Below are 144,179 nucleotides of genomic sequence, written 5' to 3'. Positions count from 1 at the left end.
CCTCTTGCTCAGGTATGTGCAGAATCTCTCGGATCTTCTATCTGAACCTGCTCTCCATGCTCGGGCTGAAATAGATAGCTGACATCAGGAAGTTTGCCCCCTGACCGGACGCCACGCAGTAACCCGCCACCACCCTGCGGAGGACCCGTGCATCAGAAACTCGTGCCCTGGTCCGAAGAAGACAATCGTAAGCGAAAAGTAAGTGAAAAAGAGGTCTAGCCCCCAGTGCTGGAACATAGGCCTCTAGCTTCCGGCTGGCACACACTCTCTGCAAATCACGAGACAAAATATCAGCACAGATAATAAACAAATATGGTGATAAGGGACATCCCTGATGGAGCCCCATGGTGGACTCAAAAAAAGGTGACGGTGTGTTGTTGACCAAGATAGAGAACTTTGGCCCCCGGACACACCTCAGGACCCATCCAATCCACCGCCTGTGGAAACCGTAAGCCTCCAATGCCTGCTGAAGAAAACTCCACTTAATCCTGACGTAAGCCCTCTCCATATCTAGCTTGATAGCTATCAAGCTTCGTCGCTTCGATGCTCGCTGAAGATCCCACATCATCTCCTAGGCCAACATAACATTATGGAAAATGTTTCTGCCAGCTACAAATGCCCTCTGCTCCTGGCTAATGATGCCAGGCAATAGGGGCTTCATCCTGCCCACCATTATTCTTGCCACAACCTTGTATAGGGTTGTGCACGAACTAATGGGCCTGAAATGACAGGGCTCTGCTGCCTCCTGACGCTTCAGTATGAGCATGATGAAGGTGGCCTTCCAATCCTCCGGCATCACCGCCTGAGTAAAAAAGCACTGAATAGCCTCTACCATAGCTACCCAAATGATACCCCAGTACTGCCGAAAAAAGAACGGGGGAAAACCATCAGGTTCCGAGGCCTTGTCTACTGCTAGAGCCTAGACTGTCTCCTGTACCTCCCATGTCGACACCGGCCAGATCAGGGTTGCGTTCTCATCATCATCAATACCCGCATCCATCCTCGGGAGGTGGTCTCCATCATCGAAGTCCTCATCCTCGGTCCATCTGGCATGGAAGAAGTCAAGCAAGACCTGTCTGATGGTAGGCTCGCCTTCCACCCGATGGCTAGACCCATCTCGTAATGAGTGGATCGTGCTCTGCTATCTCCGGATAATCGTAGTCTGGTGGAAGAACCTAGTATTATGGTTACCCTCACTTACCCACTGAACCCGGGATTTCTATCGCCAGAAAATCTCGTGCTGCCGTAGTAGTGAGTGGTGAGTCGCTAGAAGCCCCCGAAGGTCAACCATGTCATCCACCAAGAGTGCACCTTCTAGATCTTCCATCCTTTGCAACTCAGTGATCGCAATCTCTATCCCCTCTACTCTCCGAAAGATATTGCCCACAACCTCGTGGTTCCAACGACGAACACGCCTCTTGGTTAGCTCTAGTTTGCGCGAAACCCGTCGCATTGCATCCCCATGCACCGGGACGCGCCATGCATCGCGGACAATATCCCAAGACTAGGGGTACGATAGCCAAACCTTCTCAAAGCAGAATGGGCTATGATAACTAGGTCCCGATAATATGGAAATCAGCAGAGGACAGTGGTCCGAAGCAATCCGAGGTAAAGGGCTAACTCGACAGGTAGGAAATCGAAGGATCTAGTCCGGGGACGCAAAGGCTCTGTCTAGTCGCTCCCAAACCCCAGCACTGCCAAGCTGATTGTTGCACTAAGTAAACAGTGGTCCAGAGAAACCTAAGTCTACCAGGCCGTTTTGCGACACGAAATTGCGAAACTCCCTGCTATCCACTCTATCTATGAAGGCTGCACCTCCCCTCTTATCACACGTACTCATGATATAATTGAAATCACCAACTACCACTGGCGGAACACCCTGAGCGGCAAGATTGGTGATCTCCTGCCAGAGGACTCTCCTAACCCTGTAATCCGTGCTTGCATACACACTACACAGCATCCACGGAGCAGCATCAGGTTCTGACACGATCATAGCTACCTATTGAGGGCAGTTGTGGAAGACATCAAAAGTCGCCACCCCTCGCCTCGACAGGACCAGGATACCTCCCAACAGCTCCTGGGAATCGACTGCATATATCTCTCAGTCCCTCTCCCAGGCGCCGCCTCAGCTGTATGAGCCCCTCACTAGATAATCGAGTTTAACTAAGGAAACAGATCTCCGGACAATGGACTTGCACTAACCGCTTAAAGGAGGACATGAAGGACGGCTTGGCCACTCTCCTACAATTTCAGGCTAAGATCCTCATGGATCACAGTCCACATAGTCGACCTCAGATTCATCCTCCCCCTGGGTCACAGGGGCTACCTCAAGCTCGCTGCCTAGGCCCCCCTGCTCATTGATGAGAGCACAAAAGTGCGACCTACATGTCACTAAAATTAGTGTTATTGCTAACCGATAATGATAAATTCACTGGATTAATATTATATTTAGGTTTGACACAGATTATCAATTAGAGATAAAATGCACATTGAGTACAAATTTAACTTTAGAAGGATCTCTTCCCAGACCCGATCCGAGTCTGGTCCGAGTCGGGTTCAGGTCCGAATTGGGTCCATTTTGTTTGGGCTTTTGGGAAAGAATTTTGGACAAATCTAATTTGGCCATATTATAACTATAAGGTGTTGGGTGACCCATGACTTGAAAGACTTGCAATTGACCTCCAGTCAGAACAGATGACCCGTGACGAACTAACTCCCATCTCAGGAGGGCAAAGAAAATCATGGCATGTTTCCCCCATCTCAGCAATCAGCCGTCATCCGCATCGCAACGCCCGCGTCCCCAACGTGCCAGGCCGTCCATCTTCCACGGATCATCCCGTGCCCGTCCGCTTCATCCACATCAAAGCAAGCTCTCCCCTCTTCCGGATTCAAGCCGTCCACGGATCACGCCAAGATCGCTCCTCCTCCGCCTCAGCCCGCATCTCTTCCATTCCGCGTCTTCAACGCTGCTCCCAGCGGCTCATAGCCACTCATCCCGTCCGGCCTCCTCCACATCGAGAGCTCCCGAGCCAGCTCTTCCCTCCCGTGATGCTAGCAGTGGTCCCGCGGCGTCTTCTCGCCATCAAGGAGCTGCTCCAGCCCCGCATCCAAGGATCACGCGCCCATTGATTCTCCTCCCTGAGTCCCAGCAATTTCCCATCATCCACCGCGGCAGCCTCCAAATGATCCGCAGTGCCCCACGGATCCCGCACCATCCCAGCGTCTTCAACGCATCTCCTTCCTTCCGCGATCCGAATCCCAGCATCACGCCCATCGCCTCCTCCCATCTCCTCCTCTTCCAAAGCTTCCGGATTAGCATCCACCTCCTCCGCCGCTTCTTCCGCCCCAGCAGCACCCGTCAACAAGCATCAAGTCGCCGTCTCAGCCAGCACCTTCTCTTCCTCCACGCCATCAACGCGATCGAAGCCAGGACGGCCGCATCCACAGCGCGTCTCCAGCCGTCCGCGACCCGTTCCCATCCATCTGCGACCAAATCCCCGCGCCTCAGCCCGCGCCGCCCTCCTTCCGTTTCCAAATCCCAGCCCCCAAGCAATCGGATCCCCAGCAATCACGCATCCTCCCCCTCTCAATGCGTCAACGATTGATCTATAAAAGGGGGGGGGGAAGAAACAGAGGAGGGTGGGGAGCTCGGCTGGGTGGTTGGTTCCAAAGAACAGAGGAAAGAGGCCGGCGGGTCCAAGGAAACAGGGGAGCTCTTTTGGGAAGAAGAAGAAAAAAAAAAAAAAAGAGAAATGCTCTGTTTTGGTTTGAAAGAAAGAATAAAAAAATAGAGGAGGGGAGAAAGAGGAGTTTTCTAATTTCTTTTATTCCTTCCTTTGTTTTTTTTATGTTTTATTTTGTAGAAGGAGGAGGCACTAGGCTTCCAAACTTCATTCTATTTCTTTTGTAATTATCCTGTTTATGCAATCAGTACATTTATTATCATGCAATCCTTGTTCTAGGTTCAAGTTAATTTCTGTTTTTTTAATGCAATCTTTTAATTCTTCTTTGATGCAATACATTAAATTTTCTTTGATGCAATTTATGTTCTAGGTTTTTGATCTTCTTAGCACTTGTCTTCATCCATTTTAATTTATGCAAAAATTTTCCTTTGAATAGTTAAACATTTCATGAATTCATAAATACTCTTTGATTTCTAAGTACTTGTCTTTTTATTATTTTTAAATAAAAATATATTCTCCGGTAGACTAGAGAATCCATCAACATCCTCAAAATAATGTTTTTCTTTTATCATTCAAAAATCGATTTCAAATCCGAGTGAACGTTCTAATTTTTATGCAACTCCAATCGCCTCCCTGTGGATCGACCTCTTACAACCGCTATTCTTCGAGTAGGAAAGGTAAGAGTAGAATTTAAATTTAAACTTTTGTTCGTCGGTTCTAACAACGATCTGTCTAGCATATTTTTAGGTAGACAGAAATCGGACGAACAAAATTTTGGCGCCGTTGCCGGGAGGCAAATCGAGAAGCAAGAACAATCATGAAGATCAAATCGAATTTTGGATGCCCGGAGTGAACGCACTCCGGTAGTAAGTTTTTATTAATTTTCTTTATTTTGATTATTTTTAGTTAGTAATTTCGTAGTTATTAAATTCTGAAATTTGAAATTCGAAATTAAAGTTTTCTAAAAAAAAAGTAAAAAAAAAATTTTGAAAAATTTTCAAAAAAAGAAAAAAAAATCAAGAATTCAAAATTTTAAATTCAAAATTTGAATTCTGTGATTCGAAATTTAAAATTTAAATTCTAAAAAAAATAAAAAAAATTAAATTAATTGAATTAAAAAAAATCAAAAAAAAATATTATTTTTGTTAGTAATTGATAAGGTGCAATCCCCCGAGGTGATCATACCTCTATTGGGGCTCCTCACGGAGTAATCTCTAGAGTTTATTCAACGGGCATTCGGATATTGACTGACGCATAAGGATTAGTTTTAGTTTACATTCAAGTTATTCCTATATAAAAAAATTGTAAAAAAAACAACATAAAATTAAAAAAAAAATAAGAAAAATAAAAAAAATAAAAAAAATTGCTTGCTCATTTAATCAGTACAACCTAATGACATTGCATAAACTTTAAAAAACCATTGATTATTTGCTGCATTTAGTATTAAGCATTTGCATAAAAGAATTTAAGGGCAAAACCCATTAAAAAGATAAGGTCAGAAAGTCATTACCTGTCCTTAGCCCAAAAATCACCACCTTGCATACTTATCCTAAGCCAAATTAAATTAAAATCAAATTAGACGTTGGCCTTAGGGTTTTCGAGCTCAATTAGGCTCTTGGAAAGAAGCAGCTGAAAGCCACTCCAGTGAGGATTTAGTAATTGGTGATGTCTAGGAAAGTTTTACAACAGTGAGAACTGTTACGGGTATTATGGTATCGGTGTATCCCTTCTGGCACCACCACACACCCCGGGACTTTCCTGGTCACTGGTTACTGGATTGCTTAACTGGTAAGCTCAAGCTTAATCTGAAAGGGAGATTAGGAGCTGTCTAATCTAGAAGAGAATTTCAGGAATTTTTTTAACCTGATAAATCTCTGTGCAACTAGATTTAAGAAGCTACTAAACCTTACTTAATTCTAAGACTAATAGGGTCAAATTGTTGTGTGGTGTTGATTGTGGTCATCTGTGTCTAGCCCTTCTCTTCTCTTTTAGGATTTCGTTTAGGAGTCGAGTCTAATTAAGTTATTGATAATGTATGCATGGTAGAAGGTCATTAAGGGATAAATTAACCCCATTTGATCCTGAGATTGACAGAACTTTTCATCACAACTTGCGAACTGTAAACCAACTGTCGATCTCTACAATGGGTGAACATATTAGAACCCTAAATGAATTGTTTGCACCCGCATCCGCTAGTCCCCCTACCTGCATAGTATTGCCGATTAATAATGCAGCCCAATTCGAGATTCGGGCTGCAACAATAAACATGTTACCCAAGTTTCATGGGTTCGAGAGTGAACAACCCTACATTCATCTAAACAAATTTTTGACAATCTGTCAAACGTTTAGAAATCAAAATTTAGATGAAGAGGGTATTAAATTAAGGTTATTTCCCATGACTTTAGAGGATCGTGCTGCTGCATGCCTGTATTCCCTTGCTTCAAATTCCATCACATCATGGGAAAAACTATCTAAGAAGTTCATGGCTAAGTTCTATCCTATGGTAAAGACTGAAAAAATTAAGGATGCCATAAGAACTTTTAGAGAAAAATCTGAGGAGAAATTTTCCCAACTTTGGAAAAGATTCCATGACTTGTTGGTCAAATGCCCACACCATGGGCTTGATAAGGCTGATCTGGTCCATTTCTTTTATAAAGGACTACCTCCAGCACATAGAAACATGATTGAGTCCATGCACAAGGGTAGGTTCATGAACCAAACTCCGGATCAAGCTTATGAATTTCTTGTTGACTTAGCTGAAAATGCCCAAAATTGGAGTAGCTATGGTGAGGAAGTACATAGAGATGAGTTCGGGTCTAGGAAACCAGGTAATTATGAAATGAAAGTAGACCCAGATCTCAAAAATGTTATATCCAATCTGGTGACTGGAGTAAACAATTTAGGCAAAAAGTTTGATGCTTTCACTGTGTCCACTAGTTCAGGGTCATATAAAGAGTCAAATCCCGTCATGAAAGTGGATCACGAGTCATATAGTTTGTGTGTCTTGTGTAACAGTCCAGAGCATCTAGTGGAGTGCTGCCCTAATCTGCCCACCATAAAGGCTGAGCAAGCAAATGCTCTAAATTCATATAGTGCCTTTAAGAAGCCCACTCCCAATTCGTTCAGCCCAGTTTACCACCCTGATAATAGGTTCCACCCAAATTTTTCATATAAGCAGAACGAACCTATTCAGCATCAAGGTGGTCCACCAGGTTTTCAGAACAACTTTTCCAGGATAGGGCCACCACAAATGAACCAATCTTTGGTTCCATCTGTACCTCCCTATAATGCTCCTATCCCACAGCAATCTTCACCATTAGAAACCATGATGGCTAATATGATGAAACAACAATAAGATTTTATCAAGCAACAACAACAGACCAATACAGCCCAAGCCCAGACTAACCAATTCCATACGCAAGCAATTGCAAAACTTGAGGTTAGTCTAAGCCAAAATAGCAAACTCTCTAGGGGATAGAAAGAAAGGTGAACTACCTAGTCAACCAGTGCCTAACCCTAGTAGACAACAAAATCAAGATCAAAGAGGTCAGTATCAAATCAATGGAAATCTGACCTATGAAGTCCAGGCAATTACCACTCTAAGGTCTGGCAAGCAAGTGGACAATAAAGTCCAACTTTCTGAACATGAAAAGAAAAATAAAAATGAATCCGATAAGAACCCAATTCAGAAGAGAGGACAAGAACAGGACAAACCAGAAAAAAGGGAAGAACCTATAGAAACATACAAACCCAAGGTTCCCTTCCCCAGTAGACTTCAGGACTCAAAGAAACAATCTAACTTTGATGAAATCATGGAAGTCTTTAAAACTGTTCAAATAAATATACCTTTCCTTGATGCCATACGACAAATTCCCTCCTATACAAAATTCTTGAAAGACCTCACCACGGTCAAAAGAAAAACCAGCATTCCTAGGCAAGCTGTTATGGCTGCACAAGCCTCATCTCTCATTCAACAACAGATTGCCCCGAAATTCAAAGACCCTGGTTGCCCAACTATTGAAATAAAAATAGGAGAGACGATCATCCAAAGAGCTCTATTAGATTTAGGAGCCAGTGTAAATCTACTTCCCTACTATGTGTACCAAAAATTAGGTTTGGGAAAATTAAAGCCTACAAATATTACCCTTTCCTTAGCAGATAGGATAGTGAAGTACCCCAAGGGGATTGTAGAGGATGTAATAGTGAAAGTAAATGAGTTTTACTATCCTGTGGACTTCGTTATCCTTGAGACTGAACCTGCAATACATCCAGACAGTCACACACCTATAATTTTAGGTAGACCTTTCTTAGCCACGGCAAATGCTGTGATCAATTATCGAAATGGGATGCTGAAGTTATCTTTTGGCAACATGAAAGTCGAGCTTAATGTCTTCAACATAAGTAAACAACCACCAGACGACAAAGAAATCAATGAAGTTGACATGATTGAAAGTCTGGTTCAGGAGACTTTCTTACAAACTTATAATAAGGACCCTTTAGAAGCTTACCTTGCTCATTCTGGGGAAGGGGTCAAGCATGCGCCCCTTAGTTCTGTTCTCCTTATGAGCATAGATCGTCATCAGCCGACTGTTCTTCATCGGACTCTTCCAAAACCATTCTTAGATAATGGTTAAAAAAAAAGGAGGATTTACATTTTGTCCGGCTGAAGACATAAAACTTAGCGCTCTTGGGAGGCAACCCAACATGTAAATATTATTTAAAAAAAATCAATAATAATAATAATAATAAATAAATAAATACTAATAATAATTAAAAAAAAATTTGCTAACGTGCAAGTTTGGAGATTTTTGGCCCCAATTGTCACTTTATCCACCCATATCAGGTAACTTCTCCTATGTCCTGTTACTGCTTTAAATCTTCTTTAACATTGAGGACAATGTTAGGATTAGGTATGGGGGTGAGAATATTTTTGATTTTTTTATGCAATTAAAAAAATTTAAAAAAAAGGATTTCAAATTTTTAACTCAAACTCTAATCTTTTTGGCTGTACAAACTAAGAATTGCTTTGACAATAGCTTTGAGTTAAGAAATATGATAGCAGTTCTAGCTTGAGTTTCGTCCCACCTATCTTCTGCTAACATGATACAAGATGATTTAGCACCAACACGTAAGCACATGAATAGTGGGGTATGTATACTTGCAAGTAATATGAATACTTTTAATATTCGAGATAATTTAAAGTTCTATGTGTGATGAACACCCTAATCAAAAAAAAAGAAGAGAAAATAAAATAAAAATAATGAGTTTATTTTAACTCTTCTCACTGAGTAACCGGGCCTCTTGCCTGGCAAGCAGCGAGTGTTCGCGTAAAAAGGTGAGGATCGTTTAGATTAAACTCTGAATGACTAATTTGGCCTTGAAGCCTAGTTAACTTGAGTTATTAAGCCTGTTAGGGTGTCTCTACACCTAATGCCCTGAACCATCTGGATCGGGAGTCATTGGCCTAACACTCGCTACATGGGTCAGCTAGAAAGCTTAATAAGGCTAGATATTGCACAAGTCATTCTTCTTAGCATTCAGTCTGAAAAATAAAATAAAATATATATATATATATATATATATATATCTGGGGTGTTCATTACCATTTAACTCTAGAAAGTCTTGAAAATTAGAGTGATCATGTTGGAAGTAAGTGAAAGCCACTTATTTATATAATACTATCTTGCACCTCACTACATTCTTGACTTGTTAGCAGATAGATGGGGAGTAATGGAACTTAAGTTAGAGTCTGCTTAAATATGATAGCAATAAGTCTTTATTGTCCTTGCAATTCTAAGTTCATATAGTAATACTTGTTCAAATTTCGAGTTAAAAATTGGAAATTCCTGACTGATGAAGTTTGTGGGTAACTTCATTGCAAACCCTCACGAGACAACACTCGTCCACTAGGGTAACCTAAGGGTTTAAAGGCTTGTTGCACGTGCTAAGTGCAATCGTGATTCTCTACGAAAATGGGTACATATCTTAGTTTTGTGTATTTAGTTTAAAAAAAAGAAAAAAAAAAAGAGAGTCATAAGTTAGACTACATCTTTTTGTGCCCACATTTTACCGTTTGCTTGTTAATTGCTAGAGACTAGCAATAAGCTAGTTGGGGGTGTGATGAGAGCACAAAAGTGCGACCTACATGTCACTAAAATTAGTGTTATTGCTAACCGATAATGATAAATTCACTGGATTAATATTATATTAAGGTTTGACACAGAATATCAATTAGAGATAAAATGCACATTGAGTACAAATTTAACTTCAGAAGGATCTCTTCCCAGACCCGATCCGAGTCGGATCCGAGTCGGGTTCAGGTCCGAATTGGGTCCATTTTGTTTGTGCTTTTGGGAAAGAATTCTGGACAAATCCAATTTGGCCATATTATAACTATAAGGTGTTGGGTGACCCATGACTTGAAAGACTTGCAATTGACCTCCAGTCAGAACAGATAACCCGTGACGAACTAACTCCCATCTCAGGAGGGCAAAGAAAATCATGGCATGTTTCCCCCATCTCAGCAATCAGCCGTCATCCGCATCGCAACGCCCGCGTCCCCAACGTGCCAGGCCGTCCATCTTCCACGGATCATCCGTGCCCGTCCGCTTCATCCACATCAAAGCAAGCTCTCCCCTCTTCCGGATTCAAGCCGTCCACGGATCACGCCAAGATCGCTCCTCCTCCGCCTCAGCCCGCGTCTCTTCCATTCCGCGTCTTCAACGCTGCTCCCAGCGGCTCATAGCCACTCATTCCGTCCGGCCTCCTCCACATCGAGAGCTCCCGAGCCAGCTCTTCCCTCCCGTGATGCTAGCAGTGGTCCCGCGGCGTCTTCTCGCCATCAAGGAGCTGCTCCAGCCCCGCATCCAAGGATCACGCGCCCATTGATTCTCCTCCCTGAGTCCCAGCAATTTCCCATCATCCACCGCGGCAGCCTCCAAATGATCCGCAGTGCCCCACGGATCCCGCACCATCCCAGCGTCTTCAACGCATCTCCTTCCTTCCGGGATCCGAATCCCAACATCACGCCCATCGCCTCCTCCCATCTCCTCCTCTTCCAAAGCTTCCGGATTAGCATCCACCTCCTCCGCCGCTTCTTCCGCCCCAGCAGCACCCGTCAACAAGCATCAAGTCGCCGTCTCAGCCAGCACCTTCTCTTCCTCCACGCCATCAACGCGATCGAAGCCAGGATGGCCGCATCCACAGCGCGTCTCCAGCCGTCCGCGACCCGTTCCCATCCATCTGCGACCAAATCTCCGCGCCTCAGCCCGCACCGCCCTCCTTCTGTTTCCAAATCCCAGCCCCCAAGCAATCGGATCCCCAGCAATCACGCATCCTCCCCCTCTCAATGCGTCAACGATTGATCTATAAAAGGAGGGGGGAAGAAACAGAGGAGGGTGGGGAGCTCGGCTGGGTGGTTGGTTCCAAAGAACAGAGGAAAGAGGCCGGCGGGTCCAAGGAAACAGGGGAGCTCTTTTGGGAAGAAGAAGAAAAAAAAAAAGAGAGAAATGCTCTGTTTTGGTTTGAAAGAAAGAATAAAAAAATAGAGGAGGGGAGAAAGAGGAGTTTTCTAATTTCTTTTATTCCTTCCTTTGTTTTTTTTATATTTTATTTTGTAGAAGGAGGAGGCACTAGGCTTCCAAACTTCATTTTATTTCTTTTGTAATTATCCTGTTTATGCAATCAGTACATTTATTATCATGCAATCCTTGTTCTAGGTTCAAGTTAATTTCTGTTTTTTTAATGCAATCTTTTAATTCTTCTTTGATGCAATACATTAAATTTTCTTTGATGCAATTTATGTTCTAGGCTTTTGATCTTCTTAGCACTTGTCTTCATCCATTTTAATTTATGCAAAAATTTTCCTTTGAATAGTTAAACATTTCATGAATTCATAAATACTCTTTGATTTCTAAGTACTTATCTTTTTATTATTTTTAAATAAAAATATATTCTCCGGTAGACTAGAGAATCCATCAACATCCTCAAAATAATGTTTTTCTTTTGTCATTCAAAAATCGATTTCAAATCCGAGTGAACGTTCTAATTTTTATGCAACTCCAATCGCCTCCCTGTGGATCGACCTCTTACAACCGCTATTCTTCGAGTAGGAAAGGTAAGAGTAGAATTTAAATTTAAACTTTTGTTCGTCGGTTCTAACAACGATCTGTCTAGCATATTTTTAGGTAGTCAGAAATCGGACGAACACTCATTATCATCACCTGCAGTGGATACGACCTGCATGACTACCGCCCTAACTCGCGGCATGGCAGTTGGGTGGTCTATACCCCCTCCTAGCGTCAGTGGCTCGACCAGACTCCCCTCTGTAAGCGACACGGGGTGGCCCCCGGCCTCGCTCCCACCAAGGGCAGCCTCCACCGCTCACCTGCGGTCGGGGGCGGAGGACCGAACCAGAAGACCCCATCTGGGCCTCTTCCGATGCCCTCATGCGCGTCCCATGGCTGCGGCTTGCTCATCACGCCCGACGTGAGAAGGGCCTGGCCAACGGGCATGGGGGACCCCAGCTCCAAATCAAGCCTCTAACAGGGTGGGCTATACTGAAAAGGCCCTGTTGCACCTCACTCTGGGCCTACAGTTCTGGGTCGGCCTAACTCCCCAGGCCCGAAGCTGACTGGGCATGTGGGCCCGTCGAAATCTGGGACAAAGGATCCACTGCGAGCTGGGCCTGGTGACCCTGGGCTCGCGGGCCCTCATCACGCGGCGCAGCCATCTCCCCCTGGCTGTGCGCGTCTTCGCACGGGCCCAGCACAATCTGGGCCCACGCACCCTGAGCGCGGGGCGCACCCACGGCGCAAGGCGCGCCCGCCTTGGGCCGAACTCGCCGGCCCACGTCCCCGGCGCCCAACCCTGTGGGCTCGGGCATGCTAGGCCGGCCCATTTGAGGCCCGCTGGCCCAACACTAGTGTCGCATGGGCCGGCTGGGCACCTTGCCCTGGGCCCCCTAGCGGGCTGAGGCCCGTACGCGGCCTGGGCCGCTTCTAAGTTTGGGCTCAGGCCTTGCCCGCCCGGCTGGGCCCTGGGTCAGCCCGCACTGGGACCGGGCTGACTCACCAACTCGGCCCCGAGTCCCCTGACTCGGCCAAGCCACCCGCTGGCTCGTCGGCCGAGTCGACCTAGAGAGGGCCGAAGGGGGTTTCCGGATGCTGCCCGTCCCCCCATCAGCCAGCGGCGACCGGCGGTGCGCAACCTTCGCTGGCTTTTGCCAACCGTCGGTGTCCGCCGGGGACACCGACGTGGTTGGGCGAGCCATCGGAGATGGCGGCCGAGTTGAGGACAACCTAGGCCCCGATTGAGGCCCGGTCGTCTCCCTCGACCGCTGCGGTTGGTTCTCCCACGGGAGTCTCCACCATGTCGCCACCATCCAAGGGTCATAGATCGGTCCTTGGGCCTCCTCCCTGACGCCCGGAGGCGGCTGAGCAGGCCCGCCCCCGGGTCCACCTCCATCGAAGGCAAACCCTCCTCGGCACGGGTAGTCGCCGGAAAATGGCATGCCGCCACCTAATGACCCATCCGCCCACAATGGGGGCAGAGGGCCGACACATTTTCGAAGACGAAGGGCTACGATCACACCTTCGCCTTTCCCTGGATCAACATGCCCGGTAGCAAGGATTTGGTGGTGTCGACCGCCACCTTCACCCGGGCGAAACCCATTGCCTGTCGTTGCTCGGTGACGCCGTCCACTGCAATCGGCCGGCCCGCCCGCCCGGGCCACGATGTGGAGGATGGTCGACGTTAACCAGTACTCCGGTGGCAGACGAGGCAGGCGGATCCACACCATCTCCATCTGCATAGCTTCCTTCTCGGGCTCGAAGTCCGGGACCCATGGGCTCATGGCGAGAAGCTGCCCCACCACCACCCACGGGCCCTCTCTCTGGGTCCGATCCCAGTCCTCCGTCAACCGGAACCTCAAGGCGAGATAGTCGTCCTCGAGCGGGACGGCCACCACCTCCTTCAACTTTGTCCAAGCAACGACATCCTTGGCCACCCATTCTGCTGGGACACGGCAGCCGAAGCTTCGGACTACCGCCGCCCGTCCTTCCCACTCCAGCCAAGCCACCTCAATCGGCTCCTTCGGAAGAACTTAAGCTTCTGGGAAACAACGGCTCAGCCGCTCCACCTCCGCGGCCATGGGCCATTGAGTCACCCATGGCCTCGGCCTCGACCAAGCGCCGGAGCTTTCCCCATGCCCGTCACCCTTACGTTGCCTCTCGCCGCTCCCTCCGTAGCTGTCCCTGCCGGCTGCTTCCCCTTCCGATCCATTGGTGGAGTTGCCGCCTTGCAAGGAAGAAGACAATGATTAAGAGATGGAGGCTTCCCTGGAAACGCCGAGCAGTCCGCAGAGACCATGTCGCTCGCCCCCAGCTAGGTACCCGCTTGCCCCTTGGGATTTTAAGCTGGCCGGCCCCCCGCGATGCCAGAGCACCCCTTCGCCTTGACCAGCGACGACCTCGCCGAGTTTCTCACTGGCGAAAGCTAGCCATTAACACCTTGGAGGAAAGTTTTCCCCAGAGCTTCTCTCACTAGAAACTAGCCGTTACACCCCATTTTTTTGGGTCTTTTTTCCTTTGCTTAATTTTGGTATGCTAGAAAGGCTACCTATATATGGAAACATTAGAATGGAATGTACTAATAATTGAGTACGATGGGAACCCTTCCTCCCATTCAATTACTTGGACATCCTCCATCCTTTCGAGACTCGGAGATAACTTTGATGGTTCAATGAGTAACTCAAGTACGGAAGCTAGATTCATTATAAGGGAAAGCCAACCCATGCTGTCTCAAGGTCTATGCCTTATTGCTCTTCTATTTATGGTGAACCTGTAAGGGCTTGGGAAGGACTTATATACGTTTATAAGGCACCACGGATATGGATAAAATTCTCAGCCTGTTGTCATCCAACGGATCAGCGGTTCCAAATCTTCTAACCCAAATTATATTCCTGGCCTTTTTTTTTTAGTATATCGGCTGCTCACACTAATTTTACTTGAGCACAGACAGAAGTATCAAGAAAGTGAAGACGACTCAGTGGAAAAAAAAAAAAAAAAGTAAAACTCTAAGTCCAAAAAAATTCCCAAAATGCTATGCGGCATAGGAGGCGCAAAATGCTATGCGGCATAGGAGGCGACCCAGTCAACATCTATGTTCATCTCTCGGTATACGTGTACGATCTGAAAGGCATCATACTTCCTCATCAGCCACCGTATATTGTCTAAGAGTGGGTGTTCCTGTCCTTAAACGGCAGCAGAAGAGAGATTTACAGGTTGCCATGGTGGCCCATATGTTTGAAGCCAACCAACCAACTGATTGGTTGGCTAATGTTGCGCTAGAAGGAGATGTTGTTCACTTCTTCAACTCTTTTCTTCCCTTCTAAATTGCTAAGGCTTTTGATTTTTTTTTTTTAGAGGTTGATTTGGAGGCTTGGCTCCTCGTATGTGTACACCCATACAGCCTCAGATCAAGCCCAAGCCTAGCCCGGTCCAGAGCTCAGGTTAACTCAGTTTGTGTTCAATCCAATAGACAACTTGGCTTTTATCACCTTTACCTTTCCAAGAATTTGCGAAAACCCGAGGCCAAGTCGTAACATAAGCAGATGTGAAGCCGGACCGAAGTCAATCAGAGTTCTGGCCCGGTCCGGCCCATTTCGCCCGGCCCGATAACCCCCAAGGTGCCGTCCATGGAGTGAGGTCGAACCACCCACAATAAAAACAAAACATTTTTCTAGGAAATCGTTGACACGAGTAGCCGCACAAAAACAAAGATGGGAAAGTGGTGAGGTGTACTGCGTACAGAAAGCAAAAGGATCCAAAGTGATCAGGTGTAGAGAAAGCAAAAGATGCAACGCGATCACGCACCATCGCCGTAGAGTCAAATAAATCATATCCTCGGTTATCAAATCCATCCGACCCAAACGTCGTCGTCATCATCAAGTCCAAAAGCAAACACAAGAAAGAAAAAGGCAGAGAAGGAGATCGGATCGAGATCGGATTGCGGAGATGGGGAAGAAGGCTTTGCTGGTGGGGTGCAACTACCCGGGGACGAAGGCGGAGTTGAAGGGTTGCATCAACGACGTGCGGCGGATGCATCGCTGCCTGGTGGATCGCTACGGCTTCGCCGAGGAGGACATCGCCGTCCTCATCGACACCGACGAGTCCTACCCCCAGCCCACGGGAGCCAACATCCGCCGCGCTGTCGCCCAGCTCGTCGCCTCCGCCCGCCCCGGCGACTTCCTCTTCTTCCACTACAGCGGCCACGGCACCCGCCTCCCTGCCGAGACCGGCGACGACGACGACACCGGCTACGACGAGTGCATCGTCCCCTGCGACATGAACCTCATCACCGGTCCGTCCCATCCATCTAAATTTCTTCCACTAGATCTTTTTACCTTGTTCTCCACTTCGTGGTCGAAGTGCTTTATTGCTTACGAGATCGTAGATGCATCGGATTCCGATCTTGGATTAGGGTTGCTGTAACATAATAATTAGCTAACTTGCTAAATCATGAGAAAGTGCTACTTGTGATATGGATCAATTCATTGGATCACAATTTTGGTACAATGTGAAAGAAAAAAAAAAGGATTAGGAATTCTACCTAAAAATTTATTTGGTTAAATTCTCAACATGATAAATCTCTCCATCTTTCCCTTCTTACCTTCTATCAAAATATTTATGTATGATTTGACTCGCATGTCTTGATGAATCTATGGTATTTTGTCAACGAACTTTGCAGAAATTGGGAAAAGAAACATCAATAATAAATTAGACAAATCGATGAAAATAAATTATGTTATGCTTCCAACACTAGATCTAATTCATTTCAAAGGATTTGGGAATTATGCACCCGAATCTGAACGAGCCAGTTAGATTGGAGAAGGACTTGGTTGTTATTCTTGTAGCAATAGAATGTATATGTTTCTTTGTTTGTGCAGATGATGATTTCAGAGAGTTTGTTGACAAAGTCCCGGAGGGCTGCCGGATCACCATTGTGTCGGATTCCTGCCACAGCGGTGGCCTGATTGATGAATCAAAGGAGCAAATAGGAGAGAGCACCAGAAAAGAGGAAGAAAGTTCTGATTCTGGCTTTAGCTTCAAGGGCTTCTTGAAACAACAAGTCCATGAGGCCTTCGAGTCCCGTGGTATCCACATCCCTCATGAAGGCCATCACCACCACCGCCACCATGAAGCCGAGGATGATGAGGACAGACAGTATAGTGAGCATGGTCGCATAAAGAACCGCTCCCTCCCTCTCTCCACATTGATTGAGATCCTGAAGCAGAAGACAGGCAAGCAAGACATTGATGTGGGGAACCTTAGGCCAACCCTGTTTGATGTCTTTGGCGAGGATGCAAGCCCTAAGGTGAAGAAGTTCATGAAGGTCATCATGAACAAGCTCCAAAAGGGGCAAGCTGGCGAAGGCGGTGGATTCATGAGCATGGTTGGCAACCTGGCACAGGACTTTCTGAAGCATAAGCTGGAGGAGAATAATGAAGACTATGTGAAGCCAGCAATGACGACCGAGGTCTACAGCACTCAAGAAGTTTATGCAGGAGCGAATAAGCGGGGACTTCCCGATAATGGGATTCTGATCAGTGGTTGCCAGACAGACCAGACATCAGCGGATGCGAATAGCCCGAGTGGAGCTTATGGAGCTCTCAGCCATGCTATTCAGACAATTCTTGCAGAGGCTGATGGTGAAATCTCGAATCAGGAACTCGTTATGAGGGCTCGCAAGATGCTGGCCAAGCAAGGATTCACGCAGCAGCCCGGTCTGTACTGCAGTGATGATAATGTTGATGTTTCCTTTGTCTGCTGATAGGGGAATGTGATACCTTGTTTCTGCAAGTAGAATGTGGAGTGCTTATATGGTATGGTTTGTTGAGAAATAAACTTCAATAGAAGAGGCTCTCTAAACTGGTCTTTACATTGGGGTGTATGTCTTTCTAAGTTTTGGTATGAAGAGTGGGTACTGTTTATTCTCCTTTGCTTTGTTGACTAATAATTATAACAGGACAGGCTCTGTAACTTGGTTTTTGAATATGGGTGTGGAGGCATTGTGGTTTCAGTTATGTTCTCTTTCTTTTTAAGATGTGTTTCAGGCAGAAAGTCTTATGAGATTACAGACCTAAAAGGGGGTAAAGGGATGAATGAGGAATGTGCATTTGCACATCAAACTGTGTATTATTTTTCTGCCTTCTCCGTGCAAGTCTTTGCTAGTTTGCATGATTAAAAAGGAAAAGGGTTTCAGAAGGATGAAATTGCTGCCATGAATTCTAAACCTAGATTATCTCCTTCCAAATTTGTAATTGCTATTATTAAGCTGTGATAAATTTAGAAGGCAACGTGGGTGGTATATTGAACCTAAAGAAGATAAATGATAGAATGCTTATGCATAACAGAGGAACATAGAATGACACAGATCGACTTTGTTCTACTGCTAGACATGGGGCTTCTTATCAGAAACATGGATTCTGGAGTATTACAGAGTCTCCCAAACGACTAGATCTTATCACAAAATATGGCAAACATTCTCCTCCTACTCTCCTATCTATCTATCTATCTATCTATCTATCTCTATCTCTCCCTCTGGCACACACACAACCTTCTATGATCTTGTGCAAAGTAATATCATCAGAATACTCATGAAAATTTGAAGCTAATTGAGCCACTGCACTTGGAGCAATAGGCCCAAAAATTTGATGATCATCAGTCCTGGTTTGCATATACATGCAAACCCTGCTTCTCTTATAAGTGGTTTACAGATCCCTAAATGGAAAATCTTCATAAAAAAATAGTTTATCCTGTTTTCACAAGGTGTATGGATCTCAAGGTCTCTCGATCTGAACTCTAAATTTATTTTTTTTTCCTCTGCCATTTTTATGCAACTGATGCAAGCTTGTTTTCTTTGATATTAAGCTAGTGAGCAACAACCACCGTTAAGGTTGGTACGATAAAAAAAATTTAAAATCCCTTCTTTAGTTCTTTTTGATGTAATCCATTTAGAAATTGTTGTCGCTAGGACCGGTCTGACCCAGGTGCCAAGTTGGTGGGGGTCGCTGGAGATCCTAACTTATCTGCTATCCAGATCAGAGAAATCAAATGGTGCATATCTCCACTATGATACTCCAGTGGATTGTTGCGCTCGATCGGCGGTGATCCCAATGTTGAGCACCCACGGGTCAAGGTTAGACGGCGGAGAAATGGATTCAGGCAACGCTCCGATGCTAGCTCCGACCTAAAACAATAAAAAAAATAAGTTCTTCTAGTGGAGGGAGTGCAGTAGGGACCCTCCAATACCTAAGTCAGACATAACTCTCAAAAAATAAGAGGAGGTCTGAGAAGGGTAAAGAAACAATACAAGAGAGTCAAAAAAGAAATTACCTAAAAGACCCCAGGAACGCAATATATAGATAAGGGTTAGAGCCCATCGTCAACTAGTTTGGGGCTATATGCTGATTGATAAGGCAACCAACCGCATATCTTGCCCGTGAATCTCGCCTATGTCTCTTGGTTGCAGCATTTGCTCGGATACCTCGTTCATTAGAAAACAGTTAGCAAAATAGCGGAGCTGTTGCCAACTGTGGGAAGAGTTTGAAATATAGAGAACTCTCCACACATCCTTTGGTTGACCATGTGGCAAACTTTGAATGGTCAGTCCGTGGCTAAGTGGCGAGCTTTTCTTGATAGGTTCATCTTATCGACATAAGTCGGCTCCAAGGTGTATCACTTGCCCCCTACTTTTGAGATCGAGATGACCTAACCGACTTAGGTGAAGGAAGTACCTTTCCTTGGGCAAAACTAATCAATTAAGACGAGTTAGGGAGTTCATCATTCAGGGCTATCTTGTTAGCTTCAAAAGCCTTTGGGAGACTGCATTTATGGTATGCTGCCATTCCTAAAGTGACATCATAAGTGGCAGGGGCGACAATTGGATGCTTTATCAATAACAATCTTGGCGACGATTCGAAGTCAAACGTCCGATCGACACGTGGTGAAGATCGGACTAATGGTTGTAATGGTCGCATCATCTGGGCCACCAAAGGCTCTATACAATGCATGTGGTCTATGTTTCATCCTCACTTCAAAGCTTCCACAATCTGTCATCCTGAGAACCAGCATTGTACCTCTGAAATCCTCCCTCTACTTTATCTTTTACGAGGGTTCTCTATCATAATCCCTTCTCCTAGTTCTGCTTGTTTTTCCTTTCTTTTATTTTTTGTTCGAGAGAAGTGTCAGGTTGATGGTGGATAGGTCATCGGACGATAAGCTTATCGCTTAACGCTTGTTTAATTGAGCCTTCGGAGGCTCAGAAAGACCTTATTTGGCAGTCGATTTTGCCCCATACTGAAAAGAGCATATTAGGGGACGTCAACTTAGAGAGGATTCACTCCAAGTGCCACATCCCTTAGGACTTCATCTTGGAGTTATCTGGCCCTTCTGATTGAGAGATGTCATCGAAAAAGAATTAGCTCTTTCTTTATGAGGAAACTCTAAAAATGGGTCTAAGACATTCTATCCCAAACTTTTGTGCAGAGATTTTGTATAGATTTCAGCTTATCCTGACCCAACCCGTTCCCAATGCTTGGTGAATGATCGTTAGATTCTTTTCTTTTGTCATTCTTTATGACTTTCGTCCACCTCCTCATCAATGGCTTGTTGGCCCTCAGGAGCGAAACTCCTTTTCTTCTGTCGAACTAGTCTGAATGCTGAGCCCATGATCAACCTATGACAATCACATCAGAGCTTATATCTAGTATATCATAGGCTAACTAGGTGAAGACATCAACATTGGTCTGGAGAAAATCCACCAATTGGGCTTTGGTAGTTGCATCGATATTGGCTCCGATCTGCACTATCTTGCTTGGGTCTGCTTCGCTAAGAGGAACTTGAAGTCTGATTGAAATAGTATTTATCCTTTTTAATTGATTAGTAGGCAGATTCATCTTACAAAAAGCCTCATAAAATAATACATCTGTGGAGCTTCCATTATCCATTAAAATATATTTTATATTATAAATAGTGACAGTCAAGAAAACTACAATGGCATCATCATGCAAAGTTTGCACGCCCTCTATATCAGCATCTGAGAAGAAAATTAACTCGTCCATCCTCTACCTCTTTGGATTAGAGCTTCTTGCTTGGGAAGAGCGTGTTTAGTTCCTTCGCATAGATAATCTCATACCACCTGCTGCTAGACCACCTAAGATAGTGTTGATGATGTTCACATCAAATCAATTGTTGATTTGCTGCTCAAAAGCAGCCAGCTCTCACCTAGTATTGTTCCATCTTGCGGGTGGTCCATGAAGCGCCCGAGGTACCCTCACAGGATGAGGGCTTTGATCTCATTCTTAAGCTACCATCAGTTTTTGATATCAAGGCTGAAGTCTCGATGGAAATTATAGAATTTGCTTTTATCCTACTTGGTAGCTTTCCTCATCTTCCGAGGCCATTTAATATAGTTTCGATTCTCAATCTCCATCAGGATATGCATTCAAGGTGTATTAAGAGGGGTGTATCTCTCGAACTATCAAGATGGACTCCTCAATTGATGGGGACCTCAATTACCCATCCTTTACTTCTAACCTGGCTCATTATTGTCCTTCCAAGCCTGCTTAATCTTCTTCTTTATGGACTCATTGTCGTCTGACTCTCGTCGAGTTGTCATAGCTTCTTCTGCATTTATCTACTTTTCGGCTCAAGCAAACCTCTCCTCGAGGGAGAAGAGGAATCGAGAGGTCTTCAGCCTCCACTTCAATGCGAGCATCACAACCAAATAATTTAAGTTGCACATTTTCGAAGTTGATGTATTACAATGATTGAAGTAGTCATGAAGGAACTCTCCATCTTGTTGCTTGATGGAGAATAAATACTCTGAGCCTTTCTTCTGTCAATGGCTGCTGATGAAGTGCACCACGAATAGTCAACCAAATTGTTTAAAAGAATAGGTTGAGTTTGGGTACAACTTAGTGTATCACAATTGAGTTGCCTTTCGAAGAATAGCTAGAAGGCTCAACAAAGCACTACATTGGTGGGCCCCTTGGAGCATAATGAGGGCTCTAAAACTTTTCAGGTGATCTAGGGGGTCGTTAGTCCCATTGTAAATCTCCAAATAGGGCATCTTGAACTTAGGAAGACAAGGTTCGTCCATAATCTTCGTCAAGAATGGAGGGTCGATTGTGAAGTCAACTTCATCTTGAGCTCAGCAATACGGCCTTTTAAGGCCTTGAGACGTCGATCCATCTCCTTGAGTCTATGGTCAAAGTCGACACCCCTTCTGAAGATCCTCTCCAAATGATGGTGGGATGAATGTCTTAGCATTGATCCCTCCCAAGACTAGGAACTCGAAGACTGACGTCGCCTCCCTCACCCTATGCTTCATAGGCAAGAATAGTGACTATGTCGGGCCCATCCTAGACTTCAAGGATAGGAATGGCAACTCGGCTGCACTGGGCCTCCTGATCTTCTAGTTTATGAGTTTGCTGTGGCGATTGCTACAACTACGGTTGCTGCTGCTAGTTGGTGATCATCTGCTGTAGGTTCTAGACAATGACAATCAGCATCTGAACATGCTGCATGAGCAGACAAAATTGCTCGGTGGTGACCAGTAGATCAGGCTGTGGCTTTTGCTAAGGAGCCCTCCAAGAACTCTATAAAGGGCCATCGAACTCTAGGGTTGCGTCCTGCTAGACGGTTGTGTGTCATCCGCTTGATCGATCAAACTTCCAAAGATAGGATCATGACCTTTTTCTTAGCACCAATCTGTTGCTATTGAGAACCAATCCAACCCAAGCACCGAGTTGGTGGGGGATGTTATAGATCCTGACTCGTCTGGCGTCTGGATTGGAGAGATCGGATGGGATCGTTGTACGCCTCCACAGCAATGCTCTGGTGGACTATTATGCTCGATTGGCGGTGATCCCGATGTTGAACACCCACGTGGCATTGAACGACAGAAGAACGGCTTTGGGCAGCACTCCAATGCTAGTTTCAATCTAAAATAACCAAAACAAAAAAGTTTACCCATCGAACCATATTCGACAAGGAACTCTCTAATGCCTAAGTCGGACACAATTCTCAGAAAATAGGAGGCATAATGGGGACAAAAAGATAGTGCAAGAGAGTCGAGTAGTTTGGAGCTATATACTGGTTTGTAAAGTAAAGAGTGCATATCTCACTCATATTTCTTGATCACAGAATTTGCTCAGGTATCGCATTTGTTAGGAAACACTTAGCAGTATGGCCAAGTTATTACCAGCTGTAGGGAGTTTGAAATATAAAGAACTCTCTGCACATCTTTTGGGTCGACCACATGGCAAGTTTTGAATAGTCTACTCGTAGTTAGGTGGCGAGCTTTCATTAATCAGTTCGCCTTGTCAGCATATTTTAGCTCTATGATATATCAGAAATATCGCAAGGAAAGGATAGCATCTTGTTATAGGGCTGACCCAATTTTTAACTCTTTGTAACATTTCTGGAGGGTCAACACTATGCATCATCAGTTTTTACATTGTCTTGTCTCATGATCTCATCAGCAATGCTTGCTTGCCTCTCACCTATTGCCTGGATAAATGCCAAAAAGAGCTAGCGTCCCCTCATTTATCTTGCGGTGCTTGGACGCCAGCCTTTTCTTGCCTGGTGGCTCAGCGCTGAGCCAACCATCCAATTCCCGTCTCATATGGCCATCTGGCTTGGCTTTATTAAGGACCGCACCTAATGTGACAATGCCACTCACGATGCCCGTTTGCTGTTCCAATCGATTCATCGGATCCCTCGTCAGGCGACCACCCTTTCCATGGCTGGCCCCGCGTCCGATGCGGCAGTCAAAGCCGCGGAGGCCATCTCCGCCGCAACGAACGCCTCATCCTCCATTTTTCCATCCACCTCTCCTTATAATCCCATCCTCCTCCTCTCTTTTGTTTGGCCCCAACAACCCAAGCCCGGTAGCCTGTTTCATTTCGATTCTCTCTCTCCAAACAAGCGGAGGTTTAAAGTTTGAACCCACGCCAACGTCTACGGATGTCTTCATTTATTTCCTTGTTAACTTCTCCTGCAACCAAATCTTTGTTTAACCCCTCCAAATCTCTCTCCGACCCCACACAGTCTCAACTAGAGCCATGGATTCCGTTGCGCGCCACCACCTTCCTAAAATAAGCCCCACCCCTCTCTCTCTTCCGTTTCCAAGTCCAACGGTCTCCCTCGGAACCATCCATTTCTGTGGAATAGCAAGTTAGGTAATTTTTGGCCACTCGCCACCGCCTCCTACAAATCCCACCTTCCCATTTCCGTCCCTTCTTTCAAGGCTTCTCTTCGCCTCAGATGGCCTCCTCGGTGGCCAGACTGCCCACCGACGACTGGCGCGACCCCAACCGGCTCGCCGCCGGCGTCTTCGGCGCCCACGCCCACCGCCCCTTCGGCAACAACCTCAGGAAAGTCCTCGTCCGCGAGCTCGACCGCGACAGCGACGCCGTCACCGCATCCACGTCCTCCTCCTCCTCTGCCCCGATGGCTATTGGTGGCAGGGACGCCGTCGGTCCGAGAAAAATGACCGAGCCGTCGTCCGCCGTTGGCGAGGACTCTGGGTCCCCGCCCACCGCCCGGAAGCGGCAGTCCCAGATACTGGACAGGTGGGCCGCCCGCCAGGCCCGGGAGATGGTCACCACCATCGAACGCCAGGCCCACGAGGCCGAGATCTCCGCCCTTACCACCACCACCCAGCCCGTCTCCGCGCGCGCCGCCTCCTTCCTTCGCGACTCCTCCCCCGCCTTCTCCGACACCTCCACGGCCACTGCCCCCGTCTCCGCCGCCAGCGCCAGCAGCAGTGTCGACCTCCCGCCGAACGTGCGAGCATCATCGCTGATCCAGATGTGGAGGGAGCTCGAGGCCGAGGCCGTCATCACCCCCACCAACCGCACCACCAGCGGCGGCAGCAACTCGGCGTTCGCGAGCGCCGCCGCCGCCGCCATGGCCGAGGAGCCCTCCGGTGGCTCCGACGTCTGCGATGATTCGGAGGCGTTCGGGGATTGGGATTCGGATATCACGATGACGACGGCGCATTTGTCGATGAGCGAGAGCGAGCGGGGCCGGGTGGGGAGCATCGTGAAGATGCTGAGCTTGGCGAACGCGACGCGGAGCTCGACGGCGACGTCGTGGAGCGAGGAGGTCGAGCCGTTGAGCCGGGCGAGTTCGGGTGTCTCTGATCATGGGGAGAGCCGGAGCCTCCGCAGCACCGGTGCGGGACTTCGGCGCTTGAGAGGGCGGCGCGACATGGAGGATTTGCTCGCGAAGCTGGAGCAGGAGCGTCGGTGCGAGCTCGCTTCGATGGCCGAACGTCAGCCCGTGTCACGTTTCTTATATCGTGGCCGGCTCCAAGTAAGTTGCAGTATTATTAATAATGATTCAAAAGTAGATTCTCTTGGGCACAGCAGGATTTTTAATAAGTTTTGTTCTTTTTCATGTTGTCTTCAAGGAGATGAGTAAACAATGATGATTCATCTTACTTTTCTTTCTCGGTCATGAATGAATATTTAATGTCGCAGTTGTGCATATAAATTGATAAGTTAGGAATTTTAGATTTTATTTTGAACATGAAAAGGGTTCCCTGATTCTAAATCGTGCCAAATATAGACAGAGCTATACACAAAATTTTGTTTCCCTTGTTACTTTTAGAATGGTAATAACTATTTCTCATTTCATATTGATCGTTCAAGAAATCTAAATGGAAAACCAATAACTTGCCAGTCGAACATTTTTGTAATATGGAAATTTTATTATGAGTTAGCTATAAAGAGGAGAGTTCAAATTAGACAAGGGTACTTTTCGTGGTTCATACCTGTACACCACTTACACAACTATTCTTGGTGGGGCTGTTTATCAATTAACTTGCACTATAGTTGATACCGATATGCATTTTCTCCAGTCGATGCTTAGGCTCAGAGCTCTCCGACGAGAAGTGGCAGTCCAAGATCAACTAGGGACTGCTTCAACAACATTGGAATTGGACCGATTGCAAAGTGCATCTCTAATATCATTCCTCAGGTACTGCTCTCCACTGCTTGAGACAATATATCTTTGCTGTGTTTACTAGTTGATTTGTGAGTTGGATAATTTTTACGTCTGTATTGCTAGGATGATTTGAATAGTGCTGTAATTCTGGACACCAAATCATTTGGTAAATTGCTTGAGAACTTCTATTTTATGGCAGCGTGCTGCTCATACGAAACAATTTTAATTTATATTATCTCTTAGTTTTAAACTGTAATATTCTATAAGTAATTACCTCATTACTAGTAGAAAAAATATACATAGATTAACCAAATGGATTGATCTTGTTGTGTTATGTGGAAATGTCTCTGAAGAGATGGATGCTATTATATATTTGTTTGTTATATGCATTCTTATTGATTGTTTCAAATTATTTGATGGAGAAAATGATGAAATCATAATTATTTTCAAAACCTGCTCTTCATTTGGCTGGTTGTGATTATAAACTGATGTCCTTCTTGATCATAATCAGGCAGAGATTTAATAATAGAGGACAGGATGATGGCAGTGGAGTGCTAGTTGTGGAAAGCTCAAGCTGTGTACATAATCAGTTCCCTATCGACACTCAAAGTTCAGAGTATCCCCATTCTGCAGATCAGTATACTGGTGATAGCAATCAATATCAGGTGGTTCTCTCTCCAAGAGTTTCGGAAAACTCGCCACCTGAACTCAGCTCACCTCATTCTAGAAGTGATGATCTACAAGAAGGAAGCCATACTCTGGACAGTTCTTGGGATGACAGAAGTTTATGGGTGAGCAATCTTGATTGGCAAAGGCCTGTGGATTCTTCACCCTCACATGAGTCACAAGGTGACGTCATAACAGAGGAAATGGAATCTTACGCCCACCAAAATATTGGAAGCAGCGATCCTATGTGGAGTCCTGCCAATTCATGGGGAGAATGGGGAGTCAGAAGACAAGCAACATACCGTGACTTGGGTGGAAATTTTTCAGACAATGAGGAAATTCGTGATCTTCTAGAGAGGTATAGCATGGTTGATTTCTGAGCAGATCAAAATTGTTGAAATTTAGATTATTGTAGATTTAGTTTTATGCAAAGTAGTAATTGGCATCAACGAGCAGGCTTTTCAATGTGTTTTTTCATGTATGATGTTAGCTCGGACTGTCCACTTTCATAGCTCAGGAATTGTCATCTTATAATTCTCTCCTTAGTTTCCTAAAATTAAATTCTTTCCTTTATTTTCGTGTGCAGAAGAAGGGTTTCAACTTCACTTGCGAGCGACTTTTGTGATAAAATGAATAGACTGATATTGTCATTCTTACAGAGACAAGGACAACAATCATTTGATGATAATTTTGCAGAAAATTATGAGGAACAAACTTTCTGGAGACAGAATGATGACTTCCAAAATGCTGATCAAGTTGAATCTGCATCATCATCATTGATACCCATACCCTATCAGACACCACACCATCCAGACAGTTGGCAGCACACTTCATTCGGACACCATTCATCTCAGAATTTCCTAGTAAGTTATATATCATTTCCTTTATTAAAGAAAATCATATACGTATAGACACACACACAGAAAACTACATACATATATACATTTGTACATACATACATACATATATATATATATATATACAAACACATACATACATATATGTATGTATATACATATATATATACACACACACATACATACATACATATATGTATGTATGTATATATGTATGTATGTATGTATATATATATATATATATATATATATATATACATATATATACGTACATACATACATATATCTATATACATACATACATACATATATATATATATATATGCATATAGACATGCGTATACATTCTTCTTTTTGAATTTCATTTTTCATGTTTGCTGACCAATGTTTCTAATATGACAGGAAATGGAAGCCATGAATGATTTGAGGAGTGATATGGCACAAATCCATTGGGAAATTAACAAACTACGGGAGTTGGTAGAGAATTGCATGGAGTGGCAGGCAAGTCTGCAGCATTCAATTAAGCAGGAGGTTTCTGATGCAGTTCGTCAATCTCGTAAGTGCTTGCATTTCTTTTATCAGCCATCAAAAGATTTGTTCTTTACCAAGGAAGAAAAAAATTCGTAACCATGATGTGTAGTCACACAATTTATTAATTTCTTTGTAAGGACAGTTGGTCTGGGGAGTATGTCACTTTTTTCCAAGTCGATAACAGGAAGGAAAGGCAGTTGCTGCATCTGCTATGAAATGCAAGTTGACTCACTACTTTACAGGTACGTTATTTCTTCGACACAAGGTCTCAACAAGAAATGAAGATCAATGTATTATGGCTTATCCCAGATTTACACTATGCTGTGCCATGCCCATATGACACGCCCTCTCTCAAATTTCAGAAACACCTTACAGAAGGCGTGTCTTGCTAATAATCTTTCATATCTGCTTAAATGTTTTATCATGTACAAATCGACAAAGGGGGAACTACTGAATTGTGTCTCTGAGTTATCTGATTTACTACCATTCTTTCTAATGGGGATGCATGGTATTCTTTTCAGATGTGGGCATATGTGTACCTGTTTCAAGTGTGCCCATGAGTTGCAATGGAGCAGCGGAAAATGTCCAATCTGCAGGTCTCCAATTGTGGATGTTGTTCGGGCATATCCTAATTCATAAATTGGACCTTGATGATGGCACCGGCTTTGTAGTCCGATCAATATTCAGGCTATGACATGGATTTTTGAAGGCATACTCATTTTCATTAGCAAAATCTGCATAACCCTTATTGAGAATAGCACCTTCTGACTATAGTGTTAACTTTTGCCTACAATTATACATGTAACATCAGAAGTTTTCTCAATTTCCAATCTACTCTATAATGTTGTTAATGAGGATAAGGTGCCCCCTTTTTTTGTCTTCATCAGCATTAATGAGGATAAATTACATTCTCTCCTGTTGAGGAAATATTGAAAATAAAATTTGGCATCCCTTTCCACATACTTGTTTATGCTCAGGAAGTTGCTCTGCCTGCAGATTCTATTTATTTATATATAATTTGTACGGTGGCATTCTTTTGTACTTCTTCTAGAATAATGAGATGCTACCCATTCCCAACCACTTTAAGTTATGCTTCTGATAATGAATGAAGAGTTGTATTTCTGGTGAATTACAGATGCACACACAATATCACATTTCTGAGCATTTGCTTGATGACCAGGTAATGACTGACTTCATGTAGCTAAGGACCTGATGCTTCTTTATCTTATGGTTGGTAGAGAGCGAGTGTCAGTAGCAGTAATCATTTTTCTCTTTTTAATCATCCCATCAATTTATTTGATCATAACCTTGTTTAAGAGAAAATATCATGATCATCAGGCCTCATCTATATTTTTATTTTTAAGTTAATTGGGACTTTTCCTCTGTAAGGCTCATCTAAAGACCGGTTTAGGCATTGATTTTATGGAATGATATCAGTTTTAGTTTATCATTCTGACAGCAACAGAGTAATCTCTAATACTTCTTTCCCAAGTATCCAAGTAAAGAAATAGAAAAATATTTCATTCCCTTTTGAAACTCCAATCGATGATTTTTTTTTTTTTTAAGTCGAACTTGCAATCAATGATTTCACCACACATGTACTGGCCACAGCAAAAATACTCAGTTTTTCCTGCATTACTATTTATTTTTTTAGAAAACAAGAGCTGGTAATTCAGTCCCTTATTCATCTCGGTAATGAAGCACACTGATTTCATATATGACTCTTCAATGCATTCAAAAGTGCATCAAAGTATGAATTCCAGGAATCATGGATTCACAAAATTGCAGTTGGTCCTTATCTCTCCCTCATTCCCTGTGAGGACCTGGCTGTTTGCAAGATTCACCATGGACACTGCAAACTGCTGGTAGAAGAGCATTGGTTGTGAAGCTAATGCTTTGACAATTGGTGAAGTCCTGGAGTCAGAGTAGAGCCATTGGTCAGTCGACAGCAGTCCCATCTTCTTCTCAAGATTCTTGTAGTACATGGAATCGAATGTGGTCGGAGTGGTGGCATCGAGCTCAACGACTTCAGTAGCCCATTGGCATTTCCTCCTCAGGAAATTAAGGTATCGAGCATCAATGGAGGGGTCAGGTCTTCCAGTGCCATTAAAGCTGTAGAGCCTCTGCTGAATCGCATCGCAAATGCATCGCCCGACAGTGTGAGATCCTGCAGTTTCGTGATCGAGGTGGAGAGGTGAGGAAAAGAAGTTGGAAAGAAGAACAGATCAAGTAGCATTCCACAGGATTGTTCTTGTTTAGCCATCCAAGTGAACTGAGAGGAGAGGTGGTGAGATACCTGAAAGGACCACAAGGTCAAGAAGGCTTAAGCCTCTGCATTGGAAGAACTCAATGAGATAGGTGACGTTTTCATGCCCGGCAGGGACAAGTTCAGCTTCCTTTGCCAAGGACGTGCGTCCATCCTTTCTGCCATACTTGTTTCCCCAGAACGGACCTCCAATCTGTTCATTTGACGCAATGAGTAGCTAAACACATGCACTATACTAGGATTTATGGCTAAGAAATATAATGGATGGATTGGAAACATGATCGATAGCAGTGCTGTTTACCAAAACTTGATCACCTGATAGATGGATATTTACTGCATTATGGATTTATTCACATTACCTTGACGGTGGCATCGCGAGCAGCAGCGGTCAGTATGTCGGCGCAGGACACAGTCTTTGGGCATTTCTTCTCCACCTCCGCTTTAATGTCATCAATTACCTCAAAACCTCTCAGTGTCTCGCTTGCATTGGCCCTCCTCTCACTTCCCCAATGGTTCAGTAGAATGGAACCACCCTGCATTGTCCCACATATCAAACTCAAAAATTATATACTGAAAGACTTCTTCCAATGAGAAAGTGAAACAGGAAGCAAAGGTGGTAGTTTGATTACCCTAACAGCACAATCATGGAAGTGCAACCTAATTAGGCTTGCAGCAAGAGTGTAGTCCTTGGAGACCCAATGCTTAATCTTCCTGTCGACGATAGCTTCAAAGTTTTGGCAGGTCCTGGCATAGTAATCAAGGGAAAGCTGGTCTGCAGCTGCCATTGTTGTCAACGCTGGATTGCGAGAGCCCAGCGCCATGATAAAATGGGGAAGAAGCAGCATGAGTATTTGGAAGGAGAGAGACAGCTCCATGTTACACAGCTAAGAAGGGAGATAGGAAGGGTGTTAACAGATGCCACAGGTCTTGTTATGTTGAGGTTGGGACATGCAAGCTCTTATAGACATGTCTGCCTGTGTAGTGTGTACGTGGGTGCACGTATAGAGTTACTATGTGTCGATTTAATTATTCAAAGGTTTTAAAGAGAACAGATACTAATGAGCCGAATGGACTTCGTTGAGGTGCAACGTGAACTTGATTAAAATGACATGTTAGCACGTCGGGTGAGGTGTATATTTTTGGAACCTTAAAAGTTGTTATTATAGATGAATCCTCTAATATTTGGAAGGATGCTAACGATAGATTGCTGATTAACAAAACGGAATTACGCTTCGACCAGTTAGCAAATTGAAGTCAAAAAAGAAGAGCCTTGAATTAGCTTATTTAGTAGAGTTTTGAAAATCATTTGGACATAGAAATTGCATTGATTCCTGTTGCGCCTTTCTTACCAAAAAATATAAGGAAATGCATTAAACATGACAACTAGAATTAAAGCCAAGTATAAAATAGAAAGTGTCTATAATTTTCTAAGTGGCCACTTATAAGACTTGAGGAAAAATTCTATGAAATAGCAACAAGGTCCACAATGTTATGTTCTTTAAAAAGTCAAAAACATTGCTTCGGTACATGTTAAAGCAATATAAAGGAGAACAGATTAACATGAACATCAGGGCTTGATAACGCAAAAAAAAATCTTAATTAAGGCCTCAAAATAAGGAGATGGGCTGGGATATGCATTTAAATGTCAAAAGAGAATATGAATAGAAATTGTAGGAAAAAGATTGGAAAGAATTTTATAACATGCATGAAGCCCCTTAGGCATGACTAGCAGAAAAAGATAGGACAAACGAGCCCAAACAATTGGGAAGCCCTGATTGTTATGTTTAGTTGCCTCAAGTTATAATTACACTGTTGAGAAGAACTCCTTTCTCAAAACTTTTGCTCGCACCTTAACCTAAGCATTCAGTGCAGTACATTCACTGTAAAGTTAATCAAATGATGGAGGATAGTTCTGTAAGGAAGTTATCATGACACAGAACGAGATTGCAATTTGAGCAATAAGATAGGAAGCTTGGTTGTCTTCAAGGATTTCTGCATGAAGTCGTCCTCAAGAAAATTCTGGAAGTACACTTGAATTCATTCCTTCAGCATCCTGATGAGACAATAGCCGCCAATTTGTGAGCAGACATTTAAAGCATCCATGAACCGTGGTGAAACCAAAAAAAATGACTACAAGTCACTTCGCATGTCCTCCATATGTGCTACAAGTAGATCATTCCATGTATCTGTCAATCCAGGCAAACACCAGTGCATGCAATCCTCATGCTTTTTTCCGCCTGTGGTTGAAGGATGAGCATCTGCTCTGAATTCACTCATATGTGTAACGTCCAGTATGTGAAAGCTTGACCCTTTTAAGGCCTTGTACAGGTGCTGATTTATGAGGCGTGCCTCCACATTAGTCCCATTGTTCTCTACAGAGAAAAGATTTTCGACCTGCATGAAAAATATATCTCACAATTGTTAATTCTACAAACCTAACTTCATAGAATAACAAGTTATCATGGAGCATTAAATTTTAATCCAATATGTAATTAATGGGCCCCTTCATCTCTCATCAATTGCAGGGTATCTACCATGTAGGCAAGGTTTTAGATATCAATGGGATAGTGGGGTTGCTGGGTAACTACAATGTAAGCAAGGTTTTAAATATCAGTGGGATAGCGGGATATCTCGCCATTCCAAATGTCAGGATGGGGCACCATCCTAAGTGTCAAGACAGGACAATTCGGGAAATGGATCAGGATGGGACAAGATATCCACCATATCAGGTGTCAAAATACAGGATGTCCTATTCCACAGAACAACTGGGATGGCCCTGTCCTACGGCATTTAAAAACTTGCATGTAAGTGCCTATCGTTTTCTCTACATTAAGATCGGAGATTGAAACTTCAAACAAACTTATAAGAAGGAATAAATAATATTAGCAGATGAGGATATTAGAGAAAAAGACTTAACACCAAGAAAGAAGAAAGACATGCCAGAGAATCATGTTTATCACTTCATCTCCAAAACACTCCAAGACCATGCACTATTAAGACAATGCTGTTGAAGGAATTGTTTTAATCATTTCCCATGGGAATATATTACTACGTGTACCAGCCATCAACTCATCGTTAAACTAGAATAATCTTTTAACTATAGCAGTCTCACAAGAACTAAAATGTCTCTCTTTCCAAGCTTCAAAAGATTAAGGACCTAATCAAGGATGGGCATGGACTATGTGTGGAAGAAGTGAGATAAATAGGGTGGTTTGCCCCGCTGGCAGAGATATCAGCATTTTGGCCAAGCCTGGTGGTGCAGTTGGGTCTGCACATATAAATGGTAGGAAATGACTTGACATTTAGGACCCAAAATGGTTCCATATCCCAGGCATACTCTTTAAGTGCCTCAGTTTGTCAGTATGTCCATATGACCCCTTTTCACAAGTCACATCTTCTAACAATTTCACTTTCTAATACTTTCACACACTATACCATTTTCTTCATTTACTGAGATTACAATATCTGTAGATGTTTGAAGGAGAGGTGCTCTAATTACTATCCCAGCCAAACAGTAACTATAATGCCACAAAAAGATATGCAAATTTAAACAACTCATAATGATCATACTGACCATATTTCTCAAGCCCTAGACTTTGCTGCCGTTGGCTTTATTTATATGTGCATGTACGGAAAGTGGTCATTCTAATATCAAAAATCAATGTCCACGATCTTAAACCATGCTGCACATAAAAGCTCCTACTCCACGTGATATCCCTGGGCATTGGTTTTGGGACCCAAAGCCATGCAGCTGTCAGAAAGGATGGACCCATACCATGAACCGTGTCAATGTTATTCACAACTCTGAAACAATATGAAGTGAAAGCAAAGAAGCATTCAGGGTTCTGCTTGACCATCTGAAGACAACTGATCATTCTTTTGCTGCACATGAAATTGTACTCTCCCACAGGGCAATGTGCCAATGTGCTTCAACTTTGGTAGGGGAGAGGTATTGGGACGTCGGAGTTATCCCATGATGGAGGCCTTGATACATGGGAGAGATGAGGTGGAATATCACTTTCCTTATGAAATTCCCCAGTTCTGCTTACAAGAATTACAACAAACTAGCATATAAGTGAAAAACTTGGCCTATCTGGCTATCTCCTAACTTATGTTACCCCTGAGCCCATCCTTGCTTAAGAACAGTGGGGCTCAGCTACTCCATAAGAACTATGCCACATAATATTTTTCTAGCTCATGATGGACAATCAAAGATCACTTGCTCTGTCATCAAAGCGGAGTTAAATTTATTAATGAACAAACTCTTAACTTCTTCAAGAAAATTAATGGCATATTAATACTGTAAGTTTTAATGTGTAAATGTTAGTGAAAAAGCATGACATGAACAAAGTGGATGTTGTGCACTGGGGCTGCCCCAGTGATCACACACCTCTGCTTCGCAACTAGAAATTCTAGGTTCAATTCTTGGATGGTGCACCCCCGAAAGTCTGGACTTGGGTAATTATAGTACGGGTGGGTCTCCCACCCTTTATCAAGAAAAAAAAAAGAAAAAGAAAGAAGGATGTTCCATAGAATTACGAGCAAAATAGAACAATGAAGTCGATTGACCATTTTCATGATAGAAAATATTACAAGTGTTACTAACTATTAATAATAGTGGGTTAATGCCCACTTTCAGAATACCCTAATAGATGAACAAGAAGCCAACAGCCTAGCACCAATTCGCATTTAAATAGCATTGCATTAAATGGACGTGATAGATATTATCTTTTAACAAAAAAAAAATTGAAATGCATATAGGAAATTTGCAAACAAAATTTACTAACCAAATGCCATTGCAAGCGCATATAGATATATATATATATAATGGATCTAATTGACAAAAGTGTCAGATCTCATACAATAGAATATACCTGTCTGGGCAACAGTGGTTGTATACGTCGACATGAACCACCTTTATTCCAATCACCACCCTCAAAATGCCTTGGAGATTGAGTACGGAAGAACTTTACTGCATCAATACCAATTCTTTCCACGTATAATTTCTGTTCCAAAATACAGACGTTCAAAAATTTCATAGAAGTGGGCAGGCAGAAGAAAGGGAAAAGGAAGGAAAAGAGAAGAGTTACTGGTGCATGCTTGTGCACACATAAAGCACAATAATGTGCAACAGATCCTTAGAACACATCAGCAGACAATTTATAGACCTCCATTGAAAAGCCATCATGTAAGATTCCATTTTAATGAAGCAATGAAGTGATCATCTCCCATTTTCAAAGTCTCCATTTATGATCATTTGAAAAATCTAAGAATCAAAAAAGTCAAAAAGTCAGGATAACTCACTTGAAAGAAAATTTCCAACATGATGTCCTCTCACTTGCAAGATGTATTAGATTTAATATAGCATATGCTCATGCAAGGCATTGTTTTGCACTCAAATGCAATGTTTTTATTCAACGATTTTGATTAACTAACATCCCCCCCTCCCCCCCGCGCTCCCAAAACAATAACACCAGCATACAGGCACATGCATATATCACGTCTCCTTTGAAAAATGACAAGAGGTAGGAATTTTTTTCCTTTATGCCTTAGAAGGATATCAAGCACTGCCCACTAAACATTGGCATGCGTAAATTGAATTACCAATCAACTTATGAAGCATTAATATTTCTACAAACTAAAAAAGGATCAGTAGTCATACCATATGTTTCAAAGCCATATCCAAGCCAATCTCTGGATATACAGGAGGCAATACTGGCAACCCCTTCTCAAAGAAAAGCATCGGTGACTGAACAGGATCAAATTTTGAAGGAGCCAACCACCTAAAAGTATATCAAACAAAACGAAACATTAAGAACAACAAAAATGAACCGAACATCTATCTTATAACCTTATTGACCAATAGTAATGAACTAGAACCTATTAGAATGAACCTAAAAGATGCTAATTGAAGTAGAATTTACAATAATCAAACATTTGCAATCTGATGGACAAACCAATCCAAAAATAATGGGAGAACCTTGTTAAAGAAAATCATTAAGGAAAAAACAACAAAGATATCTTGAGGCCTACCCAAAGAGACATGCAAAATAAAATTGAAAAATAAGAACAAACTCAGGCTCTCTGGAAACATGATTTCAAGCAGTGTATGCCGAACCGGCCCGTACCAGCCGGTACGGGCCGGTACAAACCGGTCTGGCCAGTTATCGGTACGCCGGAGCCGTTGAAACCGGTACAGGCCGGTTCCTTGCCGGAGACGAAGAAGACGAGGAGAAAAAGAGAGAGCGCGGGGAAGAGAGGGAGGAAGCCCACCTTCGGCCGCCATCGGAGAGCCGCGGAGGGGCGTAGGAGGCCGGTGGGGGGCGGCGGAGCCCGGCGGGGGACGGGGGAACCCGCGGGGGAGCTGCGGAGGCCGCGGCCGCGTTTTTTAATTTGGGGATTTTAAGTAAAGTCGGCAAATCGGTTGCCGACTTCACTTAAAAATTTCCATTTTTTTAATTTGGGGATTTTTAAGTGAAGTCGGCAACCGATTTGCCGACTTCACTTAAAATCCCCAAATTAAAAATCGCGGTCGCGGCCTCCGCAGCGCCCCCGTGGGTTCCCCCGTCCCCCGCCGGGCTCTGCCGCCCCCCACCGGCCTCCGACGCCCCTCCGCGGCTCTCCGATGGCGGCCGAAGGTGGGCTCCCTCCCTCTCTTCCCCGCGCTCTCTCTGGTTCTCTTCTTCTTCCCCGCCGGAAGCGGGGAAGAGCTTCCCGGTTCGTACCGCCCGGAGCACGGTACGAACCGGCCCGTACCGGTCCGGTAGGCAATCGGTACGCCTACCGAACCCGGTACGGCGGACCTTGATTTCAAGCAATACACCTCAAGTTAGAGAAATCACATATCTAGAAAGAAAAATAATATCTAGCTTTCTTTAGCATAGAATTTCTATCATGGAAAATGGATTAGGAAAAAGTCAAATTTCCAATTTACTAGTTTATCATCAACTTGAATATTTTCATGGACCAAAAGAATGAACTAATTTCTTTGATTCTCTATACCATATGCCAAAAGACCCCAGAAGATATGAACTAATAGTGATCGCATTCATCAGCATCCTTCCACAGATTGTAGTCAACTACTCGGCAGCTTTCTATATTTGTGTTTATTCAAATCCTTAATCTAGCCTCAAATCAATGGAGCAACCATGAAAATGAGAAAAGACAAATAAATTGGCAAAGGTTTGCTCACAGATCCACCAGGAGTCCACAACCAATATTAGCAAGATTCGTCGTACCGATTGGTATTGTACCGTATGCAGTCTCGTACCGACCGATACTCAGTATGCCTTGCTATCTCGTACCGTACCGCATACTGATATGGTAATAGAATGGTACTAATACAGGATCCCGTACCAAAATAGCAAATCTTGAATATTAGCATTATTGAGGGAGGATTTAGCAAAGCTGCTCAACTTAATCCATATCAAAAGTTAAAGAGAACAAAAAGGTTAAGTATCCTGCACAACTTGGACATCTATGATAAATTGATAACATTCCTAGACCTGGATTCTTTCTCTTTGTCCAAATTTCAGAAATATCAATAAAAGGGAACACATTCCTCAGAAATGTGCCTGAGAAGAATGTAATCTAAAGTCACTCAAAGAAAGATATCAAACAACAATATCCAGCTCATTTGAAGAATTAAAGATGAATTAGATATTCCATTGGGCAGCCAAAGCTACTATAAATGATAATCAACAAGGAAATATCAAGATGAGAAAATAATTTGCCATAGTATTGATGTATCTCAAATCAATTCAGATTACCGTTGAAGCACACAACACACATCTAATAGTCTCCAAGCTGTCTTCACCAAATACAAATTTCCTTCTGACCAAATAAAATAGACTTATAACATAATCCTTGTTAAGTATAACCCTTTAGAGAACCTCCCAAACTATAGAACAGGATAAATATCCTCAAACTCACCAAGATATTAATGACGCAAGACTGAAGGAGGAGGAGAGAGAAGAAGAGAAAAAAGAAGAGGGAAGAAAAGAGAGGAAGAAGGAGAAAAAGAATCAAAGAGAGAGAGCAACTTAATATTCTTAAATCTCAATAATACAAAACTTGTCTTCTCAATTACATATCAGTGGGGTATTTATAGACCCAAAATCATAATAAAAGTCCGTATGAAAATAAAATATTAAAGTCCTAACAAAACTCTAGTCCTAAGAAAAATAGAATGCCCAATAAAATAAAATTCTCTAATTTTCAAATAAAATTTTCTAATTCTTATATTTGCGCCTAACAATAGTGCACCTAGATCTCCAATAGGATGGTCCTCCATCATACTCCCCTAGTTGGAAAGAACTTGACTCCAGCAAGTTTGACCGCAAGTACCACTCGAAAAGCTCTAGATCCAAAGCGCGAAATGTGTCCTCTATAATCCAAGAAGCATCAGATGAAGAGTGGCCTTTCATCGAACAAGATAACAATAGAAACCGCCATAAGAAGAAAGTAACAATCTCATTATCCAAAACAGCTTCAATCTTATCTTACTATGAAGGAAAATATGGTGTCTTAGAAACTGAAGTACCTTTCGAATCACTAGATAGCCAAGCAAGAGGCTCAAAGGTATCTCAGTAAGGTAATAAATCCTCAACATTGAAAATAGGACTAATATTCATTTGATCAGGTAAATCAAGTAGAATGCATTAGATCCAAGTTTTCTAATAATGGGGATTGGACCAATAGCTCGGACATGTAATTTCTTGAAAGAATTTTTAGACAATCGCTCTGAACGAATGTGAACCAATATTATCCCCTATATTAAACTCCTTAGCCCTACAATGCACATCAATAGCAAGTTTATAATCCGCGTTACTCAATTTTGTGCCTAATCTCTATATACAAATCATGCATATGTTGGGCAAAATTTTCAGCGAGTTCGGAAACACGGGTATCAGATGGCAAAAAAACAAGATCAATAGGACTACAGGGTTGATATCCATAAGACACTCAGATGGGCTGTTACCATAGACCTATAAACATAGTTATTATAAGAAAATTCGATAGCAGGTAAAACACACCTAACGACATCACAATAGTGGTCAACTACCTCTGAATCATCCTTAAACTCTTTGTCATCTTCAAAATATTCCATGGGATCTACTACTTGGTCCTCACCCTCTTATGGATCATCAAACTCTTGTTCTAAAGCTAAAGCTCGTTGAGGACAATTTGTAGTTATGTGACCCCTATAATGACAATGATGACACTGCACTACTAAAATGAGGATCACAGATGGAACCACTAGGACGAGTCCCAGACTAAGGTTCCTTATTCCTAGCAGTACTATATGTAGAAGCTATCTAGGAAACAACCCTAGACTGACCTTTCTATAGCAATGTCATTTTGATAAGCCTCCACTAAAGAATCAGGCACATATAGTTCTACTTTCCTCTTAATATCTTCCCTAAGCCTATTGATAAATCTCATAATTGTATGGAATGGATCTTCCTATATCCTGGTCCTAAGCATAAGCTCGTCAAATCTCTTCATGTATTTGAACAAAGTTGAGGTTTGCCTATGGTACAAAAGCTGATCAAACAAACGATTCCTATAATAAGAAGTAGGCACTTCTCCATTAACTTCTATCTCCTGACTACCCATTGGGTGATAAGCACTTCACCTAGACATTGAAGATTTTGCTAGACACCTTGCCAATATTTCTTAGGAGCTCCTACTAACTTCATCTTAGCAAAACGAACTCTCTCTCTATCTGTTATATAATACCAATCAACGTAATCCTCAAACTCATTCAACCAATCTAATAAGATGTCACGATCTAATTTACCATTATAAGAACGCACAACTTCCTTAACCAACCTAGTAATGACAATAGTGTCCTCCTACTCGTGTCTATGAGGTGGAGGAGAATGGTTATCAACCTATCATGATATCTAACATGCTGATCAACTAGTCTATGACAGACTTCACTTGGACAATCATGAACTAGCTTCCTATGGTCTTGTCTACACCAATGCCTAGGAATATGGTGCTCCTCTATAAACTCATCCTCCTCATGCCCATCCTCATGCGCCTAGGCTCCATATTATAATAAGAATTCCTACGTTAAACCCCAACATGTCTAGAAACATAACTATCACACTCCGAACACGTCTCCTGGGTCGACCACGTGACACGGCCACATGAACCCTAAAGCGATGCTCTAGAAATCATGCAAGTCCTACGATGAACAATTTTCAATAATTTCATAAATTTAAATCAACAGTTAATACCCAACTAATCCAACTAAGTAAATCCACTATGATCAAATAACCAACTTGTTCAATTACAAAATTTTTAACTATTCATTGGTATCAGAAAATAAACTAACTAATAACTCCGATGCTCAAACTCAATGTCCAACCGATCAACAATTGCAACACCAATATAAATAAAACAAATTAAAGATAAAGATAATCAGATAAACAATATCGGTTGAAATAAATACCATAACATTATTCAGAAAGCTCATTCAAAATAATATATATATATGTATATATGTCATGATGGTGTAGAAGTGGAAGGAATGGGATTTGTGATAGTTTGGTCCATAATAGATGGATGGTTACTCTATTTATTTCTGGTCATAGAGTGATGCACTCGAGTGTAGGGCAATGAAAGTATACAGAGATAGACTAAAAATTTTAATAAATAATTAAGATTCCTAAACTACTATAATGCACACACGTAAACTAATAAGTCTAATGCATATGATATGCCAAAGTCCAAAAACTAGAATAGGTACAAATAAGAGTTTGATGCAAGAATATTGGTTTTTTTTTTTTTTTGGGGGGGGGGGGGGGGGGGGGGTGTTGAAGATAGGGATAAGGTTAAACTTGGACTAAAGCAATTTACTGATTACCTAAACAAATAGATATCAATCAAACTTTCAAAAGAAAAGATGTTACCCCGCTAAGAGCACTTTAAACCACTACTTCACCTTCTAGCAAAAAAAAAAACTCACTATAGAGGCAGAATCAGCAAAAATAGACAAAAAATAAAATCAGCATGTCCAAATTAGCTAGGGCTGGTTCCTAATGCTGACGTGGCAGGTGACGTTGTGCTGACGTGGCACAAGCCGATGACGTTGGTGGGCTGCATGTCTATGCTTATATGTCAATGGTTGCTGAAAGGATGATCATGCTACTAACTAGATGGTGACGTGGCAAAAGTAATGATGTGGCAAAAAAAATTAATTGGGTTGGCAAGTCAGATGTGAATCAAACCTAGATCCACAGAGTACTTACCGAGTCTGGATCCTTGAGGATCTAAACCGAAATCTACTAAGGCTTCTTCTAGGTTAGATCTTGCAGATCGAATTTGATGGGTTTGAACCCGAATCCACAAGTTAGGTTTCTTCCTCGCGAGCTTCGTTTTGAAGCCCTAGCGCAAGCGGCGAAGGGCCTTGGCCAGAATGCTGCGGACTCGATCCAACTGGCGAGGGAGGTCGAGGTCGATGGCGAAGGCCGACAGCGGCAGCAATATGAGGACAGCATCGACGAGAGGGGTGGATCAAGACAGAGGCCACGAGCAAGGTTAACTGATGGTGGGAAGTATCCTTAAGGCTAATCTTGTCTGGCACGGTGGAGTAGGAGATCCAACGACTGAGGTAAAGGAGTCGAAGCAAAGAGATGGGTTTCGAAAATCGGGGAGTCCAATGAGAGAGCCGGCGACAAGAACTCCGCCGTCAGAGGGCAGAGTCGAGCCTGAGGAACAGGAGCAGCCGAAAGCGAAAGATCGATGCTTCAGATGGGCACAATGATTGCAGATAGATGAACAGGGATTTGGATGATTTCTTTTTTTTTCTTCCTTGGTGATGGTGTGGGGGACAAGCACAGGTCTTGAGGTGACACTGATGGAGCAATGATGATGCTACAATAGCGGTAGTGGATCAAGGTTGGCTCTGATACCAAACTGACGCAGGATGGAAGGAGGATAGAGAAGAAGAAGAAGAAGAAAAAGAGGGGGCAAGAAAAGAGAGGAAGAATCAGAGGAAGAAGGCAACTCAATATTCTCAAATCTCAATAATGCAAAATTTGTCTTCTCAATTACATATCAGTGTGTATTTATAGACCCAAAATCTTAATAAAAGTCCGTATAGAAATAAAATATTAAAGTCCTCACAAAACTCTAGTCCTAATAAAGATAGAATTCTCGATAAAAATAAAATTCTCTAATTTTTAAATAAAATAAAATTTTCTAATTTCTTTATTTACGCCTAACAATAATGCACTCATATCTCTTACAGGACGGTCCTCCATCAACTAATGAGTATAAATGGTCTTCATCAACAATAAATATCTGCTGATTTTTGGAGTGAGATTCCAGAAACTATACATTGGTTTAATCTCACAGTCATTTTACAGTTACATCCTTTAGGCATTTTAGCAAACTCTTCCACCAACTTCTCAAGAGGTCACATGCAAAATGTATGCTTAAAGGCAAGAAGAGGAACAAGAAAAATGAAAAGATAAATGATGATTACCAGTGTCCTGTGTTAAAGATGAGAATGTCATGGAAGCGAGGTGCCTCTGCCCATGTCTGATCTGGAACATCGACGTCCACTCTATAACCTTGTTTGTATCCAAGAGATTCTAATGCACTTGAATTGTAGCTGGCTGACCACCTGTACAGAATGAGATGGTAGATTTATCACATTGATAACAAGGAAGCAACAAAGCAAATTTGGAATTCTTTCTTTTTAATTCAGCATTAATATGAAAGAGAAATAAAGTAACCCTTGTTGTGAATGTAGCCAGAACGTTCTACAATGCCAAGATTCAATAGTCTAGGTCTGTTAAAATGGTTGTGTTTATTAACATATAAAGATATATGATAGTGATACCAAAGCTGCACAGGCCAAAAATACAACTCTAACTCAATCTCCCTCCTCCTACCTCAAAACAAATACAATAAACAAATTGTAGGGGGGGGGGGGGTGGGTGTTGTGGAGGACTAAATAAAGACAAGCAAAAATCAAATAAATCAAAAATTTCCTGTCTGCGTTTGAAATCATATGTCAAATTGATTCCTTTGACCAAGCTCCAAGCTACTCCACCCATAGAATATAAATTTCCAAGACAATGCAAATACAGACATGAGAATGAGATATGAACCAAAAGGAATGTAAACTGAAAGTAGCATGCACTCCATTTCAACAGTACAGTACTCATAAACTTGAGAACGCTATATGAATTGCCGAATGAGCATTGCTTACCTACCATAGCGTACCAAGAGATTGGTCCGATGGTAAGCCACCGTAAGGTTGTACGCAAGAAAAGTGAAACCACGGTCGGCCCCTGCCGGCCGCCACTTCTTCACTTCACTGCTCGCTCCTCTCAGCATGCAAACCAGTGACACAAACATATTCCTATTCAAAGAATCCCCCACAAATCCTGCACTAAAATTCAAAGTTATGTTAGCAAATTCGAAGAAAAGAGAAAAAAGATTCAAACTTTCAACGAAAGAATAGAATGGAAAGCAAAAGAATGATCAAAATTCGCCTATGCTGCATCATAATCATACCAAGAAAAACTAGAATAAAAACTTAATCTTTAGCATAAAAAAGGAAACGGAGTGATCACGAATTGCCTATGCTGATGTTCCTGTAGCGTTCGAGGAAGCGAAGGGGATCGATGCGAGGGAGATCGCAGCTGGACGGCTTCCATCGCCAGCGGAGCAGATCGGGGCCGTTGGATTTGTGGTTGGCGATGCAATTCCAGCCCTTGAAGATCTCCTTGCAGGTCTTGTCGTAGCGAGGGGCGAAGGAGTCCGGGTCCCAGACCCAGGCGCCGTCGTAGTAGTTGCAGGGCGCGCGCCACAACCGCTCTGAGGGGTCGCGGAGGCGGTCGAGGAAGCGGGGAGAGGAGCGGGAGGGCTGGCGGACGACGGAGGACCTGAAGGAGAAGAGGAAGAAGAGCGAGGTGAGGCAGACGAGGGCGGCGAGGCACGAGAGGGTGGTGGTGGAGAGGTGCCTTCGCGCGGGGTCTCTCGCCGCCATGGACGGTGGCCAGAGGGAGGGATCCGAAGAATTAGCGCAGCGCTGCCACCGTAACGCGGAGGTCTGAGCTTATTTCTGGGCCGGACGACTGACCGCTCGTTTCCGCGTTTCCCTTGGACAACATTTTTGAAAATCATATGATAGCATAAAGTTCGTAAAGTTATATAATGACCAAGGTATCCTTAACATCACTTGCTGAGTTGCTGGTGGGGTGCAAATTCTGGGTGCACTTCTGGGTGCCAAGATGCTCTGAAACATGTGAGGTATCACATGACCTCAGATGATTCCTTTCCGACAAGCATTGTTTCTGCATCCAAAAAATCATAAATCAAATTGATAGGAGAAGGGAGGTGTGGGAGAGGGAGAAGGGAGAGGAAAACCATTGAGGCATATCAAATTCTTTTACTTCCTTGTCCTCTCGGCCAATTGATTTCTGCCATTATGGAACAAGGTCGCCTTTGAGGATCTTATGAACCGTTGGAAACCCTAGTCGGTATTTAGTTAGATGTACGATGTATGTTGTCATTTTTCTCTTTTTGCATTTATTGTCCAATTTTTGACTTAAATCTCTAGTCTCAATTTAGTGTTCCAGAAAAATGAAAGATGTGATTACTTCTGTTAGTATGATCCGTCTTCAAATACAAAGGATGAGGAACAAGATCTTGCAAATAGAACAAGAAGCTCGATGCTTAGCTTTCAAGCTACAAAAGAAGGATCAAATGAGCGGTGTTTCGTATCCTGATGTTTTGGGTTGTTATAGCTAGTTATTTTATGATATCTCAATTTTGAATTTATTAAGGATCCCAAGTTAAATATTTGGGGTTTGTGCAGTTTTCTAGGTTGGATGTTTTTGGGTTTGTCCTATTTGGGATGTTTTGCTCTTAGGGCTATTTTAACTTGTTTTGTAATCTCTAAGCTATTTGTGTAACAATAATGATATTTTTTGCCTTAAATAAATAGCTTTACCCAACCTACTAAGATCAATTTTTGCATTAGATGCATTCCACAGGTTTTTGATCCCTAGTATCTTCCAAATACCTTGCACATTTTGAAGCTGAAATGTATAATTGAATATTCGATAAAAATACCATTAAACTTTTATGTTGTTCCAGTTACACCCCTTATACTTTTCTATCTGTTCCACTGACAGCCCCTCTATTTTTCTTATGTTTCAGTTATACCCCCTCTACTTTTAAGATTTTGTAAATACACCCCCTTTAATTTGAAAATGATAAATAGAGGTATCTTAGCATATGCAAACACAGGTATATATCTATATGATTGCACAAGGATACCTACTACATCATTCATTAATACCTAACAATTCTGAACGGAAACATAAAAGAAAAATCAAAATACAGTTAAACACTTGACAAATCATTCACTAATACATGCTATTTCGCAAGCAATACAAAACAAAAGAAACAAATCAGAAACGAAACACAAGTAATACATAATTAAAAGAGAAGAATCATTATATTAGCACATAAATGTCCAAAAATAGAGTCAAAACAGATTATACCACAATATCTAATAATGTATCACAATGTTTCACAAGTACACTAAAAATATCACAATAAGCACCAAAAGTATCACAATAAACACCAAAGGCGATACACCAAAAGTATCACAATATACACTAAAAGTATCATACCAAAAGTATCTCAATGTACACCAATACTAACTAAATAGAGGCTGAACCAAAAATATGCTGAAAATAGATGCAGAACATCATGGCTATGAGAGTGCTTTTGCATGTTGTGAGGAGGGTGCTTGCTGTGATGAGGTAGGCTGGGAGGCTGCGGTCTCTAAGGAGGCAAGAAGGGAAGCTACATGCTGTAAGAAGGCGGGTTGAACGGCTGCAAGCTATGAGAAGGCAGGCTGAGAGGCTAATGGCTGGAGGAGGTAGGCTGGAAGCTTCCATCTTTCTTCTTTGATGGTCTCCCAATATGCCGAATCTAGAAAATAAACAGAAGACAAAACATAAATATACATGAGATAATAGTGGCTGAGGATGAAACATAAATATATAATATTGATCATCTCTCCCTTTTGCTGCACCCTTGGCTGCTGGCTTGATTGGATCTGATACCCTAATTTTCTTCTCTGTCTTCTCCTTCCTATGTCTTTTGCAAGTCCTAGAATTATAGCCCCATTAAAGGCAGTTGTTGCATCTTAGAGAGGTATTATTTCTTGTGATTCTAGCAGAATCTTTTGGCTCATTCTCTTTTTTTTTCTTGCCTTTTTGGGTCTTCCTAGAGAAGCCCTTAGGGGAGTGGGATGCTGTGTGGCTGAGTAATGAAACATAAGTACATAATACGAATTATCTCCCCCTTTTGCTGCACCCTTAGCTGCTGGCTTGATTGGATCTGATGCCCTACTTTTTCTTCTTTGTCTTGTCCTTCCTAGGCCTTTTGCAAATCCTAGAATTATAGCCCCATTGAAGGCAGTTGTCGCATCTCAAAAAGGTATTATATCTTGTGATTCTAGCAGAATCCTTTGACTCATTCTCTTATTTTCTTCTTGCCTTTTTGGGTCTTCCTGGAGAAGCCCTTAGGGGAGTGGGGTGTCGTGTCCTTAGCCAAGACTACATGCTAGGGACTAGTTGAATGATATGCTCATAAGCCCTAGCAAATATATTACTGCTATGCTAAGCACTGACAAAGTACTCTGCCTCCTTGCTAATGAACATAATTGCTACCAGAGCGTGGCAGTATGGGAAGCTTGATAGATCCTATCTTCTACATCCGCAGGCACCTCCCCCAAGTCTGCGACATATCGCTGATTAAGATGTTCAACTTTAAATTTCTACACTTCTCTCCATATACAATGGCAATCCATAACCTATAACTTAGCTCTCTCTAGCTTTTGTATCCTAGCGCATGGAGGACCTGCAATTTTATCTTAGCCTTTTCTTTTATCTCGGAATAGTTGCATTAACAATCTTCTTATAGTCTCCAACAAGGTAATTGTAGGCTTGTCTTGAGCATTAATTATATACTTGTTGAAGGATTTGTACATATTATTTAGCATCATATCAGACTTGCATCTTGGGTTGAATGCATGCCTTGACCACAATTTAAATGGTTGTTGTGTGAGCCACTGCCATGCCTTTGCATCTAATTGCTGAATCTCCTACATGGCAGCTTCAAAGGCATATAGAATGGTTGCTCTAGCATATTTCCAAAGTGCATTTTTAAAACTATTACCCTTGAACCCTACACTTTTAAAATTTGCATGCAAGTACCGCACATAAAATCTATGATTGGCACTAGAAACAACAATCTAAAATATTTTAACTAGACCCTACACAAGTGAACAAGTTAGTATAAAGTTAGTACTGAAAACTAAATGTACGAAACAATAAATACTTTCTATCTAATGGACATAAAGGTCCATCCATATTCCTCCATGGGCCCAATGTCTCCTGATAGGCATATAAGAAACTAACTCCAACTGTCTTTCATCTCTACCTCGGCCACACCCTATGAAATGGGAAACATATTGTCATTACCATCCTTCCCCATTGCTGCTAGTAGCTACCCACCAAAGGATCCCTTTAGGTGGCATCCATCAAGTTCAATAATGGATCTGCATTCTCTTACAAACCTATGCTTGCATATGGCAAGACATCAGTAAAACCTCCTAAAAGTGGGTTGGTTGGCCTCATTTGGCCTCTTGACATCCAACAAGATCACGCTCTCGGAATTAGTGCTCCTTCTGATCTCATAGTACTCCCATAGGTGGGTATACTACTTATTGTGGTTCCCTTGCATAATTTCTACTACTCCTTATCTTGACTCTATAGTACTAGATCTTAGGAACAGAAACCTTGACATCCCTCCTCACTTGCTCGTTGAAGCCTTTAACACCCACTTTGCATCAAATCTGATCTTCTTAATGTACTACTCCACAAGAAACCTCGATGTCATGTAATAATTTTCAAATTGCCTTCCACACCTATGCACTGATTGGAAGTTCTTGATCTAATAAGTATCCTCCCTTTGTACTGGTGAACTATATACTCTCCACTCACTGCCTTTGTTGCATATAGTTATGACCTTGCTTTTTTCATTCTTCTTATACACAAAATCAAATTTCTTCTGAATTCAATAAAGCCTCAGCATCTTTCTAAACATAATTGCAAAGCTAAACTTCATCCCAATTGTAAGCTTGATTGTTTTTTTAATATATGAAGTTTCATTGAATTCAAGATATTCTGTATCCCAATCTCATCATCTAAATCACTGTCATCAACCAAATTGTTAAGCTCACAATTTCACAAGTCTCTAGTTCTCTCCCCACAGCTTGCTCATCTTTAAAAAAATCTGCATATACGTTGATCTTAGAATACTTTGTCCAGCTCTCATCTCCTCATCGATAAAATGTTTATCAACATACTCATCAAATAAATCATTATTATCCTTCTCATCTGAATCCCTTAGCTCACTAAAGATGCATTAATGTCACTACTGGTGTCATTGCTATTTGTAGGATCAGAGTGGCAACACCTCCTTTCTTTTTTCCTTCCCAGTAGCTATCTCTCCCTCATGTGTGGCTGCAATTCTCTTCCCCTTGTCACCAACATCTTTCTCTTTCAAACTATAGCTAATCTCCTCCTACCAACTCTTTTGATTGCTCCTCTCTTAATCTTAGTCTTGGACTTGGATGCAATTGCTTCTTTGAGAGTGGCTACAAATCCTACTACCTTAGCCTCATTAGCCCCCTTAAAAAGGCATCTCTCCGTCAGCTGTTGCCATGCTACCAATAGACCCAACAATCATCTATGAAGGATGATGGAATGGAATCAATAGAGTATCTTGGTGGCTCACATCTGTTTTGTTGCCCAAGATGACAACCCAAGAGGGGGGGTGAATTGGGTTTTCTAAAAATTGTGTTTCCTAATTTTTTACTTTAATTGAATGTAGCGGAATGATAAGATGTTATCTACTTAAGCTCTAGGTAATTATAAGTAATGCAGTGACAAACTAAGCTAGAGCAATTATACTATGGCTTTAGAACGCAATTAATCCTAAATTAACTTATAGTTGTATGATCAATTTAATCTATGTAAATTGTAAGAATAGAGTGAAAGCTAAGAAAGTTCTAAACAATCTCTTATACTCAATTAGGAAATAAAGCTAGAGATATTACACAGTCAAGTATGTATGTAAGGCATGAAATGCAAGAAATAAGGCATCACAAACACAAAGATATATAGTGGTTCGGTGCACCCCAGCACCTACATCCACTCCCCAAGACCTCTTGGGAATTTCACTATAATCCCTCAGATTACAGTCGGTTGTTTTACAAGCTCACAACCCAACTTGTTGTTTTGCGAGATCACAACGAACTCGGTCGGTTTTCACAGGCTCACCGACTAGAACCAACCGATTGTTTTCACGGGCTCACAATCCAACCCAGTTGGTTTTCCCAAAGGCTCACCAACCACAACCTTACAATGATTGTTTTTCGGGTTCACAATCAACCCAGTTGGTTTTCCCAAAGGCTTACCAACCACAACCTTACAATGTTGGTTTTTCCCTTTGGCTCACCAACAAACCTTAACCCCTTGATTCAATCCCTTGATTGAATCAAGTTACAAGATATTTAGAGCAAGAGTTTAAATCAAGTACAAGCTTCTCAAATAAGCGAATATAGCAAATATAAACAAGTAAAGTAAAGAAAAGAAGCCCTCAAACAAATTTGTAGATGGAGGAACTCGGCTTCTTCTTTACTTGACCCTCTTCTGATTTTACACGAAGTAGAGGATCACCGAGGCAGCACACGGATGGAGAGGAAGCTTTGGGATTCACTTGGATGCTCTTCTTCTCTCTATTTTACTTTGAATGGCCCTTTTGTGCTTATGGAAGATTTTTCGTATAATCTCTTTAAAATTTTTTCCCTGAATGTTCTCTCCCACTTCCATACTCTCTCTCCTTGCTCTCCCCTTGATTTTATAGCTTTAGAGGGAGTGAGAACAAAAATCTAGCCATTAGAGACAAAAATAGAGCCATTGGAATCAAGAAAAAACTAGCCGTTATGCCTCCCAGCGTGCTCGAGTCGACTCGGCTGAAGTAGGAGTCGACTCGGCTGAAACAGGAGTCGATCTGTGAATAGTAGTCTGCCGGCACTGTAGCTGGGAGTCGGCTCCGCACTGTAGCGCTGAAGTTGGAGTCGACTCGAGATCACTGTAGCGCTGAAAATTAACTCTCTGTCTTTTTGTTTATTCTCAGTCGGAGTCAACTCGTAGAGTATCGGAGTCGACTCGAGCACTGTTTCTTGAAACTCTAGAGTGCCAAAGTCGACTCTAAACTTTTCGGAGTCGACTCGAGGACTATTCTTTTGAATCTTTCTTTGAATTTGCTCCTTCAACTTGAATTCTTTGAACTTGAAACTTGGGCCAATGAAGTGAAGCTTTCTTCCAACTTTTTTTTGAGAGCTTTTGAGGCCTTCTTGTATTTTTCCAACTTGCTATGTTCCTTGCAAAATAAATTATCTTTATTCTTGCAACACAAACATTAATAATTATACTTCAAGGTTTTGTGATCATCAAAATCAATCTTTAACTCAATCTTTGGGTCATCAGTCTCCCCCTTTTTGATGATGACAAAACTTGGAGTATGTGCAATATAAAATATATTGTGTTCTAGAACTAATGCATAGCTAAGTTGCATGAAGTAGAAAACATATATATTTAAAACATACTTCATGATAATGCTTTAGATTTAATCAGCTTAACACAATCAACATATTTCAATTTAAGCTGATTTGTATTCAATTCAAAACATAAAGCATTATGAGCATATAATCAGATATTTCTCCCCCTTTTTGACAACATCAAAAAGGTTATAATATAATGAAACATTAAGCACAAAGATAAGAATACTCAAATATGTCTTTTTCTTTTTGTACTCTGATTTGCATGTCATATTATTGCAAGAATATGAATCATATAACTCAAGGCAATAATGTTAGAAAAAGATTAATGAGCATAGATCAGAGCCAATTATAATGAGAACACATCGAATGTGGTTCCAAAGATAGTTTTCAAATCAAGTGTAGGTGGAAACTTTCTTAAGTTAATTCAAGAAGTACCACAAATAATATTCAAGAAAAGCACGAATGGAAATCTGACCTCTCTTCAATAATAAGTATGAAAGCTTGTTCATTTAAGATCTTTTGCCCAATATATTAAGTATGATTGCAAAGTTCTTTTATGGTGTAAGAATATTGTGGCATAAATACCAAAATATGAATTCATGCAATTTATGATATATCTTAGAATATACATAAAGTTCAAAGCTTTGAAGGTTCTTTTAAAGCTCTTTTAAAGACTTTATTCCTTTATTCCTTAAAAAATAAGCACAATTTGATACATAAAAATATGAATTGGCACAAAATTGAAGTTCTAAAGAGCAAGCCAATTAGGACTCATTAGTGAATTCCAAAATAGATTTTTTGAGAGATACTCAAGAAAATTCAACACATTATTCTCCCCCATTTTTATTAAGTTAGAGGCTCTTAAGATCAACTGTTTGACTTGCAATTTGGTTCATGATTTATGCATAAGATATATTAACCAAATAACAAGCCTCAAGGTGTATCATAAAGATTTTCATATTTAAATTTCAGATGATACATATTGGAGAGTATTAGGATCACTTTTCATTTAGTATTCTGTCTCTCTCCTTTAGTTATAGATTTATGCGATTAAGTTCCATAAGATCTCTCCTTCTGAAATTTTCTTTCTCCCCCTTAATTGATCATTCCATTTAAGAGTTTAGAATTTGAAGATAATGTTCAATAAAATTGTCAATCTCAAAAATATATTTTCTATAAGTTTCAGCCTATTTTCATAAGACTCAAGGTTTGAGATAAGACAACCTTTATAGAACTCATCTCAAGGTATAAACTTATTATATAATTAAAGCAAGTCTTGCTATATAAGGAGGTTCATCAAAATCAATCCATAAAAATCAAGGTATGCATCAAATTAAAGTAACTTTAGGATAAGATACAGAATATCTAAAGCTCCCCCTCAAAAGATGCATTCCTCTTTAATCATTCTTTTCTTTTGTTGAATTTCAGATTTTAATGACAAGCATGAATAAAACTGAAATTCTATGATATCGAGAATGTAGAATAATCTAGAACTATTCAAAATTTATAGCAATCACACTTTTTAATCTTTCAAGAACAAGTTATGCTTCCTCTTAATCTTTGAGAAAATGTACTGAAATATTAATCAGAAAATAATTCATTTGAAGCTCAAATTCTTTCAAAAGCACTTACATTTTCTTTCTTTTAAGAGTCATTTGAGTGAGCTGAAATATTTCTAGACTTAAGATAATTCACTCTTTTAATATGATGACCCAAAGATTGATTTAAAGATTGATTTTGATGATCACAAAACCTTGAAGTATAAATACTAACGTTTGTGTTGCAAGGAGAAAGATAGTTATTTTGCAAGGAATATAGCAAGTTGGAAGAACACAAGAAGGCCTCCAAAGCTCTCAAGAAAAGTTGGAAGAAAGCTACAATTTATTGACCCAAGTTTCAAGTTCAAAGGACTCAAGTTGGAAGAGCAAATTCAAAGGAAAATTCAAAAGAATAGTCCCCGAGTCGACTCTTGAGGAACTCGAGTCGACTCCTGAACTGCGCGAGTCGACTCCGATGTTCACCGAGTCGACTCCAGGGTAGTATGAGTCGACTCCTAGGAGTCACAGGCAGAAAAGTCAGAGAGCAGTTTTCGGGTCTGAGATTCGAGTCGACTCCAGTGAAACGCGAGTCGACTCCGATGGTTGGCAAGTCGACTCCAAAGAAAGTGAGAGTCGACTCTCAGAGAAATACAAGGCAAAAAGTCAGAGAGCCAATTTCAGACACTGAGAGCCGAGTCGACTCCCGCAAAGTCCGAGTCGACTCCAAGACAGCGCAACCCCAAAGACAGAAGACGGTATTTTCGTCTCTGAGAGGCGAGTCGACTCCAAGACAGTTCGAGTCGACTCCAAGGCAGCGCGACCCCAAAATACAGAGGATCAGTTTTCGGGCTCTGAGAGCCGAGTCGACTCCAAGAGAATCCGAGTCGACTCGAGGAAGAAAATCAGAAAATATGTCCTCTGGATTCCTGAGAATGAGCCGACCCCTAAGTGCCCGAGTCGTCTCCAGCTATTGGCGAGTCGACTCCAGTTTGGTCCGAGTCGACTCTAGGACAAAGCGAGCACATTAATTCAAATTTGGAACAGTGGCCGAGTCGTCTCCAGTCAAGCACGAGTCGACTCCTGCAACAGGCGAGTCGACTCCAGATCGCGCGAGTCGACTCCGATCCCAACGGAAATATTGTCAGGAGGTACAGACTGTGTCCAACGGCTCTATTTTTGTCTCTAACGGCTAGATTCTTGTTTCCACGCCATCTAAAGCTATAAAATCAAGAGGAGAGCTAGGGAAGAAAGTATGGAAGTGGGAAAGAACATTTAGAGAAGAGATCTCAAAGAGATTACAAGGGAAATCTCCCATAAGCACAAAAGGGCCATCCAAAGTGAAATAGAGAGAAGAAGAGCATCCAAGTGAATCCCAAAGCTTCCTCTCCATTCGTGTGCTGCCTCGGTGATCCTCTACTTCGTGCAAAATCAGAAGAGGGTCAAGTGAAGACGAAGCCGAGTTCCTCCATCTACGAATTAGTTTGAGGGCTTCTTCCCTTTACCTTACTTATTTATATTTGCTATATCTGCTTAAGTGAGAAGCTTGTATTTGTCTTTAAACCTTTGTTTTAATATCTTGTAACTTGATTCAATCCTTGAATCAAGGGGTTAAGGTTTGTTGGTGAGCCAAAGGGAAAACCAACGGTGTTAGGTTGTGGTTGGTGAGCCTTTGGGAAAATCAACTGGGTTGATTGTGAACCCGAAAAACAATCGTTGTAAGGTTGTGGTTGGTGAGCCTGTGGGGAAAACCAACTGGGTTTGATTATGAACCCGAGAAAACAATCGGTTGGTTCTAGTCGGTGAGCCTGTGAAAACCGACCGAGTTCGTTGTTATCTCGCAAAACAACAAGTTGGGTTGTGAGCTTGTAAAACAACCGGCTGTAATCTGGAGGATTATAGTGAAATTCCCAAGAGGTCTTGGGGAGTGGATGTAGGTGCTGGAGTGCACCGAACCACTATATGTTTGTTGTGTTTGCGATGCTTTTTGTCATTGTCTAACTTGCTCACTTACTTACTTAGATAAATTGCTTGCTTAACTCTTATCTGCGCATCCTTTAGTTGCAAGCATATTCAATCTACTTAATCAAGTCTCATTCAATAAATCAAACTGTTGCTAAGTTTAAATTCCACTGTGCATCTATACAACTTAGCATAATTAATTGAAAAGTTTTAGAAGTAGTATAAAAGATTTAAAAGACCCAATTCACCCCCCCTCTTGGGTTGTATCTACTGGAAAACAAGTGGTATCAGAGCAGGTGCTCTATAGTTTCTTGCCTTGTGTTTTTGACCTAACCGTCAAAGAGCCAAAGATCATGACAACTCAAATAGATAGTTTTCTAGGAGAGGGACAATTAATTGATAGACCTCCACTATTTAATGGCATAAACTATACACATTGGAAAGCACGCATGCGCATTTTTATACAATCACTTGATTATAATTTATGGAGCATTATAGTCAATGGAACACACACAAACACTAGTCATAATGAGAAAATGGTTCAACAAAATTCAAAAGCCATGAACCTATTATATTGTGCATTAGATAGGAATGAGTTTAATTGCATATCTTCTTGCATGACTGCTAAAGAAATATGGAATATGCTTGAAGACAAATATGAATGCACTAACAAATCTAAAACATCATGTGTAGAAGAAGAGCAGTATCATATTGCAAATTCATGTTTCATGGCACATGAGGTACATGCTGAAACTGAAAGCAATTTTACATTTGATGAACTTCACGATGCCTTTTCTGATTTGTATTTAGAATATAAGAAACTTGTTTGTAAGAACAAGAACTTGAAGAATGAAAATCAAATTCTAATAGATGAAAAACTGAAACTAACTAGTAAAACTGAAATCTTAATTAAAGAAAATCAAGAACTAAATCAGAAAAACCAACTTCTCACTGAAAGCCATGATAAACTTAAGAAAAATAATGAATTGCTTTCAGAAGATAACAAAAGATTAACTAAAGAAGTTGACAAATTAAAACCTGTTGTTGAAAGATTTACTTTGAGCTCTGAAAAGTTGAATCTAATGATAAATAATCAAAGAGCTGAATTTGACAAAGTTAGATTGGGATATCAACCATGGTACATCCAAAAATCTTTCAAGAATACAGTTGTTAAATCCTCCATTGCCTATCCTAAAACAGATTTTTATAAATATGATGAACAAAAGTTAATTAAAATCCCTTTTTCTCATCCTGAAATAGTTTTTCATAAATTCAATGAACCTAATGAACAAAATCAGAAAATTAAAAATTCATCATCTACTTATGTTAAATCTATGACTGTTAAATTTAACAAGAATATGCAGAAATACACATCTTGTAATCCTAAAATCTACAGGCCTATGGACAAAATAGCTATTAAGAAAATATGGGTTCCAAAAGGAACAATAATAGCTAACTTGCAAGGACCCAAAAGAGTTTGGGTTCCTAAGTTGAAAATCTGATTATTTTTCAGTAGGTGTGTCTAGCTCTCCAAGGTTCTAATAAAAGATATTATCTGAACAATGGGTATTCTAGACACATGTTGAAGAATGGAACTTAAATGTAAACAAGAAAAATAATTAAAATAGAAGAAATAACTTCAAATTTCTCCATCTTTCTATATTATACTTTACTTATTGTTGGATAAGTTGTTAAATAATTAATCAATTTATTAAGAATAACTCTATGAATTCTCTATATGCTTGATTGAGAGTTTTTTTTTTTTTTTTATCCATGGCATTATTGTTTATCGATCATAGATATGAAAATGTGCACTTGGTATGCCTTTGGATATATGCACTATGAATACCAAGATTAAAGAAACCATCTTTGGGATATAAAATTAACTCATGCTAGTATGTACTTAATCTCAAAAGACCTTGCCATTGGCTTACTTAGAGTATCTTCTGAAAGGTCAAAGGTTACTATGCATGTTAACTAAGGAAACAAACAAAAATCAATTTCTAAATCTAAAGTTGTTGTTTCCAACACTAAGTTTTCAAAAGCTTACATTGGTTTTGTTCTTGGCACTTAAATTGAAATATTTTCTGCATTGGCACAAACTCACAAAAAGGGATCAAATGAAAAAGGTTTGCAAACTATGAAAGTAAAGAAGTATCATGGCATAGTGTTGAAAACCAATTTTATATTAAGTTGTGCACAGAAAATAATATTGAATGCAATTGTTTCTGCACCAAGAACACTATAAGTAAAATAGGATCAATAGAATCCTTGAAGAAATGAAGAAGGCAATGTTGTATGATAGTCATCTACTTAAATGATTTGTTAAAAGCTATCATCATTGCTTGTCATATATATGGTTTTTATTAGGTCTATAATTGATGAAAACTCTATTTGATCTTCTAAAAAATAGAAAATGATCTATTGCATATCTTTCATATTTTTCAGTAGCTTATGATATGCTTGATATGGTCTTTTGAAAATAATGCCAAATCTGATAAAGATATTTCTATCCTTGGATATCATTCATCAAGCAATGCGTATAGAATGAAAAGATTCTAGTTGAAGAAATATCAATTCAGTTTATTCTTTATGAGACTAATGATTTATTATCAAGATAGTAAAATCAAATTATATATGTATATGGTTAATCTTTCACATATAATAATCTGAAAACATGTTAATAATTAGAACCAAATTGAGTTCTTCAGAAATGCACTTAATGAAGAAAAATTGATAACTAAAAACTAAATCAAGAAAAGATGAAATAGATCTTGATGAAATTCTTGCATGATTAGAAGTAAAGATCACCATTATCATTTGCTTGCTTTATGAGCTATATATCCTGTCAAATGAATGTGTAGAATACACTCCTGTGTGGTTATTTCATTAAAAAAAAAGGGATCTATGTAAAATAACCACCTTATTTGAAAACATTCATTACAAATATGATAAAACAATTTGTGATTTGGAACAAGCATCAAAAGCATGATAGAATAATTATTTTATCATATACCTAATAGACCAGATTGTGTGATCATTATGTGCCCTTGTGCAAGACTTCAATCTAACTCTAATGAATCATAATTTATTGATAACAAATGAATCATAATCTGAATTTTGATAGAAACAATTGTTTAAGGCAATTTGATCAAAACTTAGCTAGCATGCCTTATTGATAATTATCTTAAGCAAATAGAATCTAAACTAAATTGATGTTGAAAATAAGAAATTAATTTGACCTTGATGAATCTTCCTATTGCTTCACATGCTTGTCCTTGAACAGTCTTGGTTAATGAAACTATCTCTTTAGTTCAAGTGACATATGTTTGCTTATATTTAGGCAATCTCTTGAGTAAAGTGACTCAACATTCAATTATTATCATATCTTAGGTTGAGTTACCTAGTTAAGAAATATGCTATATGAATGTTTTGTATCTTGAAGAAACTAATAACTCTCTTTCAAGAAAGAAAAGAATTTTGTTAATAATGCAGGATCCTTGAGCAAGAAAATGAGAGATTTCAACTTGAAGGATATCTCCACGTAAGATACAATAAACATTCTCATGCAAACAAGAGAGAGGACCTTCTTCAGCCAAAAGTTCATACATAAGAAATCTAGTAGGTATTTGACTGAAGAATGCAGAATGGATTGGTAATTTTAGATACCTCTCTCATAAATTAATTGAGCAAAGTCAATAACTTAAATCTTAGTGTGGCATGGTTAAAATCTTTAATTATTAATTCCTTGATATCATGTCTATATATATGTATTCATTGACTTATGCTTTTAGAAACTGATTCATGGTTTGCTCAAATTAAAATGCACCTTTGCCTATATCATAACCATGAAATACACAAGTATATGCTTAAAATTTTGATGTAAAATAACTTGTGAGAAGTTATGAATCCTTGAGCATAATGAAAATATTGTTTGCATGATATACATCTATATGATACATCAGATTATTTCTTTATTCTGCTCTTTTATGTAAATTACTTGAGAATAACAAAAAGAAAGAGAGATAAAGAAAAGATAATGGATATTATTCAAGAGAAGTAAAATCTAAGTAAAGGCAAATACTAATCTTAAGAAAAAACAAAACAAGCATAATATATTCAGCACTTGTGTGAGCATTCTCTTGGAAGGATAAAATCCGTAATGAATTACACTTAAATAGAGGGAGAGTTTAAAGTAAATAGTTTAACCTTTCTATATTGCTCATCATAGGGATGGTGCCAATGGGGAGGCTAGTGATAGTACCCGGCACTATTTGACCCAACTATTCGGTGTAGGGCATATTAGGGACGGCACAAGAGGAAGGCTAGTGGTAGTACCTCATGCCCCTTTCCAACTCCACCGGATAGGGAGCAAATAGAGTATAGAGCGTAAGAAAGTTAAAAATGAAAGACAAAGTAAATGAAAGTATATAAGAAGAATCAAGTCAAATTTTTTAATCACTTGAAAACACACTTTAAGGATGAAATCAGTGCAAAATTATATTTAAATAGGGGGAGTTTATTTGAAAAGAATTGATTTTGATCCTTGACATTCTTTTTCTTAATATTTTAATGCATGACTTAACACATGATATATTTTGCATATGGAATGATGTTCTGAATTATGGATTCTCAATATTTTGTAATGTTCCATGATTGGATAATCTGATTGAATGTTTGAAATACTATATGAAGTTATTTTATTTTATTATTGAAAAGAAATTTCAGATTTGTCGTTCACAATCATCTCTAAAATCTGAAAGTTGAATAAATTTGTAAAAAGGAGAAGAGAAGGATATCTCTATTTAGGAAAAATAAATTGATTTTGTTCTATCCTTCAACTTGCCTAAATTTGGCATATAATGTTCTAATTTGTACCAAAACTCAACATTAAATACAAAGATTCTGAATATGCTCTTATATGTTTGAAATATGTGTTTTCAATCGTAATGATTTAAGATGAGCTATAATGTGGAAGATACATATCTCAAATTATGATTTTGAAAGCCTCTATTGAAAATCCTATGTAATTCAGAATCTGATTTTGTATAAAAGCTTAAACTCCATATGATTTCTAAATAAAACCTTAATGTAAGAAAAATAGAATTAATTTTGATGCCTTGGTTGATTGCTCTCGATACGCATCCGAAACATATCTTTTCTTATCCTTAAAGTGTACTAATATTGGTCTAAATGATGTGTCTTTCAATGATCTTAATTGCAAACAAATATTTTTAAATATATGATTTTATTTTGATATTAAAAAGATTTATTGTGTTTCATGTATACATTGGTGAAAAACTATGATTAAGAAATTGAGTTCTATAAATATATATACCTCGATGATCATCTATATGTTTTTCTCTCCTACATTCTTAAAGACTTCCATCAGAATATATATAGAGTGAATAATCCTAAAGCTAGAAATATTTCAGCTCACTCAAATGATTCTAAAAGAAAGAAAATGTAAATGCTTTTGAAAGAAACTGAACTTCAAATGAATCATTTTCTGATTAATATTCTCTAAGATTAGGAGAAAGCATAACTTGTTCTTAAAGGATTAGAAAGAGTGATTACTATAAATTTTGAATAATTCTAGATCACTCTACATTCTCGATATCATAAGAAAGAATGATTAAAGAGGAATGCATCGTTTGAGGGGGAGCTTTAGATATTCAGTATATTATCCTAAAATTACTTTAATTTGATGCATACCTTGATTGATTTTGATGAACCTCCTTATATTGCAAGACTTGCTTTAATTATATAATAAGTTTATACCTTGAGATGAGTTCTATAAAGGTTGTCTTATCTCAAACATTAAGTCTTATGAAAATAAGTTGAAACTTATAGAAAATATTTTTTTTGAGATTGACAATTTTATTGAACATTATCTTCAAATTCTAAACTCCTAAATGGAATGTTTAATTAAGGGGGAGAGAGAAATTTTTAGGAGGAGAGATCATATAGAGCTAAATCGCATAAATCCATAACTAAAGGAGAGAGAAAGAATACTAAATGAAAAGTGATCCTAATGCTCTCCAATATGTATCATCTGAAATTTAATCTGAAAATCTTTACGATACATCTTGAGGCTTGTTATTTGGTTAATATATCTTATGCATCAATCATGAACCAAATTGCAATTCAAATAGTTGATCTTAAGAGCCTCTAATTTAATGAAAAAGGGGGAGAATGATGTGTTGAATTTGCTTGAGTTTCTTTTAGAAAATCTATTTTGAAATTCACTAATGAGTCCTAATTGGCTTGCTCTTTAGAACTTCAAATTTTATGTCAATTCCTATTTTTATGTATCAAATTGTGCTTATTGTCTAAAGAAATAAAAGAAAGTCTTTAAATGAGCTCTAAGATGTATCAAAAATTGCATATTTTGGTATTTGTGCCCCAATATTCTTATTATCATAAAAGAACTTTGAAGTCATTAAGAATTAATGATCCAACATGATGATACGTTTTTCAAGTATATGAGTTTTGCACTTATACTCTGAAAATTAATTAAATTGCTCTCATGTTGATAAAATACTTAATATATTGGGCAAAAGATCTTAAATGAACGAGCTTTCATACTTATTATTGAAGAGATGTTAGATTTCCATTCGTGCTTTCTTTGAATATCATTCGTGGTACTTCTTGAATTAACTTGAGAAAGTTTCCACCTACACTTGATTTGAAAACTATCCTTGGAATCACATTCGATGTGTTCTCATCTGAAATTATCCTAATTGGCTCTGATCTATGCTCATTAATCTTTTTCTAACATTATTGTCTTGAGTTATATGATTCATATTCTGGCAATAATTTGACATGCAACTCAGAGTACACTAAGGAAAAAGAATATTTGAGTATCATTTGTTGCAACCTTTGTGCTTAATGTTTCATTACTTTGCAACCTTTTTGATGTTGTCAAAAAGGGGGAGAAATATTTGAGTATGAGTATATGCTCATAATGTTTTATGTGTTGAATTGAATACAAATCAGCCTAAATTGAAATATGTGATTGTGTTAAGCTGATTAAATCTAAAGCATTATCATGAAGTATGTTTTAAATATATATGTTTTCTACTTCATGCAACTTAGCTATGCACTACTTCTAGAACACAATATATTTTATATTGCATATACTCCAAGTTTTGTCATCATCAAAAAGGGGGAGACTGATGACCCAAAGATTGATTTAAAGATTGATTTTGATGATCACAAAACCTTGAAGTATAAATACTAACGTTTGTGTTGCAAGGAGAAAGATAGTTATTTTGCAAGGAATATAGCAAGTTGGAAGAACACAAGAAGGCCTCCAAAGCTCTCAAGAAAAGTTGGAAGAAAGCTACAATTTATTGACCCAAGTTTCAAGTTCAAAGGACTCAAGTTGGAAGAGCAAATTCAAAGGAAAATCCAAAAGAATAGTCCCCGAGTCGACTCCTGAGGAACTCGAGTCGACTCCTGAACTGCGCGAGTCGACTCCGATGTTCACCGAGTCGACTCCAGGGTAGTATGAGTCGACTCCTAGGAGTCACAGGCAGAAAAGTCAGAGAGCAGTTTTCGGGTCTGAGATTCGAGTCGACTCCAGTGGAACGCGAGTCGACTCCGATGGTTGGCAAGTCGACTCCAAAGAAAGTGAGAGTCGACTCTCAGAGAAATACAAGGCAAAAAGTCAGAGAGCCAATTTCAGACACTGAGAGCCGAGTCGACTCCCGCAAAGTCCGAGTCGACTCCAAGACAGCGCAACCCCAAAGACAGAAGACGGTATTTTCGTCTCTAAGAGGCGAGTCGACTCCAAGACAGTTCGAGTCGACTCCAAGGCAGCGCGACCCCAAAATACAGAGGATCAGTTTTCGGGCTCTGAGAGCCGAGTCGACTCCAAGAGAATCCGAGTCGACTCGAGGAAGAAAATCAGAAAATATGTCCTCTGGATTCCTGAGAATGAGCCGACCCCTAAGTGCCCGAGTCGTCTCCAGCTATTGGCGAGTCGACTCCAGTTTGGTCCGAGTCGACTCTAGGACAAAGCGAGCACATTAATTCAAATTTGGAACAGTGGCCGAGTCGTCTCCAGTCAAGCACGAGTCGACTCCTGCAACAGGCGAGTCGACTTCAGATCGCGCGAGTCGACTCCGATCCCAACGGAAATATTGTCAGGAGGTACAGACTGTATCCAACGGCTCTATTTTTGTCTCTAACGGCTAGATTCTTGTTTCCACGCCATCTAAAGCTATAAAATCAAGAGGAGAGCTAGGGAAGAAAGTATGGAAGTGGGAAAGAGCATTTAGAGAAGAGATCTCAAAGAGATTACAAGGAAAATCTCCCATAAGCACAAAAGGGCCATCCAAAGTGAAATAGAGAGAAGAAGAGCATCCAAGTGAATCCCAAAGCTTCCTCTCCATTCGTGTGCTGCCTCGGTGATCCTCTACTTCGTGCAAAATCAGAAGAGGGTCAAGTGAAGACGAAGCCGAGTTCCTCCATCTACGAATTAGTTTGAGGGCTTCTTCCCTTTACCTTACTTATTTATATTTGCTATATCTGCTTAAGTGAGAAGCTTGTATTTGTCTTTAAACCTTTGTTTTAATATCTTGTAACTTGATTCAATCCTTGAATCAAGGGGTTAAGGTTTGTTGGTGAGCCAAAGGGAAAACCAACGGTGTTAGGTTGTGGTTGGTGAGCCTTTGGGAAAACCAACTGGGTTGATTGTGAACCCGGAAAACAATCGTTGTAAGGTTGTGGTTGGTGAGCCTGTGGGGAAAACCAACTGGGTTTGATTGTGAACCCGGAAAAACAATCGGTTGGTTCTAGTCGGTGAGCCTGTGAAAACCGACCGAGTTCGTTGTTATCTCGCAAAACAACAAGTTGGGTTGTGAGCTTGTAAAACAACCGGCTGTAATCTGGAGGATTATAGTGAAATTCCCAAGAGGTCTTGGGGAGTGGATGTAGGTGCTGGAGTGCACCGAACCACTATATGTTTGTTGTGTTTGCGATGCTTTTTGTCATTGTCTAACTTGCTCACTTACTTACTTAGATAAATTGCTTGCTTAACTCTTATCTGCGCATCCTTTAGTTGCAAGCATATTCAATCTACTTAATCAAGTCTCATTCAATAAATCAAACTGTTGCTAAGTTTAAATTCCACTGTGCATCTATACAACTTAGCATAATTAATTGAAAAGTTTTAGAAGTAGTATAAAAGATTTAAAAGACCCAATTCACCCCCCCTCTTGGGTTGTATCTACTGGGCAACATAATAATATATATATATATATATAGTTATAGATCTCAATTTCTTAATCATAGTTTTTCAGCAATGTATACATGAAGCCCAATAAATTTTTTAATATCAAAATGAAATCATATATTTAAAAAAATATTTGTTTGCAATCAAGATCATCGAAAGACACATCATTTGGACCAATATTAGTACACTTTAAAGATAAGAAATGATATGTTTCAGATGCGTATCGGGGCAAGCAATCAAGGCATTATATTGGGTACACTTTATAATGATATGTTTCAGATCTTTAGTACACTTTAAAGATCATCGAATTATTCTATTTTTCTTAAGTTAAGATTTTATTTAGAAATCATATTGAGTTTAAGCTTTTATACAAAATCAAATTCTGAATTTCATAAAGATTTTCAATAGAGGCTTTCAAAGTTATAATTTGAGATATGTATCTTTCACATTGTAGCTCATCTTAAATTATTAAGATTGAAAACACATATTTCAAACATATAAGAGCATATTCAGAATATTTGTATTTATGTTGAGTTTTGGTATGAATTAGAACATTATATACCAAAGTTAAGCAAGTTGAAGGATAAAACAAACTCAATTCATTTTGCCTAAATAGAGATATCCTTCTCTTCTTCTTTTTACAAATTTATTCACCTTTCAGATTTTAACAATGATTGTGAACGACAAATCTGAAATTTCTTTTCAATAATACCAAAAAAAAAATTATGTAGTATTCCAAACATTCAATCAAATTATCCAAGCATGAAGCATTACAAAATATTAAGAACCCATAATTCAAGACATCATGCCACATGCAAAATATATTATGTGTTAAGTCATGCATTAAAATAATAAGAACAAGCATGTCAAGGATCAAAATCAATTCTTTTCAAATAAACTCCCCCTATTTAAATATAATCAATTATGGATTTTATCCCTTCCAAATGTGCCGAATATATTATGCTTGTTTTGCTTTTCCTTAAGATTGGAGTACTTGCCTTTGCTTAGATTTTTCATCTCTTGAATAATATCCATTTTCTTTTCTTTATCTCTCTCTTTTTATTATTCTCAAGTAATTTACATGAAAGAGCAGAATAAAGAAATAATCTTATGTATCATATAGATGTATATCATGCAAACAACATTTTCATTGTGCTCAAGGATTCATAACTTCTCACAAGTTATTTTAAATCAAAATTTTATGCATATACTTGTGTATTTCATGGTTATGATATAGGCAAAGAAATATTTTAGTTTGAGCAAACCATGAAACAATTTCTAAAAGCATAAGTCAATTAATGCATATATAGACATGATATCTAGAAATTAATATTTAAAGATTTTAATCATGCCACAATAAGATTTAAGTTATTGACTTTGCTTAGCTAATTTATGAGAGAGGTCTCTAAAATTACCGATTCATTCTGCATTCTTCAAGTCAGATACCTACTAGATTTCTTATGTATGAACTTTTGGCTGAAGAAGGTCCTCTCTCTTGTTTGCAGGTGAATGTTTATTGTATCTTACATGGAGATATCCTTCAAGTTGAAATCTCTCATTTTCTTGCTCAAGGATCCTGCATTATTAACAAAATTCTTTTTTTTCTCGAAGGAAAGTCATTAGTTTCTTCAAGATACAAAACATTCATATAGCATATTTCTTAACTAGGTGACTCAATCGTAAGATATGACAACAATTGAATGTTGAGTCATTTTACTCAAGAGATTGCCAAATATAAGCAAACACATGTCACTTGAACTTAAGAGATAGTTTCATTAACCAAGAAGGTTCAAAGACAAGCATGTGAAGCAATAGGAAGATTTATCAAGGTCAAATCAATTTTTTATTTTCAGAATCAATTGAGCTTAAATTCTATTTGCTTAAGATAATTATTAATAAGACATGTTAGCTAAGTTTTAATCAACTTTATCTTAAACAGTTGTTTCTATCAAAATTCTAATTATGATTTATTTGTTATCAATAAAATATGATTCATTAAAGTTAGATTGAAGTCTTGCACAAGGTCACATAATGAGCATACAATCTGGTCTACTAGCTGCATGATAAAATAATTATTCTATCATGCTTCAATACAGCTTTAAAACAATAGATCTACTTTGCACATCCTTTTCAAATTCTACAAGATTGGGTCATAGACATACCTTCTTCATGCCAATCTTCTATAAGAGTTTTCTTGTGGACTAACTTTGGTCAATGAAGATCCCCTTTCTTGTTTGTCTTAATTTGGAGTTTGAGAGAAGATGTTAATTCATTCATCATACATATTTCAAACTCACCTTACATGAGCTAAGTAAAATCTTCATATAACTCTTCATTAGTAGAACCAAAAATGATGTCATCAATGCATACTTTGAGCAAATAAGATATCACAAATTCTTCTTTTTGATGTATAGATTTATCACTATTACTTTCTATCAAAAAGATTACTTAAGCTTTTATATCATGCTTTTGATGCTTGTTCCAAATTATATATTGCTTTAACATATTTGTAATGAGTGTTTTCAAATATGGTGGTTATTTAACATAGATCTTCTTTTTAATGAAATAACCACATAGGAGTGCATTCTACACATTCATTTGACAGAATATAAAGCTCATGAAGCAAGCAAATGATAATGGTGATCTTTACTTCTAATCATGCAAGGATTTCATCAAGATCTAATTCATCTTTTCTTGATTGAATCTTTTAGTAGTCACCAATTTTTCTTCATTAAGTGCATTTCTAAAAACTCAATTTGGTTCTAATTATTAACAAGTTTTCCGATTTTATCGGCAAGATTTCAAATTCTCTCTCTTTTAAAAAATGATTTAGTTTAACTTGACCAATTATAATCTTGCTCATTCTTCTTAAGGTGTTTTAGTTTTAGATTGTTATATGCAAGCAAAAAGATTAACATATACACATATAATCTGATTTTAGTGACTTGATGAAAGATCATTAGTCTCATAAAGAATAAAATGAATTGATATTTCTACAACTAGGATCGTTTCATTGAATATTCTATATGCATTGCTTGATGAATGATATCCAAAGATAGAAGTATCTTTATCAGATTTGGCATTATTTTCAAAAGAACATATCAAGAATAACGTGTATGACTGAAAAATATGAAAGATATGCAATGGTTCATTTTCCATTTTTCAGAAGATCAAAAGGAGTTTTCATCAAAAAATAGATCTAATAGAAATCATATGTATGACAAGCAGTGATGATAGCTTTTAAAAAATTATTTAAGTAGATGACTATCATACACAATTGTCTTTTTTATTTCTTGAAGAATTCTATTAACCCTATTTTACTTAAGGTGTCCTTGGTGCTGAAATAATTAATTTCTGTATAAACTTTATCAGGATTTTGGTTTTCAACACTGTGCCATGATACCTTCACAGTTTAGAAACCTTTATCATTTGAAACACTTTTACAAGATTTAGCAAATACAGAAAATATTTCAATTTTATTTGCCAAGAACAAATCCAATGTAAGCTTTTGAAAACTTAGTGATGGAAACAACATTTTTTAGATTTAGAAATTGATTCTTGTTTGTTTTCTTAGTTAACATGCATAGCAAACTTTGACCTTTCAGAAGATAATCTAAGTAAGGCAATGGCAAGGTCTTTTGAGATTAAGTACATACTAGCATGAGTTGATTTTATATGCCAAAGATGGTTTCTTTAATCTTGGTATTCATAGTGCATATATTCAAAAGCATACCAAGTACACATTATCATATCTATGATCAATAAACAATAATGCCATGGATAAAAACTCTCAATCAAGCATATAGAGAATTCATAGAGTTATTCTTAATAAATTGATTAATCATTTAGCAACTTATCCAATAGTGAGTAAAGCATACTATAAAATGAAGTGATTTGATTATATTTCCAAAAGTATTTTTTATATCACAAAATTGATCAATACTTGCAATTCAAATTTTAATCAAATACTAAAGCAAAAATAATGATGAGATGCAAGGATTACTGATTTCATTATTATTATTTTTTTATTTAAAATTACTTTTCATAAGTATATTTTAAGTTTCATTTTTGACGTGTGTCTAGAGCACCCATTTGTATGAAAGTTCTATTTGTTCCATGGGTATCTTGGCACACCTATGTCTACATCCTCATAATTTCATTTTGGGTACCCAAGCTTGCTTGGGTCCTTGAGAGTTAGGACATATGGTTCCTTTTGGAACCCAAATCTGTTTAAAAGTAATAACTTTTCCATTTGATTTAATTGTACTAGAACTATAGGTAAGGTTGTTATGTCCATTCTTTTGATGTTTGAAATACGTTATCCTTTTTGATGATTTGCTTGACAAATTTAAAACCTTTTTCTTTTGGGATTCATTGCTAAGTGAAGGAGTTAAGCCAAATTTTGATTTATCAAAATCAGCATGTTGGCTTTCAAACATCATTTTTAATCTTTCTGAACTTACAGTGAACTTGTTAATAAGAGATTTCAGTTGGTCAACTTCTTCACCCAAGTTTTGGTTTGTTTTGATTAAGCTATGATTTTTCTGAATCAATTTTTCTGAATTTAACCTTAAGCTTTTATTTTCAGAATTTAGTTTGTCTTGTATTTCAGCAATAGAATTTCTTTCTTTTGAAATTTGCAAATTTAGCTTTTTAAGATTTTTATTTTTCATAGCTAATTTTCTACATTCACCATACAAATCATGAAAAGCATTTAAAAGTTCATCAAAAGAAAATTCTTCTTGAAAATTATTTGATGTAAAAGTAGATTCAGATTTTACCTTATCTTCTTGTGCCATAAAGCAAAAGTTAGTTACCTCTTGTAGTTCTTTGGAGCTAATATCATCATTGTTGCTCCTAGCTTTCATTTCCTTGCTTGACTCTTCCTTGGTCAAAACTTTCTTTCTTTTTATCTCTTTCTTTCTTTCTTCTTGTTTCCTCTTCTTCTTTGTCTTTAGGAAGCTTTTGAATTTTTTTGTTGTTCTTTCTTCCTCGAGTCGACTCGGGTTTACTTGGAGTCGACTCGACTGACTTGAGAGTCGACTCGAGATCTTCGGAAGACGTCTCGTTCTCAGAGGCCTAAAAGATGATTCTCTGTCTTTTGAACTGTTCTGCCTCGGAGTCGACTCGGGCCTTGTCGGAGTCGACTCGGTTAACTTAAAGGTCGACTCTGAAATACTTGGAGTCGACTCGTTCACAGGATCTCCAAAACTAAGTCTCTATTTTTCTCTAGGAGTCGACTCGGACAACCTGAGAGTCGACTCGGCTGAGGTGGGGGATTCAACACCTTTTTCTGCAGTCTCATTGTTAGTATGTAATTGAAGCACATGTGAGCTAATCTGAGATTTATCATAAATATTTTCTAAAGTATCCCAGATCTCCTTAGCAGATAAGCATGCAGAAATTTCATTAAACTTCGTTTCATGAATAGCACAATATAATATGTTCATAGCATTAGCATTCAATTGTGCTAAGTCCTTTTCATTAATAGTTTGAGAGAGTGTGTGAAGGTCATTTATTATGATTTTCCATAAATAATAGTTTTGTGATTGAATAAAAATGCGCATGCGTGCTTTCCAATATGTGTAGTTTATGCCATTAAACAGTGGAGGTCTATCAATTAACTGTCCCTCTCCTAGAAAACTATCTATTTGAGTTGTCATGATCTTTGGCTCTTGATCGTGAGATCAACAATTAATCTTGAGCACCTGCTCTGATACCACTTGTTGCCCAAGATGACAACCCAAGAGGGGGGGTGAATTGGGTTTTCTAAAAATTGTGTTTCCTAATTTTTTACTTTAAATTGAATGTAGCGGAATGATAAGATGTTACTTACTTAAGCTCTAGGTCATTATAAGTAATGCAGTGACAAACTAAGCTAGAGCAATTATACTATGGCTTTAGAACGCAATTAATCCTAAATTAACTTATAGTTGTATGATCAATTTAATCTATGTAAATTGTAAGAATAGAGTGAAAGCTAAGAAAGTTCTAAACAATCTCTTATACTCAATTAGGAAATAAAGCTAGAGATATTACACAGTCAAGTATGTATGTAAGGCATGAAATGCAAGAAATAAGGCATCACAAACACAAAGATATATAGTGGTTCGGTGTACCCAGCACCTACATCCACTCCCCAAGACCTCTTGGAAATTTCACTATAATCCCTCAGATTACAGTCGGTTGTTTTACAAGCTCACAACCCAACTTGTTGTTTTACGAGATCACAACGAACTCGGTCGGTTTTCACAGGCTCACCGACTAGAACCAACCGATTGTTTTCACGGGCTCACAATCCAACCCAGTTGGTTTTCCCAAAGGCTCACCAACCACAACCTTACAACGATTGTTTTCCGGGTTCACAATCAACCCAGTTGGTTTTTCCAAAGGCTCACCAACCACAACCTTACAACGTTGGTTTTTCCCTTTGGCTCACCAACAAACCTTAACCCCTTGATTCAATCCCTTGATTGAATCAAGTTACAAGATATTTAGAGCAAGAGTTTAAATCAAGTACAAGCTTCTCAAATAAGCGAATATAGCAAATATAAACAAGTAAAGTAAAGGGAAGAAGCCCTCAAACAAATTTGTAGATGGAGGAACTCGGCTTCTTCTTTACTTGACCCTCTTCTGATTTTGCACGAAGTAGAGGATCACCGAGGCAGCACACGGATGGAGAGGAAGTTTTGGGATTCACTTGGATGCTCTTCTTCTCTCTATTTTACTTTGAATGGCCCTTTTGTGCTTATGGGAGATTTTCCGTGTAATCTCTTTGAAATCTTTTCCCTAAATGTTCTCTCCCACTTCCATACTCTCTCCCCTTGCTCTTTCCTTGATTTTATAGCTTTAGAGGGAGTGAGAACAAAAATCTAGCCGTTAGAGACAAAAATAGAGCCGTTGGAATCAAGAAAAAACTAGCCGTTATGCCTCCCAGCGTGCTCGAGTCGACTCGGCTGAAGTAGGAGTCGACTCGGCTGAAACAGGAGTCGATCTGTGAATAGTAGTCTGCCGGCACTGTAGCTGGGAGTCGGCTCCGCACTGTAGCACTGAAGTTGGAGTCGACTCGAGATCACTGTAGCGCTGAAAATTAACTCTCTGTCTTTTTGTTTGTTCTCAGTCGGAGTCGACTCGTAGAGTATCGGAGTCGACTCGAGCACTGTTTCTTGAAACTCTAGAGTGCCAGAGTCGACTCTAAACTTCCCGGAGTCGACTCGAGGACTATTCTTTTGAATCTTTCTTTGAATTTGCTCCTTCAACTTGAATCCTTTGAACTTGAAACTTGGGCCAATGAAGTGAAGCTTTCTTCCAACTTTTTTTTGAGAGCTTTTGAGGCCTTCTTGTATTTTTCCAACTTGCTATGTTCCTTGCAAAATAAATTATCTTTATTCTTGCAACACAAATATTATTAATTATACTTCAAGATTTTGTGATCATCAAAATCAATCTTTAACTCAATCTTTGGGTCATCACAATGGATTGGGATGGCAATAAGCACCACTAGAGGTCTATGGCTTGTTCCCTTTTTGTGTGGTTTAAGCTGGTGTAGATGGCTTGCAATGTTTATGATGGAGAGGGTTACCTTTTTGTGTAAATCACTTTAGCTAATATATATTCTAGTTGCAACAATGACATGGAAGGAATTGCCAATTTTATGCTTTTGAGTAGTAAAATGTCTTGTTCAATCTTTTTCTTGCTATGTCTCATCAAGCATATGGTATAATATGATAATGCTCTGAACACAGGCATTATTAAGATGAAAGCAAGATGGTCATATAATCAATAACTGGAGCACAACTACTACTAAAAATTTACAATTCTCATTCATTTCTGTAAGAAGATTATAGTACACAAATTTGTTTCATTTGACAGTTCAAGATCAACCTTGACAGTTCAATAGCAACTTTTACACAAAAAAACCATCAACAAATAACATTTGCCGTTATCAACAAAAAAAAATACCCAAATAACTACTTTGCCATTGACAAGGAATACTTCCCACACCATAAAATGGTATATCCCAAAATCTGAAAACAAACACCCTCAAGGCCCTCAACTTTATATATTCTCCTACATTGCTGCATTAGTTTATTCTAGCAGACTAGAAGCTTTTGGAATTTGTCACTGACTTTTCTCTATGAGCATTTGGTTGCAATGCAGTTGGTTCAGTTGGTTCTGGATGTGGTGCCACCGACTTTGTCTGGCTTTGCTATGTGCTAGGGGGTGTTGTGGGTTGAGCTAGAGTTGATGGGTTAACTTAATGTTGGATATGATGCCACTATATCTAGTATGGTAGATGGTGCAAGTCCATTTGACTGTGATATTTGATTTTGGCTGGTGCCCTGAATAGAAAATGACAATAATTAAATTTAGAAATATGCAAGAAATAAAAAATAAGATATATAAAAGGAAGGAATATAACAGTGGCATGGGTAAGCTCACATTAGGCATCCACCTAACAGTAAATGTTGATGAGGTCCCTCCAACATATGATGAACTCTCTCCATAGATAGTCTTCTTTGTAACTTTCATTTCAAAAAATTCAATATGTAAATCAAATTAAATTTACAAATATGCAAGATATATAAAAGAAAGGAATATAGCGGTGGCATGTGTAAGCTCACATTAGGCATCCATCTGATAGTAAATGTTGATGAGGTCCCTCCAACATATGATGAACTCCCTCCATAGGTATTCTTCTTTGTAACTTTCATTTCAAAATATTCAATATATAAATCAAACTTATAAAATGCATTCATTTAAAAAATATATAAAAAGAAACTCTATTTGATCATCTTTATTAGTAGACTGTTATGGGTGCATTTCCTCTTATTGATCCACTTGCTTGATTAGTTGGTGGTGGATGTAAACTGCTTCAACTAGTCCTTTTACCCTTCAATTCAAGAAATAAGTTATCTATCAATATAAACATCATACTTCAGAAAAGCATTCATATAAAAAAAAATAAAGTGTTAAAATATGAATTACTTTTATAGTTCCATTATTTCCTCTTGAGCCACTTGGATGATTAGCTGATGGTGATTTTAAGTTTCTACCACCATCTCTTCTGCATATGGTTTTGTTATTCCCTTCACCACATTGTCCACAATATAGCTTGAAGCTCGTTTTAGTTTGGTTGGCTTTTGTGGCTCATCTAGCTCATTCCTCCTTGCTATTTTGGATCCGAAAATCAAAAGGTAGTATTCCCCCATATCAATCTTTGGCCATAGCTTAGGCCCATTAATTGGGTCAACAATTGGTTCATATATCTTTAGATAGGTGTCCTTTCTGTTATCCGAAATTGCTTCTATAGCATATGTACATGAGATCCCATTTAAGTCCTACTTCCTACAGGTGCAAGTGTGCTCTCTCAAATCAACTACAAAACTATCCAAGTTATCTGGACAGCTTATCCCCACTTTTGGACCCCCTGAAGAGCTAAGCCAACACCTGGTAGGCTGCTCCTTATACTTCTCCAACTCTTTTTGAATTTAGGGGCAAATATCTCCTTTGTACCTCATCATCTTGTTCCTCTTGTTTATGATCCTATTCATTATTTTTCTCTTAATAAGCTCTAGCAATGTTAAAATGGTCTTTTCCCTCACATCCAAAACAAATTTGTTGAAAGCTTCACAGAGATTATTTAATAACATGTCACACTTGGCATATGTGCTAAAATGTAATCTTAATCAATGGAAAGGTGACTGGTCTTAAAGCCACTTACAAGCATCCTCAAACAGCTCCTTCCGTTTGCCCATCTTTTCCTCGAAGTCCTCCACATATGTTGAAACAACAACATATATAGCTTAGTAATAGTGGTGGTCCCATAATTTGTTCTTCTCAGCTCGGCTGCATAATCACCAACCTCACATACTGCTTCTTATAATCCCCCTCCAGCATCTCTAATGCCAGGCTTCAACCCTCCAAAGCTTGCTTCTAGGCACTAAGATGTTATAGTCCTCCTTAGCAACATCTTCAAATAAATTCACAGATCACTTGGGTTCTGACTTAATCCTATTTAAGTATTTATGTGCAAGAATCTTTGAAGTAATTGTTTTGTTGATGTGGAATTTACTGCAATTGTGCTCATCAACATAACTTTTTTGCTTGGTATGTGGGGTTTTGGGGAGCATTGCTTACAAAATTTGACCATAAACAGCCTTTTTTGTACTTCTATATAAGTTTTTCAGAGCACAAATATTAATGGCAGCCTTGATCTGATTTGTACTGCTGAACTTCACCAACCACAAACTTGGGATAGCTCATATCAGTCTCTCTACACTCAGGGCACCTCTGTGTACCAATTCCATCATTATCAAATGAACTACCAAATGCTATATGGGTCATCTAAATCCTTATGCACAGAGTCATTATCATCATCAACTATATTGCTTTGAAATCCAAATAGGCAAGGTTCTTTGGCTTTCTGCTATTGTTTCCCCTTATGATCTCAACCCTTCGGTCCACATTTCCTTCAAATTCCAAATCATCATATGTGAAGCCATAGTCACTATCATCAAATTCAGAGTCACTATCTTCGCTGCCTGAATCCTTTTGTACCCACCATCTTCAGTCTCATCAACCTCATCTTCAGCCTCCATGTCAACACCAATTGCAATCTCATACGCATTCTTCATAGCCTTATCTCTAGACACCTGCTCTATGTACACTTCAATCTCCTTATTTGCAAGGATAATTTGCAAGGATATGCTTCACCAATTCTATCACATCTTGATCACACCTCGGAGGTCTTAACCTACCATCTAAACTCTTTGTTGGATCTCTCCAATAACAATTCATAAACCAGCTATATCCTAATTTCTCTACAATGTCATCAATTTCGAGCATAGACATTATGTCTACATTAGTCATAACAGTCAACTTTGCCATGAACATATCATTTATTTGGCACTTGGACAAATTGACCATTATGGTGTAAAACCACTGTGAAATGGTCAGGATCATCTGCTATGCATAAACATAAAAATCAGAGCAGTTTTTTAAACATATAAACAGTGTTATCAACCATGTTTTCAACATAAAAAACAATGAAACATATTCATCATAAAAAAAAACAGAGCCATTTTTTCGAGATATAAGCAACGTCTTCAACATGTTCAACATAAAAAATGGAGCTGCAAGATATAAACCATGTTGTCAACATAAAAAATAATGAAGCATATTCGACATAAAAAACAGAGCCATTTTTCAAGATATAAATGATGTCTTTAATATGTTCAACATAAAAATAAAAAAGAGCAATTATTTTAATATATAAATATTATATTCAACATGGTAAACTTATCATGCAGGTATCTATCAGTGCTGCTTAAAGTGATCATCTTCACAGATCAATAACAATAAAATAAAATAAAAACGCCACACACAAACACATCACACTGGAAACAATGCGGGCATTACTCTTACCATATGGAGGGGTCGACTACATGGATGCAAAATTGCGTAATACAACCTCCTTCCCCTCTACGATTTCTTCGTTTACTTCTCTCCCACACCTCGACTCCTTCTCATCAGGCAATGTACTATCATTCTACCACGAATTGGTAATGGAACAGCACTCCTTCCCTTCTCCTTTCACCTAAGTCTTAGTTAGTAATGGAATGACGAATCCAGGGTTGAAGTGATTAGAAATTGTAAAAATCGAACGACGAATCTCTGATCTCTTTTGCTTTTGATTTCTTCCCCTGTAATTTAGAGGACATGCAAGGGCAATACTTGCTTGAGTGCTTAGAGGTCAAGTAGTGGGCGGGTAGTTCTAAATACACCCCCCCGATTGCTCAGGACACCCCCCAAAAATTAAAAAAAAATTAAATACTCTCTACACCCCCCCATTTGCTAAGGACACCCCTAAAAAAATAAAAAATCCTAAATTACCCTTCACCCTCCCCACCCCCTCACCTAAATTGCTCTCTACACCCCCCAAACCCCCCCCCCCCCCCCCCCCCCCCCCCAACCCCGCTCTTCCCCTCCAAAACTCCACTCCAGCCGGCTTCTCCCTTCCGCCCAAAAAACTTCGCCTCAAGCACCTCAAGCACCTCGCCGGCGGCCAAACCCCCTCCGTCTCCCCCTTCTCCCTCGCCCAAAACCCCCCCGTTCCCCCTTCTCCCTCTCGTCGCCGGCATTCTCCCCTTCTCCCTCTCGTCGCCGGCATTCTCCCGGAACCACCTCCCCGGCCATCTCCCGAGCAACGAGCACCTCGCCGGCGCCTCCACGACCACGTCGAGGTAGCTCCCCGCCCCCCCGCCTCCAGTGCTCCGTTCGGCACTGGATCGCCGAACAGAAGGGTTCTGTTCGGCTGAACAGTGCCGAACAGAAGCCCTCTGTTCGGCAACACTCAACCGAACAGAAGCCTTCTGTTCGGCTGCACGGTGCCGAACAGAAGCCTTCTGTTCGGCTGCACAGTGCCGAACAGAATGGTTCTGTCCGGCTCTGAGCAGCCGAACAGAAGCCTTCTGTTCGGCTCTGTGCAGCCGAACAGAAGCCTTCTGTTCGGCACTGTGCAGCCGAACAGAAGGGTTCTGGTGCCAAATCGCGTGCCGTGCTGAATTTTGTGCCGAACATTTATGTATGCAATTGAATTATTTTCTTTGATATAGCCTAACATTGAATTTCTATATTTTCAGACATGGATCCCCGTCCCGCCAGAGTTAGACCTACGGCGTCAGCTAGGAGACGTCGTGCTAGGATTGCTTCTCCCGAGCCTGCTCATATGCCATCGGACTCTCCTGAGTCAGAGCATGATGATATGCCCGCTAGGGGCGAAGACGATGAGTCCGTTGGACCATGCCAGGAGGTCCAGAGGATGAGTCCGTCCTGATCAGTTTCAGGACGCATATAGCAGCTTCCATCTGGAGGCAACAGGTATTGTTTATTTGTTATAGCATTATATTTTGTTTATTGATGTTTTATAAAGTAGTAGTAATTATACATTTATATTACAGGAACGAGCTCCACTAAAGTGCATGAACCATACTGCCAAGGTTGGTGAATGGAAGTGGTGGTCTTCAAACCAACCAAATACCAGGTTCAGAGCACTATTGAGGCAGTCGGGCCTCGTAGAGTTAGTACAGTGCTCTTATCGATTCATCGATAAGATTCTGATTTCGGGCTTCGTAGAGAGATGGCAGCCCGAGACGAACACCTTCCATATACCATTTGGCGAGATCACTATCACGTTGGATGATGTATCCGCCATTTTAGGGATTCCTGTCGCAGGTTCCTCAGTATCAGTTTCTCCTGAGAGGATGAGTGATCGGGATGCTGAGGAGCTACTTGTGGAGTTGTTGGGGGTGTCAGCTGGAGACGCGCGTCAGGAGGTACTGTCATCGCGCGGTCAGTCTGTGAGGATGGAGTGGCTGAGGACTCAGTTTCACTCTGTATCTGATAGAGACAGGCAGCAGAGGATAGAGTGTGCAGCACGAGCCTATTTGTTATTTTTGTTAGGCTGCACACTCTTTGCTGATAAGAGTGGGACCAGGGTGCCTATAGCGTATCTGTGTTTACTGCGGGATCTGGATAGGGTGAGCACATATGCCTGGGGTACAGCTGCCTTAGCATATTTGTATCGGCAGTTGGGGATTGCGTCGAGGTCATCAGTGAGACAGATCAGTGGTTATATGACGCTTCTGCAGGCATGGATTTATGAGCATTTTCCAGCACTCAGTCCTCACCCGTCGCTCGAGTATACTGATGCCAGTCCCCGCGTGCACCGCTGGATGCCCGGTACTCCATCCCGTACCACGATGGACCATTTAGTGGTTCTACGTGAGTCATTGGACCTTTTGAGCATCGATGAGGTACGTATCATATTACCATTTGCTTGTGTTTGTCAGTACATTTAATATGCGATATAGTATAAAACTGAAATGGACCTTTTGTTTTACAGGTTATTTGGGATCCCCATCATCGGCTTCGGGGAGATCGCCCATATATACCCGTCGCATTTTTTAGTGGCTCCATCAAGTGCCTTGATATCGTAGAACCCTATCATCCAGAAAGGGTTCTTAGACAGTTTGGTCGTATTCAGACCATCCCTCGAGCGCCACTAGCCCCTACGCGAGCCAACAGAGGTTCCACAGCAGGCTCGTACCGGATACATTACTCCTATATGGATCAGCTTTGGGAGCGGTGGGAGGACCACGTGCTGAGCCAGGCGAGCAGGAGCCACCCAGTTACCCGGCCATCAGACAGCGTACCGGGATACATGGAGTGGTATCTCCGTATCACGCACGTTGCAGTTCAGCCTCCTCATCTGCGCTCGAGTACTCATTCTGGAGCTAGGGGAGGTCATGATGATGCTGACATGCACCGGCGGCGTAATGCAGCTGCACTCGGTATCAGTACCGACATTGTACGGATGGGTCCCTCAGAGGCTACGTCACTAGGTGCCGGGCACCTATATGATGCTATTTCTCAGATGCATCAGGTACTTCTGGGTGATGAGCCTGGCCCGAGTACAGCACCCTCTCATTCGGATCCAGGACCCTCTCATTCGGACGTACAGCAGTACACGCGTCGACGATGGCGTCATAGGGATTGATGATGGAGCCTTTGTAATCTTTGTAAAGCCTTTGATATTAATGAAAAATATATATTTTTGGTACATTTACGTGTAATCTTTGTAAAGCCTGGCCCGTTCTATTTTACACAAATATAACAGTGCACATAACAATCAATCTAACAATGCGAAGACAGATATTTTTTGATTTATATTGATGATGGAGTTTCAAAAATTGTACATATATAAACAATCAATCTAACTCTACTGTCTTGCCTCCACCTCCCCCTGAGGAGATGGAGTCCCGTGGGGGGTTTGACCCTGAATCTGATACGACTGATGTTCTGCCTCCACCTCCCCCTGAGGTACCTCCAAATGTTGTTCCAATCAAAGCTGACCCTGGACAAAGTTCCCCTCCAAAAAAGGCAGCAAAGCCTAAGAGGGTGCCAGTGGCAAGACCTGGCCTTGCAAGGAGAGGGCAGCCGATTAACCTCTTAACCAAGAACATCACAGAGCCCTCTTTTCCAACAAATGTGTTAATCATCTGCTCAAGCTTGTCACCGTTAAGTTCTTGTACATCAGAAAGGTCTATTAGTTCCCCTGTTTGATTTGTTTGCTCCCACCAGCTCTTAAGTATGTTTCTGTTTACATCTGAAATCTCAACGGAAACAACAGTCGTCATATGTATTCCCAGCTGATGATGGAGTTTCACAGTACATGACTCTAAGAGCCCCAAAAAATTTACAACTTTCAAAAATTGTACATATATAAATAATCAATCTAACTCTACTGTCTCGCTAATTATAACATTAGGTGAGATGCTCTCTTTGAACTGTTGAATCTGTGCTTCATATGAATTTTTCCATCCGGTAGCACAAGGAAGATGATATTTTCGCCAGTTGGTCGCTACTGGCGGAACGGGATGTCCCGGCAACAAGAACACCTTCAAAATTAGAAATAAGAAAATATTAATAGCTACAAAATTATAAATAAGCAAAATTAAATATTCGCAAGTGTTGTGAACGTAGTACCTCAACAAAATGATTTCCATTTACGAATCCGATAGCGATATCTTTGCGGGATAGAAGAGGTACTGGCACAGAACGGAGAGGTAGGAAGGTCAGACATTGTTGCAACGAGAGATGGTATAGGACAACATTATAGCAGGATGCTATAAGATGACCCATGTCCGGCATAGTCATCCATCTGTCATATGGTGGACAATCATCATAATATGATAATGCATGAGTGATCTCAGCAATCGTCCCTTCCACACCATATAATGTGCGATAGTGGTCCGAATGACATTGCAACTCTTGCAATAAATTCTTCCTAACACGCACCCAGTCATCTTCTCCAAATCCCAGTAAGTCAGCTATTGCCCTAAATCCGCAATTCCCATCAGCTCCTATATCCTTGATATGCTGGATGTATGGTCTCAAGGCAGAAGGAATAGCATCAATATAGATAATGGGCGTATGTGACTGGGCTCTAGTACGAAAAATCTGCAAATAATATCAAATGATAGAAAATATGTAACAATGGCAGAACATGTCCCGTATCGGCACATCTCGGCACGGCACATCCCGTATCGGCACATCTCGGCACGGCACATCCCGTATCGGCACATCTCGGCACGGCACGTCCCGACATGTCCCGTATCGGCACATCTCGGCACGGCACGTCCCGACATGTCCCGTATCGGCACATGACATACCGGCACGGCACGGACCGTCCCGCAGACGTTGTGATACCTATTGTAAGGAAATAAATATTTGGTACTTACCTTTTGCTTGGGCCGTCTCTTTTGAATCTGAGTAGATGGATTGCGGATGGTAACTTTCTCAACACCAGGTGAATAACTATCCTGTCCAGATAGAACCAACTCAAACGCAGACGGGTCACGTCGAGTAGACGTATCAACCTTCAGTGAAGCGCGCCCACGTGAACCGGTCTTCCGTTTTGCAGGCTCTAAAAGAGGTGTACTATCTGGACTTGCAATCTCTCGTAACTTCTTGATCATCTGCAATTGAGAAGCCCCATCTAACTTCTTGAATCGTAGCGCAATCAAATCTAACTCTGCATCACAACTCAACTGAATTGGCTGCACGGGGGGGGTAGGCAGAATATCAAGTTTCCTCCAATGAGGATCTATGCAGTCGAGAGGAATGGGCCGACCTTCCACCCTGTACCGCGCAATCTGGTGAGCACATGGTATACCATGTGTGCGTCGAATAGCGCACCCACAATTTGAATCATCAAACCCAACTGAATTGGCTCGTTTCGATTGGGCGAGGACATGATTTAACGCACTTATAGATATGAAACCTCGCAACTCTTTGAATTCAGCTGGCTTGAAGTTGTGCTGCACTACCAATAAACTCTTCTCCAATGAGGCTTTAACGGAGCTGTGCTGCAACTCAATCAATCCATGTATTCTAGTCCAAGATGACTCGAAACTTCCTTGGCTTGATCCAAGCTGCTTTTTGAGCTTTGCATGTGCACTCTCGACCCTAGTAAACAAATGAAAGTTAGATATAAGAATTGAGGCAAATTAAATTTAAATGAGTCTTTATTTGTGATACCTATTTGTCGTCACATTTCCGTAGTGCCTGCATGTATCAGTCCACGCCGCAACAAATCTTTCCTTGTATTTGCTTAGCCAAGTATCTGACACATACTGTAGTGCATCTGGATAGGTACCGAACTCTCTCTGCAGTGCACTCCAGCGATCATTATACTCGTCTTCCGTGGAGGACAGCACTAGTACATTCCAACTCATAATAAATTTATCCCATTTCTCCTTCAATTCGAAAAATTTTTTGCACTTGGCCAAAACATTCCTACTAATATGCCATCTACATAATAAATGTCTAGCAGTAGAAAATACTCTATGAATTGCATTCATCAAAGCCAAGTCTCTATCTGTAACAATCAACTCAGGCAAAACATCATCAGCTATGACACTGCGCAATCTCTCTAATGCCCAAGTATAGCTTTCTTCCCCCTCAGAATTTAAGCATACAAAAGCAACTGAAAATGTCATGTCAGTAGATGTCACCCCCACAATCTCTAAGAGCGGAAGACGATACCTATTCGTCTTGTACGTGCAATCCATTATCAACACACGGGGAAATGCACGGAACAAATCAATGCTGCCAGGGTGTGCCCAAAATAAGTCATGCACAACATCCGTATTAGTACAATTCCTATGCCACTCAATATATTTAGCCTCTGATAATTTACCTAATAGATGTTGCATTTCAGACCTCCCGGCTTTCTCTGCAACCTTAAACCGTTGACGTACATTGTAGATAGTCTTGATAGTCGTAACATTGAGGGCATCTCTTTCCTTCAATGTGGATAATATGTCCTTTGGACGAACCAAACTCTTCGACATATCCACTAACAATTCCGTCTCCTGCTCAGATAATCTCCCTGCATATGAGTGCCCCTCCAGATTCTCTGCAGCGGGATGATTGTGCACTCCACATACGACCAGTAATATCCAATCATCCGCAGTATCCAATTTCTTTCCTCTTAATGCAAAAGGGCATCCACACTTCTTTGTCCCACAGGCAGTCTTTATTCGCTTTTCTTTTGTGGTTCGGTACGTCCCACCCCTCTCACAACCTAACGTAATTCTGGGTTTCTTAGAAATGGTACCTGCATCGGATGATTTGATTACAACAACAAAACCATTTCGCCTCCCAGCTTCACGACACCAATTACACAAGTCCTCTCTACTCTTGAAGATCTATACATTAAACAATTTATGTAAGTACACAGTTGTAAAAATAGCTCGCTAAACTAATACAAAATTGCACAATATATTATAATACCTCGTAAGTTGTAAATTCGCTTGTGTAATCCAGTACAAATTCTGATCCAATTATACTCGATTCGGTTGTAGCATAGCCCTACATATAAAATAATTTATCACCAAGAATTAATGAATCAGAGGATCTGTTCGGCACAAAATTCAGCACGGCACGCGATTTGGCACAAGAAGGCTTCTGTTCGGCTGCAGAGTGCCGAACAGAAGCCTTCTGTTCGGCTGCAGTGTGCCGGACAGAAGCCTTATGTTCGGCACTGTGCAGCCGAACAGAAGCCTTATGTTCGGCACTATGCAGCCGAACAGAAGCCTTCTGTTCGGTAGAGCGTTGCCGAACAGAAGGCTTCTGTTCGGCACTGTGCAGCCGAACAGAAGCCTTTTGTTCGGCGATCAGTGCCGAACGGAGCACGAACCGTGAAAAAAAAAACTTTTCGAAACAAGGTGGAACACGTACCTTTGCGGCCGATTCTTCGTCCCAAATCACTAGTTGCTTGTCCATGCTTCGAATGGGGCTTAAATCTCCTTCAAAGATCGCCTAAACGATGTAAATGGATCGAGGGGTTTAAGGGGGGTTTGAGGGGTGGTTTTTTTTTTCCTTTTCAAAACGAAACGGAGGAGGAGGAAGGGGGGTGTACTGAGAAAATTTCAAGGGCAATATGGTAATTACACTAAAGGTTAGTTTGGGTATTTTTTTTTTGGTTTTTGGGGGGTGTCCTGAGCAATCGGGGGGGTGTATTTAGAACTACCCGTAGTGGGCTCACTCGGAAAGCCCGGAAAAGCAATACTCTTTGCGCCAAAGGCACATCAGGAGACACTTGAGTGCACTACCACCGTTGAGACAACTGAAGTGAAAAGTCCCAGATGCAGGTTGAAATTATCAACATTTATTTGATCCAAAATCTTCAGCAAAGTAAAATATCCAAATTGAATCCTTCTTCTGATCCATTCTATGCTTTTATTCTTCTTTCTAATAAAACAATCACCCGTCGTGGATCTAAAGGAGACTGAAGTCAACTAGATTTCTTTCAAAACTAAGATTAACATCATGCGGATGGCTTGGGATAGCTTCAGTCAAATTTTAAAGAAAACTTTGCCAAACCCAACACCAATCAAACCTAAATACTTTATTAACAAAATTGGACCTATTGAAATCTCCTCAAAGAGGTCCATTAAACTTAGCTTTCATGAGGGCTAACCTCATGAACGTTTTCAACTTTTAGGAACAATTTAGCAAGGGGCAATGATCCGAAAAATTAGAAGGAACCCATAATTTTGATATAAACTTTTGAAAAATCATTTAACTAATAAAAATAACATATCCAAACAATTATCTTTAAAAGTATGAAATAACTAATTAATGTTATTGAAATTTTTCTGCACTTCTACCCACTTCGTTTTGGGGTTAATATATTTCTAGAAAAATGTTTAACATTAGATAAACAAGGACTTTTGCACCAGCGCATGAAGATCAAATGTATGAAACCTTATTCCTTGTCATCTCCCTACTAACCTCTGACCATAACAAAATAACCTTACCACAAAGCTCACGCTTTGAAATTAGGTGCAGAACAACAGCATAAACATGATGGTTTCAACATGGATAATATGAATAGCAAGGAGAAAAGTATTCATTTTTTGTTTGCTACCAGGTCTAACCACTTAAAAAACCAAAGTAGAATAATTATAAGTACATCGGGAAACAGATTTCTGAAAGATGCTTGCCTCAATTACAAAACTGCAGCTTAGGCAAGATCAACTACAAAAGTGGGCCCATAAGTGCATGCTGTGATACTGTAGCATTCTGGCGGCAACTAAGCAGCTACAAGGAAACAGCACTCCAGAAAATTTCATTGTAGACACCAGTATGACCAAACTTCCCCTATTACAGATAACAGATAACCCGTGGCAGGGAGTACATGTGAAGAAAAGAGAGGGAAAAAAAACAAGAAAAAGGGGAAAAAAAGAAAAGAAAAGGGGGATATAAATACAGGTACAAAAATCTTGCTGGTTTACAAGATGATAACCCTACGGTGATCCTTCAACGAATGCACTGATATACATGGAAAGGACAAATTCTGCAAAGTCAATTGGGTCATCATAGTGCCCATGGTGCATTGCAAGCTAAATCTCAGGCTTCGTTGCCAGTGCGCATATGCAGGGATGTTGCTCTGATCTTGACACCGGCAATCAGCAAGACTCCAACCTTAGCTGCCACTTACAGTTACAACCCACAGCCACGATGTTTGCCTGTATAGTTACATATCGCATGCACATCATGTCCCAATGCTGGCAACAAACGGCACAAGACGTTTGTAGTCCCTCTTCCTACCAAGGGCACACGTGTCAAGCACACGCCCAAGGAGTAAGCGAGTGTTCCGCAGCGCCACCTCTCTTGGTGATAACCCACCTTCTGTTGTACCTCCACCACCCTGCATTCCTGATCCAGCCCCCAGCCCTGATCCAGCTCCATACTGCAACTGTCCACTCCGAGCCTTGAAAGAGCTCTGAGGTGCAAGTATGCCTTGCAAAACCTTTTCTCCTGCACCCACCCCATTCTCAGTTGACCCCAGTTCATCCATGTACCCACTTGAAACACTGCTACAGCTCTGCAAGAGCGCTTCCAGCACACTCAATGCCTCCCAACACAATGTGCTTTCCACAAGCTGCGATACAATTGCATATACATGTGGACTCTGAGCCGCATCCACAGGAGTTTGCTGGAGTAGTGCTTTAAGCATCAAGAGTATCACTCGCTGGTAATCAAGCGGGCCCCTCTCAAGAAGCCTCAGCAAGTGCCCAAATGCTAAAGATGAGTGTTTCGGAAACCACTCGGCACAAATTTGTGGTGACGCACGGCTAAAGAGATCTTCGGTAGATGTGATTTCACCACGTGAGTAAGCTAGAAATACTTCTGCAAGATCTTCTAGCAATTTAGCATGGCACCAGAATGAAATATTAGATGCAACATAGCATGCCTTCTGGTACTGCTGTTGTAGAGGTGAAGCTAAGCCAGTGAAGACTGGTTCCCTAGCAAGCTGTAATCCCAGCCATGGCAGCAAGCCTGTGATGTGCATCAAAAGCCGTGTCTCTGGATTCCCAAATATAGAGTCGCAAGTGGGAACTGTAATTCGAGATAATACCTCAATAGCAGACCCATGGCTAACAGTGGATGTGAGCCCTTTCAGCACAAGCGGTTGCACACCTTCAAAGGTTGGCACCTTTCCGCTCTCTGCTGGCAATGGTTCTCCGCCAGTCCGCGATTCTTGCCTGTGAAGTTCTGTTGCATCACAACTGTTGGAATCAAACTCATCACGGGGCATGCTAGATAGTAACACATTCTCAGTTGTCCGTTCACGGAATGACAGCCGATCAATCACTCGGGCAAAGAGTTCCAGCACCTGACAATAGATGTGCACAAAGTCTGTATGCATCATAGCAACGCATCCCCAGAAAAGCTGTGGGTAGAGTATCACCTTCTCCGGCTCCATGTTCTCTACCATCACTTGCAGCGTCAAGAGAATCTCCATTGCAAAGCCTAAAACTGCTGGAACAGGATTTCCAAGACATCTGTGAAGACACCGGAGGAGCAAAACACAGCTATCGCTTTTTACACTAGGTCGTAGAGCTCGGTATATCTGATGGGAACGGCATGCAAGGTGCCTAGATGTGCATTCCATAGCCCACTTGAGTGCCTCAGCACCCCATGTTTCACGAAGGTCCCCTTGGAAAAAAATGGCATCAACCATGCTCAGTACAAGTGCCGACAGGAGTGCAGTACTAGGGAGTTCTGTTCTGACAAGAGTAGGATCCTCGTTCTCCCACATTAAACTGCCACGCTTAGACTGAATGTACTTTATTAAGCTCACCACCTGCTGCTTATTCTCCCCCTCGATGCTCTCAACCTCATATAATTCTAGATGCCGACCAGCAAGTGAATAGAGGAGATTAACAAGCAGATGCTGGCAGTGCTCGAGCACAATATCTTCTGAGCTATCCATAGAAACACATATAACATGGAAGAGCAAGGGCAAGTTCTCACGGAAGTCCTCATCATTCTCATAAGCAATTTCAGCAAGTAGAATCAATGCTATGTCGGCACGGGAAAGCAAATGTTGATGGTGTCCCTGCAAAGCTGATTGGAGCTCACTGGCATTAATCCCATGAAGGCCACTGCTCCCAGGGTGCAAAATATCCTCACCAGAGTTAGGTGTATCAATTAAGCAATCTCCACTATCCCGAGACACATGGCGACTCCTCAAGTTTCCAGTTGAACTTCGGACACCCATCAATGGCCCTGACATGTTCATCAACGATGGAAGGAGCTGCCCTGAACGGCCTGCAGTAGTAGTAACTGTGCTGACCTCAGAAGGCATTGGACTCAAAGGGCCTGAGATGCTGCGGCCTGTTATCCCAGAAGTCCGCCAGCTTAGGCTCCCACTAGTGTTTCTAAGTGGACCATCAATGGACCCACGAACAAGCAATGGTGACATGTGAGGTTGGTTATCTATAACGGTTGCAATTTGGGCAGCTGTAGGCCCTTGAGAAAATTCCAGGATAAAATTTGCAGAGGCATCCCCTTTACCTGGCCTAATTGGCTCGTCACTCTCCTCCAGCATCCTCTGAGACAACTCGCAAACCAAGTGATCAATGGTCTGTTGGGGGCAAATGCGTGCAAGATATAAACTGACACGTTTAGCAACTGAAAAATATGTCGCAAATGCTCCACTTATCTCTGTTGATGTATTAGAATCACAATCTTCAATCCCTTTGGTAATCAAAAAGTCAAGAACTGGAATAATATTGCGGGTATTGCTAGCAACAGTGCTCCAGAGCTTCTCAATCTCATCAGGAAATTGATCTCCATGTCTCCATGTCACATAATAAAGGCTTTTCAACAATCTCTCACTCCAACCAGATTCCCACAGCTTCAAAAAATTAAGATTTTCAATCCAAGGAGCCATGCATGTTAGAACCTGATGCTGTGCAATTATGTCCACTGCATCAAGCTGGCGTTGCATAATTTCCTCACAAAGGAGCTCGCTCAGCTCAGGATGGTCTTTGGCAAGTTTGGCAGAGAGCTTGTACTGGAACTGTTGGTAAGAATCTGGGAGGTTGCCAACCACAGAAGCTCGGTAACGGCCAGTGCCCTCAGTGTCATCCTCAGCCCATTCACGAACAGAGAGGGTCTCCAACATTTGGAGGGCAGTGTCACGGATTTGTCTAGATTGGTCAACGACCTTGTAGAGGATCAAACTTAGTAGTCTCTGGATCTCACACTTTGGAATTTCTTGGTGCATGTAGACTTCAGCCAGCACACTAAAGTAACCATCTGCTATGGAAGAATCTGGAGAGTAGCACTAGAATGAAAGAATATGATTATTAGTGTAATGAATGGGGTCATATTTGTATACAGAAGTTTAGAGGGAAAAGATTTTTAGCATTTAAATAATTTACTTAAGCAATAAGCAATATGTAGTGCAACTCTCTGTTAGTGATCACCAAAGTTACGTCTTACATCAATTTAGCCTTTGCAAGGAGATAGTAGTGAAAAAGGCATGCTTATGACCAAAAAAAAAAAAAGATGGAAACAGGCTTACTATTTTTACATTTATGACTTCAGCTTAATAAAATTGCAGTTTGGCCCACACATCCCAGGTCATTGTGCAGTTAGTGAAAAAGCTAGATGTTCAGCAAAGACTAAAATGTCAACATATCTGTAGTATGATACAGATATACAGTGTGACTCAATTCCTTACACTGCACTTTTAAAGAAAACCGCTCTCAAGACTCCTCTTCCAAATTCCAATAGTGTAGAGAGAGAGAGAGATGCACAAAAATAGACATGCGCTAACCAAATACGATAGTGTTTTATCAGCATAATACATAAATAACTAAAATCTCCCAGTAAAAAATCATTCTGAAATCAAAATATCCATCAAATACCCTCAGCAATTTTGAAATGCATAATGTATGCAGAGTACTAGTTCCTATTTACCAGTATGCTCAAGTTTGACTTCAAAGATAACAAGGATCAACAGAATTGGAAGTGCATACATACAATAAACATGGTTCTGAAGCAAGTTTCTTTCATTTTATATATGCTGGTTGACTAGCTACTGATATCCATGTAATGATTAAACTTCAGATACATCCTTCTCTTTTCCATGTGTTTCATTCTCAGATGGAACACCCCTACCCCACTTCTCTCTCTTTTAAACAGTGATCCACCAGTTTATGTTATTGTTGCTAAATCAGCTGATGGAAAAGCTTACCATTGGAGATTTTTATTTCATGAAAATGGAAGAAAAGAACCTTGTAGAAAAAATTGGCAGCTACTACTGCAAAAATTAGACTTAGCAGAACATTTCATATATTTTAAATTAGTACAGCTGACCAGTTGTTCTAGAACTGAGCAGTTTTCACTAAACAGTCAGGCTGTTGAGAACACAATATGCTTAATTAAATGCATGAACTTCTAGAAAATTGGAAAGTTTTCTGACTTTTGCTTAATTCTTGAACAAGTCTGTTCACCCACAGTCAGGCTAGATCATGAAATCTGTTCTAATCAACCTGACAGTTTCAGAGTCAGCCAATGATTGAGTTTCATGACCACTTAAAGCGTCTTAATGGTGATACGTTCCTAGATGCTTTATCATGGCAGAACCATAAAACTGATGCTTAGGTAGGTTTTTTTATATTACTTGTTAAAGGGCTTACATATTCCTCAACACGGTTACTATGTAGCCCCAGTTTTTTAATAGGACAAAACAGTTTCTAGTAAGTGACAAGACTCTTTATAATTGCAGAACCATAAAAGTGACACTCAAGTAGTTTTTGATATTGCTTGTTAAAGGACTTACATATCCCAGGACACAGTATTTACTATGTAGCCCCAGTTTTTTAATGGAACAAAACAGTTATAGTTCTCCCAATAGTGTATTACTCTTCAGCAAGACATTTACAATGCATCACAGGAACTTTCATTGGCCAACATTATAATCTATGTTCTACCCAAGATTGTGCAGTTAGAGCCGATATGGAATTTCTGAGTGGTATCAAAATATGCAATGAAGAAAGAAAAGGAAAATTAAACTCACCTGGTCAATGCAAGCAGGAAACAGGTCCAAATTTGTTTGCAGAAGATTTTTCAAGGCAGTTTTTGCTAAGAGAACTCGGAGGTGACCACCTTTCTGTTTATCCCTAGCACCAGCCAAACGTACTCCCTCTCCAGTATACTTTGAATATGATGGTGTTCGTGGATCCACCGGTGAATAACCAAATGGTGCTCTGGGTGCTTGTTCCATGAACAAATTGTTGATCCAAGATATTACTCGGCCAGCCATCTTTCTTGCATTATCATCAAAACAAGGCCCATATAAAAGAGAAGCAATAGCATTCATGGAGGCCCACTGGGTTGCCTCCACTTGCTCAACAACCTCCTTATCAAATGAGAATTTATCTATTGACTCCCTTGACCGATTATGTTGACCTGATTTGTAGCGCTCAACTTCTCTGCGGTAGTCACCGATGCTTTCCTGGCCCCATGTGCTGCCTGTATCATCACACCAGGTAAGAAGGAGATCAAAAAGCTTCTTTCGAGTTCTGACATCAAACCTCTCAGACTTTGACTCCACAAATTCTGGAGCTAGATATCTTAGAACAGAAGCTAATGCATAGCGAAGTGGTTGTAAGTCCTGAAAACTATCAGAAGTTGATGTGTTGATATGACGGTATGTTTCTTCAATGAATCTCTGAAAATGCAAGCGGAAAACAGGCTTGCGGGTAAGCATCCCAGGCCAAATCTTCTCAGCAATTGTGCGGTATATGTTTGCAATGTGAGTACGAAGTTCTTCACGGCGAGCCTTCTGATTCTGCATGCATATATATACATTACAAGGCCATCTCAACCATGACATACATACCAAATGCTTAATTATACTTAGCCTGGTTAGTAATATTTTGATTTGACTTAGAGTAGGTTTGGCCCTTTACTTTTCACTCAAACGAGTCATCCCATTGACTTGCTCAGATTGTACATATATGCATATTCAAAATAAGAAAATATAAAATCTTCAGATATGTTCCAAGAAATTAATAATGCTACATGCATGAAACAAGGAAGAGACTATCAATGTCTTTGTTTCTATGGAGCGAATAATATTGCAAAAATGGTATTTCTGGTATTTCTATAATCTAAAATACATATTTTTAACTTGGAGAGTTAATATCACTATTAAATGCCACTGAATTGACCAAAAAAAAAAAACCATAATGCCCATTCTAACAACAAATAAAAGCTCGTTCCCTGTGATAGCATAATTGAAGAGCCAGACATTCCAAAACATAATGTTCATTAGGGATGACCAGTTAACCACTTGCTTGTTAATACACTAACAAATACTTCACTGTAGGTATTGAAGAATTAAAATCCAAATTCAACATAAACTTTAAGAAAGAATGTCCATCCATTAGTGAGTTAAAGCCTCCTTATGTCATTATCGAAAGGCACAACAAAAGCTTAATGTAGCATGATTTCCAATATATGTATATGCCATTACCAAAGGACGCCAATAACCAACAAACATAAACTCAAATCGATCAAATAGTAACCTAAATTGTTTGACCAAGTGCATGGAAATGATACATTTACTTAAACAAACTACCAAGAAAGATAATAACCATTTTCACATGTTTGTATATGATAACAAAAGGTGGTTCAGTCAGTTATACCTTCCATTTTGTTTTTCCTTCCGTCTCCGAAGAAACCTCTTCAACAAAAGATGCAAGCTCACCAAACATGGTTTCACATACTTCCAGGTGTGAGTGACCAAGAGCAGTGGCAGCTGCTTGCTAGAAAAGAAAAAAGTGAAAGTTCAGTTAAAGATCATCTCAATTTTGCACAAAAATTGCAAAGATGCAAAAGATAAACTTGCAAGCAAAGCCTCCTTAATTTTAAAATTGTTATACTAGCTCAATTTCTTTCATGGATCGCCGAACCGGTACCGGTAGGCGTACCGGTCGGTACCACTGTTCACGCATCCGAAAGCCAAAAAAAATTTGGTCTAGCGGTACGGGCCTGGAACGGACCGATACGGCCAGTACCAATTTTTAACGCCGAACCGGACCGATTAGAGACCGGACCAGTTCGGTACGCCCTAAACCGGCCAGTACGAGCCGGTTCAACATACCATGATTTCTTTACACATGTTGGAGTAAACTAGAAGCTCACATAAGATCAGATCAGAAAGTAGATTATCTATGTGACCATCAACGACACACCAATGCAAAATTATGTCACTTGTACCTACTCATTAGGTATAGATTCAACATAGTAATAGCTAGATATCACCCAAACACCAATTTTGAGGATACAATACAATATGGAGAACTGAAATAATATAGACCATTTCATCTCGATTTGGACATGAACCCATCAGTATAAACAAACACACCCTGCTTTTGGAACAAAATGATTGAAGAAAAGGTACATGTTTTGGCATTGGAAGTTATTAGATCTAGATATAGAAAGTTGAGTTCTATTTGCCTTCACTCTCCTCTTTAATTTTTCTTAAAAAATTGAGAAAGTATATGATTTTGTCAGATTTCAGCATAAATTAGATAGTGGATAGCTACATTGGTGCTAGAGGTTATCAGATATCATAATGAATCAAGATTTTGAATGATAACAAAAAGACTTCAAAATAGGAGCAAGATATCTTTCCTGATTTAGCAATCATAGCAAAAGATGGCTAAATTTTTCATATGGTTTTATACACTAGATTCGCTTATAGAGGGAAAAAAATGTTCTACAAGGCCATTGGGATAGAGATGCATAGCAGATTTCCCTGGTATGCCTCTAAAAGGGAATTTGAGCATCAACCATCAAGGCCTCGGCAAGGCCAGGTGGTGGACTGCCGCTATAACCTAGGCAGCCACCTAAGGAGGAGCCCACCAAACATCAAATTATGCATACCTTCAGTAACATACATAAGAAGACAGACATACATATACAGCACAAGCATTTCTTTTGTCATAACCATTTTCGCAATCCAAAAATCCATTAATGATCAAAGTCAAGAAGAGTTTAGTAAACAATAGTATAATACATCAATATATCTGAGAAAATGAACACTTGACAATTATAGGATCATAGGCCCCAGCATACACCACATGACATTCCATCAACCAACACAAAATGAAAGAAAAACAGAAGTCTATGCAAAGCTACCATTCTCATTGACATTCCAAACAGACTTCCATTTCGTCCTACATCCAATATGTGGTAAGGGGCTCCTTACTGCCAGCAATCATACATCTTCACTCTCAGAATCATCTTCATCAACATACACTTCATCCTCAGTCACATTTTTAAAAGCAAACCATCTCTCTTCATTAATTGGAACCAGTTGTCTAGATGAGGAAAGTAAAACTCTTCTTCTTTCACTTCTAGTATTAGTAGATGCACTTGTTGTCCTTCTTGGTTATGTGATCTTTTAGCACTTGTTTAGCTTCTAAAGCTTCATCAACTAGCATACACGTGTGATCACCTAACGGAACGCACCAAATACATGTTCTCTAAAAGTATTCGTTTAGATGAGTGAACTTTGGTTCAAAGGCTTAACTTAGAAAGAATATGCACTGGATAATGATCTATCATATGACTCGTGAGCATAGTCGCATATGTCAATGAAGGTATGGAAGCTTCACAGGTAGTAATTAATGAACCGACCCTAACCACGCAGTTTGGCCTGTATCGAACCAATCCAACACCAAGTTGGAATGGTTCAAGGGTTTGCTTTAGTTTAGTTATAACCCCCCCCCCCCCCCTCTTCCTACCCCCAATTCAGCTATAAAATGCCTCTCATGATGTTCCAAGAGCACCCCCCCTGGTTCAAGGGTTTCGATGGTGCTGGCTGTTGCGCACTCCCTCTCGGCCGCCACCTATAAGTTCCTCTCTCTCTCTCTCTCTCTCCCCCCCCCCCCCTCTCTACTCCGCTAGGGTTAGAGGGTTAGGGTTTAGCCGTCGGCCCTCCCCCTTCCTCTCGCTCTCTCTCTTTCCACTAAGGTTAGAGTTAGGGTTTAGCCCACGGCCTTCCCTTTCCTCCCTTTCTCTCTCCCTCCCTCTCTCATTCCCTCTCTCTCTCTTCCTCTCCCCTTTCCTCCCTCTCCCCCTCCCTCTCACTGTTTAGCACTCAAGGATCACAACAACCAGAGAGGAGAATAGGGTGCATTGACACATATATTAAAGTGAAAGATGAAGAGTTTCACCTTCCCAAAACAAGGAAAAGATGAATTTGCTAATGAAAGTGAGACTGATGATGAAGAGTATGCCAATAACGATGACTTTGATTTCACCAAAAAAAATAAAGATGATTTTGAAAGTGAAGATCTTGGATGTGCTAGTGGTGAGAAACCCAATGCCAAAAATAGGATGGAAGGTGCCATGGAAATGTGTTTGAAGTATTGATGGAGATTCTAATTTTCCATGGATTTATGTTTTGGTCCTATTTTGGGCTGGTCAATGAAATATTATTTATTGCATCATGTGTCACGGCCTATGAATCTATGATCACGACTATAATATTTTGATATTACGACTATGAACCTATGCTCATCTAGTGTTGGTCCTTGTTTTCATTTTGTGCAAGTTATTTGGTTGGTATTCAGTTGTCATGACTTTGCATGCCTGCCATATTCTGACATTATTAATGTCTTTTAAAATTGCTTCTAGCTTTTAATACTATGTTGACTTTTGGGATGCAAAAAATAGGTAAAATTACAGTAGATATGGTGAAAAGAGCATTTATATGATACATACATACATGAATACATACAGAGTTAAGCTTGGCTGCTTCAGAGGGCATGACCAAACATTTATCAGTTCTTCTTCCATTAGATTCAAATCTAGATGGAAAGGATTGCATGTTCAATGTGAAAGAAAACCATTCTATTTCCCACCATGTAACTCTACAACTCCTTTCTTCTCTCCTTCAAATCGCCCCCTCATCTTCTCGTTCTTCCTCCAAAATCTCCTCACCCAACAACCCAATAGTCCCTTTCCTATCATACCACCCAAAAACCCAATAGTCCCTGCCCTATCATACCACCCATCAACCCAATAGTCCCTGCCCCTCACTGTAGTCACCTTGCTTGCATCTTGAGATAGTCTGACAAGCATGAGTGGAGGAACTTGCTGCAACCCTTCCCCTTTGATCTTGTCTAAGGACAACCCTATAGCCAGCAGCCGAAATACGAGCATGCAACACTCCTAGAGAAAAGTGGAGGTCTGATAAATGGACAGAGGAGTCTTCTGGAATAAATAAAAATCCATGCTCTACAAGTGACTATTTGAGTTAAAGCAGATGGTGCAGCACCAGAGGAGGCAGATGAGGGAAATATTTCTGACATGGCATTTAATGGAATTCGCAAAGAGGCATGATTGGTGACTACAGAAGCAGTCGAAGGAAGCAGCCTAGCAACAAAGGAGGGGTGACACCTTTTTTGGACCATATCTTACAGCAATCAAGGAAGAAGGGGTGGCGATTGCCGAAGCAGTCACCAACAGGTGCAAGCAAGAAGAAGAGGGACTAGAGGGGCAATCGCTGACAGCAAGATGAAACTAGCAACATGAAGGATAGAGAGAAGGGTTGGTGAAGACAGGGAGGTTGAAGAAGAGGTTAAGGCACCAGACCACGACCATGTGGCAAGAGCAGCAGCTTAATTGGCAAGAGGAGAGAATAGGAGGATAAGGTCCCAAGCAGTGAGATGGGCCTGGCAATGGGAGAGAATCAAGGGGGGCTATAAAGGAGAAGAGCAGTCGGTTCAAAACATTGCAGGGAGGCATTTACTTGAGCATCATTCTGCCATTTTCAAAAAAAAATTAGCTGCATATATGTTGAAGCAAACATGAAGGCAAAAAAGATGTGAAAAACCCTATCTCTTGTGAGTATTATATATGGCATCAAAAGCGTGCATGATTTAACGCTGGCAGGTTTTTCTCCCGGGTGACCCCCACGGCTTTTTTTTCTTCTTGTCTTTTTTTTTTATGGGAAGGGGAGGTCCTGTCTTTGCCTATGTGGCAACACTATATTGCTCGCTTAATTGTACCTCGAATGTACTCTTTTCTTGACTTCCGTCACATGTCACCTCCCTCAACTCCATCAATTTGTTAGATCCATTTTATGGTTTTGTGAGCATCCACATGATAGAGCTAAAAAAATAATTCAAATTAGGGATAAAAAAAATGGCAATTTACTCACTTTCTTTATGATATGGGACATATTCCTTAAGAAATTATATTTAGCAGAAAAATAAATGAAAATCAATTTTAGACTCTCTCTCTCTCTCTCTCTCTCTCTCTCTCTCTCTTCTAACATAACCAGCCAATTATGAGAAGCATCTTTAAGAGCCACCTAATTCACATAGTCAGGAATGCAATTAATAATGTAATATTGGTTATTACTAGATAGACACTATACTTTTTACTAATATTTTATCTATAACATTCACTACTTAAATATTTATCTCAAAGTTAAGTTTCCACGAAAACAACTTTGGCTGGCAAACAAATGCAAGTTTATTATTTAGCAATTCATAACAAATTACAATAACAAACAAAATTACCACTATGAAATGTTTCAACATTCTTAATGTTTTAAAATATTGTCATATCTACTTCTCTATCATTCAAACCAAAATCCTAAAATATTCTATCAATATATTTTTTTTAAAAGAAGAAATTAATTTAAAACGTATAATTAGTGTGATTTCTCCAAGTATTATGACCAAAATCCTAACGTATAATTAGTGTGATTTCTCCAAGTATTATTACAAACTGAGTGTTACGACATTGAAACATGAAATACCTTAGGATTTACAATGTGTCAACAGAGCTGAAGTACATTGAACTGCAATTATCCAAAAATGTTATGAAAGATAATAGCTGAAATGTAGAGTACTCATTCCTCTGAACTTACAGCATGCGCCTCAGATCCATGTCTCAGGGATGGGAAAATGAGATGAAAGAGCTCTTTAGCTGTTTTAAAGCCACCATCATCTCTATAATCAGGTGGACAAGAGCATGCAAACATCGCATACATTAGCCACTGGTCCAGTTTGTTTTCTGCATCTTGTGACTGATGAGCCTTCCCACCCAATTCCATAGGTGTAATTTGGGCAAGTCTATGTCCCACCTCTATCCTGCCAAATGGCAAGTTACACTTGAATCTCAAGCCACCAGAAATTCACAACTTGCTAACACAGGCTCACCTACTTTACATGTAAAATTAACCTCATTTGATCAAATAACATGACAATAGCAAGAATAATTTTTAACAAAAAATGCATCTCCAAGTATCTAAATAAGGTATTTAGACTTTGTGAGTCCATATGTTTGCAAATCCTAGTGTTTGTTAATTAATTATTTTGATGAATGTTTCTGAAATTTGATAGATAAAGAAAACAAACCTGTCATTATTCATATTTAAGAAGTCAGAATATGTCTGCACCAAAGATTATACATATGTATCTTTAATAACGTGAAAAATACTAGAGAGAACATAAAGACATGTTTTTTTTAAAAAAATAATATAATTTTAAATGGAGCAATACTTACCCTCCCTGCGCCCCACCCCCCACCCCCCCCAAAAATAAAAGAAAGTAGCATCTAACACTCGCACTTCAATATGAAAACAATACAAAAAGGAAAAGGCATCACTATATTGGTTTGCCTACCTATATTTGTTTATCTCATAAATTTAATAACCAGATTCTCAGACCAGCATTCAAAGGGCTGTTCCTTTGCCACGTAATACCAAAATGACGTTTGGTTGCTTTTCTTTATACAATTTGGAAAAAATGGCAGTTCATAAATCTTAATAAAGAAATTTATAAAAGCAGGATCTCCCTTGTTTTCTTACCCAAAAGCAGATAATACTCTCATTTTCTTTTGCAAATCTTACAGGTAATCGAGTAGCGTGCTAGGGTTGATTTAGGGAAAGATCAGGAGCCTAAAGTTCTGATTGAAGTCAAGACCCAACTTTGGTACATACCATGAACTTAGGTTTCAGAAATTCTAATTTCAGAATAATGAAAATGTTGGAACTCATATAAGAAACATCATAACCATCATTATAACCATTCAGATTCATTCCAAATAATTTTTATGCATCTCTTCTGCCCAGTCATTCAAATTACAGTTATGAAACAAGCTTCACTATTTAGGTTTAGATCTGAGCACACACATGATACATGCATCCAGAACAAGTGTCCTTATCTTCAAGTAATGAAACAACCTTAAAAAGGTATTCTCTGGATCATGGCAGCAGCAATGAATAAAGCCTTGAATGTTATCAACATGATAACAGAAAAATATATAAGAGAAGTGAAGAGGAAGAAAGAAGAATAGAAAGGAAGAGAAGAGATGAGTGGACTTCAGACAAGAAACAGAAAGCTTTGCACCTACACTGACCAAGCACTCCTTTTATTACAATATATACTTAGGTGACAGGTAAATAATTCATGGCCATCCAACATGCCCTTCTCTAGAATCAGCCTTGTATGGTAGCATAATTTGCCAATTGTGGGTTCAAAAAATATTAACATGACCCAAAGCCATCTAAACTTGTATCACGTGGACCAAAATAATTATATTAAGAGCAGCGTACTGACCTGATGTCAAACCATATACTTTAGCTGATAAAAAACAGATACGTAAGGGGCAGGTAGGATGCATTATAGAAACCCCTTTTTTTTGGCTATAGTATGTGGTTCACAATTGCAACTTCAATTCAACAAATGTAACTTTCAGGTGATAATATATTTTTTATACCAAAAGCCATAAAAAGCAGGCAGAAAACTAATGCAACAAAGAAGACATTTAAGCTGATGCATGACTTCCTTGCCTTGCTTCCTGCACAGAATTTGGGCAAAGCTCTGCAGCATATTTTACTAGTTCACTAAGACAACGAGCCCATCTGTTCTTATCCGGGCTTTCAAGAATGGACTGAAGAGTTATATCAGGAGGAACAGAATCCAACTCCCGTCTTAAATCATAAGGACGACCAAAATCCCAGTAGCAGCTCTGAACAATATCATCCTGTAAGATAAATCAAATCTTAAATGTTAGGAGGTTTCAAAAAGAATAACAGTAACATAACTACGAAGCTTGCCAATTTTTTTTGATTTACTTTATGAATCCTAATTTGCCAATTATTCATGTTAAGAGCAACATCTAATGTCATCTCAAGCTCTTTCAAATCTCACTCACAACTTCTGTCTTACCCCTCTTTCCCAAACCATCAGAATAAGACCTACCTCACTCCCTAGCAGGGATATCTTAAATTTGTCACATGTTCCCATAACAATTCAGCAAGGAAAAGTTGATCTTAAAAGCAGAAAACAAATGCCAAAGAAAAAAAGATAAAGAACATAAACCATAGAAAGAAGCTCACCCCATTTTCTTCCAAGACATCAATGATAAATATTGGTTCTGATTCATATCTTAACTTAAGATCAGCCTGTTCACTTACGGAGAGGTCTCTGATATCATTTCTCAAAGCACGAACACAGCGCAGTAACTCTAAAGCAGTATGTCTTATCTGAACATCCACAGAACTGAGGAAAACAAGACCCAGTGCATCCATTTCTGATATACGGAATTCAGATGGATCTGCTGACTGGAGGAAAGGAGATCTGTGGAGTGAATCATTTCCCAGACTTGGTCGCTTTACATATTGAGCATCATTTGGTAACGTTTCTTCAGAAAGACAAGCCCTCCACAATCGCATAAGTTCAACCAGGCGACCCAATGATGTTTGAATGAGAAGAGGAAACTCATCAGGAAGTTTAAGTATGAAGTTAGCCATCCCTTTCATCACAGCATAACGACGGTGGGGAAGATAACGCACAATCCGGTTCATCACCTGCACTGCTTCTTCGCGAACGCCAGGATCAATGCTTATGCTATGCTGAGGAATGATTTCAGTTATTTTATCACTACGGCCCACTTCTTCTATCAAATATGGTATGCACTTCAGCACTGACCTGAAGAGAGACCCTTGCGACTTTTCCTTTGTTACAGTATCTGGAAAAGTTTATATTGGATTTTATGTCAATGAATATACATACATATAATAAATGAGTAGACTTAGACAACCAATGTCATAACTCCTGATATATAATAAATATCATAAAAAAACAAAAGGAATGACATTACACTAAGCAATCTTAGTAATCTAGATGCAGCTGTTTCAGACAGACAGATCACAAATTAAGATAAAGGAGATCAAAATCTGAGGCGGCATAGTCATTTAATCACAAATTCCATTTTAAACCTCCCCTTGATATTAATTTTGATTTTATTTTTTCTAAAGATAGGTGTTGAAAAAAAATGCCAGGAAATTACAAAGATTTTAGTAACCTAAACATTATTACCAGCAAGAAGAAGCTTGGCGATGAACAAGACCAAAGAAAGCAGAGTTTCAAATAACAAAAGCATTCCAACTCTGAAATTAGTCATGGTAGATATTCTTCTAGTTCCTTCACCAAATGAATCCTGAAGGGACTGGTTTAAAGAGTTAAATGTTCTGTACATCTTCAGTATGCTTTTCATGGATCCTTCTCTTCCAAACATTCATGGTGCTGTCATAATTGTTTAATTTACAAGCTCATCCCCCCAACATGTTAAACTTTTGATCCTGGTTTAGCATTAGTCATTGATCATCTTCAATATGATTAGGATAAACATCTCCTTGACTTGTTCATGAGATAATCTTCAACTTTTCCATTCAGACGACATGATGCAATTCAATCTATTCAGCTGATGAATAACAACCAAAATTGTAATTTCTTATTTTAGTAATTTTTTAAACCTTAGTCTATTTAGGAATCTCAACTCAACTAAACCTTAATCCCAAACTAGTTAGGACCGGCTACATGAATCCTTTTCCTACATTCCACTCTGTTACAGGCCACACTTTTTGAAAGACGGGGTGATATCAAGTCCTTTCTTTACTATTTCATCCCATGTGATTTTCAGTCTACCTCTACCTCTTTTTTCTTCTATATGTATCAAATCACTTCTTCATAGTGGTGCATCCCACGGGTCTACATTGTAGAAACACAAACCATCTAAGTTGTCCTTCTCTCAATTCATCCTCAATTAGTGCTACTTCTACCTTTTCCCAAATGACTTCATTTCTTATTCTATGTTTTCTTCTATCACCACACATATCTCAATATTCTCATTTCAGCCATACTCATCTTATGCATATGTCGTTGTCTAGCTGTCCAACATTTTGTACTATAAAGCATGCCTGAACATATGACTATCCTATAAACTTTTTCAACTTGGCAAGTATCCTACAATTACATAATATCCTAGTTGCACTTCTCCATTTTAACCAACTTACCTTAATCCTACAGATAACATCCTCTTCAATCTCCTGTTTTTTTATGAATAATTGATCCTAAATACCAAAAATGATCACTCTTAAAAATTTTATGGTTCTTAATTTTCACTACACCTTTATTCTTCTAATTTTACTAAAACTACATTCCATGTATTCCATCTTAGTCCTTCTTAACCAGAAACCTTTGCATTTTAATACACTCCTCCATAATTCCGATTTATAATTAACCCCAGCTTTAGTTTTATCCTTTAAGACCACATCATCCATAAATAGCAAGTACCAAGAAATATCACGCTGAATATGCCTAATAAGCTCATTCATAACTAATGTAAGAAGATAAAGGCTTAGATTTAAATCATAGCCTATTTAGGAATCTCTAAGGATACAATCTGATTTCAGATGAACATACAAATTGAGAAAATTCATGATGATAAGGTGAAGATTCTCAAAACTGACTAAAACTTGAAGAAAAGGAAAAAGATGCTCTGATGTGGTTAGGTTTACATGGGGGGCATAGGGGCATAGGTCAAAGTTCATTGATTGTCTTGTACTATTTCTTTAAGGATTCTCTAGTAGATTCAGAAGGTGTTTAGAAGGTATAGAATAATATCTAGGAGGCATTCAGAAGGTTCAAAATAGGGCCATTTGAGTCATTATTTCTCTTATAATTAATTGCATAAGTTGCTCCTAGGTTAAGTGATAAAGCACCGAAAACATATAAAACATGAAAAGAAACAAATGATTTAGACAGCCATTGGAAGGGATCCACAGAATGTAACCAAGCAAACATCTTAAATTCAAAGAAAGTCATTGCGAGCTTTATCGTTGGCAAACTATGCTCCTCTCCCATAAAAGTTTGCCATGGGTCTTTTGTTTTCTATGCCTACCTATTGTGTAGCCTCTTTTTTCTGCTTATAATTAGCCATGACCTTCTGCCTCTCTTCTTTTTATAATATAACTGTTTACTTTTCTTATTCTTGTGCAAAATAAAAAATAGCAACAAAATTATAGTAGTTTTAATGCAAGACCCATTCACTATTGATGTCATCATTGGAGGCTCATAAAATATTCTCTCCACTAATATAAAGGGAGAAAAGGCAGTGCGAGAATGATTTATGTATACCTCACTTATAACAAGCATGACCACTAAACCTTATCTCATAAATGTGGATTCATGTTAACAAATCTTGCTTCTCCCTAAGGTTGTAGCCTCTGTCACACTGAATTTCCTCATATCTGTTATCAATATCTCCGCCCAGGTCTTCATCCATGTTCTTCTAGTCTTTCTTTCAGAAATCAAGCAAGATCCTTAAAGCCCTCTTTACACAATTGACTTCAGATGCCTAGTTTATTCTTCAATGGAGATCATTATAACAACAAAGATGTTCTCCAAAATTTCTCGTTCACAAGTAAACCAAAAATGAAAATCAAAATTCCTACAATTTTTGGAATTTTTACAGAACATTTGATATATTCTACCAGAATCACCATGGTGTAAGCAAACTCTCTCATGCTGATGACTATAATGTTGACTATCTCATGCAGCAGTGCCATTTTTTGTTGCATATCTCATGCAGCAGCGCCATTTTTGTTATTTTCACATATTACAAGATATAAGAACTCTAGCACTAAGAATGAGAAAAGAAGCATACCTATTGTAGTCTTAGAGGATGTAAGAAGAGCTTGGCTATAGACTTTATTGCAAAGCCTTAAGATGGCCTCGATTGCAGATTTTACTTTCGGAATATAGTGTCCAATACCACGAACTGACATTAACAAACAAAACTGATCTTTAGATAATTTTGAAAAACAAAAACGGGCATCAAAATGCAAGAGAAAAACTTATATAAAACCAGGACGTATTACCATGGAAAACTTCTAAACCAAATTGCTGATTTTCAGGAGACATAACAATGGCAAGCAATGCTCTCAGACCAATAACCTTTGCTTCACTCAAACTATCAGATTTTAATAATTCTAGCATCATGTGATTCATGGCAAAGTCCAGATTGCTTTCAGCTAAAGTAACACTGAATTCAACAAGCTTATCATGCTGAACATCTTGAGTTAGCAAGCCTTTCTTCAAAACAGTCAGCAATTGTGAAGTTACACTATCTAAATAATCCCATACGCGATTTTTAGGTTGGTAATCTGCATAAACATTTAAATAAAATTTCACAACCCGGTGAAGACAGTCCAGAGCCATTGAGCGATGGTTTTTGTCCTGCACAGATATGGTTACTCTTAAATTAGCTCTTCATAGGAAGGACAGAGATTAAGAAGATCAGTATCTCCCTGCTTTTGAACAACATAAAAAACTATAATAACAATTGGTGCATAAATACTTGAAAAAGTACATGGCGAAGTTGCACACAACTTAAAACAAACTGTATAAAAGCAGCACTTACTTTAAGAAGCTTATACAAAAGCTCCATATGTGGGCCAAAATTAGTGTTGAAAGTTTGTGGATCTCCAAGACAAAGTAGAAGGGTCGCCAATGGGAAGCCAACCTGGGAAAAAGAAAGTAAAGAACATCAAAATAATTTGGATGGTGAAATAATACATAATACAAAAATCCCATAATTATAATTAAAAAAAAGCTTTCTGCAAGCAACGCACAAGGTAAAAACAGAACAGAAGCAGAACCCTAGAGAATTTTTTAAGACAAAATTTAAAAGTATTTCCAAGGAAAAAGATTCAAGGGAACTATCTTACAGGTTTCTTTTCCTAATATAGGTACCTTGGACAGGTTTTTTCACTATTATCCTAGGCTACCTAATTCCACAAGATAACAGAACAATTATTACATGCAGGATAAACTACATGATGATATGACTGCCAAATTACTTTCATTTTGAAAGTTTCTAAAGAAAAAGAAGCAATATCAAGCAGAGCTTAATCTTTCATTTTCTTGGTACAGATCTGAAACAAGAAAAATAATCCCTTTGGCATTAGTTATGCAATGCAACATACACATCTTAAAATAAAATTTGAATTCCATACATAGTATGCTGAATCGGCCCGTACCGGTCGGTTCAGCCCTTACCGGACCGGTCCCTGACCGGTCCGGTTTGGCTGTAAAAAATAGTTTCAGCTCCTTTGGGGCCGCAACCGAGCGGTATGACCTATGTACCGGTGCGAACCGGACCGGTTCATACCAGTACGCCCTTGTACTGGTGCAAACCGGTCGCACTGGTATCATTTTTTCTTTAATCGTGCGTTGCTGCGCGCGACCTTTTAAAAAGGCCGACAGTGCGCGCGTGCGGCCTTTTAAAAAGGCCGACAGCTTAAAAGGCCGCACGCGCGCGCATGCGCTGTCTTATCTCCGATGGAAGTTAAACGCGTGCTTTGGTTATAAAAACCAAAGGATCTGCCTGAACCAGCCATGAATTGAAGCAGATAGCAGAAGAACCACGGTGGCGAATTGAGGAGGGATCCAGAGGCGGCTTGTAGAAAAATTAAGGAGGTAAGAGAGAGGTGCTCTTTTTCCAAAAAATTCTAGCAAAGGTTAATTAAGGTATAGTTTATTTCCTCTATCTTTTTTCTTTAACATTTTTTTAAGTTGCTTAGAAAAAATAGGTTAAAAATTCTAAAAAAGGAGATCATGCCCAATCTTGAAATCTGGGCCTGATTTTTTTATATGTTGTAGATATATAGACGATATGCATGGTGAATTGGTGACATTAATTTTTTCGCAATATATTTTTATATTTTAATTAAAAATTATAAAATATTAAAAAATAAATTTTCTAATATAAAAAAATTAAAAAAAATAGAAAAATTTGAAAAAATAGACGTACTTCCTAATAATTCAGAAGTCATTTTGGAGAGAGAATTTTTTTTTGAATTTACAATAATTATAAAATTAAAAATAAATTAGAAAATAAAAAAAATACCGTCCTTGTAGGAATGGAGCCATCAAGAAAAACCAACCCTCAAGAGCGTAATATTGGATGGGCGCATGAAACATGCTCGAAAAAAGGCAGCAATTTCAGTGCAAATATTGCCAGAAGTGCTTCAAGGGAGAAGGGGTAACCAAATTGAAACAGCATTTAGCCGGTCATTCCGATGAGGTAGCTACGTGCCCCAATTGCCCACATGAAATCCGCCTGCTGATGAGAAAGAACCTCGCAGACATCAAAGAAGCCAAGGAGAGGGTTGTCAAGAAGAAGGTGGAGGTAGCCCAACGCATTACCAGTTATATTGGAAAGATCTCATGTTGATGGACATTGGAAAGATCCATAGGGTCCACCATACGGTGGAGATAGCCCAACGCATCACCAGTTATATTTATAGCCATACTTGGGTTCTTTCACTGATGAGAAAGTTTGTAGGGGGAGATTCTAAGATCAGAAGTCATACGGTTTGCTATGAACTACATTGCACTTAATAGCCTTATCAAGAAGAAAGAAGCCCTATGTTAGATGTTTGTCAGTCCCGAGTGGCAGCAAAGTAGGTATGCCCAGGCCAACACTGAAAAAAGCAAGATGGAAGACTTGGTTACAAGGCAATCATTCTGGCAGCGGACCATTACGATAGTCAAAGCTATCAAACCATTATACGAAGTACTGCAGGCCGTAGATAACGAGAGATGCCGCCAGATAGATTTTCTGTATCACATGATGGACAGAAAAAAGGTTCAGATCATTGAGGCAGACCCAGCCCATGCCCACGAGTACATCGACATTATTCAGCGGCGGTGGGGAGCCCAAATGAGTAGAAAATTGCATCTAGCAGATAAGCAAGAATATTGATAATTATATTGATGGACGTGCTTGTATAATTTTACTAAGATGGTCTCGTCTATGTGCAGCATACTACCTGAAACTCCGGTTCGAGTACAGCGAAGCTGGAATCGGTATGGATGACAAACTTCTAGAAGCTTTGCGTAATGTTATTTACAAAATAGAGGCTGATCCAGAAATCGTGGCGTTATGTCTAGAAGAGATAACATGATTTAGTAGCATGTGTGAGTATAGCGACATCTTCTATTATTAACATAGTAGAACATGCTTCTTTTTCACAGATCAAATTATTTAGAGAGGGCATCAACAGCTTTGGACAGCGAGTAGCTATCGTAAGCAAGACATCTATGAATCCAGGTACGTTACACATCAGGAAGATATTCACCTGGCGTTACATTCTTACTAATATGGCAGTATCATATATGTAATTTTTTTCAATATTTTTGCAGCTGAATGGTGGATTCATTTTTGCGGTTCCGCAAAAAATTTTAAGCGGATAGCTATTCAGATCCTCTCCCAGACGGTCTCTTCGAGTGGCTATGAGCGCAACTGGTCCACCTTCACCCTCATCCACAGCACATAAAAGAACCATTTGACACAAAAATGCCTCAACGACGTTGTTTATGTGCTCTACTATCTGCGGTTGAGGCTAAAATGCATTCAGGAGGAAGTGGACCTCAAGTATGCATATCCAATCTTCTATAGGACATTTACAAATGATGACGATGATCCTATGCTCGGCTGGCTTGTGAGCCAGCAGCAGGAGCCCGAGCTTGACGAGCTAGGATCGCCTCGACGACCAACTGGCTTCATAGCCAGCGAGACTATGGTCGATCCACAGCAATAAGCTTAGCGCAATATTTCACACACTCCCATAGCTGATCAGCCACAGATAGAGGGGAGCCAGTAACCACATGACTGGTACGACACCCTCTCAGAGAGATGATCGAAAGATGCTCAGACAAGAATGCTTCGATACCCAATCGACTCGGTCACGAGGGCGTGGTAGCCAGGCAGAGGGGCACAAAAAGTAAAAAGGCAGTGCCCAACAAACAAACAAAAAATAAAGAGCTCCAATGGAGAGCGTCGAGAAGGAGACCCGGACCAGCAGCGATGAAGATTTTGATGGTGATGGATCTGCTAGCCATGGAGGGAGTGGAGGACAATATGGTACTACTTATGAGACACAGCCGGAGGCTGGTCTTCGATACATCAGTGAGTCCCAGTTTACGCATGCTACACAGGATAGGGACCACGGAAGGCCATCGGATAGAGCCCGCGAGGATACCATTGCATATATAAGACGGGCTCCTTGAGGTCGTTCCGAAGGACAGGATGCAGCTGCAAATGATCTCGCATGTGGAGTAGGATTCATAGATGTATCAAGTTTCAAGTCGTATATTGAATCCTATCATCCGCGCCTGGGGCAGTCTATAGATATGATGCGTCGGAGTCATCCTACTACCCTACGCAGCCCGGAGGGTCTCACGGCTGAATTTTGTTGTCGGCATATTCGGATGGACCCCTGCACAGCCATGTGATCAGCAAAAGGACTCCTCTCAGAGCCAGAGCTTCAGCGAGAGATCCTAGAGTTCTTATAACCTGGCACGCATTCCTCAGAAATTGAGCATACAAGACTACAACACCGCTTGGTTAAAGGAGTTGGTTGATCTGCCTCCTTATTATGCTGATGATCCGGATATCTACGAGAAGCAACACCACTCGATCCGATTTTAGATATCCGAGTGTACATTAAATGTATGTAATTGATTATATCTTAAATTGATGATATTTTATATTCTTCATTTTATGACTTATATCACTTTAAAGGCTAATTAAAATGCATCATCAAGCTTAAACCTTAAACCTAAACATAGAAACATCAAAAAATATGAAAAAACATCAAAAAACAACAAAAAAAAATCAAATTTCACTTCATTTCCTAGAAAAAAACAAAAGAAAGAACTCCAAAAAAAAAGGCCGTCGTAGCCGAAAATCGGCCGAACTAACCAAACTGGTTCGATACCGCCCGGACCGGTACCAAACCGGTCCGGTCTCCACCAGTACGCCGACCGATACCGGTTCAGCATACCTTGATTTCATATAATCCATTTTGGTTTGAATCAAGATATGCCGAACTAGCACCGATAGGTGTACCGATCGGCTACCGGATCGGTTCGGTACCGGTTTGGACCGAATCGAACTGATACCGAACCGATACCACGGTTCCGCCTAGTTTCTGATTCTGCATGCTTTTTTTGAAATTCTCTCTATTCGAACTTTTTTTATGAATTTAAGTCTAATTTGATGTTTTTTTATTGTTTGTTGATTTTTTTCATGTTTTCTAATATTTTCTATGATCCCAGTTTAAGCTAGATGATGCATCTTATTGCTTTCAAATGATACAATTATAAAATAAACAACATAAAATATTTTCAAATCAAGATACAATCAATTACATACTTTTAAAGTATTTTCGAATATCTAAAATCAGGTCGAGTGGTGATGCCTCTCATAGATATCCAGATCAACATAATCAGGAGGCACATCAACCCACGCCTCTAACCAAACAACGTTGTAGTCTCGTATGCTCATTCCATAAGAAACACGCGTCGAGTGATAAGCACTCTCGGATCTCTCGCTGAAGCTCTGGCTTTGAGAGATGTCTTCTGGCTGTGGAGGGGTCATCCGAATATGGCGGCAGCAAAATCCGACCCATGCGATGCTCCAGACTGTGTAGAGTAGTAGCCACCGGAAGATGACTCCGATGAACCATATCTATATCCGTATCCGTATGGATCATAGGTTGCCTGAAGCCGTGAATAATAAGATCCAATATACGACTCAAAACCTTATCATTTATGGATCCTACTCTACATGCGAGGTCATCTGCAGCTGCATGTTATGTCAATAATAGAAGATGTCGGTATACTTACACATGCCACTAAAGTTAAATTACCTCTTCTAAACATAGAGTCGCGACTTTTGGATCAGACTCCATCTTGTAAATGATATTATGCAGAGCCGCCAGAAGTTCGTCATGCATACCAATTCCAAGTTCATTGTATTGAAACCAGAAGTTCAGGTAGTATGCTGCACATAGACGAGACCATCTTAGTAAAACTATACAAGTACTGCATCAATATAATTTTTAATGTTCTTGCTTATCTGCTAGATGCAAGTTCCTACCAATTTGATAGTCCCAGCGCCGCTCAATGATGATGTACTTCTGAGCATGGGTTGGATCTGTCTCCATGATCTGAGCCTTAGTCTCTCTATCATATGATACAGAAAGCCCATCTTGAGGTACCTCTCGCTATTCACGACCCGTAGCACTTCATATAATGGCTTGATAGCCTCCACTATCGCAGTAGCCTGCTGCCAGAATATCTGCCTCGTCACCAAGACTTCGATCTTGCTTTCTTCAGTACCGACTTGCAAATATCTACTTTCCTGCCACTTGACACTAACATCTGACGTAGGGCTGCTTTTTTCTCTAGAAAGCTATCAAGTGCAACATAGTTGGTAGCAAACTATGTGACTTCTGGTCTCAGAATCTCCCCCTGCAAATCTCCTCATCGGTGAAAGGACCCAGATATGGTTACAAATATACCTGATGATGCGTTGGATTATCTCCACTATATGCTACACCCTACGAATCTTCGCAATGTCCATCAACATGAGGTTGATACAATGTGCAGCACATCGAGTCCAAAAAAATATGAGACCGCTGCTCCATCAAGATCTCCCTGACGGCCTTATATTGTGGCCCATTATCAGTAACGACCTGCACGATATTCTCCTCTTCTACCTGATCAAGCACCTCCTCCATCAGTTTGAAGATGTAAGCAGTGTCGTGCACCAAATCCGAAGCATCAACCGACTTGTGAAAGAAAATCTTCGTATCATCAGAAAGTTAATGCTCCGTCTGGTAGGACCAGTCCAACCATCACACATCACAGTCAGTCCATATGTGGGTCACTTGCTCTTGTAGGATGCAATCCATTTCTCTAGCTCTTTATTGCTATTAAGAAGCTCACCATAGACGTCCTTTGAGCCTGAAGGATCTACACCAGGACCAACAATCTGTATGACGAAAATGGCAAACCTGTAGTATGTATTGTCTGCCATATTCGCTGAAATGTGGCTGAAGTGGAACCAGAATCTAATAGCTCGCCACATATCCTTCAGCATTGAGTCAACCCTCTGCTGCTTCGATTATCTGCTGAAAAAGGCATACAGATCTAAATCATGTCGCTTCTTGTGGAATCTCTCTGGATGATTTTTTTTAATACCAAAAACACCCAGGATAGATGCAACCTGGCCACCGCCTTTGCTGGCACCCTTCCTGACTGAAGATGTCCTCATAAACTCTGGATCTTGCTTACTGCTCGCAGAACCGCAGCCCAACTCGTAAGACGAGGGCCCAAATGGAGCACTATGCCTGACCACCTCCTTCTGCTGCTCCTGCTGCCACTGATCATCCAGGCTCGCCTGCATGGCAGCCTGGATCTCTGCCTCCTTGTCATCTAGACCCTCGGCCTCCTCTTAACTTCCTGAAGTGATAGGAAGGTGGCTTTGTCACTCAGCATTCCACTCTCGCCTTCTTTCTAGCAAGCCCCTCCTTCGCTTTTTTGATTTCAGCGAGGTTCTTCCTCATCAGCAACCGAATCTCCAGTGGGCATTTGAGGAACATAACTAATTCATCAAAATTACCAGCTAAGTACCGCTTCAACCTGATTACCACTCCTCCCTTGAAGATCTTATGGCACCATTTGCACTGAAATTGGTACCTACCCTCAAGCATTCGCCCATGTTTTCAGCCAATATCACGCTCTGAAGGTTGTTTTTTTTTATGGCTCCATTTCTACAAGGACTATAATTTTTTTAACTTTTTTAGTCATTTTTATATTTTTAATAATTTCTAGTTTAAAAAATGTTTATTTATTGTAAATTCAAAAAAATATGATTTCTACCTTAGAAATTACTTCTAAATTATGTAATATGTACTACTATTTTTTATATAATTTTAATTATATCTTAGATTTAAAAATAATTTTAAATAATAATATTTGAAAAAATTAATTTAACATCAAACCGATGTAGAACCTAATAATAGATGCTACATATATTTTTTTAGGCCCTCGGACATGCATGAATTGTTACTTATTTCTCATTTTTTTTTAAAATTTAGGCCTAGACTACTGTTTGCCTGATCGCATCAAAACTTGAATAAGTGAACACCAAATTTTTAAAGAGTAGCTTGCATGCCCCTAAATATGTTTCTGATTTTACAATTTTTTTATTTTTAAATTTTTTAAAAAATATTTAATCCATTTTTATATTTATAATTTATATAAATTATATATAATCCAAAAATTAAAAATATTTGTCACCATACGGATCGTCCATAGAGCTACAACATATAGAAAAACCAAACTCAAATCGAAAAATTTGGCATGATCTCTTATTTTACAATTCTTAAGCTATTTTTTCTAAGCTCCTAAAAAAATACTAAAGAAAGAAGATAGGAAAAAGAAAGCACACTTTAATTAGCCTTTGGTCTTCCTTCTGATAGCCTAAATTAGTACGTATTTCTGGATTTTTGAAAAGAGAAGAACGCTCTTAAAGACCTGAATCAATTTTTTCCCTCATGCCTACGCTGAATCAATTTTATAGAACACTCTCTTCTGAAACACTTGGCATGTCGTTTGGCTTTTATAGCCGAACGTTCATGCCAAGGTCTGCCGTACCGGTACCGGTTGGCGTACTGGTGGCGGTCCGTACCGGTACGAACCGGATCCGTACCGGTTCTTCAACACTAAACTATCGGTACCGGATTCCACGCTGATCCGGTACCGGTCTCAAGCTGGACCGGTACGTACCGACCTGTACCGGCCGGTAAAGACTGGTACAGCAGACCATGGTTCACGCCCAGTGGCCATTTTGGCCACAAGCATAGGGCAACAGTGCGCGTGCTGTGGCAAAAAAAATTGGAACCGGTGCGAAGTGCGAACCGACCGGTTCACACCAGTTCTTAGCCATACCGAATGGAACCATCCGGTACGCAACTAGTACCGATCCGTTCTAGTACCGATCGGTTCTAGTACCGAAAGCTGTAAGGCTTCGCCGTTTGAGAACACCGGGGGTTCGGGGGGTGGAGCCCCCTGACCCTGCCTTTCGAATCCAGTTGTTAACCTAAAACCTAATCCCCACCGAGGGAGGCTTTGGGGCGGGAAACGTTCCATAGCCAAAGGAAGGGAAGGGGGTTCGGGGGAGAGGAAACCATCCCATCCCTTGATATCCCGAAAGTTCCCGAACCTAAGGTTACGAGGTTTGAGTTCCCTAACCATTGGAAGGGGAGGGGGTTCGGGGGAGGGGAAACCTTCCCTTTCCCAAATCCCAATCCGACAGGAACTTATTCATCAAAACTTTAGAAAGCTTAACTGGTTCGATACAAGCTGAACCGACTGGTACAGGCCGGTTCAGCATTTCTTGGTTTGAATATTGTTTGGATATCAACTCATTTATTTTTGTCTCAACACCAACATTTGAATCATTAATTTATAATAAGCATAGTGGAGCAACATCTTAAATATTAGCAACTAAACCATCTATGCAGACATCAGGGAAAAAATGTAAATTATTGCCATCAACAAAAATTAATAATCTCTATATTCCTTTTTTCAATCGACATAGTTATACATATATATACGTATATATATATATAATATAGATATAGATATATACGCATGCAGAAGACGTAAAAATTCAACAATATAATGTTTAACTTATGAAACGATGGTCAAATAATTGCTAGTTTCTCCATAGTCGATCCTTATCACATTGTTAATTTAGACTTTTTTTGCTGTCATTTATGTGGACTTCAGGAATCCTTGACTTCCCTTATGGCCATTCCATATTCTCTTTATTCACCATGTTAATTCATGCAGAATTCCTATTTTTTTTCAAGGTTCTAGGTTTGTAGTATTCTCTGCAGGATTCTCCTTCACTTCCTTTGTCATAGATTTAGGCAAGACACGTTACACACCAACGATCATTGTAGCATAGATCTTGGGCTCTTTTTTTAACAATGTTTTAGACACCTGTAAAAATGCCCCCAACGGACATGCCACTCAGAACTCCATAACTGCTGCAGTCAGATATACATGACCACAAAGGTAAACAAGAGTACACTACAAAGTACTCAAAATTTTGGGTTGCCAAGAAAAGCTTTATCAGGATCTGGGTTTAAGCACAAAGTACAAATATGGCACCAAAATGCTGAACAGGACTTGTCAATGAAAAATAAATCATTCATTAGATACATCTAACCCTCAAAAATATTAGAAAAGTAGAAGTGTAGACAAATTACCCTTTTCAGCTCTTTTTTTCCAAAAAAAATAGCGAGATGGTCTTAAATTATGGTAGAAGACAACTTCCCCATACGTATCTCAGCAGAGCTGCTTCACTTGAAGGAAATCGTACTAAAAAATCTAGAAACCAGACCTCTAAAGTTTGAAGATAAAATTATAGCATCCAACAAGAATAAAGCATTAAAAACCTCACATAATGGATAAAGAGTGCAACTATGGTCAAATAAATCATGTTCACGCTACTCACAGCTATGTGTTTGCTCTGTTTCTCCATCCAATGCATAAGGTGACCTCTAATTCGAGCAACAGCTTCATACCACAAAGTCAATGCAGGATCCACACCCAATGGAGGCCAATGGTTTTTTCCACCCTCCGCAAGTGGTGCCAGTATGCTTGAAAGCATATTGCATAAAGCATGATGCAGTTCACTCTTTCTTTTATGGGGAACACGATTAAGAGGATTTGCTTTTGCCACAAACGAAGCTGATGCATTCAATCCACCCTCTGTTTTAACCTGGCAGAGTTCAGAAGATGCATCAAGCACCCCATCGAAAAACAAAACCATACTTTGAGTACACAATAACTATATACAACATAACATTGCCCTGCAACTGATTTATTATGCCTAGTAATTGAAAGAAAAGGAACCTTTAAGTAAATTGTTCATAGATTTTTAAAGTTGCTAGGAAAGAATAAATAGGAGTCTCAATAAAGCATACTCTAGAACTGTCAGATTTGTGTTTTCTTTGGCATTATTGGGTCAAATCAGGTCATTTTGCTTTAAAAGGTGGATAAAGATTCTCAACAGAGAAACAGTTCAACCGAACTAATTAGTTTTTCCCATGATTTTCCACACCTTTATTCTGTTCATTTGCATACCAATTTAACTTATTTCATCTTTCTTATTTTTCTTGGCTTGTAATTTGACTGACATACTGGTTGTACGCTAATGGCCACACCATTTGAATGTGGACTGCCACAACATGTTCATTATCAATTACAGTTCAGACCCTCCTTTTCCTGTCATCAATATTATTTTTGAGAATATGCCTGTATCTTGCCCTCTTGAGCGTAGCTAATGTGTAAATTGTCATGCACCATGATAAGATCTTTGAATATTATAAAGCTTCTAAGGCTAATAATATAACTTCTTTTTGCAATAGCATCCCTTCAATGGTACCCTTTCTCAACTAATCACCAATAGAAGCCTGTGATAACCATGAACAACCATAATAGGATATAGACTACTAGGAAACCATAAAGATGTCTAACAGCCTTGTTTCATCAGCATGGGTTGACTTTATGAATCCTATGATGTTGGCTCCTGCAGAGGTCCACATCCAGTGTCAATGCAAGCTTAACAATGCCATGCCAATTTCAAGTCCAGACAAAATCAAAAGGGCATTCACTTCATTTAGACAACCAATTGCAAAGAATAGGTCGACAATGAAAGAGTTGATGATATAGCAAATACAAGCACCAAAAAAATTATCTTTACAACCATAAATGATTAAATATATATCATACATATGTTCAGGAAGAAAGTGGCTTTGCAGTTATAGTTCTGAAAAAATCCAATCAGTTGATCATATCATATTGACAGTAATGCATACCCCCAACTTAAGGTAGCGCATTCCATTGATTATGCTGAGTGTCTCGCTTCTAGCAACATTAGTATCAATGCGTCGAGTATTGAGCTCCATGAAAAACCGTTCAGTCACAGAACTAAACCTGTAATGAACATAATGCATGCCATTATATTGAAATAAAATAGATACAGAAAGCCATCAACTGCTGCAGCTCATACTGTACATTGCAAAACATATCGATCAACTGCCAATTCGATGTCATTTCTTGCCTTTGCATATATTTTGGAAACTTTATGGATGTGGAATTTCATAGTATGCGCATTTTGGTAACTGGCATGTCAATCATTTCTCACCTATTGTAATTATAACTGTACATGACTTGCTGGTTATGTTATTGTCACTAACTGAAACAAAGAACTAATTTGCTGTAGATGTATATGCCGATGCTTTATGCACTCAAAATATGTTTTTACTGCAGTTCCATGCAGAGACCATCACACATTATTTTTATATTGGTCACTACATTTTCTCCTAACTTATTAACGTTGCTTGTGAGTTTAATATCAGTATAGTTCATGTTATTCTGCACAATGGCATAATCTCAGAATAGTCATGTAATATTCTGCACAATGTCATTCTCCTCTTCCGTAACTTCATTGAGTTGCCCGGTATTCTAATTTCACAATAGTCACAATTAAGAGTATATTGCTTATTAACTTCAAAATTTTAAAGAACTTTGCTTGTTTTAATGATTGAATTAATCTGGATTTAATGGGTTTACAATGCATATGTTTGTGGATCTTCAGCATGAGATGACTCGAGTATAATCATGCCAATGTTCAGGAAAATATGTTACTTGACATAAATTCTTATCCGAACAATTTACACGTTAGACGATACTGTAGACTCAAGGTATAGAGCTACAAGCAAATATCTTATTGACAAGAACCACAAAAACTTCTTTATGTTAAAGTTGGCAAGAACATTACCGTTAGAATTTAAGGAAGGCATTGTAGAACAAAACTGCTGTCAAACAAAGTATTTTTGCATCAAACCAATAGATGCATGAATGAGGAAGAACAGATTGAATCTTCCAATTAAATTGTGAATTACAAAAATTGAAGTGAGAAAATCCAACCATCCATTGACGCACATTATTATTCCTTCCCAAATAAAATGAAATCCAGAAACATGAATGATCAAGAAGAATAGCATATCAAAGTAAAAATTAAAGCAACATAGGGAAGCTCAAATTGCAAAAGATGGATCTATTCTCTTGCATCCATAATTAAATAATTGAGGTACAATGGTGGTTGATGTTCAAAACCAAGATTCGCAATACCGGTGCGTACTCCTTCATAACAAGCATACTGAACGCCCTCGTACCAAACAGATACATAGTATGAGAGGGGGTGTCGAGTGACAGTACACCAAACCAACTCCTATACATGGCATACCAATGCTATACCTATATAATACCAGTATAGGGTCTAGTTCCAAGATTGCAAACCTTGTTCAAAACAATGCTGGACATTTTAGAGACCAAAGCTTCACATAATTGAAATTAAAAGATATGATCGACAAGAAGCACACATTTCAAACAAATAAACAAAATAAAAAAGAAAAAAAATGAAATCATGGTCGGAAACTAAAATCTCCTTTCAAATCTTAGCTAAACTGATAGTCAAAACCAACAAGGATTACAAGGAGATAGCACAACAAGATACTGACAATAGAAGGAAAAGACCGAACAGTGACTCAACAAGGCCTTTTTAAAATTTTAAAAAAAATGATAAGGACTAGAAAGCTCAATTGTTTAACTAGGAAATGGACTCTTCCAATTGGTTATGAATGCAAATAGGTGAAGTTAGCTTTTTAGACTCAATGGCTTGGGCCAGATCAGGATTTTAGATCCGAAGTTATTTCGGGCTGAGTCCAAGTCAACCCTAACCATCCCAATCCCAATGCAGCCATATATACGTTATATATCACAAAAAGAGAATGTTTTTATATCGTATAATATCTATTTAAATTGTGATTATATTAGAATTACCAACTACTTGCTTAATACCTGATTGGTTAGTTTGCAAATGACAATATAAAGTTTCCAAAATCACTCAATCACACAAAATTAAAATGGTCTTTTCTTCTTTACCTAAAAAAGGTATTAGGTCCGACCAAGGTTTAGGACCAGGTGGGACAAGCCAGGTCAAGCCAACCTCTGTATTTCTATAATTGGGAACCAGACCTAGGTCAAAAAGAGGGCTTAAGTCAGACCAGGCTAGGCTTGGGCCAAATGGAAGTTTGCATCTGGTTGAGTCAAGAACCATTACCCATTTTTACATCCCCTCAATTTGATGTGAGTTTCAGTTTTATCTGCTGATGGCAAGTTTACGACACCAGATCAGACTCAGTTGAGCAATGAAGGAGATTCTTGTTTTGCTAGATATCTAAATCAGGCTCAGTTGAGCAATGAAGGAGATTCTCGTTTTGCTAGATATATAAATAAAGGCTTCGCAAAAAATATTAGTTTAATGAAGTCCTAACTCTTTGATGAACTTGATTGTTTTGGATGGCAGACATGAACGGAGTGCATATGCATATAAGCACTTATAAGAGTTAAAATTGTTTGAGTTTAGTTGCATACATTTTTTGTTTTTGATGCTTCAAGTATTCAAAACATTCAAATTAAGCATCATCAACAAAATTCTCAACAGCCAGAAAATTGATCAAGTGGAGGGCGAGTTATGCCTATGGAACTGATTTTTTTGAGGACAAATATTTAGTTGAGTTGCATATTTAGCACATTAATATTTGACAAGTAGCTAGTTTCCGTTGAGTGACAACTGACATTGTGGGTCATGCTTAAATTAACAGGTTTGGAACAATAAGGTAAAGCCCAGATCAGCCTTATTACATGCTGCTCTCAAGCAGACTGCTCATACTGCTTAACATCACATGTTCTATAAAAATTAATGTAATTGTGAAGTCTTAGTTTTTTCAGTAAGAAATAATTGGCTTTCCAAACTATTTAATATACAATCAAGTAAATTTTATCAAATATAAAATACTTATATCAAGGCTTGAAATCCCATAGGACAGGGTTGTCCCGATTTGCCCATATATTGGAACGTGCTGCCATCCTGCCCCGACCCGACACTGGGGACTGAGGATATCCCAAGACATACTAATTGCGATGCTGGGATAATGGCGGGACAATCCTGACCCGATACATAGGATGTTATCCTGTCCTAGTGTCCTACGGGATGTCCCACCGAGATTTGAGACCATGGTTTATATTGTTCATATGTATAGTAGAATACTTCCACATGTTGAAGGACCTTATGGACTCTGAATCATTCAGGTCACATCCACTGAGTGGGTTCACATTCAAGATCATGCTCATAAACACTAACATCATATCCACCATTTGAACTGCAAGTCATGGTGGTGGAGCCCAATCCTATCACCAAGTGCTAAAAGATCATCATCGTGTTGCTAGCTTCAACTCTTGACATCAACTGATCCTGAGAAATCTGATCCACAACTGATAAAAGAAAGCTTTCTACCCTCTAGATCATGAGAGAATAGATCAGTGGATAACTTACATCCAATCATGATCATCAATACTATATCAATAGTCAGACATCAACAGCTAAATCTTCTACAGCTGCAAATCTTCCAAGTTGATTGGGCAGACAAACTTAAGATCATCAGCACTCGAGGCATCAGTCATAAGATTTTCAAAGATCTTTAAAAATCACTTCAACTGTTTAACAGTTGTCAATTTTCAAATCTTAACCATGTCCTTGGCTCAAAAGATCCCTAGGCAAAGTAGGAGGCAAAAAACATACCATGTTGCATGTGTCAATGCATAAGCATGCAAATTAATTTGTTATGTCGATGAAAACTTCTAGCCATATCCACAATTTATTGGTCCAGTACCATTTTGATATAAAAAGATCATGTGATCACGTTTGTGAAAGGGCATATGGTCCAATTTTGCATGGACATAGCGACAAGCAACAGGTTGAGACACATGTCAGAGCCTAAGCAGGAGCCAGAAATCAGGATTACATGTCACAGTCTAAGCAGGAGTAAGAAATCTGGAGTATTCCTTACAAAGTACATTTTATCAATGGAAAAAAAAGAACAGCTGTTAAGACGTAAATCCTCTAATTTTGAATAGCCATCTTGTGTTTTTTCTAGCAATAGTTAGAAGTTCAACATCTTCCGTCTTTACATTTCTAATATCATTAATATCAGATAATTTTTACTTGTGAAGTTCCCAATAATCTGTGTTAAATTAGCAGCAATCTGTTACAATGACATGTTACGACTTCTGCCAACTCCTTTTTTCATTTTTATTTTTGGTATCGGCAGTACCACTCCAGTTAAAAAAATGTTATGCCTTTGTTTTTGCTCAAAACTAAATGCAAACAAATATCAGCCGAAAAAAATCAATCACAATTTGCAGCAATTTCTGCATGACATCTCATTTGCAATCTATCAGGCAATTCCTCAATCCAATTTTTTGGAGAAAAAAGAGATAAAAGTGAAGAAAAGTGAGAAATTATGACAAATAAAAAACCTTGGTTTCTATACCCCTCTAATTTCCTGCAGAAATCAAATTATCAGGGAAAAATACAAAAAGTATCTATTTCTTTACTTTTGAAAAACCAAAAACAACGCCTATATCAGTGTCTAGTTATTAGAATCACCCTTGCAGCACAAGCAGGTCTCTGATGCAAATTCCCCAAAAGAACAGGACACGCTTCAACACAGGCTTGTCTGTCTCATCATGTACAAACTAAAGACAACATCTGATATATTTTATGGGGGTTCAACATCTGCACCTCAAATTATTTTGTAGACTTCAGGAAACATACATGAGAGTAGAAGGCCTAAAACAGATGGTGTGACATATTCTCAGTAATTCAAGGCTTTTTGCACATATATTTCTGTTGTAAATCATGATATATTTTCTACAGAATATTCTGATTCATGTGCTTTTAATTGGCAAGAATAGACCATCTGTCACCAAGAATTAATTGAAATAATAATATGAATCAGAAACTTGAACAAGCAAAAAATTTCCGATATTCCCAGAGAGCACCAAAATGTATTATCAAAAAGATACAGCATATTTAAAAACAAGAGGAAGATATGACCAAATTAACTTATAGAATGTCAATAAAGGATCAAGCAATAGTATATGTACCGGATCCGCGATAAAGCACCTAATAATTGTGCAACAAGATCTAAGAGAAGACCTCGCAAGTCGACCAACGACGGATAATCCACCTGGCTAACAATCCTGTATATACACCACCAAATTAATGTTAAGAATAACTATAAGCAACATGTTTAGCACAAAAGCACAGCCCCACATCCCAACTCAAAGACATATTTAATATAAGAAGCTCTTTCAGCTCCAGCAACAGCTTCTGCAGCTTATTCCTTGTAGTTATTGAGCATACCATGATTCAATTGTGAACATTGCTCAAAGTATCACAAAACTCAGAAAAGGCTTGGTAAAACATGAATCAAAGGTGATCTTTAAGAAGTTTTAATTCTTCCATTCAATGCCAAGCATGGGGGTCTGTGAAACATGAACAGAAAGTGGTTTTTAAAAGGCCATGATTCTTCTAATCTATTCTGAGCATGTGCGACACACATCACATGCATATGACTCCCCCCCCCCCCTCCACCCCAAAAGCATGCACGCACACACACCAAAAAAAAAAGAGCAAAGGAAAAAAGGACTGTAGTCAAAGTTCTGGATAGGATTTATGACTCATAGCAACAAATATATTGTTAAAGCATAAGAAGGAAAAATAAAATAACTACAAAAGATGACCTTGTATTCAACTGCATATATAACTTCTAATTCACATATATTAATTGCAGGTGAAAAATACCCAATGCTAGATAGCACCATGGGACTGCTCGATTTTCAAAGAGATAGCCACTCAGGACATATACCAGTTTGATGTAATTACACTCCAAGCATGAGACTACCACAAGCATCAGACAACCAACCAATTCTAGTTAAGATAAATGCTTAAGGAGGGCTTCTAGACTCATTGAGGCAAGGTGTGAAGTAATAAATCACCTACCAAAAAGTTCCTCAGTGAAAATACTGCATTTAACATTTTTCAGAAGGAATGATGCATACCACTACCCCTTCAAACGAACCTAATGTACGTGATTCTCTCATGCACCATAACTTTATATATAACCAAATGAAACCAACCTCTCCTTCTGTTCTTAGTAATATTAATTCTGCATACAATAATAAAAGTGCAGGATAGGTATTTTGGATGAGGGTATCTCTCAGGTGTTGAAAGTGCTGGTGCTCGTACAGTATGGAATGGTAAAGTACATCACTATTCCGAGACACAGAACACCTATTGGTGTCAGCACAGCAAAAAAGGAAGGTGCGTACAATACTGTGGCATGATACCAACTAAGGGACTTATTGGTATTGTGCATTCGGCAGATATGCACCAATACTTAAACCCTTGGCTATCATATGTTTATGCTTCGATTTGTATAGTCTCACTAATTAACATTGAGACAGTTTTGGACTCCCAATGAGGTGGTATGTAAACCTCAATAGGAAAGTTCTAGGCTTCATAAGTTCTCGCACAAAAACATTCAGAAACATGGTACACTATATCAGTCGGTACCAGTATGTACAGTCTAGCATACCATACTGGCACCGAATTGCGACATGCTATTGGGGAGAGGGGGGGCAGTGGCGCGAACCGAGTGTTGGTACGCCAAACCGACCACCATGTCAGGCCAATACTGTAGCAAGATGTAACTGTTACAGGGTCTGGTACCGAGATGGCGAACCTTGTTTAGAAAGATAGAAACATTCCTGAAATTTAAATGGAAGCTTAAGCACTTGGCATTCATATTTTGACCTGGTCATGTTACTAAATCTTGGAAAGTAAGAATGTATAATTTCAATAACAGATGTGATAGGTCTTGAAAAGCACATTACAAAGGACCCCAATTGAAAAACTTCATTAGTCAATTCACAACTTGGCCAAATCAAATCATTTTTCTCTGGAGGCTGCTAATTAAAAATTTCAAGTGTTTTAGATATTAAGAAAAGAGTAGATCATTATGAGAATGAAGCAGCAAGTTGAGTTAAATTCTCTAACAGCTAATCCATTATTAAATTTAGGTAGTTACAGGATTTTAAGTTCCAGTTGAAATTAATCTGTTTCAGTCAAATGGACCAGTTTTAGCTAGGAGGAGCCAAAACTGCCCCCATGTTTTTGGATTTCAGCTGAAACTACAGTTTTGTTCCATTTTTTTCTTTTAGAAAATGAAGGAGCATCACCTTTTTCTGTCATGTATAAATGGTTTTAATGGGTGCCTTGTTTCTTGTGTTATCTGGCCTTCTAACAATCTAAAAACCATATCTTTGCTCACATCAAGTACACCTGAGAAATGAAAACAACAGAAGATTGCTGAGTGTCATCACCCAACTTGGTGATTTTTTTTTTTTGAGCCCGTGCTTTTTTCCCCATTTTGCTAAAAAATGTTCGATTTATTCGAAGCAAGCAAGGATCTTTTTGATCTTGCAAGTTTTGTAGAAAACATTCAATAGTCAAGAAGGATCATGATCAAAAATAAATAAATAACCTTTGCTAAAAATCTAAAATTGTGTCTATTTCATAAAGCAGGGATCACATCCAGATTTTTTAGTTATATTTATGCATATTTTGTTTCTGAGAAAATATAAAAACATGTCAAGAACTAAGAAAATCTATACCTCTCCTGCATTCTTATGATGAAATCATGAAAATACATTAAGTGTATTTTGGCCCAGATCTTAACAAAAAGTTCATACAAATTTCAAGAGTTTATAATTAAATATTAACATTTGAAAACTAAAGAAATAAATATGAAATAAAGTTACGTAGCGTCATATGGTAGGTGGAAAAAAAAAGAAAATTATCATATCCTTATATTTTAGAAAGCATGCAAATAAAAAATATTTCAAAAAATTTAAGATTTTATAATTTAGAATTATAAAAATTCAAAGTAAGGATGATTTTAAGGATAACTATCGATCTGATACAAGTAATGCAAAATAATAAAATTATAGAGATATATATTTAATGCATAAGAACAAGAAATATTTTAATGCCCAGTATGACAAGAAGAATCATTCAAATTCTTTTAATAGTACCTATAACCAGGGTATGCCGTACCGGCCCGTACCGGCCCGCTACGAATCGGTCCGGGCTGGAACCGGTACCGGATCAACGTGGGATCCGGTACCGGAAGTTTTTATTGAAAAACTAGCCAGTATGACTGCCGTACCAGTACGGGACCGATATGGGGCCGGTACGGGGCGCCACCGGTACACCGACCGGTACCGGTACGGCGGACCTTGCCTATAACAGTACTCCATGTTTCCACCACTGCACTTAAACCAAGAGAAATATTAAGGTCTTACATTATCATCATAAATTTCTAAAAGGCAATTTGGTGATGGAAATATTGTTTGATTCATTGATGTTCCAACAAAAAATATACATTTAAGCAAAAAAGATTGATAAACCATTTCCAGGAACCTCACCTGTCTGCATTAATCAGCCAATCAAATACAAAATTTTCAAGCCCAGACCAAAGCTTTTCTGAACTAAGAAAGAAACAAAAACATGACATTAGAAGCTGTAAGACCAAAAACAATAGCAGGAAGAAATAAAGATCTAAATTTAAACACGAATAACCTGGAATTCCCTCCTGGGGACAACACTCCACAAAACGAATGCATGCAGAGCAGAATATGCACTCCACTGCAAGCTGTACAGCAAACAGAACATAACACATAAAAGACCAGAAGGAATGGCTTTCTAATTTATTGACCCAAAATCATTATGTGCACCGACATTATTGGAAATTCTCCTATAGCAAAAATTCAGTACCAACAGTTTCAGAAAATCATATATCGATATCAAATGTCAGTACAAAATATTTCTTGCATACATGTGTATATGCACTTACTCGTGTTCAAATACAATATTGACAACTTGTAAATATCAATACGTGCTTGAACACAAGTGGCGCACGTGGCCTTGAATGTAAGCAGATAAAAGAACACTCCATGCACCATCATATATCTCAATGAAGTCTAACTGCACGTGACAAGGACAAGAAAGAGGCAAATCCTAATCTAAGCAGTGTCCTACAAAATTGGCATAAAGAAATTACGCTATGGTACATTGTGCTCAAACTGTATTGTGCATGAACTACCTATTAGTGCATATAGAGATCACACAGCATCATGACATGCAGTGTTATGATATTTTCATGTCTATAAACATATCTAGCTTGACTAATAAAAGGTACCTATATCATCTAAAAGATTTGGAATAGGAGCAGCAAGTTTACTGCACAACAAAAGCTTTGGGATATGATATCCTCTACAACCCGCATATAAGAGACGATGTAGTTTTATTTTGAACTCCTATCAATTAAAGCACTGAGAGAACTAGCCACAGGTAGTTTGTGCTTTCTCCTTTTCCTAAGGGACTGATCCCAAAATTATTCTTGCGACAAATTGTTGAACTCCTAAAACATCCATATTATCACAAAAAAAAGGCATGATCAAGGTCTACAATCTCGGTACTGTGTACCGTATCGATACCTTATCGTTTTGGTACGTACGGTATGGTACGATACATCTCTATAATAAAATGGCTCTCTAAACATTTTTCTCAATTTTTATCTCGATACTCCTCTATACAGACCAGTATGCACCTCGGTATGTCTCGGTACATGTCGGTACGGGCTCGTGTCTACTGTGCCGGTACCGAGCCTCAGACCGGTTGCCCGACGGCACGGCTCAGTCCGGGCCCGCGTTGTGTCGGGACTGTACCGACACAGTAGAGGAGGCAGAGGAGAGGGCGAACAGGAGAGAACCACAAGAGAGAGAGGGAAAAGGAGGAAGAGAGGAGGGTGGCGAAGGCAGGCGACCCGGGCGGAGGAGGTGGAGGAGGGCTCTGCAGCCGGGTCCCCTATTTCATTCGAAACAGGGATCCAGTTGTGAAGCCTGAAGGAGCCTCCTTCGCCGGCCGGCCTCCACCTCCCTCTCTTCCTTCCTCTCCCTTTCTCTCTCTCCCCCACTCGCTCTCTCTTTTTCTCTCTTTTCTTCCCCTTCTCCTCCTCCAAAAACGGATTTTGTTTTCGTTGCTGAAACCATCCCGATCCGCCGCCGGGACAGCTCGGTACGGCCGGACTTGTTTGGTTTGGAACGATTCCACCAACCCTAATATGAGCCGTATAGAGCTTGTATCGACCTGAAGATAAATTTCATACCAGTTTCCTCCAAGTACAATATGGTACGTCCCGTATCAGACGGTACAGAAGGGTACGGCAGACCATGGGCATGATAGTGAAATTTCATGCATCGAGAATACTCAACTTCTTAACAACAATTCAATATTTTAGCATTTTTCTTGGTACTTTCGAAGGGATTTTAACTTAGCAGGTTTTATTCTCAATAATTAGGGCATTGTTTATTGAAGATACAATAAAAGGAGAGGTCATCCAAGCATATTTTGAAAATTTCTTGGTGTTTATTTTGATATAGAGAAGAATTGATATATGCTTGTCAATTTTTGGTGCCTTCTAAAGAACACTCCTTTCTAGATCAAGCGCACGAGTATAAAAAATGACCTTCAAGGACAATATGGATTCCATGATGTAACTAATGAGATAACAGAGAATTATACACTTCTTTCCTTCGTCATTTGTGCACGGACAAGGATTCATGAGCCAGAAGTTAGGCTTCTTTAGGCCATAACTATAATTTGGTTCCTCAACCTTGCTGCAAGTTCCTCCCCCCTTCCCCTTTTCTTCAGCAAAAAAAAAAAAAAAAAAAAAACCTTGCTGCAAGTCAAGAATATTCCTGGGGTCATAGAGTTCTCTTAAAATTATCTAAAACTTCAAAAGTGCTATCATGGGGTCAGGAGAATCAATTACAAGTTTACTTCTTTCACAATTTCTAGAGCATGGTGATGTTGCTATAGCAGCAATGAAGGACAATTTTCATGTTATATAAGAATCATGTAAACGTCCTGACAAGAATTATGATTAGAAGCCTCGGAATGACATAAACTGCTAGGAAATGGAATTTAACATTATAAAAATATAAAGTTAACGAGTTACTTTTGGAATTAAAAATCAGGTTCGTCGTACCGGACTCCGTACCAGTGCCGGACCCCGTATCGATGCCATACTATCATAGTATCGGTACGGTACGATACACGGTATGTCTGGCGTACCGAGTGTCGGTAGGCACCGATACCAATACCTGTACTGAACCGGTACGGTACCGTACGCTCGGTACCGTCAGGTACGGTATGGTACAGCATACCATGATTGGAACCAATAGGTTGCAAGTATAAATTCTTTCCTTGGAACATTACACGCATTTAACAACATCACACGTAGGGCTGGAAGTAGGCCAGGCCATACCCCTATCTGGCGTAAATTTTTTTGGGCTTCGAGCCAGGCTTAGGCCCAAAAATTTTTAGAGAATCCAGGCCCAAGCTCGACCCAAGCCCAGGCCCGAGCCCAACCCATCTGGGCCGGCCAGAATTACCCGTTTGGGCCAAAAATGGGTTTGGCCCAAACTTGATTGAAGCTTAATATTTTATAATGTTGCTTCACAAGTACATGGGCTAGCCAAAAATCGGGCGCTCTCCTATAACACAAGTAAATGATACACGATACATCATTCTCAGTAAAACACATTTTAATTTGTCCTTCACTTCCTCGTCATTCTCTTCAAATAACAGCATATAAAAACCAATGGATCCAAGCCTAAATTCAGGCTCCATTTCAAACCTTGTTCGGTCTTGGGCTCTGGCCAAGCCTGGGTCGGGCCAATGACATACCCGAGCCCGGCCTGAAAAACAAATGGGCTCTACATTTTAGCCTAAACACTATCTAAACTCTTTCAAGCTTAGCCTGTAGCCCAACTCGAAGTCAGCCTAAGCCCATTTTCAGCCCTAATCACACAAGCAAAATGACAAATTTATGATTATGATATTAATAAGAAAGTTAGCAAATCACAAAAACATAACATGCAATGACCAATTATGAGATAAAACTAACATTAAAACTTGATCTTTAACACAGTTCAAAAGGAATGGAAGAAAAGTTTGAAAATATGTAAACCTTTTTTTGGTATGTAGAGGCATCATTTGCGCCCTTTGGAGATTCACTGAAATACAAACAAGAAAAATTGGTCAGTTACATAAAGTTACATAAGATCTGAACAGATTCAAATAGTAGCTTTTTTAAAAAGGCAAAAAGAACCCCATAATGATAACACCCTGTTGTCTATTGTATAATATGTCTGTCTACAGAGCCTCCGTCAATTAGATAACAGAATTTTGCACATATAGCATGACAGCAGTTGATTGTTATGATATAAAATCTTAAAGAGTAATTACACCTATCCCCTTAGAAGTTTAGGGTAATTACAGATTCCCCACCCAGCATTTTGGAAATATACCTTCTACTACCTAACTTTTGCTATGTGCATAACATATAAACCCCTACCATTATCTTTCTGTTAAATAAGCTAAAGAACCTTGCTGAAGTCATCACTCTCTAACTTATTTGAGTCTTAGTTGATCTTGGAAAGGTTAAAAAATCCAGGTTAGTCTTAAAAAAAGTAAGGTTAAAATAGGTTAAGATATTTTAAGACTCGGATAAGTTAGAGAGTGACGTCAGCAAGGTCTGTTAGTTAGCTTATTTAACAGAAAGATAATGGTAGGAGATTATGTGCTGTGCACATAGCAAAAGTAAGGTAGTGGAATGTACATTTCCAACACAATGGATGGGAATCTGTAATGACCCCAAACCTCAAGGGGGGTTAGCGTAATTTATTCAACCTTAAATTAACTTTGGACCTTTTTACTCTTTCCTTTTTTACTCAAATAGCTCTAAATTTATCTATATTGTAGCAAAGCTTGCTATAATAAACAGAATTTTACAATCTAGATCGACTATTTCTTTTTTTGCTTTTTCTTTATGGGATGGACATCACTATCCAGGTAAAACTGCTATGCGTCTGCTTTTCAATCAGAACCAAATGGAAATAAACAGATACCAAAGATTCAATAAGGCTTGTAGAAGTTTCTGCATGAGATCACATCCACTCTATGAGGCAATTCCTCAATTTGATTTTGAAAAATCAGAATTCGGAGAAGAGGGAGAGGGAGAGGGAGAGGGTCGGAGAGGCAGAGAGAGAGGGGAGGGAAGGTATAAAGAGTGAGGAAGAGGGGGGAATGCATTTCAGCACATCCAAGAATGAAGGTGTGCATGTACACATGCATGCACATGCACTCAAACACATAGATATATATATATAGATAATATAGATATATGGATACATATGCTTGCTCAAGCATAAACAAGCATCCATAATGAAACTTATAGACACTATCGCAAAAATAGGCAAACATGTAATTTCCTACAGTAGTCAGAGCACAGTTCAGCACCTAGAATGTATACTGACAAAGTGCAAAATTTACTCAAGTCATAAGTGATTTTTGGTTGAGAAAAATTTTATGTATATCTAATGCACCAGCAATGGTTTTAAAACAAGGTTCTTAAAAGCTGATATATTGGTCATCTTGTTGGATGGCCAAGATTGAAAAGAACAGAAATCTTGGCTTATCTCGGCCAAGATGAAAAGTGGGGAATTTAGGAAGGATCAACTTTTTTTGAGATCTTGGACAAAAGATTGGAACCAGGATATCAAAGTGACAGCCCAAAATCAAGCGCAGCAATTATTTTTAGGCATTTGTCTTAATTAAAAAATCTATTTGAGTAAAAAGTTAGAAAATATTGGCTGATATTTTGATATTGTATCAGCTGATATCTCAGAACAGATCAGTTTATATCAGCTGAAATAGTAAGGGCAAGATTTTATACATTATCATATTGCTGAGTGCCTAACGCCGACACAAATCAAGATCTTGGTTGAGATCTCAACCAAGATGACAACCTCATTCTAAAATGATCTTGCCAGCCTCAGACTTTCTTGCAAGGGAAGCATATGATTCCATGAAAATATGGGACTCAGGATGCCAGTTTGCAGATTTAAGGAACTAAAACATGGGACATAAATTGCATTTGGCTGGTCCAGAGGGATGAACGAGTGATGGACAGCCGTGATTATAAAGGAAAAAATTCAATCGAGATAATTATGGTAAAGAAATTCCACATCCACATTCAATGATGCAAATGACTAACAAAATAGAATAAGTATTCAAGAAATAGCAACGATCAAATAAAAAGGATGACATTGCATTGGGGTGGATGCACAAAGAGAATTTTGCAGAAAAACTCTACCAGACTTCATTGTTTGCAAAAAAAAAAAAAAGTTTTATGATTTTGGCAAAAAATGCCCATAAATCTAATAAACCTTTATGCTCCTCCTTGAAAATTATGACTTAAAGCTATCAGAACCGGGGAAAAATGATCCAATAAAGAATAGACACATTATTTCTGCAAATGAGAAAACTGACCCTTTTTTGGAAAAGAAGATTCAATAGATTTTCTGCAAAATTCTCTTGGCAGGAGGTAAGATTTACCAATGCCAAACAATAGTAGCGAGTATGTGATTAGCCGTTATGATTGATAAAGGAATAAAATATGACACACAGCGGATTCTTAGAAAAATGGGGATGATCACATACTACCATCCAAACAACTGTGTAACAGGCAGCAGGAAAAAACAGCTTCACAAAATATTGCTTTGCCATCAAGAGATAGAATGTCTTTTTTTCCATATCTGAAAATTTGCCCATTGGGACTTCAAAAGGACATAAGAAATATAAGGTATTACTGAATGTATTTTACGCACCCAAGCCAGAGAATATCAGAGAATTCCTTATCTCATGGCTGGCTGAAGAACTTTTTACATTGTGAACAGAAGAGATAGATATCACACTCTGATGTGTTGATGCATACCCAATCAACACCATAAGGAAAAAGACAAAATTATACAAATTCAATAAATCCAAGTCATGCAGGCAAGTACCAAGTACCCAAATTGACAAATTGATGCCCTGGATATTGAAGATGACAAATCAAAATTCCCTATAAAAGAACCTTATCTGGGATAACATTCTATGTTGCTGGTTGAAGTTGGAAGAGTTCACTACAAAGATTGTACACGTTGCATGGATATTACAAAGGATGATGTTTTTGCCAGCAAATAAAGCTCAATAAAGGAAAACTAAAACAAATCAGAACAAAAGAATCTAAAATCTTGTAGGTACCTGTCTCTCCACCGAAGAAGAGCTTCCAAAAGAGGCACTGGTGTATGATGAGCAACCATAGCTAATGAATCTAACACTTGTTCATAAGCTGGGTCAGAGGGTCGAAGGTATTGTCCATCCTGCTTGTTATATGTAGTTAGAAGTTAGAAGAGCAAAACAAACTTTAAAAATAAAATTTTGCCACTAATCTACTGAAAACAACTAAACAATATTTGCCTAAACACAATAACACATGGATATCTCATTGTTATCATCTTGAAGTTAAAAATCTTCCACTACATACATAAAGAATATGAGAGATCGATTTAAAAGGTGGTCTGCACAGTCCCACAAAACTTCGACTTGCAAGGCCTAACAAATTCTCCGAATCTTCTTATTTCTCCTCCCAGGACTTTCCATCAATTAAACCAAACTTTTCTAGTCATATTCCCACCATAAATGAGAACATGTTAATAGAATAGGACAGTCAGCATCCAAACAACCCTTCAACTACATTAAAACAACACTCTCCGAAGTAAAATTCAGAGAAATAACTGTACATAATCACCATGTATTGTCCTTCCTGGATTATTAAACATTGAACCACAAGGGAAATAGCACCATGCTTCAAAAATGATTATCAGCTCATGAAAACCAACCAACCTAAACCATATTTCTCTTAAGTCACTCATGAAGTATCAGGTCTAACCAAAGCCACACCTTTCGTTATTATTTTCCTGACTAGATTACATCGGATGCAAAAACAAAGAAATTTCAAACATGAGCAACCCAAGGCTGATAATTACAACGAGTTTGCATTAGCGTAAGCAAGCTAGTTGGTCTCTAGGTGAAGCATAAATATGTACTGTGATAACAAGAACATCATTGTGCTCTGCAAACCAAAAATTTGGCGAAAGATTAGAACTCTTGCATATAAGATAAAGCAAACTAAAATTGAGGAATTCAGCTAATGGGTTGCAGCTACCCAGGGAAGAGAAACATCGAAAAGGCCTGAAAGAAACATCGGGAAGAAGAAAAACTCGAATTAGGGCAAAAGATTGTATATTGAGATCAGCTTCGAGAAATCCATCAACTATCAGGAACCGTCTCGAGAACGGATCGAGAACCCTGAATCGAGGACTCGGGCCCTCCATGCCCTCATGGAAGGGTTGATTCAGGAGAAATGTCGCTCGATAATGCAATTACGGATGAAGAAGGAGATAGAAACGGAGATTCGAGAAGAGAGAGGTGAATAAAGAGGGGAGAAGGGAGGAGAGGTGTGGACCTGGGCCTGGGCGGTCTCGATGCGGCGGCGGGCCAAGGGGAGGAAGCGGTGGAGCAGCGCGTCCACGATGAGCTTCGCCGCGCTGCCCGCGTTCATCGCCAAGCTGCCGGCGTTCATCGCCAGGATAGGAGAGAGAAGGTGGGCAGGGGAAGGAGAGAGGGGGGAGGGGGTGTGGCGATGACCGTCGACGGAGCGCAGCCTACCCTTCTAATGACACACTAGCTCTCGACACGTGCGAGGCACGTGCAATGCACCGACCGACCATGGCCAAAGTGAAGCAGCCGAGATGGCTATTCGTAATATTTATTTTGCAGAAATAACAAGTGAAAAGTTAGGCTAGCCTCAGAGCCAGCTCAACTTTTAAACGACTGAGGCGGTATTCTAAATCTCTAAATCTAAAAAAGCCTTTATTTATGGCTCGCAAGTAATCGATTCTGTGCATCCATGGAAGAGTGTTACAATAAGAGAAGTTCAGGAAAGCACTGTTGTGACTAGCCTCAAGAAGAATGGTACTCGTATTGGATACGGGACCAGAGCGGTGACACAGACATGGTCAGGAGCCGACGCGTGGAGAAAAAGAAGAAGAAGAAAGGAGGCAGATTTGCCCTGTGCCAACGTGTGGATTATGAGGAGTGAGTGATGATGACGAGGAAGTACGTGGACCGAAGAGGAAAGCAAGTCATAGAGCAGAAGCCTTATAGCTCGAGAATATGGGGACCAGTACCTTGCAGTAATCGAAGATTATGAAGAGGGCATCGGGAGGAGAAGGGGGAGGTGATCAAGTACTTGATCATGGCTGCCTTTCTGCTTAGTGTGGAGGGTTGCGTCTTGCACAGTGAAGTTGTGTCCCAGCTTTGTCTTTAAAAATAAAATTAAAAAAAAAGTTCTCACGCAAGACAATTTCTATCTCCTGCAGTTTCCTCACCTGTAAACTTCTGTTTCCTCTCGTTCTTTGCATGGGCTATGTCCATCTTGTTCTTCTTTATTTTTGCTTTAAAGGAGAGGGAAAAAAACTCTGTTAGTTTGCTTGTGGATTAGTGGACTTGTACTTTAAATGTATCTAATCTTGCATAAATGACGAAATTTGCGTTCTCCCCATATTTTTCCTACGGCTGGCGCGCATGTGTTAACATAATAATGAGATTTTTTTGGCCTTTTTGTCAAAGCGATGGGCTGAAGTTACTCATGTGGAATCAATACTTGTTGATATAGATAATAAAACTTCTGCTCCAGTCCAAATCGAGCAACAAGTTGGTTTGATGTATTAGACAAGTGAAGAGGAAAAATGCAAAAAAAAAAAAAAAAAGGTTTGAAAGAGCCGGTCACCTCTAATCATGTTCTTGTGATGGTCTACTTGGTCCATCCCTTCTTGCATTCTTTAACAGTGATGTTCTATCGCTTCTACATATAGAAATTATTATTGACAATGGGTTAGAAAATGCCTTTTTAGTGAACTTATAAATATAATAAAAATATAGACTTGAGGTTAATGATATAAGAAAACAAAGGTATGACAACGGGTCTAATATGAAAGAAAAACATCAAGATGTGCAAAGAAATTTATTGGATATAAATCCTAGAGCATTTTACACACCATGTGGATGTCATAACTTGAATTTAGTATTGTGTGATGTTGCTAACTCATATCCTAAGTTTTTTTTTTTTTTTTGAAGTGATACAACGAATTTATACCTTGTTTTCTTCTTCTATAAAATGATGAAAATTTTTACAAGATAATGTATCCACATTGACTCTTAAACCCTTGTTACAGACACGTTGGAAAAATCGTATTAAAATTGTCAAAGCAATTAAAAACCCAGCTCCTAAAATAAGAAATACCTTAGTTCAATTAGCGGAAACTAGTGAAGATCTTAAAACAAAGAGTAAAACCACATGCTTAGCTACATATGAGATTAAAAATTTTGAATTTTTATTGAGCATTAATATTTAGTATGATATATTGTTTATTATTAACTCAATTAGTAAAAACTTACATACATATTGATGTTGTTATAAATCAATTAAAAGGTCTTCTTTCTTATTTGAAAAGCTATAGAAAAAATGGATCCATGTCTACTTTGATTTCATTCAAACAAATTGCAAATGCAATGAAAATAGAACCTACATTTCGTGAAAAACATATGATTCGTAGAAGAAAATAATTTGATTAAAATAGTGATGATGGGATAGCAAGATTAGCTGAAGAATCTTTTAGAATTGATTACTTTTTGTATATAGTAGATCAAATTATTTCTTCAATTCAAAATAAGTTTAAATAACTCACCATATATAAAGATATTTTTGGTTTTTTGTTTAATTTTAGAAAGTTAAAATCTTTGAATGAAGAGAATTTGAAAAGGTATTATCTTAATCTTGAAAATATTTTAAAGAATGGTAAATATTCTGATATTAATGATCTTGATCTGTTTTCAAAGCTAAAAGTTTTAAAAGAAATTTTATAAACAGAAACTAGTACCCCTATTGATACTTAAGTTTTATAAAAAAATATATTTTTTTTCAAATGCATGCATTATTTACAGGATATTGTTAACAGTACCTGTAATAGTTGCTTCTATTGAAAAAAAATTTTCAAAATTAAAGTTGACAAAATCTTATTTGCGGTCAACTATATCACAAGAAAGATTAAATGGATTAGTTATATTATCGATTGAAAATAATATTTTAATGAATTTTGAGTACAAAATTAGTTTGATTAGTAATTTTGCATCTCAAAAAGCCGAACGAATTATTTTTAAATGAATTTTTAAAGTATTTTGCACTTATTAATTTTTTTCACCATTTCTTAAAAAAAAACTCATTTAGTAAATCGTTTTAGGCTCCCAAATGCATTGAGCCACTCTTGACTAGTCTCAGCAAGGCGTATGACGAGATTAGTTCAAACTAATTATGGACAATTTTGACTTAGGTCACCTTATAATATATATCATCGATTCTAGAAACTTATATGGGTCTTCTAATGCTTGTGTTTAGTTCAAGCTAGTATTGGCAGGTGAATTGCAGGGTCTAGTGAAACTAAATGTGAGTAACGTTTCCTTATTAACCCTGTCTCAATATTACATATAAGTTTACTTGGAACCTGAGTTTAGCTGAAGCTAGTCTCAGCAAGTTGCATGAAAAGTTGAAATTGGGCAGGCGGAGTGCTGGGGCTAGTTCAAACGGAGCATGAATATTTTCACACATTAAACCCTATATTTTGAAAATATTATACATAAGTTTACATGGTGCTCATCTTTGGTTGTAGGAGGCTCGCAGAGACTAGAGTATTTTCACACGTTAGCCCTTGTCCTTTGTCATTCTCATATATAAGTTTATGCGATGCTTGGATTTAGTTTTAACTAGTCTTGGCGGCTTGCAAGCACTAGTTTGAAAAGGACACGGCTGTTTTCATGTATTATAGAATGTTTGCCTTTAGATTTAACTAATCTTGGCTAGAGCTAATTATGGACGGGGCTTGGGCACAGAAAATATCAAATTTTGAATAGATCTAGTCCAAAGCTTAACTAAAAATGAATAGAGTTTAGACCTAAGGCCCAACCTAATTAACTCTTGTCTCGGCACATGGAGAAGCTACTTGAAATTATTATTAGGCATACATATTTTTACATATTGGCCCCTATACTCATATGGCGTTCCATATTAAAATGGTGTTAATTCATTTTGAATATATGCATATTAGAATGGTGTAAAACATTATATCTTATCACTTTATCAATGGTGTTAATTCATTTTGAATATATCCATATTAGAATTGTCTATTTAATAAGCATTGGCATGTGCATCGATGCAGGAGATGGCTCTATAATTGCCTCTAAAGAGTGGTACATTTTATCTTTCTATTAAAGGAAAAAGATCAATATGATCAACTCATGCTCAATTATGGCACAGACATATCCAAATTTACATTACATTGCTAGATATTATATTTAGCTAAAGAGACTTCAAACATGTTGGTTAGGTAATAAATATCCTATTTCTCTTCTTGACAAAGTATCTAATCTAATAATATAACTTCTAAACTTCAATGCATCACTATTGCTTGTTAGCTTGAAGAATCAACTTGTGTCAATCAGACTTGTTGTAACTTCTCCATGAATTAATAAAGTTTTCTTTTGCTAAAAAAAATCTTCAGTAAAGTATATTTTAAATAAAAAAGAGTGCTTAAAATGCCTTTCTAATTTGAAAGGAAGCTAAATTTGTTAAAATTCAATATCACCGAAAGGGAGTCAAAATAGAAAAAAAGAATATTGTCCATCTATATTCATTTTCAAACTCACATTTATTTAGATATAAATACAAATCTCAGCATTCAACTTATACATACATACATACATACATACATATATATATATACACACACACACATATACATGGATATGTAGATACATATTCATATTTAGCAAAACAGGAATATATAGTTTGTTAGCCAATTTTTATCTGAATATCTGGTTTTGACTGTAATCCTATTTATTATTCTTGTGTAGCTTTATGAACTTAAAAGGAAAATAAGTGACAACATTATTATGTTCTTAACTTAATATACTTTCCATGCAATGATATCTTTGATTTGGTGGTTCGCAAAATTAAACCATCCAAGTTATATCGAAATCATCAATATTCGATTTGCAACCATATCCATTTAAAATCTATCTAATTTATATTTGTATTTGTTAATTAAAAATGGATACGGATATGAGCATATTAAAATATTATTTGTGTCTAATCCATTTTTAACTCTAGCAACACGCTTCAAGTTTTTGTTACATAAACAAGTCAAGCATTTCTAACAATTTTATTACCAATTGAATATTAATTATCTCCATGTAAACCTTTGACATATTTAATGCAACTTGGGAAAAAAATTTAATATATATGTTAAATAGAGGTTTTATTTCTATAGAGCTTTTCATTTGCCATGTGAATGCTCATATTAATAACATTATTAATAGATCCCTTTATTTTGGAGAATAAACAGGGCCCTTATTTAATATGATTTTTATTAAAATATAACAATATAATATTATTAATAAGAAGCTTATTCATTAATTAAATCTTATTAAATAAAAACTTTTTGTAAGTACTACAAAATTAATACAAAATTTAATGCTATTATTAATAACTATATTTGCTTAATGTATGCTAGTATTAATGAAAACATTTTTTATTTGTATTGTATTCTACCCATAATCTATGTGGGTCATTAACTACATTAATATTTTATTAATTTATATTACAATTTTATAATCATAATTTCATTATCTTGTTATAATATATTTAAGAGAAAATTAGAAGGACATCCCTTAACTTTAAGCCAATCTCACTTACACCCCTTCGACTTAAAAAAGTGCCAGACTAACCCTTTAAGTTTTCAAAATATTCCAAACTGGTCCTTTGGCTCCCCAACCAGCGAACGGTGTTAGTTTTTTAGACTATTTGAAACTGATTTTGGCTATCTCTCTCCCAATTTCGAGAGTTGTTCCATTTGAATCCCCTACTCCCATCCTCTATCCTTTGACGATTTTTTGGTGAACATCAATAATCCCATCCTCCGCTTGGTTCTGGTCGTCCCTCCTTCCTTGTGCACCACCATAGCAGGCATTCATAGAGCGTGAAAAGTATCCATCAAGCTGTAAAAACTTCACCTCTTTTTTGATCAAAAATATTTTATTTTAAAATTTTCTTTGACCAAGCTTGATTTAGTGCACAATATGTATTATAGAACCTATTTGGAGGCCAACTACAATTTAGCCATCAAAATCCTTGATTTAGAAGCCGAATTTTGTTTGTTCATGCGCGCAATTGATTGTTCTATATGGTTCCATGGTTTAATATTGTTTATGTACATGTGGTGTGTTGTGGTCCCTCTTATCCTATGGTCCAATGATTGGTGTCCAGCAGTCCCTAATTAAGAATTTTGTTTTTTGATTCTGTGCCCATGTGTCTTGATTCCTTATGTATAATTTGGATACCCCATTCACTATTTTTATATATGTTCCATTCTTTTTTAAGTCTAACTATGCTATAGTGAAAGCATAAAAAAAATACCTTCTTGATTGTAGTAGCTATTGTGGAAGCTAAACTATGCTTTTGACTCCAATAGCCATAGCAGAAGCCTTAGGAGCATATAATTTTTGACTAATGCGGTGGTCTTTTTAATGCGTAGTGGAAGCATACAAAAAGCTTTAACCACTGCTGCGACTTTTATGCTAAACTAGATAACAAAAGGCTAGTTGACTTAAGCACTTTGTTTCATTTTTTTTAACCCATGAAACAGGAGTCAAGGCATGCATGCAATAATTTTCAATTAAGTGCAAGACATTTAAAACTCTCTCTTGCAACAAAATCATGGTTCCTTTTATGTTATGGCTGCATATGTTGCTGATTTCATGTAAATTGAAATGTGTCATTTCATGTAGTTGTCTATGTTCATATAAGTTCATAAAGTTATCTATTTTACGTAAGTTCATATATTTTTATTTCATGTAAGTTATCTATTTTAATGTAAGATCACGTAAGTTTGCATAAGTTATCTATTTTCATGTAAGTTTCATGTAAGTGTAGTCTCTATTTCATCCAATAATGCATTATTTCTCCTCGTTAATGGGATTTACTATCATTATGGATTACTCGTGCATATGCAATGTCATTGTGATTTACTTGTCCATTTTTGCAGAGATGGACAATGATTTAGTCACTGTACAAATCCACTATGGTGGATCCATCAAGCATCTCCCCCACTTTTATTACAGTGGTGGTTTAATCAGCTACTTTAATAATTATGATCCGAATAGGTTCAAAGAGCTTGGGGATATGATAGAGCAATTAGGGTACAAGAATTGTGCTCATTTCTACTACCTCATGCTAGGACGCACCTGTGAGAATGCCTTGAGGGAACTTAGATGAGGGCTATGAGAGGGACGGATGTTGCTGAAGTGTATGTAGAGTACCAAGTGAATAAAGCATGTTGTCAGGATCAAGCGCTACCATTACACCAAAACCGACCGGTGTTAGTGAAGGCGCAACTCTATTTCCTTAAACCCCACCAAAGGCAGCGCCACGAGTCGACTCCGACCAAGGCCTCGCCCAACCCTGGACTCCGACCTGGCCTTGCCATGGGTTCAGGAACCCCTCAGGTATAACCCACCTACTAACCAGGCCATCGTCGTTGGCAGGCGGCAGGACATGCTGACAGTGACCCTCCCTGTGCTGCTCAGGGACCCCGCAGGTATGGCCCGCACAGCGGCCGAGTATGTCCAACATTCCCCCCCCCAACGCGATGCCTGGGTTTCGAACTCGAGACCTCTGGCTCTGATACCAGTTTTCAGGATCAAGCGCTACCATTACACCAAAACCGACCGGTGTTAGTGAAGGCGCAACTCTATTTCCTTAAACCCCACCAAAGGCAGCGCCACGAGTCGACTCCGACCAAGGCCTCGCCCAACCCCGGACTCCGACCTGGCCTTGCCATGGGTTCAGGGACCCCTCAGGTATAACCCACCTACTAACCAGGCCATCGCCGTTGGCAGGCGGCAGGACATGCTGACAGTGACCCTCCCTGTGCTGCTCAGGGACCCCGCAGGTATGGCCCGCACAGCGGCCGAGTATGTCCAACACATTGCATTGTTGTGTTCTAGCTAGGCAAATAGGAAGACAGACAACATAAAACATAGATAACTTAGTGCAAACCCCAACAAGGAAACAACATAATTTGAAGCATCTATACTTTTTCCTTTCAGCTGCATTTTCTCTCTCTATTTTTCTAACCTTCAGCAGTAGCCCTAAAACAACGTACCTTGCACGATCATTAAGTGGGGGTCATATCAAACGAAGTATCTGTTGCTGGAAATTGGACCCGGGGGCTACCGTGAAGCCGGAGAAGGAGGAGCTTCGCTGTAGGGACGGTGGTCGGCGGCGCGCCGACTGGTGACGTCCTCCTGGAGGGGTGTAAGTCCTGCAAAAAGCCGGTGGCCGGGCTCCCCGGCGCCGGCCCTCCGATGCTTAAGTCAGAGGGGGGCAGATATGTGTAGAGAGCAAGGAAGAGAGTATATGGAGAAGACAGCAGGAATATTTGGATAAGATGAAGAAGATGAAGAGGGTGATATCCTCCATTGTGCCTGTGCTGTTTGCTTCTTTTCACCCGGTCCAGGAGGGTTCTGTCCGGGGGCCCCCCATCCTTTTCCCCCCAGGTTTTCTTTTATAGAAGAATTTTTGTTACCTAGGAGGTGACAGGAGGTTTGTCCTCTTTTGTAATAATTGGGCACGATTTGGCCCATTAATGGCGTAGTGGAGAACGGGACCGAATCGGACCGAAATCAGGGAGTTGTCATGGTCGATCGGACCTGTTGGAGTGGTTGAACCGCCGGCTGTGGTGGGCCTGGGATCCGTGGATGGTAAGTGCATTTATTACCGAATGAACCGGCGGTCAGGGAGAGCCATACGCTCTGATGGTTCAGTGATCCGGAGATCGTCTTGAGCCGTGCTCATTAAATGACTGGGTGCATCGGAGACTTGAGGGAGTCTCATGCATTAATGGCAGGTCGTGCCGAATACCTGCAGAGATCTTATGCCTTGATGGCTTGGAGATAGTGGCAGGCTATAGTAGAGTCGCGTGTATAGCCGCCGGACCTTTCGAGAAAGCTTGGCGGGGAGGAGTATTAGTTAAGGCATCGGCTCGGCAAGGGTGCCGAGCCGAGCTGGTCGCCCAGAGGGGCGCCCTGTGGCGGGGTTGCTTCAAGTACTCCTGGTCGGCGCCCTTTGGGCGAGCACCTTCTAGCCGAGCGCCTCTATTTGGCGCTCTCTCTAGTCAGCGCTTTCTAGTTGAACGCTTCTCTGGTCGGCGTCCGCTGGTCGGCTCTTCCTATCCGAGCATCTCTACTTAGTTATTTTGATTGGGCGCCTCTTGGCGCTCTCTCCGGTCGGCGCCCTTTAGTCGAGCGCCTTCCTGGTCGGCATTCTTTGGCCGAGCATCCTCCTGGTCGGCGCTCTTTGGCCGAGCGCCTCCGTGGCGGTATGACTTGGAGTTTTTCCCCCAACACTACCCCCCGACTTTCGAGTTCCAGTTGGCTACCAGCTGGAGCGCGGGAAGTAGCTTTAGTTGGGGCATTACGAGTTCCGAAAATTTTAATTTGTTGCGCGTTTTGAATTATCGAGCGCTTTGAGGTGCCTTTAATAGGCGGCGTCTCTCCTTTCCCGAAGAGTCTCATTATTGGGACACTTTTTGCGAAGCGTCCTCGCGTCGTGGGCTCATGATGGGGCCGCACGATCCGATGGGGCGCTTCGGTGTCCGAAACGCTAGCCCTAATTAAATGCGTCGTTCTGTCTTTTGGACCGACACGCGTCACCATCCAAACAGGATACAGCATTTTTCTCGCTGATCTGGGCCGTTGGGGAGGTCTATTTAAACTCTCCCCTGGCCCCTTATCCTCTTTCTATTGCCTTCTGTTTCCAGCTTTTCTTCCAGTCTTCCTCATACCGAAGTTCCTTCTCTCCGGCGTTTCCCTCAGGTCCCTCTTCTTTTGATTTCTTTTTCTCGCAATGGGTTCTCTCCCTAGCGAAGTCGAGTCCACCATGAGCATCCTGGAGGTCGAAATGACCGAAGAGTGGTTTTTCCCTCTTCAGGGGTTCCGTTTGGAGCCCGCCAGGCGAAGGGATCGGATAACCGATCCTCCGGTAGGCCGGATTGGAGTGCACCTGGAATCGCTCTGGGCCGGCCTCCGATTTCCTCTTCACGGCTTCATGAATGAGTTGCTGACGGTATGCCAGTTGGTTCCGGCGCAACTCACTCCGAATGCCTGGAGGACAGTGATGGGCTTCCTGTCACTGTGTTTACTGCAGGGGATTCCGACCTCTGTCAACGTTTTCCGGCGATTTTTTATCTTTAAGTCGAATCCGAGAGACGGGGAGTGGCTTTACATCGCCCTTCGGGCGGGTCGGCCACTCTTTCATGGTGCCCCCTCGTCCATTCATAGCTGGAAGGAGAAATTCTTCTTCCTTGGTTCTGCACAGTCTTGGGGGTTTGACCCACGGTGGGGACCGGCTCAGCTCAAGTCCATCAACAAACCCCCCAGACTTTCTCCACGTGAGCAGGGGATCCTCGACGCCATCCGTAGCTTCGGGGACGACATCTTACTGAACGACCTCATATGTGAGGACGCTTTGGTGAACGTGGGCTTGAGCTCGGCACGTCCCCACGGTAAGGATAGTTTCAAGGTGTATTTATTTCCTTACTGTTCTAATGTTCTAATCCTTTTTGCCTTTGCAGATATCGCAAAGATGGTGACGAAAAGCGAAGTCCTCTACGCCCGCTTCCAAAAGAGGGCAGCCGAGCTCTCGGGCGAGCCCACCGAGCCGAGGAAGAAGCAGAAGGTCTCGGCGACCCCGGCGACCCCGGCGCCTCCGGCGGCAACAGTGGCCGAGGCGGGTCCTTCTCGCCCCGCTCACTCCGAGGCGGGCCCTTCTCAGCCCGCGCGCCCCGAAGCTGGTCGGAGGGAGGGCGCAGATTCTGGGGGCTCAGGCTCCAGAGGAGCCTCGGTGGCGCCCCCATGCCCAGCGCCTTTAGCGCAGATTCCTGGTCGGCAGGACGCTTCAGTTGCCGACCAGGGGAGGAGTTCCGCGGGTCCCGTGCTTGCACGCCCCGCTATAGTTGTGCGGCGGTCAAATCAGCCGCTCGTTCGACCCCAACCCCCTAGCTCCGAGCTGGGGAGCAGCCAGGGAGCCTCGGGGTCGGCTCCATCCAGGTCAGCTGATGCTGACCTTCCGGGCCCATCAGGCTCGGGGGAACGGGTGCCCCTCGCACCCACCTGGTCGGTATTCGAGGGTGATTCAGCCCTCGAAAACCCTCGAGTAGCGCGTGAGATATTCCGGGTCGCGCTGCTCCCAGCCGACCGGGCCGCGATGCAGTCTATGAGCTACAATGCTTTCATGGACATTACCCGCTGCAACGCCGTCCGGGTAAGTAAAATTCTCCACCTGTGTAATCTGTATAAGTTTTCTACTAGTGGCGCCTTATGTTTTTCTTTTCGTCTCTTTTACAGCATTTGCACGAGACGGAGATGCTGATGCACCTAGTACAAGAATACCGGGAGAAGGCCCGGAGGTGCCAGCGCGGGTATGACGAGGCCCAGACGAGGTACACGGCCGCCGAGGTGAAGTACCAGGCCTCTGAAGCGAAGTACCAGGCCTCTGAGGCCGAACGACAGGTGCTCCAAGAAAAGGTCGGAGCATCCGAGGGAAGAATTCGAGCCCTTACCGCCGAGCTCGATGAGGAAAAGGGCGCGCATGCGTTGGCGAGGTCCGAGCTGCGCGCTGCTGAGGCTCGATTGGCCGAAGTCGAGCAGGCGCTGGCCTCCCGCGAGCAGGAGGTGGGGAATGCCCGCCTCCGACATTCGGAGCTCGAGCGGGAAATAAAAACCCTCGAGAAGAAGGCCACCTACCACGAGGCTCGGGAGCTCGAGGCTCGGGAGCAAGCTCAGAGCGCGGTGGCGCTCTTTCGCGAGTCGGAGGAGTTCCGCGACCTCCTGGAAGAGGAGGGCGTGAATGGGCTGATCCAGGGCTTCCGGGATTTCCGCAATCAATTGCGGCGGCTCCCGAATTTTGACGTGAACTTGCTCCAACCGGGAGCAGGGGTCGAAAGGCCGGATGCGGAGGCGGATGCTCCGGAGGCCGAGGCGACCGAAGCCGCCCCCGAGGCTACTCCCATCGCTGCCGAGGCCGAGGAGGTCCCGACTGCTGAGCCCGCCGCTCCCGATACTGCCGAAGCCGAAGTGGTCGGGCTCGGGCCTTAGAGTGTAATTTTGTTTTGTTTTGTAAAGTCGGGATGGCCTCCCGTACTTGTAAGGGCCGAACCCAAATTTTGTACTTAGCCTACGGGCCTTTTTGAAATGAATATACATTTTTTTTTTTTTGGAAACTCGTCTATCGTAGTCCAAGTTTCTCTGCTCGGATCTGTTTTAGGTTCCGAGGATATGGGCTCTAGGGCCTGAGTTTTACCCGCCACAGGGTTTGAGTTTAAGTTTGGCTTGCCGAGCTCCATTGCTCGGTCCTTCAACCAGTGGTATAGCAACGCTTGTACTTATACCAAGGATTTGGGCTCGGAGAGTCTTCCCGAGCTCAGTCCAGAATTCGACCGAGCCCTAAGGCGGTCTCTAGGACTTAAAATTTTTGCGAAGTTAGTGAACTTCGATCCTCGCGTTGCCGGGGCGGACCAGATTCGTTTCCAACGAATGGGTCGAATGCTCGTCAGCTCGTGATGGGAATTCACCGGACTTAGTATAATAATGTGCTGGTGTCATGAGCACTCCTTCGCCGAGGCGATTGAAGACGCTCCTCTGCTCGGTGTCCGTTCTTTGAGGACATCGGCAGAGAAAAATCCAAGAACAGAATAGATAATGTAGAAACATTAAATAAATGGGTACCTTGTACCGTGTGCGTCCTTGCGCCTAGGCGACTGAAGACGCTTCTCTGCTCGGACTCCGTTCTTTGGGGACGTCGGCAGAGAAATCCAAAAATAGAATAGACAATATAGACATTAATGTAGAAACATTAAGCAAATGGGTACCTTGTACCGTGTGCGTCCTGGCGCCGAGGCGACTAAAGACGCTTCTCTGCTCGGACTCCGTTCTTTGAGGATGTCGGCAGAGAAATCCAAGAATAGAATAGATATAGAGACATTAACGTTAAGTAAATGGGTACTTTGTACCGTGTGCGTCCTTGCGCCGAGGCGACTAAAGACGCTTCTCTGCTCGGACTCCGTTCTTTGAGGACATCGGCAGAGAAATCCAAAAATAGAATAGATATAGAGACATTAACGTTAAGTAAATGGGTACTTTGTACCGTGTGCGTCCTTGCGCCGAGGCGACTAAAGACGCTTCTCTGCTCGGACTCCGTTCTTTGAGGACATCGGCAGAGAAATCCAAGAATAGAATAGATATAGAGACATTAACGTTAAGTAAATGGGTACTTTGTACCGTGTGCGTCCTTGCGCCGAGGCGACTAAAGACGCTTCTCTGCTCGGACTCCGTTCTTTGAGGACATCGGCAGAGAAAAGTTCAAGAATAGAATAATGTAAAGACATTAAATAAACGGGTACCTGGTACCGTATGCGTCCTTGCGCCGAGGCGACTAAAGACGCTCCTCTGCTCGGGGTCCGTTCTTCGAGGACATCGACAGAGAAATCCGGCGATGGAGAACGAGCCGAGCTCGTCGGCTGGAGCCGGCGGACAGCGAGCCGAGCTCGTCTTGGTCAATGAAGACCGCATCCCAACGCATCGGGGCATCTCGATAAACCGGGGCATCTCGACGTCTCGAGGCATCCCGGCCGAGGTCGGGGTAGGAGCACGAGCCGAGCTCGTCCGGTCAGAGAGGACCGCTACTCAATAGTCGATGGAGCACGAGCCGAGCTCGTCCGGTCAGAGAGGACCGCTACTCAATAGTCGATGGTGCACGAGCCGAGCTCGTCCGGTCAGAGAGGACCGCTACTCATAGTCGATGGAGCACGAGCCGAGCTCGTCCGGTCAGAGAGGACCGCTACTCATAGTCGATGGAGCACGAGCCGAGCTCGTCCGGTCAGAGAGGACCGCTACTCATAGTCGATGGAGCACGAGCCGAGCTCGTCCGGTCAGAGAGGACCGCTACTCAATAGTCGATGGAGCACGAGCCGA

The 144,179-nt window shown here is 40.0% G+C and overlaps 5 protein-coding genes, 1 long non-coding RNA gene and 1 pseudogene across 8 annotated transcripts; 2 read left to right on the top strand and 5 right to left on the bottom strand.

The window, feature by feature from the left end:
- The first annotated feature begins 15,435 nt into the window (after window positions 1–15,435).
- On the top strand, window positions 15,436–17,766 carry LOC103713537 (metacaspase-5-like). The gene is made up of 2 exons (XM_008800502.6): window positions 15,436–16,043; window positions 16,630–17,766. Exons 1-2 carry the CDS (start codon window positions 15,698–15,700, stop codon window positions 17,511–17,513), a joined length of 1,230 nt encoding a protein of 409 aa, XP_008798724.3. The 5' UTR covers window positions 15,436–15,697; the 3' UTR covers window positions 17,514–17,766.
- A 5,735-nt stretch (window positions 17,767–23,501) lies between these two features.
- On the top strand, window positions 23,502–28,713 carry LOC103713536 (uncharacterized). Its single transcript, XM_008800501.6, has 7 exons — window positions 23,502–25,066; window positions 25,614–25,732; window positions 26,211–26,723; window positions 26,952–27,228; window positions 27,625–27,778; window positions 27,896–27,995; window positions 28,275–28,713. Exons 1-7 carry the CDS (start codon window positions 24,014–24,016, stop codon window positions 28,390–28,392), a joined length of 2,334 nt encoding a protein of 777 aa, XP_008798723.4. The 5' UTR covers window positions 23,502–24,013; the 3' UTR covers window positions 28,393–28,713.
- A 656-nt stretch (window positions 28,714–29,369) lies between these two features.
- Window positions 29,370–44,170, bottom strand: TBL13 (TRICHOME BIREFRINGENCE-LIKE 13). The gene is made up of 11 exons (XM_089925640.1): window positions 43,625–44,170; window positions 43,251–43,428; window positions 42,519–42,659; window positions 35,682–35,802; window positions 34,894–35,025; window positions 32,154–32,413; window positions 31,895–31,931; window positions 30,649–30,903; window positions 30,379–30,552; window positions 30,050–30,212; window positions 29,370–29,920 (listed from the first exon to the last, which is right to left on the bottom strand). The coding sequence occupies exons 1-11, from the start codon at window positions 44,031–44,033 to the stop codon at window positions 29,520–29,522; spliced, it is 2,271 nt and encodes a 756-aa protein (XP_089781766.1). The 5' UTR covers window positions 44,034–44,170; the 3' UTR covers window positions 29,370–29,519.
- A 2,767-nt stretch (window positions 44,171–46,937) lies between these two features.
- Window positions 46,938–48,752, bottom strand: LOC149752858 (uncharacterized; annotated as a pseudogene).
- Window positions 48,753–71,171: 22,419 nt separating this feature from the next.
- Window positions 71,172–75,196, bottom strand: LOC148702476 (uncharacterized). The gene is made up of 4 exons (XR_015968792.2): window positions 74,862–75,196; window positions 72,059–72,327; window positions 71,877–71,959; window positions 71,172–71,776 (listed from the first exon to the last, which is right to left on the bottom strand). It is a non-coding gene; the product is annotated as an uncharacterized LOC148702476 (long non-coding RNA).
- A 3,292-nt stretch (window positions 75,197–78,488) lies between these two features.
- Window positions 78,489–82,519, bottom strand: LOC148703461 (protein FAR1-RELATED SEQUENCE 5-like). The gene is made up of 6 exons (XM_089925340.1): window positions 82,242–82,519; window positions 81,795–81,872; window positions 80,538–81,709; window positions 79,739–80,465; window positions 78,984–79,457; window positions 78,489–78,895 (listed from the first exon to the last, which is right to left on the bottom strand). Exons 1-6 carry the CDS (start codon window positions 82,284–82,286, stop codon window positions 78,728–78,730), a joined length of 2,664 nt encoding a protein of 887 aa, XP_089781466.1. The 5' UTR covers window positions 82,287–82,519; the 3' UTR covers window positions 78,489–78,727.
- An 874-nt stretch (window positions 82,520–83,393) lies between these two features.
- On the bottom strand, window positions 83,394–130,787 carry LOC103713534 (ARM repeat superfamily protein). Of its 3 annotated transcripts, none has more exons than XM_008800499.5 (17): window positions 130,504–130,787; window positions 129,240–129,358; window positions 126,121–126,166; window positions 122,667–122,739; window positions 122,513–122,575; window positions 119,129–119,224; window positions 113,932–114,049; window positions 112,566–112,832; window positions 102,606–102,707; window positions 102,064–102,421; window positions 101,850–101,963; window positions 98,239–98,870; window positions 97,690–97,883; window positions 95,764–95,986; window positions 90,518–90,637; window positions 88,885–89,658; window positions 83,394–87,144 (listed from the first exon to the last, which is right to left on the bottom strand). In XM_008800499.5, exons 4-17 carry the CDS (start codon window positions 122,708–122,710, stop codon window positions 84,061–84,063), a joined length of 6,189 nt encoding a protein of 2,062 aa, XP_008798721.4. In that variant the 5' UTR covers window positions 122,711–122,739; window positions 126,121–126,166; window positions 129,240–129,358; window positions 130,504–130,787; the 3' UTR covers window positions 83,394–84,060. The 3 variants fall into 3 exon arrangements, with proteins under 3 accessions (XP_008798721.4, XP_008798720.4, XP_088560450.2); XM_008800498.6 differs by having other exon boundaries at window positions 122,513–122,570; XM_088704324.2 differs by lacking the exons at window positions 112,566–112,832; window positions 113,932–114,049; window positions 119,129–119,224; ... (3 more) ...; window positions 129,240–129,358; window positions 130,504–130,787 and adding an exon at window positions 112,318–112,466.
- Between the last annotated feature and the right edge of the window lie 13,392 nt (window positions 130,788–144,179).

This window comes from Phoenix dactylifera, chromosome 9 (genome assembly GCF_051530095.1).
Source record: "Phoenix dactylifera cultivar Ajwa chromosome 9, Ajwa_hap1_PhDact_Kaust_v1.1, whole genome shotgun sequence".
NCBI classification, from domain to species: Eukaryota; Viridiplantae; Streptophyta; class Magnoliopsida; order Arecales; family Arecaceae; genus Phoenix; species Phoenix dactylifera.
The sequence above is the reverse complement of the archived record's forward strand: the minus strand, read 5'-3'. Positions and strand labels throughout refer to the sequence as shown.

Bases quoted from the DNA above. Each gene is read 5' to 3' on its own strand.
- LOC103713537 (XM_008800502.6), top strand. From the start codon at position 15,698: ATGGGGAAGAAGGCTTTGCTGGTGGGGTGCAACTACCCGGGGACGAAG. The intron at 16,044-16,629 runs GTCCGTCCCATC...TTGTTTGTGCAG, and splicing joins CGACATGAACCTCATCACCG to ATGATGATTTCAGAGAGTTT.
- LOC103713536 (XM_008800501.6), top strand. From the start codon at position 24,014: ATGGCCTCCTCGGTGGCCAGACTGCCCACCGACGACTGGCGCGACCCC. The intron at 26,724-26,951 runs GTATAGCATGGT...TTTCGTGTGCAG, and splicing joins ATTCGTGATCTTCTAGAGAG to AAGAAGGGTTTCAACTTCAC. The intron at 27,779-27,895 runs GTAAGTGCTTGC...TTGTAAGGACAG, and splicing joins TGATGCAGTTCGTCAATCTC to TTGGTCTGGGGAGTATGTCA.
- TBL13 (XM_089925640.1), bottom strand. From the start codon at position 44,033: ATGGCGGCGAGAGACCCCGCGCGAAGGCACCTCTCCACCACCACCCTC. The intron at 35,026-35,681 runs GTATGACTACTG...ATTTTGGAACAG, and splicing joins ATATGGCTTTGAAACATATG to AAATTATACGTGGAAAGAAT. The intron at 30,904-31,894 runs GTACTGCACTGA...CTCCCTTCTTAG, and splicing joins TGATTAACTTTACAGTGAAT to CTGTGTAACATGGAGCTGTC.
- LOC148703461 (XM_089925340.1), bottom strand. From the start codon at position 82,286: ATGGACAAGCAACTAGTGATTTGGGACGAAGAATCGGCCGCAAAG. The intron at 79,458-79,738 runs GTAAGTACCAAA...TATTATTTGCAG, and splicing joins AGAGACGGCCCAAGCAAAAG to ATTTTTCGTACTAGAGCCCA. The intron at 78,896-78,983 runs GTACTACGTTCA...CTAATTTTGAAG, and splicing joins ATGGAAATCATTTTGTTGAG to GTGTTCTTGTTGCCGGGACA.
- LOC103713534 (XM_008800498.6), bottom strand. From the start codon at position 130,620: ATGAACGCCGGCAGCTTGGCGATGAACGCGGGCAGCGCGGCGAAGCTC. The intron at 122,740-126,120 runs GTTTACATATTT...TTTGCTGTACAG, and splicing joins CCTCTACATACCAAAAAAAG to CTTGCAGTGGAGTGCATATT. The intron at 101,964-102,063 runs GTAATACGTCCT...TGTTAATGTCAG, and splicing joins TGGTTTAGAAGTTTTCCATG to TTCGTGGTATTGGACACTAT.